The sequence below is a fragment of the Aythya fuligula genome, chromosome 25 (genome assembly GCF_009819795.1).
Source record: "Aythya fuligula isolate bAytFul2 chromosome 25, bAytFul2.pri, whole genome shotgun sequence".
NCBI lineage: Eukaryota > Metazoa > Chordata > Aves > Anseriformes > Anatidae > Aythya > Aythya fuligula.
In genome coordinates this window covers 5,732,574-5,835,611 of record NC_045583.1, presented here as the reverse complement: position 1 = coordinate 5,835,611, position 103,038 = coordinate 5,732,574, and the positions used below count along the sequence as shown (strand labels likewise).

Sequence of the window (103,038 nt, the reverse complement as noted above, 5' to 3'; positions counted from 1 at the left end):
CAGCCCAGGAGTGAAAGTTCTTGGCAGCTTCAAATGGCAGAATGCATTGCAAGTTACACACTGCTTGCTGTGTTAACATATAGGAATACGAAAACCGTAGATTTAGGCTATGAATTGAAATTATCACTTTCAAGGAAGAGACAGTGAAAGGTCTTTTAAGAGTTACTGGGTTGAAAGAGTGAAAGTGGCAGAGAGTACTGGACAAAACAGGTTGGGAAGGAAAGATGGTACCAGACCAGCTGCTAATCTGGAGACGTGGGATGTTTGGACAGAAGAACTAGCCACATGCAAAGGTGCCACTTTGCAACCAGAGGTCAAACCATCAGAGCACTGGCATTTCCAATTGAGGACACACATCTTGTGGAGGTTATTTAGCGTGAAAGGCTGCCTGGAAGCTGTGCGTCAGATCCAGCTTCTCACCAGCAAGCCAGCAGTCAGCTGCTGGGGATGGAAATGTGCAGAAATGGTGGAAAATGAGTTAACCTGTCGATAGCCATCACCAGGGATGTGCAGACTCACATTTCAAACCGTGTTGGACAGCATGGAAGTGATCCTGAGTTTCCTACACATGGGATTAGAGTGGACAAGTTGACTGATTTCCAATGGCACGGTCGGCAGCGGGAGCAGATGCCAAGGCTGAATTTGGCAGAGCCCGACTCTGGTGGATGTGGCAGGCACAGAACAGTTACGGTGCAGTTCGTAGAGCGCTTCTGGCAGGTCGGGAGGGAGATGACTTTCCAAACCAAGATGTGAAAGTGTAAGCAGTCAGCACTGGAACACTCTTAAGAGTCATCCAGCCCATTATCGCAGAGACCAACATGGAGAAGGAAATCAGAATGGGGAACTGGTAGCAGATGCCTAGGAAAGCATACAAAGGTGTAATGATCACATGCAAGACTTCATTGGTGTTTTCAAAATTTCCAGCAACAATAGTTCTTATACATGATATCTTCATGTTTAATACCCCTTAATTTTTACTTTGGTGCCTGTAATATTTTCCATTAACTTTTTAAGACGAATATAACCAGTCCTTGTATCACCAACAAAAAGCCATTTTGTGGGCTTTTTTCAAATTCCTCTTCAGTCTTTCTTTTCCTGTACTGGGAAATGCTGCATAAATATCCTTTGAAGATAAATGAGCACAAATACAGGCTAGGCAGAGAGTGGACTGAGAGCAGCACTGATGAGAAGCTTTTTCAGATGGATGGACCAGGACTTCCGTACAGATAGATTGCATCATGGAGTTCCAATGGCATTTTGGATTTTTGTTTTGTTTTGCTTTCTACACCTCCCTAGTAACTTACATTCCAGAGTTCTTCAAAATTGACCTGATATATTTATGATCTAATGAATTTGCTGATCTCTTTGAACATAACAACTCGTTCAGTACACGTTACTCTATATGGAAACACAAGAGTTTTTATTCATCTATATAGAATTTTATCATTTGTTTTATTGCTCAGTTATTGGTACTATGAGGACCATCTCCAGCATTTTGTCATGACCTGAGACCTGTGCCACTTGCCAGCTTTGTCATCTTGCTTTTTACCCCTTTTCTAAATAATCTATGAATGTTGACATGCACAGGCTCCAACAAGAATATCTGGGACTTCTTCCTTTCATTGAGAAACAGATCGAATCAGCCTTTCTTTTTTTCTCTTTAAACCAGCTATTTATTAAGCTGAGGACTGCTTTTTTGTTTGTTTGGTTTTGTTTTTGTTTATTTTTTTAATTTTTTTTTTTGCTACAGCAGCCTGGTTTCTGTAAATCTATGGTGGAAATTGTCCATGTAGATAATCAACCATAGATCTTTGTTTGGAGAAACACATTTACCATTTCCTTTGGTAAATGCTACTGGAATTGCAAGGCAGCTCTCGTCTTTGCTGAACCCACAGAGACCTTTCTTCAGTTGTAGGGAATCGTGGTTGGAAAGTGAAGACTTGTCTGGAGAGAGAGCAAACAGCCATCGGAACAGCAAAAGAAACGAGCAGCAGGAGGGCTGTGAGAGTGGCAGAGGTCAATGGCATGGAGATTAGCAGGTTGTCACCATCACAGCACATCTATCTGCAGCTACTGAGGACCTCCAATCAGGAAATGGACAGTCAGAAAGAGGCAACAGCTTAAAATGAAAATTCAAACCTTTAAGAAGGGAAGATAGGGTAGGAATCACAAGACAGTGCGATAAGGAGAGATGTAATTCCTGATGGCTCACACAAGTGGGGTTGGATGGACAGACAAAAAGGTCAATATGTCAGCACCTAAAGGGTACAAAAAGGTACATTCAGAGACAAGTCATACCCACCCAGGAGCTGTGAGGAGGACTTGGAAGCCAGTGTTGTCCTCCATGTCACAGTGAGCAACCCCAGACAAGCAGGTGGGTACAGGTGTCCTGGTGCCCAGCCACTGACCAGACCAAAGACACCTCCTTGGTATCTGCCTGTGGATGTGGAAGAGAAGAGTTTTAACTCGGAACAAGATCACCTCCACCAAGATCTCATGCTGACATCTGCTATGCTGCTGCTACAATGTTATGTTTTCCTATACAGTTGAGTATTGCCACTCCCTTTTTATTGTAATTCTACCTACTCTACTGGTATGGACAGGAAAGCACTGATCCTATGGCTCCACAGATGTCGCTGGGAACCCTTTGAAAATTTGTTGGCATATTGGCCACTTTCCTGTCCTCCAGAACTGAAACAGTTCTGAGTAAGAACTTATTCCAGCTGTTTCATCTTTTACTCCTTCAGGGTTTTTGTTTGAACATGGGGACATAATCCGATTAATTCACACACTTGTTACTGTTTTGAAACTTCTACCTGCATCTCAGATTCAGTCAAATCTGAGTTCCCAGTGGCAAAAGCTCCCAGGGTAGGAAGCTCTTAGGCTCTTTTGTGATGCTTATAGATATCAGTATCTTACTTCTGATAGCCTTATCTTGGAAGACTCATTTTATGCTTTGATCTTAAAAGCCTTCTAGCACACTTCCCCCACCCCCTGATGTTTGCAAACAAGTTTGTTGTCCCTTATATTGCCTGCCCATTTGGATGTAAATTCAGTTTATTCAAGGCTTTTTTCTAGCATCTAATGACTGCCTTAACCCAGTTCTCCTCCCTCTCCAAGTCTTTTTGGTCTTGGTGGCACACATTTACTCTTTAAACAGTCTCCAGTGACCTGCAAACATTTTGTCCTTTGGAATACTCTTTTTATTTATTTATTTATTTATTTATTTGATTGTAGACTCAGTTTCTAATCTTTTTTTTTTCTTTTTCAAATGGAAGACTAAGAACATAGTAAACCTTGTTTCAATGCACAAAGGATGAACCAGCTAGAACAGTTTATACGCCATCCCACTCCAAACTCCTAGCTAGCTCTTGCCCCATCTCCTTGTCATGCTTCTCTAAAATTAATGCACAATACCTGCCATTTCCCCAACACATCCACCACTTTTTCATCTTTCCCATATTATTCTCTCACCAAAGCCAGTCAGCAGCCACCAATTTGGCTTTGAGCAGAAATACATGCTTATTTTTGTACTCCAGCTATCACGCATGAGAAGTGGTGTTTAAGCTCAACAGTCTGACAAACCTGGGCTGTCCAAGTGGCAGGGCCAATAACTCAAGCCCAAGAATCCAAGCAGATTTGCTGAGAATTCGAGCAGTTGCTGGATGTTACCAACTTAGCAGGCTTTTTCTGATGGATGCCCTGTGTTGGCATCCCTGTGGATCTTAGCTGGGCTGTGACTCCTTGGCACGCTCCATCGCCCATGATTAGCTGCTGGCAGATGCCACCATCATCGCTGTCCTTGCAGCAGGTTGTGGTTCTTGTATCAGGAGTAAGCTTTAGAGCCACCTTGCACACCAGCAGACAGATGAGAACTGTTTTCAGCTACAGCCTCATAAGAAGACACTGGGGTCACCAAACTAGCAGTTTCTCCAGCCCAAGCTTGTAGTGTACCACTGCCAGCCAGGAGCTGAGAAAGAGCAAGTTCACAAGAACTGGCAAGGACAAGAAGCACCAACGCAGCTGCTCCTTAAGGAAATGCTGAGGAACTCCCCAGGCGTGGTCAGAAATATCTCGCCGTGTAGGGAGCAGTGGGAGTGGGGTTGCTGCAGCCCAGGCAGTGCCCTTGCTGTCCAGGGAGCTGGGCCAGGGCAGGATGCTGATGGCAGGACCCATAGGTAATCCTAAGCAAGATGAGATGATAAATCCAGTTCTGTGTCTATCCCAGAGTACTTGGGAGCAGCAGGAGATGTGAACAGAGACAGGATGAAACTTACACCAGAGGCGCACGGAGGATATAAGACTGGAGGAAAGTCACCTACAATCTAGGTCTGAAGCCCAGCCAAGAAATAAAGCTGGAGGCAGAATTGAAGACAAACCCAGCTGCTCACACCATGACTGGGTGCTCAGGCCTGACTTTAAGCAGAGCTCGGGGGCCATGTTCAGAGGAGGTGGGAGGAGGTCCCAGGTGAGGTCGCTCAGGGCAATTAAAGCACACTAATGCCCTCAGGGCCCTATTAGTGCTGTAGCAAGGGAAGCAGGTTCTAAGGGGTCTTGTGTTGGCTGCTTAAGCGTTCAGACTTTCCTCATCTTCTATCCTCAGCCAGCACAGGCTGACTTCCCTGCAGGGACACCAGCTGCCACCATCCTCGCTGAAGGGGACAGGACCCGGCCCAGCCTCCGGGGACTGAGCAGCCACTTTGGCAGCGAACTGTGGGAGATGCAGAAAGGGGTGGGGGTGCAATGGAAAGGTGTAAGTAGAGCACTCGGTCAGGTGTGTCTGGGTGTTACCGATCCCCACGCCTTTAGTAAGCGGAGAGACAGGAAGAGGAGAAGTTTCTGCAAACAAGAAATCTAGGAAGTACTTAGGGAACATGAAGGTGGTTTGTGAGAGGAGATATTTTTGGGTTTTGTTTTTTTTTTTTTTTTCTTCCCCATTTTTTTTTTTCCCCCCACACTGAAGATTGTGGTGTTTTAGGTAGAACTCAAACATTTTTGAGTACTCAGACTCTGAAGCTGTGGGAATCTCATCCTGTTTGGTGGATTAGAAATTGATGTGATGCACACTCAGGAGGGGACTTAGTAAGGTGTTAGTGGCTGAGACCAGAGGTGTGAGGTTTGCTGAGCTTTTAATTTGCCACTGCTAATTGCTCAAGTGCTGGTCTGTCCTTGGCAGTTCATCTGAGTGGTGCCACCACAGAGAAATGCGGGGTTTTGTAGGTATTGCTCCTGGCAGGCAGCCTGTCTGGGTCTTCATGTCAAATAATCTCTGTGCCTAATGGTGATCCATGGGAGAGCGGTGAAAGGAGAGTGATGCCAGACCTCAAGGGAAAGGGGAGAAAAGTCCCATGAGCAGGCAGGGTCCTACAGAAGCTGCCTTTAGAAGCTGCAAGAATGACTTGTGGTTTTGCCTCTCTGCCTTGAGCACTAGGAAAGGGGCTCTCTTCTTCCTTCCCAGCAGGGCTCTGCACACCCAGGGTAGGGTAGGGCAGGACAGGAAAAGATGTCATGTTGTGATTATCTGGTTAAACCATTCACCTAATAAGACTTAAATAAGGTATAGAAAAGTGCTTTCTGCTAGCTCAAACTTCATGTTTTCTGGGTTAAGCAGTTAACCAGCCACTAGGGTTTATGTATTGCCTTATTAGGGAGCATGTAGCCAAGTGTGCCACTCTCCAGGGGGGCCTCGATCCCTAGGGATTTATCAGCAACTAAATTATAATACTTGGGGAAATCTCCCCTAAGCTGTAGAGCCCTTTGGGCCTCAGTGACTCACTGTTAATCATAGAATAGCTTGGGTTGGAAGGGACCTTAAAGCTCATCCAGTTCCCCACCTCTGTCACAGGCAGAGATGCCACCCACCAGATCAGGTTGGACAAGGGCCCGTCCAGCCTGGCCTTGAGCACCTCCTGGGAGGGGGCATCCACAGCTTCTCTGGGCAGCCTGTTCAGTGCCTCGCTACCTTTACAGTGAAGAATTTTCTCCTACTGTCTAATCTAAATCAATCTTCTTTTAGTTTAAAACCATACCCCCTTGTCCTATCATTATCTACCTGAGTAAAGAGTCCTTCTCCATCATTTTTATAAGACCCCTTTAAGTATTGAAAGGCTACAATAAGGTCTCCCTGGAGCTTTCTCTTCTCAAACCTGGATGCAGGTCTCCAGGTAGGGCCACATGAGGGTAGAGCAGAGGGAGACAATCACCTCCCTCGACCTCCTGGTCACACCTCTGTTGATGCAGCCCAGGATGCAGATGACCTTCTGGGCTGAATCATGTCTGCTTGTCCTCTTACTCCACTGGCTTCAGTAGTCTGGCAGGTTTTTGGCTGCAAAGCTTGTTTTCACACAATGAACTATCTGAACTCCAGGCTGAGCTGGGCTGCAAGTGCTAATGAAGCCCAACTGCAGTTTTAATCTGGGAGAAGGAGGCTGTCAGCACAAGCTATTTTGGTGTGGGAGGAAACACGTTAGAGCTTATTGCCTAAGTCTACAGCTACGTGTTTTGGAAGGAAGCTGAGCCATTGCTGCTAAATAGGTCTCAAAGACAGCTGTTGATAATATGGTAGGTCTGTGCATAAACAAATACATGTAACCCTTTACTTTGCTATGCTTTGGAAGAACTTGATCAAGTGTGTGTTTCTGGGTGTGACATCAATGTGTGGGAGATTGTGAGAAAACGCTCAGTATATGTGCCCTGGCACTTCTCAGGTGTCTTGTCACTGAAAGCTTGGTGGAGCTCAGCCTCTGGAGCACACTGACACGCTACAAGGTCAGGCTGAGGACTAGCAGTGTGCTGTATGGCAGCATTTGGAAGCAGCAAGGGAAACGAGCAGATGGTTCTGTGGTTGGGGACTGTCTCAGGGGAGCATTAGGAACGTCAGTGCTACCAGGATGTACGCCGTGTTATGCTCTGTGCGTGTTTAAGAGTTGGTGCATCCGCTGTGAGTGAGCAGGACACCGCCTGCATAGCCCAAATCTTCCTAGACTTGTGCAATGGGGATGGCTCTGCACGTGAACCCTTGAACAAACCTGTCCATCAGCCCAAACGGCTGCTAGGTAGCTTGTAGCAAGAGGGGAAGCTCTTGCTACTGGCTGTCTCTTGTCCAGCTGTGGTGCCAAGAGGACTTTCCTTAAGAGTGGCTTTGGTGCAGCGTGCTGGTCATGGGTCAGTTCCAGCTGTCCCAGTGGGGGAGCTGTAGGTACAGAAAGTTGGGGCTGGAGCCCAGCTCTAGGCAGGGCTGGGGGCTCTGTGCTTCCCGAAGGATTTGGCCCGAGGAAAACTGGAGAGAAGAGGGCAAGGTGCTGCGGGAGGCGAATTCTGTGCTGCCTCTCTGTTGGGTGTAAGGGAAGTGATGAGGACACGTGAGTCTTTTCATAACCTTCATTTAATTCTTTCATGACATTGGCATGTGTAGAAATGTTACAGGCTCGTTTACAATACTGATAACATTTGCATTGCTGTGTGGGTTAATAGCAAAGCCCTTCATGTCAAGTAGAATACAATCACTTCATTTTTTTAAAAAATATAAAATAATTGCGAACTGTTATTGCTATTAAATTCCTGAGTTATGCTGAGAACATGTTCTCTTCACCTTCATTAGATGCTCCCTGCTGTCAGCAGTGTCTGTTCATCAGCCACAAAGCTCTGTGGTGTGTTATAGAGGGTTCGTCCATGCAAGCTAACAACTGCACGCAGGGAAATTTTCTGTGCAGGAAAAAAGAAAGAAACCACAACTTACCAGGCTTGTCATTTGCTCAGCATGGACAGTTTCAATAGTCAGATGAAAAAACAAAATGCAGATCAGCTCAAGAACTACTAAACCGGCTCCCATACTGTCCTGGATTGCCTCCGCAGTTTGCCTTGCAAGCCTATAGCAAACCTCCCCTGTGACTGGGACAGATCCTGCAAGTGAAGCTGGGTACAGCTAGCCTGGGCTGGGATCTGTGTGTTAACACAGTAGGAATAGATGCTACTGAGGATGAAAGGACCATTTAATGCTGTTCATGCTGCGGCTCTTCCAGCCTCAACAACTGACCCATACTGGTTAGCTCAGAAGCAGGTGAACACAGCCCACCTTGCACCATGTCAGGATATTTAGAGCTCAGAGAAGCAGAGCGCTTAATGTTAACATTCATTTTACCTGAAAGTCACGAATATAGGTGAGGAAAAAGCTGAGGAAGGAGAATGCTAGTGACCACTCTGAGACGGTACTGATGATGTGAGCTGTGTAGCCCTGTATAACAGTGAGAGAGAGGGGGAAAAAGTCAGTATTAGAAAGTCCTCTTGACTCTGTAATGGCACAAAGACAGCTCGCACATATGACATCCTGAATCCACAACTATTCTATTCAGAAAACAAAATTCCTTAGAGTGTCTGGAATCCCTCAGAATGAACTGCTCACTCAGTAGAAGAGTGAGGATAACCAGGAAAACACCAGCTCCACACACCTGAGATCTCTCCCACTGGGAAATGCATATCCGCCTCGCAAAAAATGAAGACTCGATAAAAGCTTGATGTGGCCAGCAACAAAATCCCTTTACAGAAGTAATCCCATCTTCCAAAAAAGTTTGAGGGTCTCCCTGGGTGTGAACAAACCTCACAAACACTCTGTGCTTTACAGAGAGGGAGGGAGGAAAAGCCCTCCAAAAGCAGCCTGCATGATATTTTCTCCAGCAACCTCCCATGCCTCCTGCAGTGACTGGAGAAGGAAGGGCAGGGCCAGGGATGGAGGCAGAGCCACTGAGACCTATGTGCCCTAGCCCCTGTTCTCCGTGCCACTTGGTGTCCCTTAATGCCCAGCACTTACATTTCAATGGCATCCCTAGCATCTGTATCTTTTGGCCTTTTTCTCCACCTTACCCCACTAGATACCCACCTAGCAGCAGTTAGGATCTCTGCTTCACAGCGACCAGCTAGCACGTTTCATTGCTTACAGTTACCTGTAACAGTAACTGGGAACTTCTGATCAGTGTGGACCAGATAGGTGGCTATCCTGACAACCAGTTGAAGCAGTTCAGTTACTGCCCATCAATGAGATTAATTTAAAGTGATGCTTGAAGCTGCAACTGCTTTGCTCAGGACAGCACTTCAGCAAGCAGCTGCATGCTGGCTCAACTGCTAAGGCTCCCTTGTCCTCCCCCATCCCAAGTACATGTCCTGAAAGCACCTAGCTATCTACAACTGCAATAAATTCCCAGATATGTTATTTACCCTGTAACAAACACACATATTTTTTTGCTCTGTTTTGTTTTGTTTTCTTTTTCTACTCACTTTTTCCTCTGGGTCCCAGTGCAACTTTTGCACTAGATTTGTGCCGTACAGGCCACTATACAAGACAAGTGAGGAAACAAACACTAAAGAAATATGTTAAGGAAGATTCAAGACAAAGATTGAGCAACTTGGAAATGTCACACTTGGCTCTGGGTTGTTTCAAGCTGGGTTTGTAAGGAGATTTCTGTGTGTTTTCCACAAGGTCTCCTCAGCATAACAAATAGTAATGGTGATGTTTACAGATTCACGTCATTCTCTTCAACTTGTAGGTTGTTCCAACAGTTGATTTGGATTAATGTCACAGGAAAAGATTAATTCTAAGCTACATCAATCACCCCTGTTCTCTGTACACTGCACCTTGTAATACCTCCTTGATCTAACATAAAATTTCTGTGTTATGTGAACCGTGCTTAGTGCTTTCAGGTTTGCAGTAGTAGTTTCCAGGCTAATAGTGTGTGCCTCCCTTTCTTTGATTGCTTTTCAGCTTCTCAACCACCTTGAACCCCTGGTGTGTGGGTTACAGGCCAAAACAGTGTACTGTTAGCAGCAGTGCCAAGAAGGAGGCTACGAGCATTCCTGCTTCTCTTTCAGTCCACCCAGGGTTCGATAACTGGTCTTGTGCAGCAGCCAAGGAGAAATGCTACATGATAATGATTCCTCATTTCATTAGAGACCTGGGGTATTTCTAGGGTAATAAGATAATGCTTTTTCAATACCTTACAGAGGGAAAGTATGCTACACCAGTGCTACTGCCTTTGCAAGTGAAAATTAGAACATTAAGTTACAAAAGATCTGGTTTTCACATAACTATTAATTTCTTCAATCCTTAATGTGATTAAACACCAAAAGCCTCCTGATGTGCAAGATTATTTTTGGCAGTGAACGAGGCTGACCGTACTGGCACAAACATCTTTGAATGCTCAGACTTTCAAAGCCTATTTAAAACATTGATGTGAATAGTCAAGGGAGCTCTGTTACTGATCCGAATGCAGGACACCCAGCTCACTGCTAATTAAAATGTGCAGCTTTAGTAGCTGTTAGTTTTCTGCCTGAGTTACTACTGCAATGAAAAGAATTTAATGGTTGTGATACAAAATATCTGGCTCCTGTTCTCCACTGGTTACAGAGCAGTTAATTAACTGTTTTGCTTGTTCTGTGTTGACAGTTCTGTCTCACTCCAGCAGTGGATAAGTAGCATTTTTAGATTACCTTCTGTCATTCCGTACCAGAAACAACCAAACAACCATTTTACCTATGGCCCTAGACTTCTTACTATCCTTCCCTTATTACATCATTACATTACTTTGGAACTACTCTAACCATTTCACTTTTATTCCCCTTCCATATACAAATGTATGTACATATCATTATTTTTACAGCTGTCTTTACTTCTCTCTAATTTTGGTTAGACCATATTGATTTAAGAACCTCTAAAGATTTTGGGCTTGTGGATTTTTTGGCATCTGTAAAAGGCTCTTAACTTGAATCAGTTCATATTGTTCCATTTTAGTCTTCTCCAATTGTATTTGTCCCTCAATTGTTCAAAGTCAAAAATACTGTTCTTCCCTGGCACCAACATTTTCTGTTATGGACTGCAATTCTCTGAAGTTTCACAGATGACTTCCTTACTCTGTATCCAGCCTCCTCTTTCTCACTTCTTTATGGAAAACCAGCCTGTGCCCAGATTATATCATCTTGCTGTAGGAATGGGAGCTCAATGATCAGTGATGGTCTGTCAGTGGGAAATGGGCGTATGGTTCAGTGTTAGTTTTGGCTGTCAGCCTAGAAATAAGTAAAATTGTGGGGATTAAATAGGTGGCCTTGATTCAACTGCAGAAGGGACAGCGTTTAGGCAATGATTTTGGACTCATGTCTTTGGAATGTAAATCCTAATGCTTTAAGTGTTGTAGTCCTGTTTGACACAACTGAGTCACAATCTTCAAAACACAACGTTTAGGTCTATCAGGGTGAGCAGAAGAACTGCTGGGGTTGTTTACTGAGTGGTAAATGACTCTGGACAGGAAAAGGCCTCTCTTTCTGAATGGGTTTGCCTTGGTTTCTGCAAAATCCATTCCTGTTTCCAGCACCCAGAATTCAAAGGTAAGGGGAAGGATGGGTTTCAGAGCCAAGGGAAGCTTGTAAGGAACGTGTGTCAGAAACTTGTATCTAGAACTCCAGGATGGGCAGGGGAGGAGCTCAGAGGTCAAATGGCTCTTCTGACTCCACCTTGGCAGTGTGCTCCAGAGTTGTCACTCTGATAAATGCCAGCACTTTAAACGTGCTCCGTGTGCCAGCTGGCATGGTGCACTACTGCTGCACACAGTTGGGTTACTAGCATTCTTTTACGCTGCATTCGGTGCTTCTCTGTTCTAGGTATATCCAACTACAAAACTTGCTGCAGCACTCCTGTCACCAGGGAGCTGACACATTCATTTCTTACCTGGCTTTTTTTCCCCCCATTAAAACCATCGGTCTCTGAAGTACACTTCCCTTTCTCCCTAACAATCACAGTCTACAGTCAGGCCTCTTCGTGAATTCTTATTTTGCGATTTTCAATCTTAGGTGCAGGAGGAAGGGAGAGGAGAGGGGATGATAACTACTCTTGCCTTTTTTATTGGCTTGCGACTCACTAGCTGGCTTAACCTGATGGCTCCCTTCTTCCTAGTTCCCAGGTTGCAAAACTGAACATGAATACTATGATACAAGCTGTGTGTCTAACGATGACAGACCTTCTGTGGCACACTCTGTCGTATTGGCAGGCTAAATAAATGTTGCTGCATTTTGCAGCAAAAGGATACTGCTTGCAATGCTTGAGCTGCACCAGAGTAACACGGTCAGACGGATCCAAAAGATGTCTTTGCTGTGAATTTCTGGCTGCATCAGGTAGGATAGGACGGTCTGAACCAGCATGTAAATGGCTCCAACTCCGAACGTCAGGCAGGCTCCAACCACATGTACGTAGTACAGAACACATTTCTAGGGAAAGAAAGCGCTGCTTGTATAGAACCTGCTTTTGTTTTTTTTAAACTTGGGGAATATTTTCTTTTGTAAATGTTTGACACTCCACCCGCTCAATCATCTTCTCATAGGCTAAGCTAAAGTGTTCAGGACTGTGTCAGCATGTGGATTTTCTTGGAAATCTCAGAGTTAGCTGGAAGCCAGCACCTGCCAGCTCTCTGTATTGCTGTTTTTTGGCAAGTTCTTGCGGCTAAGTTAGAGACCACAACTATATCTTAACTACAGGAATTTATAAAAGCTGCCCTCACTACCACACTGGGTGATAATATAGAAACTGGATGGCGGAATCCCTGCAGCTGCGAAGGGTGCAAGAGTGACAACAGGCTACCTGCTGAACATTTCTATCCCAGGAATTTCTGCATCTATGAAGGATAATGCAATAGAGGACAAACATGATGCACAATCCTAGTCCCCTGCAAAGAAGTTAAAGATAATGAGGTTTAGTGCTGCTCTGAATGACTCCAGTTTGAACAAGCCTTGCTTGTCAAATTAGAATCTTAGAATACTCAGAGGGAACAAGGTGGAATCAAACAGTAATAAACACGTTAGGAGAATCAACTGTCAAATAATAATCATTAAACCTAGAAGCTATTCCAAGAAAAACAATCAAACTCGAAATTTATGTTGTTACAAGCTACGTCACACTCAGTCCTTTCCTCTTATCCCTGACTGAGCAAAGTAGCCAAACACAGCAAATAAAAAGCATCTTGTCAATTGTACACCACATTGGCAGCCCTTCTGCAATCCAATTCTGCAAGTAATCTTTTATGCCCTAATGAATGAGACTATGTATGTTACTGAATAGCTATTAAGATCAGGAATTGGAATCACCCTTTCCTCACAATCTCTGTGCACAGATTAATTAAATGAAATTTAACTGCTGCATCCACAGCAGTATAACAATTTGCATGTGAATAGCCAAGCTGTAAAGGTGTGTGTCCAGTGCTGCTCAGTAAGGTGTCAGCAGAGAGGAATCTTTCTCCGATGTGAGAAATCAATAGCCACAGCCAGAACTGAGCCATAGCACTGGCTGAACACCATAAATCAAAACCCCTCTGAGCCTTGTGCCATCACTTTTACTCCCAACCAGTGAAAGCTTATCTGGGGCTCTGCCTGATGGCTGTTCCCTTTAAGCATCTTTGTACATTTTCAAATTCATTTGTCTTCAGTAACTAGTGGACTTCATAGGCCTTAGCTCCTTTTGCTTCTGGGATGGCCTCTAGACAATCCTCAGCATCACTTGGATATGTAGGTACATCATTTCCACTTTTTTCTTGCTCAAGATTAAATGTCACAGAAACTATATAATAAAGGAACACTCACTTTCTACATTTTGATTATCTACAAGACGTAGATATAACCTCTCCTGACCAGTGGTGGAAGACAATCATGCAGCTAGACACAACCTGGAAGCTCTTGCTTGGTGGTTATGTTGGTAGGGGCTGTGGCCAGTGAGTCTGGCTAGAGTTCTAAAAAATATAGATTGAGGCCTCCAAAAAAAAAAAAGTCAGCATACTGAAGTTTCTGAGACATGGGCTGCTGAAAAAATTGGGAGAGCAGTGCTGTGGGGAAAGGAGATGAGAGAAAAAAAAGGTGGAGATTTCCTGGAGCTTTTCTGTTTTTCTGTTTCGCTTTTTCTTGGCCCTAATCCAGCAGGAGCCACTGCAGCCTCTAGTGGCTAAAGGCACTACTACAGACCCCTGAAAAATCCAGCTCGTAATTAATATGATGAGGCTGGCAAGTACACAACCGTCTTGCGTGTAACAGCCAGCAATCCTGAATCTAGTCCTGCTGATGGTGTGATATGTGAGAATATCTGGTTTTGAAAAAGCAAGGGAAAAAAAATATTGAGGAAAAAACATAGAGACACTGGGAGAAATTCAAAAGCTGGTTGACATTGCAGTGTTTTCAACAATTGCACAGGTTTTGCAGGAAAAGATACCTAGGAGGGAAGATTTTTCAGAGTAAGAGTTCTTGTGGGGTTGGGTGTTTTTGCTGGCTTTACTTCTAGTTCTAACAGTTTTTGACTATTTGACACTTGATTCTCCCGTATTAAAATATGATATAGTTGTGGTCTTCTTATCTGGAGTTAAGGCTTTCAAATCTCCTACAAGGAGATGCAAGATGAGTTTGCTTCTTGCAAAACTTCTGATTTTTGTTTTTAAATGGCTTTGAATTTTGTGAATGTCTGCTCACAAATTCCAGTGGATAAAGCAAATAAAAAATATGTAAAGAAATTCCAAACTATTAACAGTTCTCTATAGGGAATTTGATTAAAAAAAAAAAAGTTTTTCCTCAAAAGTTTTGCCTTTAATAACCCCCCAGTTACTGAGACAGGTATCTCAGTAAACAAACAAACAGAACTCTGGACAGGTTCAAAACATTGCAAGCAAAGCACAAACCTGGAAATTTGCAATAATACAAAGTCCAAAACAGCTTATCAGTCCTAGTGTCAGGCCGATCTTATTAAGCTTGATGATCTTGGATTTTTCTGGATTCAAAGCATAAACTTGCTTATAACGGACATACATGGTAGCCACACCTGCAAATGAAAATCACAAATGTGTTTAAGATTTTAAGCTGTCAAGTAAACTGTTTTGTTTGAACGGCGAAGATGCTGAGTGACAGTAGCATCTATTTAAAATACCAAAACTGTCTTAGGAATAGGACAGTTGAGAATTCGGAAGCCAAAACTGAAATAACTTATTGGATTTTTCTTAGAATCATAGAATCATTAAGGTTGGAAAATACCTTATCTCTTTCACTTGAAAAACATATTGTTTTTTCCCCTCTCCGTAACTGCAGCACAAGTAAGATGACTGCCTTAACTCTGCATTTCTATTTCTCGTAACAGTTTCTTTGTTTGTCTTTTTTAAATGTATTTTTGGCCTTCTGGAATCTGCAATTGTCATGCTGGCTTTGTGGGTAAATCCCTGCAATATACTTTTCTCTGAATTACTTAAGAGAACTAGGATTAATTGCTTAAAATTTAGCTTTTGATGAGAATTATGGGATGTTTTAATGATCTGAATAAGGAAACCATTTCAAATGCTGTGCATCACAGAACTGCATGCAGTTTGCCATGGACAGCTTTCTATACTCACCCAAGAAAGCCGAAATATTTAACATGATCCCAAACAAGCATCTTTCTGGAGGTATTGTCCCTGTATCACTGGAAGAGATGAATGGAGTGATACATATCTATATTAAAAATACTTGCAATACAACTTTAGTTATTTCAGTCTGCAAAGAAACCATAAGAAAGCTTGTAAAAACCCTCCCAGCTATTTTTCACTGTTTTCATTACTCAAACAATACTGTACTCGTTTCTAGAGCTCTAGAAATACATGTAAGCACAGTGAAAACTGCTATCCTTAGAACAAGAAATTAATGTGCTTGGTATAGCTATTCCTTTTATTCTGATCTTAATTCCACAATAAAAGGTGAATAAAGAGTATTAAAACTGGGAAATGAAGAACCTGGAAATCTGAAAGACCAAAATTAAGGCCATACATACAGCTTTGATGGTATGCAGTTGGCACTGTAGATTACAGTACAGCTTTACTGACAAAACCAAGCCTGGAGAGAGCAAGACGCTGTTCTCCAAACAGGGCTGGAGACTCACCCCCAGATTTCTTGTTCATTATCACTTTAAGGATACATTCATAGAACCACAGCATAAAGGACAGATTAGATAGACAGAGAGCTTTGAATAGACTTACGAATTTGTTTAGCAATTTGTAGGCAACTTTAGAACTGGAGCTGTTGGGTAAAAGCTGGTATTTAAAGTTTGGAGTTGGGGAAGAATTCAGAAGCGTGAGAGGCCAATTCAATACTGTGATACAGTTATCAGGGCATTGTCTGCACATTACTAACCTGATGTAGGGCACCAGAGGGTCAACGTGGTGTAGGACGATAGCGGTGATGTATGAAAACACGAAAGTTGCAGCTGACCAAACAACCAAAGACGCAGGCAAGAAAGAGAGTCCTTGCTGGAACCACCACATTGCAGAGCTGACTTCTAACCTCTGAACACTGTGAGGAATTGAATAAAAAGGTTTACTGAGAATTTTTTTTGAGGCAAGCTGCCTATTCATACAGTCTACCATTGTTGTCAAGGATGACTCTTCTTTACAAAGGCTATGCCAAGGTGAAGTGGATTTGATGTTGCTCTCAGACCTGTCTTGCAAACCCAATGTGAGATTTGACTTCACAGTACGGAAGCAATCACAAAGAAGCAGAAATAATATCTGGAAGCGTTCACTCTGAAATTCTTAGGAGATCATGAGAAAAGAAACCAGTAGAGCCACTTTACTGTGCATCTCAGCATTTGCAGCTGCCAGGAAAAGGTCAAGAGAGTCACTATGAATAACTGACTATTTTCTTCTTACCCTTGTGTCATAAAATCACAGAATCATCTAGGTTGGAAAAGACCTTCAAGATCACCAAGTCATAACACCATGTTAGAATTAGTGATGCTGACAGAGAATGTGTCCCAATAGTGACACTTTAACTGATAATGGCTGTTGTAAAGCCTAAAATTTCCACTAGCAAACAACTGGGTAGAAAATGACCCAAAATTATTTTAATATCTGTACTCATTTAGTACCTGTCATGATGTGTGACTCAACATCTGTTACAAGCATCACTTAAATAAGCTCACAGATATCTACGAGCAAAAGCTGACTGCTACCATCTGTAACCTTCAGCCTCGAGGACTGCCTATTCCAGGTGGTAGTGTAGCAGCTGCTTTGTCTTTAAAGGTGTGAGAAAAAGGCCCATCTACAGTGGTGTTACACTGCTACCTCTGTCCAGTTCTGTAAGCCCCAGCCTGAGAGCAGCTCTGTGCCTCTGCCACCGGCGGTCAGAGCAGTAACGTGCAGCTGTGTCACCCCAGCGAGTTCACAAAACCGGGCTCCTCTTTGCGCTGCTGCTAGAGGGAAGGAGCTTCCTACTGGCTTCAGATATGAAGTTGAGCTGAATTGATTTCTGATTTTGGAATCACAAAATGCCTGAGGTTGGTGGGGATGTCTGGGTTCATCTCCAAGCCCCAGCTCCAGCAAGGCCACCCAGAGCAGGGTGCCCAGGACCATGTGCAGATGGCTTCATGAGATCTCCAAGGAGGAGGCTCCACAACCTCTCTGGGCAAGCTGTGCCAGTGCTCAGTCACCTTCACAGTACAGAAATGCTTCGTGATGCCCAGACAGAGCCTCCCATGGTTCAGTTTGTGCTCACTGCCTCTTGTCCTGGCACTGGGCACCAGAGAGGAGCCAGGATCTGTCTTCTCTGTGCCCTCCCTTCAGGTATTTGTACGAATTGATGAGAACCCTCTAGAGGGTTTATTTTATGGGCTATGCTGGGGTCTGCATTTTATGCACAGAATGATACTCTGCTGACAGCATTCCCTTAAACTTACACCACTGAGAAGAGAGTACAGGAAGTGTTTAAGCATAGGTGAAACTGAAGCCTGTGAATGCAATATGAGACAGGGAAAATGAGAAGAACAAATAATAGAGTACAGATCCAAGGGCATCCAAAGATCAAACACTGTGTGAGAAAAGGAAAATAACATTACAAGACAAAACAGGAATAAGTGCAGGACTGAGAGGTCTTAGGAGGTGTGAATTGCTTGGAGTGTGAGAGACTCGAAAAAAAAAAGGAGAAAAGGATAAGAAGCATGAAGATTGGAAAGTCTCATGGGAGGAAAAAGGAAGTTGGAACAAAAATGGGTGAATTTTGCACCAGATCAGAGCCAATCACCTTCTTTACATCTCACTCTGTAGCACTCATCTCTCTGCTGATGCAGCCGTACTGCACAGGTGCTATTTGATCACAAGCATGTCTTTCCAGGGTGTATCGTTTTGCTGACCTTCTCTAGTAAGCATGTCTAGGTGAGTTTGCAGGAGGCCAGTTCAATAGATTCATCAGACAATGCGTAACAATGAATAATGAACATTGCTCATTCACCAGAAACTGGTTGCTGTTCTGTGTTTGTGCTTCTTTTAAGCCTACAAAATTAGTGGTTCAAGCCCTTGAAAAGAATATGTAATTACATAAAATTAAAGGTTCAGCTGCTTGTCAGGAAGATGCTAGGTAACAGATAAACAAAGGATGTGGTTAATAAGAATGGAGTGATGTAGTTGCTTACTTTCTGACCCTTAAACTTTCATTTTTAAACTAAATACAACATAACATTTGCCTTCTCATGTTGATTTTTATTTTACGACTGTAATGCAATAAAAATAGTAATCAATATAGGTTCACAATCACATCTCTCATATGAATAAATCGGGAATTTGCATGAAAGAGAAATGTGTTTTGCACAGCATTCTCTGTTACAGGTGTTATATGCCTGGGTATGTAACTCAAAACTTCAAGTGGTCAATCTGATGCTTGGATTTTAATTTTCCTTTAACATTTAAATGTTTATAGCCTTAGATTTATTTCTGAGCTAATAGATTTGCATGAAACCAACCAACCAACCAGCCACACACCTGTGAATGAGGACGTCAAAAGAAATGTCACCTCAAGAGTAATCCAAAGTCATCTTCCTGAAGTTCTCTGTTTGCTTCATTTTTTTCCTTAATCTTTGAGATAGAAAGGAAAAGAATCAAGATGTGTTACTTCTAAACATTTTACTCTATATTGTTTATTCTCTTTCTTAGCACCTTCTATTAGTCATTGCCATGGACAGGATACTGGATTAGATGGACTTTTGGCCTGACTCAAGAAGTTTTTTCTATGTTCCCAGTGGTTTAAAAAATGAAGCACGTGCATGATGGGATGGTAGCAATGAGGGAAAACGGGTGTTGAGGACTTTTGGATTCACAGGACCTTTCTATAGAACGATTTAACTTGAAATGAGAAGCTTCCAGGAAAAAAATAGGCTGCAGCTGTTCCAATGCAACTAAAACCAATGCCTACATCACTTTTTTCACATGAGGAAGGGGACAAAGCGTGGTGTCTTCCTGTTTCATTGTGAATGGGCGTCCTGACATGATGCTGGTGCTGTGCTAAGTATGTGGTAGGATGAGTGCTGAAGCACAGCAGCACACAACCTGCATTTAAACAGAGATCCCACAGCTCCTGTCTTCTCTTCACATGCTGCCATTTTCATACACCAGAGAAGCTGTTGGAGATGAGACACTGCGCTGCGTTCCTGATAGCTGGTGAAATCTGTGAGCTTGCACAGCTGTTTGCAATAGGTGGGTGCTGGGCAGCTTTGGGGTACCAGCACCATGTGGACTGGTAGGGGCAAGTGACACAAGGCAAATTCTCTGCCCGTTGGAGTATTTGCACACGTAGACAGGTAAATTAATCTGGGCTAAGGTGAGGTTAGTAAAGCAGAGCTGCTGCTCCTGACGTGCCCCCTGGGTGTTGCTCTCCCCACACAGAAGGGTGTCCATGCTCACCAGCAGTGTCTGCTCCCTGCTGCTGACCAGCCTCCGTCAGTCAGGACCGGGAATCACAACCCATCCCGTCACAGCCTGCAGCTATGGCCTGGGCACAAATTACCACCGTTTTCATGTGGTCAGGTGTGCAGAGCAGTGCGGTTGCTGCAGGAACACTCAGAGCTGTGGCCAGGAAGACTTCTTACCGTGCATACAGCCGCGGGCTGGCACACCTGAACGGCCTGGGGATCAGAGCTGGGTTGTGCCCTGCTTCTGCCCTTCCGTGGGTACAGCCCCTGCCAAACTCGCCTGATGATAAAACCGCTTTGTAAATTTTGTCCGCTAAATTCTCCTTCTCAGCTCTGTCAAGGTCTGTCCTGAATTCTTCTCATCTCCTTTCATCTTCTTTGATGTTTGAAGCTTTTTCAGGGTAATCAAGTCATTTTTCTCGCCGTTATGCGGGCAGACTGTATGCACCGGGCATGGGCTTTGCTCTACGCAGATCGCTGCATGCGCTTACGGCGCTGCCTGCTCGACAAAGCTTCAGGCTGAAGCCTCGTCGTGTCCCTGCCAGCTCATGGGGCTCTGAAGCAGGAGTGGCTGGGCGGGCACGGCGCACAAAAAGGCATCTCAGAGCGCTGGCGGCAGGACGGGATTGCCTTGCAATTTGTCAGCTGGACAGCACTAAAATAAGTTATTATTAGCGCCTCATCCTGCCCTATTGTTTTCAACAGTAGGAAATAAAGCATGCTCAACCTCCTTGTTTTTTCAGCTAGGTCCTTTGCCAGCTGATTATATAATGGCAGTGGATGGCCTCTCTTTCCAAGTATGCTTTCTTAAACGTTTATCCCAATTTGCAGGCATTTCTGTGTCCTAAAGCAGGGGGTCAAGCCCCAGATCAACTGTCACAGGTCCTTCCTGTGGTGGATATTATTAAATTATTACCAAGAGCAAGTCAAGCGCTTTAAAAATAAGTATCTCTGAGGTTTTTCTTTAAATGCAGGAAGTGTGCACCAGCATCTGCACATGCTTGACTTCAGCATGTGGAATAGAAACTACAGATGTAATGAAAACGAAAGGTGACTGAGACTATTCATGGCAGAAAGTTAACATAATGCTGAAAAGATGGCTGAAAGTATGTGTGGAAATTTGCAAATTTCTACATTAACGCTGACAACCCGGCTGTCAGCCTGCCTCTGCCCTGCTCTCCCAGCACACAGGCAGAGGTGAGGCCACACTAAGGGACAGCAAAACCCTCCAAGGCTGCATTGAAGGAAGAAAGAGAAAGCAAATTGCTGCGTGCGCTCCTAGGTGAGCACAAAGGTTGGACGGGGACAAGCCACGGAGGGACCTGAATACGTTCATTTGTGCAACTTACTGCCGGGGTCAGCCCGACACCAGCGGGTAAAGGTCGCTAATCCCCCAGGGACTAGGAGCAAGGAGGTAGGAACCGTGTCGGCTTTGCAGGGTAACGATGGGTGACTCATTTTGAGCAGTTTTCTTAGTAGAGATGCCAAAAAAAAATTCGCTATTAATTCCGTACACGCAGCTGAGCTTCCAGAGGGCCGAGGCCAGGCCCCCCACATGGTGCTGAGCCTGTGGCACAACCAGGGGAGAAGCAGGGGGGCACGGGCACCGTGCTGCTGGGACGTACCCGTGCCGATGCCGGTGTCGATGCCGGTTTTCGAGCCGTGATGTCCCGGTGGCAGCTCGTCCCTCAGGCTGACCTCGGGCACTCGGACCCGGGACGAAGCGGGCTGGGGCTGCCGGGGGGCAGCCGCTGAAGTCCGGGAGTGCTGCGGGCAGAGCGGGGACACGGCGGGGCTGGGGGCGCTGGGGGGACTGGGGGTGACTGGGAGGACTGGGGGAGGTTGGGGGAGTTTGGGGAGGGCTGGGGGTGAGGGGAGAGGGCTGGGGTGGGAGGGGGGCAGCTGGGGGGGCAACAGGGGAGGGCTGAGGAGGGAGGGGGCAACTTGGGGGGGAGCGGGGGGAGAAGGGGAGGGAGGGGGGCAGCAGGAGGGGGCTGAGGTGGGGGTCTCGGGGGTCCCGATGGGGGCACTGGGGGGGTCTCGGGGGCAGCCCGGGGTGTGTGTGGGGGACCCGGGGGGGCCGGGCTGGGGGTCACCGGCGGGAGCGACCCCAGGGTAAGGGGGGCTGGGCGGGACGGGGGGACCCTGAGGGGTCCCCTGGGGGCTCTCCCTCCCCCCCCCCCCCCAGCGCTTTTACCTCGGCCGCTCCCGCGCCGGCCCCGCGGCGGTGCCGCCCCGAGCCCCGCCCCCCCGCAGGGCCCCGCCTCCAGCCCCGCCCCCTCCCGACAGCATCGCCCCGCCCCAAGCCCCGCCCCCCTCCCAGCCCTCGCCCCGCCCCCCTCCCCCTCTCGCTTTCCGGCCGTCGCAAAAGGTGTCGCAAAGGCGCCGCCCGGGCGAGGAGCTGAGGTAAGGCCAAGCCGCCTCCTCCCCGCTTCCCTCCCGGTTCCCCGCGGCTCCTCCGGGGCTCGGCCCGGTGTAGGGCGTGCGGGACCGGCCTCGGGGCCGTGCTGCGGGTGGGCATGGGGCTGGGCGCCCCCCCTCTGGCCGGGCTGCACCGCACCGAGGCCGCCTTCCCCGGGCCGGGGCTGAGCCCGAGGCTGGGCCCTGCCCCCGCCCCCCGCCTCTGCCCCCTCCGACCCCTCCCTGACCCCGGTGGGAGCCCCGCGGGGCGGCTCGGCCCGGTTCGGCCTGGGGCCGGGCCCCCTGGGGGGTCAGTGAGGCGGGTCCCCGTCTTAGCGGGCTCCGGCCGAAGCAGGGCTCAGTGTGCTGGCTTTCTCCTCTTCCCCTCGCGGTTTTCTCCGTGGGAAATTGCCCTAATTAAGCAGCGGAGGGTGGAAGCGAGAGCGCTTGGTGTTGTGCCACAGCTGACCTTTGGTTTACTTAGCTTGTTTTCCCTGCTCGGTGTGTGACTTGCTCGCGGTCCCAGGGATAACTTATCTTCCTCTCATGGACTTCATTCTGCTTAGCAGTTAGGGTTATTTACTTACTTAGGTTGACTGTACTAGATAAATACCAGACCTTCCTTTGTAGCCTTCCTTCCTTGTATTTCTCTGCTTGTCTGTGTGCACACATGCCAGGAGAGAGGCTGCACCACAAGGCTCCTTGTTGGCACTGGGAATGCTGTTTGTAGCCCCACATCTTCTCACAGCTGGTGTCTGTAGGCTGCCTCCGACCAGCTAAAGCTTCACAGCTCTGGCATGTTCTTGCCTGTCTTAAGTATTGAATAGACAATGAGCTTTCACCTGATTTAGGTTGGACAAGAAAACAGCCACCATGGCAAAACTGATACAAGCATTTCTCAGATCACTGTTTCTTACAACTGCCTTTAAGTGGTTGCTGCTCCTCAGCAAAGAGGCAAAGCTGCTTCAAAGCTGTTTAACTTAAGATTTCTCTGTATTTGTTCTGTTCTTAGCGCTATCAATTGATAAGCTAAGCAGGGCGCATCAGTTACACATCACTCACTCTCCCAGGAGAGCGATGTGCAGGGCTGAGTGTGCTGTGGTCTGTAACGCAAGTCAGTGGTGTGGTGTAAGCTTCTGCTGCTGCTGCTGAAATTTAGGCTGGTGATTGCAGGATATTTGCTTCAGTAGGCAGCAGGAAAGGAGAACAAGTGCAACTTATTATTTTATAACTGTGTTGAGAACAGTTGCTTCCTGTCTTTCCTCAGCAATTCTCCAAATATCTCTTCTAAGGGAGTGCTCTTATAAAATCTTCTTTGGTTTGCTGGCGGATAAAACACTCTGTGGAGCATTGCTTAGAAAGTTCTGGTACCTTTAAATCCCCCCATGTTCTTCACCTTCAGTATGTCTCACCCCTTTATGTTGCAGGGTCTTATGATTCTCCGTAACAGCTGTTATCTGCCAAATAAAAATTCTGACGCCACCCGATCCATGAGCGGGCATCGAAACCTCAAGAGGCGATGTGGGGAGTCACATCTGGAATCCCCCGCGGGCTGTGGACACGGTCCTGCCGCTGGCTGCGTGTTAAGCAAACTAGTTCAGCTGCCTACACCTCCCCTGTCAAAGCACCAGCTAAAACGGTTAGAAGAACACAAATACCAGAGCGCTGGACGATCGCTGCTTGAACCTCTAATGCAAGGTTACTGGGAATGGTTAGTCGGAAGAGTTCCAGCCTGGATTGCCCCGAATCTGATCACCATCATTGGACTGTTAATAAATATCTTTACAACTCTGCTATTAGTATATTACTGCCCAACAGCTACAGAGCAGGTAAGTGGTGGGCTTCTGTCGGCCTTTGAGGCAGCTGCTGCGATCGGGCAGCAGTTGGCTCTGCTCCCTGGTGGGCTCCTGTGTTTGTGGGAGCTGTTCCTCCCTACCTAGCCCACGGCCCTGGTACGTTTAGGCTGTTCTCTGTGAATGGTTTTAATGCCTGGGCATCTAAATGAGTGCCTGCATGCAAAAGGAGCATGTGGGGATTTGGGGTTAGCATGCTGCTTGCTGAGTGACATAACTGGGTTCCCCGGAGGGCTGATGGAAGGGATGCCATGGGGCAATAGTCCCAACTTGAAATGGGGCCTGGTACCAAAGCAGCTCTTCTGATAGCAGCTCTGCTCTGAGGATGTGCTTGAGTCCCTGTACAGACAATGAAGAAATGGGTTTACATCTCTTGCGTGCATGGCGTGCGGAGTTCTTGGCAGTTTGCTTTCTCTGCTTGTGACTGGGTTAGTCACCTTTAGCTCTCGGAGTTGCCACACGATGAGCAATGCAAGGTGACTCGGCTGGCAGTTAGCTCTGTTCGCCGACCCAGATGGAGTTGCAACACAGCGAGCAGCCCTAGATCAGACTGAGCACTGGAGAGGTGTAGCTCAGGAGATAGACAGAGAGCTTCCTTCCCTGGCTGACATGCCCAAACCCCGTGTCCTGAATGAAGCGAGTGCCCTTCTGCATCCTTCTCAGGCCCCGTGTTTCCGAGTAGCTCAGGTCAGGGCTGCAGACACGACGCTGTGTGGGAACGCGCAGTAGTCTCCTGGAGCAGTGAGCCACTTGTGGTCTGCGATGTGAGAAGGCTGGCTGAAAGCCAGGGCTGTGTTTGTTCTGGATGCACTAAAAGCTCATGACCTGTCCTCGTCAGAACTGTCTCAACTTCGTGTAATTCCTGGTTTCAAGGGTACAAAGTCTTTCTAAGGGATTTCAAGTTACTAGCTTCAAAGACTTTTTTCTCCCTCGCTAGGGAGAAAACTCAGAGTTGCCTGATAAGGTGTAGGAGAAGACTTTCATTTTTGAGCACTATAAAAGTTCTGTTACTTGAATGTTTATTGTCTTAAAAGATACTCATATGTGAATGCAATGAAAAGGATTTATCTGATACAGAAAATAAATTACACACCAAATAGCTGGAGGAGATCTTACGGGTTCTAGCTTTTGAAATGTCTAGGCTTCTTTGTAACCAGAGCTGATAACTCAGGTTGGGAGAATGCTTCTTAGTTGAGTGGCATGTGGCTTGTTCCTATATAAGCTCTCAAAAAAAAAAAAAATAGTAAGCTGGTGCATTCAGCCCTGCACATCCCAGTTCATATATGACGTAGTAAAAGGATGTTTGCCTTCTAGCAATCCATTGGAATGGATAGTTTTAGGAAAAAAAAAATGTGGAATTTAGGAAGTGTAAGATGTAAAGTGAATACTAAGTTTGAGTGGTGAATGCTTAGAGCAGCTCCTTCCTCGTTCAGGCAGTGCCATTGCTACACACCTTTGTTTTAACTTGCCTCTTACTCTGATAAAGGCATCAGCCACAGAACCAGAGCATAAAGCTGAGTACTGTTGTGTTCTGGTTGGTGATAAAACTTTGGAAGTATGTGTTAAGCTACACGGTTCGGAAGGTGATAGAGCTATAGCTGGCTGTATTACAGCTATTGCACGTTTAACAGCTTGAGAGTTGCTTTGTGCTTATTGAATGGGTTTGTCTTCTCACTTTAGCTGAAAAATAACTTTCTGCTGAGGTAGCTTCCAGCCTGATCTAGTTTGCCATATGGCACTGCAGCCCTGCATGCTGGCATGACAGGGAGGATGCCAGCTCAGTGGCAGAGCTGCGAGCTGCTGCTTTTAAGTGTCAAGTAGTTGTCTGGGAAGAAAATGGGACTTCAGGCTTCCAGAAACAGTTTTCTTCTGAAAGCGCTATTGCTTTCAGATGTAAATTGGGTCTGCCTTGTAGCTCAGTCTTAGCTCTGCTTTTTTCAAAAGCAACTTGGCTACACCTTTCATCAACAGGAAGAGTCATGGGAACGTAGCTTTTGCAGCTCCACTGGTAGCCAGAGGAAATGAGATGAGTTGCTCTGCTGCATGCTGAGCTGGGGGACCTCACCTAGCAAAGCTCTGAGCAATGGGAAGACGCCTGCGCTTTTGTTTCTTAAGAAAACAAAACAGGAACCAACAAAACAGGACAAACAAAAACTCATGTAAAGGGGGATCCATGACATCTTAAACAGATACAAATATCATTTAGGTAGAAATACCTACGCTGGTGATGAAAGCGCCAGCAGTCTGACTTCTAAAATCTGTAGATAAAATTGCACAACGCCAAAGAAAACTTGAATGTTGTGTAAAAAGTCTACGTATGAGAAACAGAAATGTACCCACACGTGGTCCTTTTCTTTTTGGGTCACGCATTATCCCCTTATCTCTCGTTCTTGTGCTAGGTTGTATAGGCGCCTTGCTAAAAGCAGAGTGTGGTGCCAGCTTCTGAGGCAGGAGGAGCTGTTTTGCTGCTTACTGTAGCAGGAACAATGCAAGAGAATAATGTGATGGGCTACAAATGAGTCAAGGTTGCGTAGACCAAAAGAACTCAAGCCTCAGAGCTTTATGAGAGACCAGGCAGCTTGATTAAGCCTCATAGCTCTGTTTGGGCTTTGTTGAGGTGTAAAATACAGCTGCTCAGAAATGATCACTTTTATAAATGTCAAATGTGAAGATTGCAAAATAACCAATAATACCTGTTTATACACCCATAAAACTGAGGCTGAGTAACTAATGGCAGCCCTCTGGCTTCTGTGGTGGTGGTGAATGCTCGGAACAGCAAAAAGCTTGATTTGTAGGCTTTGGTCTAGCAGGGATTTGATACCTTGCTTTCTTCAGCAGATGTAACAATTGCTAGACATGATATGGGTATTAAGAGTTATTAACATGGATTTGGTAAAGCTGCTGATGTGTGGTAGTCAAAAATAAAATACTTGGTAGTAGAGGTGCTGCGCTAGGGAGCCCTGAAGCTTTAGAAGTCTCAGGAAACACAGTGGCTCAACTTGAAGTCTAACAATTTAAGCACTATACGGTCACGTAGCTCTCAAATACCTCTGCAGCCTGGTAATGCCCTGTATTTGGCAGTGTTTTGGGACGTGACACCTTGTTGAGGTCTTGTGAAGATGAGCTCAGCGTTTGTGAGGCAGCTGCATGTTTTGGGGGCTAAGAAAGCATGCAAATCTCTACCTCACTCAAACAACTTACAAATTCCTCTACAGGAAATAGAAACTAGACAAGAGCTTGATTGTGCCCCACTTTGCACATGTAGTTCTGTCTTTTTTCAGATGTACAGAGCGGTTTCCTGCTTTAGAATATGCACTATACCTGTTAATCTGAGCTGTAACTTCTGTTTTATTAACATTTCACATGCCATAACCCCCTCTGCCTGCCCCTGCACGGGCCAGCTACTGGAAGGCCCATGCATGCGACTTGGTAGATTTCTAGGTAAGGAATTGTGTGCAAATGCAAAGCTGTAAAATGAGTTTAAGGTGTTTTAAACCAGAAGGATTAAGTTTAACTTTAAACTGTCTTTTCCCCTCACTGATAATTTCTTTCTTAGGCACCTCCCTGGGCATACATTGCCTGTGCATGTGGCCTTTTCATTTACCAGTCTCTGGATGCTATAGATGGGAAACAAGCAAGAAGGACAAATAGCAGTACTCCGTTAGGAGAGCTTTTTGATCATGGCTGTGATTCGCTTTCCACAGGTATTGTCATTTTTACTTAAGTATGAGGATTAAGTGACTCTATTTCAGGGGGTCAAATCTGGAATAGAAGAAAATGTTCCTTTACTGAAGAAGTGGACCGCTGATGTTTCTGGTGGTTTAGCTTCTCAATCAACTTTCTTTCAATAGATCAACTGAATGCCTTCTCTTGTGTTATGCTGAAAATTAAGCATGTGACTTATTCAGTCCGAGCCAGCAATTTTTTGTGTATGCTTTATCAGTCTTGGTTCTGCAAATTTACTGAAAAAAAAAAAAAAAGCTAAAGTGCTCTTCTATATTAATTTAGATCTAATTTATACAGAACAATTGCAAGGCACTTATGGAGCCTGAACAATGGGACAGTGGAAGTCTGACTAGTGTCGGTCAGATCAGTTCCTTTCTAGGTAGGTAGAGTTCATTGGGCCAGCCTGAAGTTTAATCCCATTGCAAAAGAATGATCGGACGCTTTAGAATTTAAATAACTGAGAGCTCTTATGCATTATATTTCTATTAGTATTTTATCAAAGTTGTGTGTTAAAATAAGTACAAATGCATAGATACCTTATGAATCTTAAATGGTAAACCTTGGATTTTCTTAGTGGCATAATAAAACTTCAGAAAATGGGGAAAAACACGTTCAGCAAACTTTGGATACAAGAGAACCCCCAAACTGTCCACTGCATAAATTGCTCGAGTCTGCTGATGTCTAATCTCATTAACTTCAGTGAAAATGTAAGAGACTTAGAAACCCTGAAATTGAGGACTTCTGAAAACCGATATGACTTTTAATATGCTCTTTACAGTCTGTATTTTCAATGGAAGTGATCAACTCTTATAAATGTCTATGAAGTAAAACTCATCAGGATACCTGCGCGCTGTTGCTCCTGTCTGGGTCCTTTGTTAGATTTGCTTTTGGTAAGGATCTTTACACACATACGCACTTTATATTTTTACCATGTGACTGATTTTCTTCTGCAGTCTTTGTGGTTTTGGGAACTTGTATTGCTGTGCAGCTGGGAACGAACCCTGACTGGATGTTCTTTTGTTGTTTTGCTGGAACGTTCATGTTTTACTGCGCGCACTGGCAGACGTACGTCTCTGGAACGCTGCGTTTTGGCATGTAAGTACCTTGGCTGAAAATAAAACTGAAAGTTAAATGGCTTTTCTGTCTAGTTCCTCTTTGTGACTGTAGTTCAGATTGTTTAGAGTAGTAGTAAACTGTTTATGTACTTAAAGCTTGTAATAGTTATTACCTATTATTGCATTATTTAATAGCTGTTGAATCCACAGTTAATACTGAATGTTCCTTAGCTTGTTCTAGGAGTGGTAAAGTATCTTTTTTCCACCTTAAGAGCTCATAATGTGATTTAAACCTAAATAGCGGAAAATACTTGGGGCTTCAGCCCCGATATTTGGCTGCCTTTGTCAGATGGTGGCAAACTGACTTAACTATCTCTCTTGATACTCCTTGACTTTTGATGATGTATGGTTAATCTTTGCTGTTAAGCATAACTCTTAAATACGGTGTATTAATTGACATTGTGGCTGAAAGTTGAAAATCTGAGTCTGTTTTAGTAAAGATTGTGGTTCTGTTAATAATGGTGCAGAAATGCGATGCCTAGAAAGTCAACAGCCAAGGTCTCATTTGCTTGTGCATGAAGGTAGGTGTGTAAACAGCTCCCAAGGACTCAGTGAGCTGTGGGATTCACCAAGCTTCATGCAGAAGCATACGTTTGTTCTACCTCTGCACTTGTGTCATGTAATCTAATAAATATATTTCAAGTTAACAAGCTGCAGAATGAATTTGCATCTGAAAACTTCTGAAATTTGCTCCTAGTGTGGGATTTTGAAACAATGCTACAATGTGCACTGTTTACTTAGTCTGTTACTGAGTTATCCATATCTCAGTTACTGCAAAAACATCTCAGTTACGGACATCTAGTCTGTAGCAGCTCTTATTGGCAGAATACTAATACAGATTCTCTTGAGAATCTTATTTCTAAACTGCTGTTCTAATTCTGACTGTACCAAAGCAGAGTAGTTTCAGTCAATAGTTTCTGATACTTAGATCTTGATGACATCTGACTCATAACCTGTACGTTCTTAGGCTTTTTTTCTTTTATGCTGTAATGGAGCTCTCAATACTGAATGCTTTTTAGCTCCTTTTGATCATTATGGGGCCCTGATAATGAATGTTCGTGTATTTTGACTGAAAACAGGAAAAAAACAAACAAACAAAAAACTTGGCATGTGCTTGACTGTACAGATGGAAGCAGCAAGTGTACCTGATTTGTCTTTGTGCTTTAGACAAATGGGTGCATTGCTCCTTGTGTTCACTGTAATGTTTGTTCTTAGATTTTGTGAGGAATCTTTATATTTGGAGACAGCGGATCCTGTGTTCTGCATGGCTGTATGTTATGAAAACCTGATGATCCATCAATATGTAGAGAAGGCAGTAAGCGCACAAATATATATCATTATTTCAGATAACAGATAATGTTGTAAACACATCTGTTTCTTCATTTGCACAGTGTCATAAGGTTAATAGACTGCCACAAGCTGACGTTCATTTCTGTGGCAAGAAAATCTGAGACTAGATCTGAGATCCTGTTAACCACTTCTCACTTTGGTATGATTTTTTTCTGAAACTTCCACCTCCCCAGACGTAAAGCTGGAAATGCATCAGTATTGTACCTACCCTGCCAGGGCCTGACGTGTGCATCCTATCCCTCCCTGGTGGTCTAGTGGTTAGGATTCGGCGCTTTCACCGCCGCGGCCCGGGTTCGATTCCCGGTCAGGGAAAAGAGTTTTTTTTGATGGGCAGAGGCCAATAGGATGAGGTTCAACATGGCTCAGTGCCGGGTCCTGTGCTTTGGTCACAACAACCCCACACAGCGCTGCAGGGTGGCTGGAAAGCTGTGCAGAGGAAAAGGACCTGGGGGGGGTGTTGGTCAATGCTCACCTGAACATGAGCCAGCAGTGTGCCCAGCTGGCCAAGAAAGCCAACAGCATCCTGGCTTGTGTCAGGAACAGTGTGGCCAGCAGGAGCAGGGAGGTGATGGTCCCCTTGTATTCTGCTCTGGTGAGGCTGCACCTCAAGTGTTGTGTTCAGTTCTGGGCCCCTCACTACAAGAAGGACATCGAGGCCATGAAGTGTGTCCAGAGCAGGGCTACGAGGCTGGTGAAGGGCCTGGGACACAAGTCCTGTGAGGAGCGGCTGAGGGCACTGAGGGTGTTTGGGCTGGGGAAGAGGAGGCTCAGGGCAGAGCTCATTGCTTTCTGCAGCTGCCTGGGGGTTGGTCTTTGCTCGCAGATAACCAGGGACAGGAGCAGAGGGAATGGCCTGGAGTTGTGCCAGGGGAGGTTGAGGTGGGCAATGAGGAGCCATTTCTGCTCAGACAGAGCGGGCAGGCGTTGGGACGGGTTGCCCAGGGAGGCGGGGGAGTCCCCGTCCCTGGGGGTGCTCAAGGAGAGGTTGGGGCTGGTGCTTGGGGACATGGTTTAGTGGGTGACATTGGTGGTAGGGGGATGGTTGGACCCAGGTGATCTTGGAGGTCTCTTCCAACCTTAATGATTCTGTGTTTCTATCCACAGGTAAACGCAGGCTTAGGCATTCTTGCTCCTGAGTAAGTGGAATCAGAGACAGCTGTTGAAAGGGGCTGCAAAGGTCTTAGTGCACAGTGACTTGCTCCCATCTGTGTATCCTAAGTAGTAACTGAGAAACTGTCTTTAATTAGAGATCAACTCAATAGGCAAGCCATAAATGGCTCAACACAGCAGCAGGCTGATGAAGACAGGTTAGTATTTCATTCCTTAAACGCTGTTCAACAGTTAAGTATATAATTGGCTTGGCTTACTGAAAAAGTCCATCTGTAAAGCAGGAGTGTTCACCCTGAAGGAGGAGAAAATGGGATTGCTTCAGCTAAATTCCTAGAGAGTATTGCAGGTGGAGCAGGAAAACCATGAGTTTAATTGTGCCCAATTACTGAATACACCAACTACTCTGTCTCTTTTTCTTCCTACTAAAAGCATCAGGGCTGCCCTGGACTGCTCTAGGCTTGTTCCCAGCGGTGTGTCTCCATCTTTAAATGATGATTATACTTTTATTAGATCTTGGCAGCTGATGCGTTTTTCAAAGAGCAATTTGAATTGGTTAAGTAACTCAAAAAATAGCTAGAGGTCAGTATTGTGTAAAAATCCACTGTAAGGAAGTTGTGTTTTTCTTAAAACAAGTTGGGTAGGTAACAGTAAAAGTCACCGTAGTAACATCAGCAGTGCAAAGGGATTAGGACGCAGCCCGGATAGAGATGTGTGGAAGCCTTGCTGAAAAGCAGGCATCGCATCTCACCTGGGAATGGGCTCATGAAGGAGCAGGAGTGTGCTGTACTCTTGAAGAAATAAAACAGTGGTTTGGGAATGCAGGAGAATATTGAGTTCTGAAACAGTCCAAGCATTTGCTTTTCCTGTCCTGTTTTTCAGCACAGTAACTGGTTTATCTGGATTGTGGACTAGCTGTGCACAATACAGAATGAGTTTTGTTTCAGGCTTAGTCTTGGATGGTGCAGCATAACTGGGGCATCTCTGGTTTGGAAAAAGTGCATTTTTGCACAAAAATCAAACTGGTAAGTCCAATTGCACTGCCATGTGTCAAGGTAGAACCAGTTCTTGTAGGAACACCATGCAGAAATCAAGAGCATTCAGGGATATTGTTCACAAACCTTGAAAGGAATTTGCATGCCATTATCTGGAGCCCTGTTTCGGTTACTGGCTCCGGTTCTTCTCGACCCAGAGTTAATGTTGCTTGGATTCTGTTCTGCAGCTGCTCATCGCTCTGGCTTTAAGGAATGTATTAGGAGATGTCAGTTACGCAGGTTCAGTTCTGCATTTAACCTTGTCAGTGCACAGACAGTCTGACTGCAGCAGCTGCCTCAAGTCCATGGTAGTTGGAAATGAAGCAGGAGCTATCAGGCTCCGTCAGAGCTGAGCCAGGTTCTGCACTGCACGCACCTCAATTGCTGCCGTAAGGGGCATGAACCACAGCTCGTGGCACAGAAGGACAGGTGAGGGCCTTGTATGCTTGGCCATGCTGGGCTGGGGCAAGCTAAAAATCATATTGTAAAAACCCAGTGGGCACCCATCAGAGGGTGCTGCTGCACTGTCACTTCCAGCATTTCTCCTGTGGGTTATCTGACTTACCCCAACCTTTCTTAACTGAAATATGGAAAGTTGGCAATAGTAGATGTTGTATATACAAACAACGAGATGAAACATCCTTAGAAACTAATTCCCATAAAGACTTACCAGTAAACACTGAGAGGAAGGAACAGTTCTTACTAGCTTTCATAGAACTGACAAGTTAAAAATGTTACTTCGCTGCTTGAATAACAATCCCTGGAGAAAGAAGAATTCAAGCTGTCTAATGAAACAGCCATTACTGAGGAATGTTGGAGAACTTGGGGGAACATTCTTCTTCAGTGATGCTGGAGCACCTGTAAAAGCCCACTTGATAACAGGATGGTTTCAGAAGGGAGGAAGATTGAATTGGTTAATCTGAGCCCTCCTGTCAGTACTACCACTGAGATAGATGGGAGAGACTAGTAAATAAGGCCGTATTTCAGGAAATACTAAAATGAAACCTTCTTTATAGCAGTTAGAGAAGGAGCTAGTGTGTTGTCCCAGATAGCCAATTCACACCAAATGTCAAAATACAGAGATGGAAGCCTTCCAAGCCAAGGAAGCTTACTTAGCACATGGAGTACTTGCTGTAGGGAACGGTTCCAGGATATTGGGATTCCAGGAGATAAGGCAGTAATTGCCATCATCGTAGGGCTCAGTGCGTGCAATTTTGAGTTTTGCCAACAGTTCTTCAAGAACAACAACACTTGTTATTTGCATAGAGGAGTTTGAAGCTTGGTCTTGATATCAGGGAGGACTTTGTTTCTCTACGCTTGCGGGAAGTATGTGTTGAAGCACAGTTGTGGTAGGTGGTGTTTGCTGCTTGCAGCCAGCCTTCTGTGTACTTCAGTTACTCATTGCTGTGTGTGGCAGCCTTTCACTAGTGCTCTGTGTGTCATAAATATGCATAAGTGCCTTGCTGCAGCATGATCATACAGTTTAAATTCCTGAGGGCTGCAGTTAATGGTGAGGGGGGTTTTCCACATCACTATCCTCTTCTTCCTCTTCCTTTCCCTGTCACAAATCCCTTCACAGTGTTATAAATCAGGAACCAAGCAGTTAAGAGCTGAGATGCTGATTTTCTGCCCTTACCATTGAAGCAGTCTTGTTGCTCTGTGAAACTGATTTCCAGCATTATAACCATTGTCTTCATTTTGTTATTTGAACAGCACAACTTTTATTCTACATTAACAAGTGGCAAAAGGAAAAACTGACATGTCAAAGTGTATTACAGAAGGGGAGGGTTGAAAAGCTTTGGGCTCACTTTTCATTTTATTTTACCTAAAGATGAACTTCCTGAGCTGGAATTAGTTTTAATACACTTAAGCTTTTATTCCTTCTCTACAGTTTGCTTGCTTGATTTTTTATTTCATTACATCCAAGTGAAAATGCTAGATTGAAATGGGTTAAGATTAAACTCCATACTACCCTTTAAAAACTAAGCATTTGGAATTCTAGCATGTAACTCTTAGCCTTTTTCTCTCGTGCTGTGATGATGAACATTCTTTTATTGGTGTAGTGCTTCCCTTAAGAAAACAATCTTTTGTCTTATGCTGAGATTTGTAGTTCGTTGGCCAGCCTGAGTAATCCCACTTGCACACTTAGAAATGGATAGGACAGCTGGGAGAATCATCACTTCTCAGACCAGAGTGCTGCTGTGCAGAGTATTTAATTATAACTGTAGCCCCTCAAGTTTCCTAGCCTCATAAATTCTATTTTCTGTTGAGGCATGAGCGTTTTTCTTGTCTGCTTTGTTCCACTACACAGGGCTATCTCAAGGAATTTTGTATGTTGGGGAAGAGGAGGGTACATAAATGCTTCCCCCCATTAGTTTTACCCAGTATTAAAAAGGCTGTATTGGTACTGATTGACTTGATTTCAGAGCAATCTACAGCATTAAGTATCTATTCCCTGTTGTTCTTGGTTGGTTCACTTTCTTGGGAAATCTCTTAGCTTTGATTTAAATCTGTTCAGTTCACCGTCCTGTCTCTAGACTTTGAAACTTGATTCAGGGTAGGAATTGTGAAGTCGAATGGCTTGTTTAATCAAACAGGACCTCTTAAAAATTGCACATTGAATATGCTCAATAAATCAACACTGACAAGTGTATATTCCCTACGTATGACTAATCAGTTGTGTGTTAATTGGCTCTTACAAGCTCTTACCAGCTTGACAAGGGAACCTAGCAAAGCAGACAGCATACAAAAGACTTGTTGCTGCCAACATCTAAGTAGAGTTAAGCACATGCCAAGGTCGATGGTCCCTTTTTGAGCTTTCCCAGATAATGTTTAGAGAAAAAGCCACATCTAATCTGGAAATATCTCTTAAGTAACGTAGGGAGAAAAGGAAAAGAAACTGCAGTTGTCTGAAAGTACCAGTTAGCTGTGTTGTATGTGTAACTCTCTTCCTGTATTTCCTAAAATAAGAAATATTTTTTCTAAGCATATCCTATATTATGTTCCATTTATAATTAAACAGAAAATGATTATCAGATGGAGATTCAGGCATGGGACTGCACAAGATACTGCTTTTGTTAAGCTCTGACAGTGCAATTAGTAAACCTTGTTTCTCTGATGTACCTTGCTAGTCAATTGGCATGTAACTTGATGGCAGGCTGCATGTTTTTGTTCTAATGAACTTTGATAAGCACTGCCCTGAAAAAGACCTGTTATGACTGAAGTTCTTATTGCTGAAATGTTTTCTGATGGGATGTTTAATGTAATTAATTTGATCGTCTCTCAAAATACTTGAGTTCTAAAATGCTATAAATCTGTAGTGTACCATAAGGATTATTTATGATGGCTGTAGCTCGGCTGGCTAGAGCTTATTTTTCATCTCTTTGTCAGGGGTGGAAAATAAATGTGTACAGAACAGTTCAGTTACCACTGAATGGGGATCTAGAGCTCATTTGGCATCTTTGGCATTATTTGCTGAGAAGCCGAGGAGTTGCACAAGCAGGGAGGGGAAGGGCTTGGCTCTCCCTCAGAGGTGGTGAACTGGAGATGCTGCAGTCCCTGCTTCTGCTTTGAAAAATATGCAAATATTTTCATATACAAAAAATACATGTATTCAGTGTCATTTGGGCACAAGCATGGGATAGGGAGTGAGGTCTTGAATTGTTTTATTTGTTGTGACGTGAAGCAGGGAATTTATTTTCTCATCTATACAGTAATGATTGAGTTTGCCCATGTGTTGGAGTAGAACTGTAAAACTGTAAATTGTATAATCTCTGAATGGGGTTCTGAGTGTGCAAAACACTACTTGGGTTACAATATTTTAAATTAATACACTCACTCTGAGGTTGCTCATTCTCTTCCTCTCACCCTTTAAACTTTATCAACAGTGACTGTTGTAATGCTGCTTTGTATTTTTCTGGATCTTATTTTACAACATGAATGAAAATCTGCTCTGATGGGTTCACTTAGCTGAAGTGCTCAGGAAAATGTTTTGAAATGTTTCTTTCCCTTGCACATAGATTTGATGTTACAGAGTCTATGCTCTGTACGATAGCAATCCAGCTTCTCACAGGAACTCTGGGGCCCTGGTTCTGGAACTACACGGTAAAGCGAACGTTAATGCTACCCAGCACAAATGGCATGGACTAAGCAGCGACAGCACCTTTGTCATGCACATAGTAACTGGGATATGAGAGCATCTTTCTAAGGGTATTTCACAAGTGCTTTAATACGAAGGGAAAAATGTTTACAAAGTATGAATGAGCAGTAAAAATCCAATCTAACTGGAAATGATTTTTTTGGAAGCATCATGTTTTTACTTGAAAACAAAACAAAACTGCCTGCGAAGCAGAAGAGCTTGCTTTAAGCTTTCCTGTGTTGTCACAGTTCTGGCTTCACCTAAAAGATAACAAGGGCTGTGGAAGCAGCTCTATGTGCGTGGGTGTAAAATTGTGTTGGAACTACTTCTTAAAGCTATACAGACTTCTATTTAAATTCCTTTCCACAGGAAAAAAAAGACTTGTTTGGCTAGTTGAGGGAGCTGTGTGCTGTGCAGTAGCTGAAAGTTGCCAGTTGCTGGTTAAAAATGCCTGTTTTGAACGATACCACTTCATCCTCATAGTCCAGTCTCTCAACTGTGCTTGTAGCCTGCTTGCTAAGTAACTTCATTTCCTGGCTGTCTGGATTTTGCAAAATGCTTTTCCTTATGGCTGTGCTAACTGTGCCCTTCTCTGTTCTTGGTTGCTACTCTTCAAAAGAACTTTCTGTTCCTTATTTTGGCTTTGTTTAGTATGGTATACGCAGGTGGTCCCCCTGCCTCCCCGCTGAACTGGTGCAGTTACCAGTGAGTTAGGTTCCTTGAAATTTCTTGTGCTTCCTGGATTACTAGCCAGGAGTTTTCTTTGAAATATTCAGGGATAAAAGGATGAGTTTTTAATAGCCTTCTCAGAATTGCCACAGGTCTTAAATGAAACTGTTTATTTTTTATGCCATCTTCCCCATGCAGGGTTTCAGCACCATCTCTGCTTCCAAGATGCTATTAAAGAGTCTTTAATTACCAGTTCTACTTTAAATCCACCAAAAGCAGCAACCTGGTGGTTCAGTGTGTGTCATGTCTGACACCTCAGGCGCAGGGTCAGTTGGGTGTGCTCCGAAGGGTCAGGTGGGTGACATCACTTTTGAATACTTTGACAGCCTATGAAAGGCTGGAAATGCTTTGTTTCAGTGAATGGCAATCTAGTGACTAATAACTTGAAGGAAGGGAGAGTTTAATCGGGATTTTTATCCTGTTGTGATAACAGCATTATGACCATGCCTGAGAAGTCATTTAGGAAAATATTTTTTTCTAAGTTTCAAAAGATCTGGAGATTTCTGAGGTCACCAATTGTATGATAGTTATGCAGGAGGAAGCAATTCAAATTCTGTAATGAAAGTGAATCAATTTAAATGGATGGCAATAAATCCCTGCCTAATGCAGGGAGGGGGGGAGAGTTCTAACTTTTCCCACAGGTGACCTGGAACTAATTGAGATCTCAAATGCTAGACTCCATCTGTGGTCTCCACTTTGGAAAGAATGACTTTGCCTTGAAAGAAGAAATGTTTCACAAATACAGTGGTTGGTGGAACTGGTGAGTGTAGCGGATGAGCCAGGCAGGGTGTTCTGTCGCCAGCAACTGTTGTCTCCAGCAACAGTGTGCTAAGGGTTTGCTTGTGACAATTTCCCTCAGGCACACTAATTTTAGACAGTTATTAAGCATACTGAATTGCAGAATAGATTTAATCATCTTCTTAAATTTTTGCATATGTCACTTCAAATGCCTTCTGGCATCTTTATTTTTAGTCTTAACTAATAAATAAAGATGATGCTGCTTCCAAGTAACTTGCCTGGAACACAGAAAGCATCATAATTATCTTACAGCTTGAGGTCAGTGGTACAGATTTTGTTTCAGTGTTGCTATGTTTCTGACATGGATAAGCTACAGGAAATACATATTAACAGAGTTTTTCATCTGAGCTGTTCCATGTGGCAGTTACTTTTAATGAAAAAGTCTAATAATACAGCCTACATGACCTGGCAAAATACGAAGTGAATAGGTTCTGATTCTAGCACCATAGATTAACCTTGTACTTTTCAAGCCTTGGTACCCAGCATGTTTTAATTAATCAAGGAGCAAAATCCTGAAAACTGCTCATGAGGTTTGCTTATGTTTTTTTAGCCTTTGGAGAAACTTATTGAGATGATCACCTAGCTTTTTAATCAGTAAAAACCTCAAAGACTTTGGGAATTATGTTAGAACAGACTTGCTGTATTTGAGTGTGAGGGTGCTGCAGATCTCTGAAGAGCCTCAGCTCTGCATACCTACCTCTTCTTGCAGCTCTGCAATGTTGCCCTTCAGTGCTTGTAATGTTTTACCTCACACTTAGGTGTTTTTTGTGAACCAGAAGTGGGCAGTTATAACTGTGATACCACAGTTCAGCATGACATACGTCACGTCTAGTGGATTCACAAATGAGGGAGCTGCAGATGAATGGACCTGCCAAATACTCAGTCTGTTACAAAAAAATGTTAAAATAATTGCATTCTTGATAATCTTCTGTTATGATAGAAAACATAAGTTACCCACATTTATGTTTGGCCTGACAGGGAAGGACAGATTAACAACTAAAATGCATTGCAACGTCTGGTAAACTCATTGCAGTCTCACTGCAGGAGTTGGAGAATGCCTTCTGCAGCTACAGAGGCATGCTGCTACATCCTGCTATCTTAAAGAATGTGGGCGGACAGGCAGCAAGGGATGAAATGTGCATTTAAAAATGCACAACTTCATGCTTTTGACTTTATCTGAATTAAAACACTTGGGTGTTCTCATTTACAATCTTTGTTTAGTTCTCACTGATACCTGCTGCCATTGTTGACATTGCTTGACCTAGTCCCTGCTGTCCTCTGCTCTGCAGAGGTGCTGTTTGTTGTTCCTTCTTAACATCAGTTTGCTGTGGAATCAGTGTTTTTCAGGTCACTTTCAATGTTTTTCCCAGGCTTGCAGTTAAATGTTCTGTCTAGGCATTTTGAGTTTGTGTTAAACTACTGAGTCTGGTTATAGCTTCAGTGTCTGATCTTTGTTCTTTGCCTGGATGTTCTTGCTGATTTTTAAAAGCCTGATTTAGGGTCTTCTGTTTATTTTCTAGAAGATGAAAAAGGCCTTTGGTTTATTTGAAAAGGTGGTCTTTGGAATTAGACTGCTTTGTGTGTGTTGAGGAACTTTACATCCAGTAACTTTACATCCATTTGTTGTAGTGTGGGCATGTCTCAAGGAAACGTCTTCCATTTTCCTCATTTCATAGGTATTAGGGCACCACTGCTATGTACTGTCTGATATGTCTCTGCATTATCCTAGCAACCTGTTTGGGCAGTGCTGCCATGAGTCAGTTCATCAAGGCACATCTGTCAGGTTAGGGGGAGTGTGGCCCAAGTGACTGATGAAACTATCCCAGTTCAGAGGCTTTAAGAACCCCCTTACTTGAGCTGCAGAGCTTACACTGCTTGCTTTTTCCATTTGTTTTTCTTAGGATATCCACTGTAGCATTTAAACAAGTAAAATACAAATGCAAGGAGAAAAATGAGTCAAACGTTGAACTGTCTGATTCCCTTCTTGCTTTGAAATATTTCTGCTTTCCTGCAGCCTGTGTATGGCACGGGGCTACTGGGGGCGTCCATCTGCCCAGCTGACTGCTGCAGTGATAGCACTGCAGGTCTGCAGTGTGCAAGGATTTTTCTCCAGTTTAGATTGCCAAAAGCTTCTTTTTCTCCTTGTGGTATGTCACCTATTTCTTTTTTATTTTTATTTTTTTTAAGTTCAAGCTAAAATATTGTTCTGCTGTTGGTCAATAAATAATCCACGACTCAAGCTCACGCTTTCTGCAGTCGTATCATAGGAAGAGGCGCTTCAACGTGCAACAGAACTTTGCCTGAAAATAAAAAGGCTCTATTTACGGAATATTTAGGCAGGAATTGTTCATCCCCCTGCTTTGCAGATAATTTCCCTAACCCTCAAAGCAGACTATCCATGCTGACCTTTTGAGTAAAACATATGGGTAGTTCAGAAGGGCTTTAGTCTATGTTCAAGCAGCTTTTCCCTGCTGCACAGCTTTTGTCTTGTCACTTTTAGGTACCTTTCCAGTTCTACCAGAGCTTAAAAACAATATGATGACTGAGGCAGTTTATGGATAGTTTTTAGTGGCACATTTTATCTTGAAGCAATTCATAAATACAGGTTAATGATTAAGGTCTAGGAATGAATGTCCTCCAGATTGCCTGGCATTTGCTCATGTTTTCCAGGCAGTGCTGTGCGTTGCCTTTTCTCAGTAGCTTTCTTGACAAAACCAATGTTGCTTTAGTTTAAATTGCAGAGTATTTTCTTTCAATTTGTTTTATTACTGTGATACGTTTAAAGCTTTTATGAACAGTAGCAGGCCACTTGCATTACATTCAGAAGCCTGAACTCATTCCCACTTATTCTCCCTTGTAGTTGGAGCTGTGCGTGCGCTCTACCCCAGCATGCAGTCCTGCTGCCAAGAGAGGCCATGCAGACCTTCCCCTGCCCTCTGCACTGCTTGCGTCATTCCTGGGTCCACCCACTATGCATAAGGAAAGCTGATATGCTAGAAACTGGGGTAGGGACTGTGTCCTTTTTCTTTTTTTGGCTGGGTCACTTTAGCTGAGCCAATTTCCTGACCCAGTCAATGGTGTGTGTGAGACCTTAGGGCTGGCACAAAGGGGAAAGCAGACCTGGGCAGTTGGATTTTGGGGGAGAAAGTGGCCGGCCTTTGGAGATGCCAGGAGGACTGCGCCTCTTAAAAGCAGCCTGGATTGCTTCCACTTCGTGCATCTACGGCATGAATCCTAGTTACATGAGTAGAGGAACAGCATGGCTCCTTTCCCTTTTTACCCAGCTCCAGTTTCCTAATATTGTTCCATTTTGTGGTCTAGTTTCCAGGAGTTGCTCGGCTGGATTCCTCTATTTGGAGGTTTCTAGGTATTGGCCATCTGGCAGTAGTATTCTGTAAAAAATAAATAAATAATTATTAATAATTAACTGGGTAATTCCAGTATCAGGCTTGTACTCCATTGATACAGTGTATCCTCTAAAAAGTCATCCAATAGTGATTTTAATTAGTATAGGTGATAAGAGAATCCCCTTTAGGTAAGATGTTCACAGTCACTTGTCACCCTCAACATTAAGAACTTGCACTTTAAACACTCATGACTGTTCTTAGAGGTAGCTTGGGTGATTCTTGTATCTTTGCCTACTGTCGGAAGGAGGTGTCTAGTGCTAAAAATTATCTCTTTATGTAGAATTGAAGTTAAAACTCATTTGTTTTGCAATATGAGATTCTTATTGCAAGCCAGAGAGGACTTTTTAACCAAACAGGCTTGTAGTTCATTGCTGAACCCTTTCAAGCCATTTTTATTTGAGCTGGAGAGGGGCAGACCTAAGGGCAATGGAGTGAAGGTTGTGCCATGGCTGTGTCTAAGCAAGACAGGGCTGTCTCCCTAACCTGAATTCAGGAGCTGCTTCTGCAGATTTGGTCTGGCTCCCAGTTTTGGTTAAGAGTTTCTCCAAAAGAGACCTCATCTTCTGTAATTTGAGATGTTTTCCACTGCGTGACCTTACTTTATTTGCACTGACTGCAGTCAAAAGAAACCTGTTTTAATGTCCAAGGAAAGCTGCAAACTTGAATTACGTACACTAGTTACTAGCCACTGTTTGTGTGAGCTTTCTCAGTTGCTTTATTTTCGTCTAAGGTCATTGCCAGAGGTGATGAAACAGCTTTGTGTTTAACCTGTGCAGGTTGACTGAGTTTCTTCAGCCCTTCCTTGGTTGGACACGCAAACACATTAGATGCAAATTGCTTCCTCCTGGGTTTTAGAATTAGCATGGAAATCTGATGTTTTATTGGCATCTTCTCTACCTTTTGCTTTGACCAAAGTCTTCCCTGCTATATGCTAAGTCTGGCTTGGTCCTTCCTGGGCATTTCTTGTGCGCATAGTGTGCTGCTGCTGCAACAAAGATGTGTTTTAGCCAGGCTGGGAGGTCTTCATATGACAGGATCTGCTCTAAAGCTGGAACAAAGGCTGTAGAAGGAACCTGAGACAACCCACGCAGGCATGATATTAAACTTGCTTATGTGGTCTTGTCACTCTTTTAAAACAAACATTAAAAAAAACTCTTCACTCTCAGCCTATGCAGCTGTTACCAATTTCAACAGTACCCTTAAAAGAGCTAAGCATGCATTCACAAGTGATTTTGAGTCTTTTAGGTAGAACCATGTGATTAGAGCTAATATATGTGCATAAGTATTTCCCGTTGGCCCAAAGGATTATTTTTGATGCAGTATTCCAGCATGAGACAATATTACATAGCTTGATAAACACCCACGTGTCCATCCTCATTGTATTTTATGTTTTTCGTTTGACTCCCATTTCTGGAATTGACTCATGTGGCCTTGCTTTTCCTTCTTGCTATCTTAGACTTTATATGATCTTTTAAACAATACCTTAAAATCTGTCTTTTCTATAAGCTTTTCTATAAGCCTTTCCGTCCTGCCCTTTTACAAGAGATACTGGCTATGCTAAAACCAGAAGTGGTTTCTCTTCTTGCTGCGTGCTGGATACTGAATTGTTTAATCTCTAGCAATGCAGCTGATTGTACAGTTTACATGTGCATCAGGTCTTCAGGAATTCATGTTTTGTTTTCAAGCTTGATGCTTTTTGGAGAGAACATTCATTTAAAAATAAATATAGGGAATTTAATAATGACTAAAGATATTAAATGAATTTTACAATCTGGAATCAATTTGTTTTGGTGGGCAAGGTTAAAACTGAACACTTATTCCTGTGACTGACAATGGTCAGGTAAAAAGTTCCAACAGTTCCTTTTGATAAAATGGATTTTTATTGCATTGTGAAATTAAAAGAAAAAAAAAAAAAAAAGAAAAAAGAATAGCACAGCATGGCTCTTACTTTTTAACAAGAAAACTAAAATATATTTTTGCTTTCCAAAGTATTGATGTCTTCTATTTTCCTTGTGTTTTCAAGTTTTTATACTGTGCATGATAGAGGAGAGCTGCCAAGCTTGCAAATAATTGACTTGAAATTGCTTTGAATAATTCTGCTTTTCTTGGCTTTTTGTACCTAATCAGAATTGATGTGACTGAAGTGCAAATCTTCATAATAATCATGCATTTACTGGCAGTGATTGGAGGACCGCCTTTTTGGCAATCTCTGGTAATTTTGTTCATGTTCTTATTTTATCCTTTTTAAATTATTTTATCCTTTTTTAATAGTCTAGTATGTATCTGGAAGAACTACCTGCCTCCAGTAGCATGGTTTCACTTATGAGGGAAGGGTCTTACTTTTCCTCATAGTAAATACATACTTTTGAGAATGGAACAAATGGCAATAACCATGCATTCTGGTTTTACCGGAGCTGTTCAAACAAACTATTATTCTAAATCTTGTGTTATTTTGCAGGTAGAAAGTTATCAAACGTTTTACAAACTTAATATACCTTCACTGACATCCAGCCTCCTTTGAGTGAGCTGGCCAAAACTTGAATGAATTCATGCAGCAACCTAAATCAGGAACAGAAGAATGCTAAATTGGATTGCTGGTATGGGGGAGATTCTTGGAGAGCAAGCAGTTGGTGTAACCATCAGGAGATAATTCAGCTTGAGCGTGCTAGTCAGCTCTTATGGAGGAGGGGGGGAAAAAAAAACAAAAAACAACAAATTGCCATGTGGCTCTTTTAATGATCATTCAAATCAAGGAAGCTAGAGATCCTGTGGACTTTGTAGAGGCTCACCTGGCTAAATCAGCTGGCAGCTTATATGCTGTTGCAAGTTGATGTTGTCTTAAATGTTGTCATATTTTATATATTGTTATATTAGCACTCATGAAGCCCCACTGGGCATTTGAATACAGCATTGCCGAGATAAAGTATGTATGTACATACATTTTGTACACATATCACAAAAAAAACAGAACTTGAGAAATAGCTTCTAAATGATTCATTTCCTGGAAAGCTTCCTGAGTATTAATCTTGTTTGTGTACTTGATGAACCCAGTTCTTAAGGTGGATAAAGAAATCTTTGAAGTAAAAGAATAAAACCAAGAGATGGTCAAAAATTACTGAAACTTGTCACCCCCAAATCACTGAATTTCTAATCTGCTTCATAAAACTAGAGAAACGAACCCTCTAATGTTGTAGAAAATATCTAGAATAAGAAGCTAACCTTGGTTACCTCAATTTTGCTACATGTTGTACTTTCAGGTTAAACACAACAACAAAAAAAAAACAAACACTGAAAACCACCGACATTCTCCTACCCACACAAACTAAGCTGCAAAGTGCATCCTGCCTTAAGAGTATGTCTGGATAGAATTATCTCTTAAAAAATAAGATTGCAAGTCGGCTTATTGGTGCCAAACTCTTCCAAGGAGATCAGTGTGGCCAACATCCACACAGCTATTGTTAGGCACCACAAAAAGGGATTTCCCAATTCATGCTGTTACTTTCCTTTTTTCCCTTTTTTTAAAAAGAGGAGGGAGGAAAAAAACAAAAACAAAAATAATTGCTGCAACAGCAACCTCTGGCACAATTCAGTTCAGGATGAAGTTTGTGCAAGAGCTTAATAATTGTTCCCTTGTGCTATTAAACATTTTTCAGTAAAATTTTAATATATTTGAAGTTCTGTGTTGTAGCAGCATTTGGCTAAGTAAATTCCCAAATGATTAAAATATTTTGAAGTCTAGTGTTGGTTTTATAGAGGCATTTCTCTAGAGAACAAACTTCATCAAGTTTCCTATGACAATTAAGATTTTTCCTTTTTCATTCAACTTGATTTTTGTTTTTGTTCACAGAAATAAAACACTTTATTACTTACAGAGCAAAATATATCAGAAAAAAGTGCCTGTATTCCTTTAATGTTTCCTGTGACAGCAAAATTGGTGGTTTGGTATTATTGATCTGTTTCTATTTGGGGGAAATTAATGGAATAAAACTTGTATACTCAAACATTCCACTTTCTAATACTAACATGGAAAAAAAAAATTGAATTTGCTGAATGCAAAATTGTGTATTTTGTCAATTGCTTTCATTAGCTTTTTTTTTTTTCCTCTGTAAAATAGTGTATACCTGTACTGGCTTCCTTCTTTGTCAGTGTAGATTTTCTTTAAAGTGTGTTAAAATGCTGTTCTGCAAGGCTCCTGGAGCTTGGTAATTTCAGTGGATGGTGAGTAGTACTGCAGCTGAGATCCTCACTTGTAAAATGTGAGCAAGCTTTGGTGCAGCTTCTTTGATGCATTGATTAAATGAAGGGTTTCTTCCTCATTTGAAGTGAGAAAAGTGCTGCAATTGCTTTAGCTTTATTCCACGACTTAATACAAACTTCACAACTATAAAGCAAGCTTGATTTTTGCCCACCGAGTTATTCCTCTTGCAGATGTGACTGAAGTGCACATGCCTACAGCTCAATTGCAGCTGGAGCCCAGCTTTGTGTGAAGGACCAGCAGGAGGCAGTGATTGCACAGCTGGCTGTGGTGTCTGACTGAGCTAGCCAAGAAAGTGCCACTGTGTGAATGTGTGCTCTCCTATCTGCTTGTCACTGCTGCTTCCCTAAATCCAGATGTGCTCTTGCTCTGTTATCCTTTTTTTAATCCATTCATGTCTTACAGAAAACTTTGATGGCATCTAGAAGAATCAAGAATGAGTTTAGAGGCCTCAAATTCATTTTTCTGTTGGATGTTTTACTTTAATTCATTCTGTAGCAAGCATTCTTTAATCTATTTTTTGCCTGCTGCTGCTTGTTTTTATTAACACGCGTGTTTTTTTCAGTCAAAATTTGGTGTGCTTGCTAAATCAGGCCATATGCCCTGTTTCAAAGGCTTTCTGTGCAATGTAGCATTTCTCTTCAACTCCAGAGGATTTAACAGAGAACATAGCTTGTCTATAGAAGATCTGGTTTGTGATGCTTTCCTGCATTGTGGATGTCGTCTTGTGAAGTTCTTCCTGCTTCTGACTTCTGATGAAGCTCATAATTACCAGCGAAATCAGAATGATTGCATGGACAGTAGTGATGGTAATGATGGAATGCCAGACAAGGAGGTCCTGTTGTTTGTCCTATGGTGTCCTCTTATTAAAAAAGCCAAGGGCTTACATTGCCAGCTTGTAGGATAATTTCTGAGCATGACTCCATCCCTCCCTCTGCTCAGTTTTTTTCCATACTGTTTCCTTGCCGTTGCTGCTTCTGTTTTGTACACAAGGCAATTTAGTAGGCACTGCATTTTTATAATTCTCCCGTGACCTGCTGTTGCCAAATATTTGCATGTAGCTTTGTGTCCTTTTACTTAGATTGCACTTACCTGGCAGAAATAATACCTGTCAGTGATGCAACTGTCATGGAACAAAAATGTGTTAATGTGTAACTAGCAAAACTGGATGTTATAACAGTATAACATCCTTCTGCCTCTCCTGAGCATCATTCTCAGTTGTGTTAGTAGTAGTTTGGAGACACTTTTTCCCCCAAAGAATCCCTTTTTCTTTGAAAAACCTCAACTTTAATCTCCTGATTGCTGTATGAGGCTCATGACTGCCTTCCTTTTCCTGTAGATGAGCAAATTCACCCCATTCCTTAAGTGCCTTCCTTTATCAGACTGAGGTGAGACCTTCAGAAGTGCTGTGCCTTGTAACATTCATGGATTATTTCAGTTAGATTGCCACAGGTTGGACCTCTGTCTTTTGCTTAATAGTTATTCTTTCTTCGATGCCTTTCTTTTGATGCCATACTGAATATTTGGCCTAAGCAAGGGTGAAATATGCTGGAGTGTCATGAAACCGCGCTGTCCAGCTGGAAGTTGGCGATGATTTGGAGGAGTGGGCTGGATGCCCGTCTGGAGGCTGCCCCAAAGCAAGGCACCAAGAGTTAACGCTGGCTCTGCCTCGTGTGCCAGGCATATTCCTGAGAAGATCAAGAGATAAAGATTTTAAGCACAGCAGAAGATGATTAAAAATAGAAAATTAGTAATCTTTATCTACGAAAAGCTACATTGAGTGTAACTGAAGTAAAATAAAACCAACCTAACCTCATCTGGGCTGTAGTTAGACGTGTTGCTGGGGAGCTGATTGTGCTCATTCAGTTGAGGGCTACAACTGCAGATCCTCAATTTAGAGCCTGAGAAGACTTTCAGTGGTTGCACAGACAAAAGTTGGAAAACCTTTATTAGGTAGCTCTTTCTCAGCACCTGCTTCCATAACGTGCTTGCTGTGGCTTATGTTGACCTTTTTCTTCATTTCTGGTTTCCCCTGTTCTGCTCACAAGACTGCTGTTACATGAAGAAAACGATTGCCTTTCACATCTGACTGCGCTCTTTTTTTTTTTTCTTTTTTATCTTTAGCAACCCAATTGCTTGCTTGACTCTGAGATGACTTGTCTGATCTGTTTGTTTCCCTTCTCTTGCCTGTAAGGTAGAATCCAGTTTCTTAACGGTCTTTGTTTAATCATCTCCAATGCCTCTTGCTTTGCCCAAGTGATCTTGGGTGGCAGCTGTGAGTTTTCCAGCCAGTTTCAGAAAAGATTACTGACGCATTTCTCTTGATAGATGAATTATTAGCTAAGGAGCTTTTAGTTTCTACCAGTTCTTTGCTTTTGATAGTGGGACTCACCTTTAGTTACCTGAAAAGAACTATGTGGGAAGCTTTATGGAAGTATTATTGGAAAAATACATATTTTTCTGTGCTTTGTAAAAATTTAAATCTCTGTGTAGCAGAGAAAGAAAATCAAATGTGGTGTTGGAAAGTGGAGTGCTTGAGTGCGCTAGAAGTACTAAACCCTGCTTTAGTTTACTTGTGCATCTTTTAACTTGTTTCATCTCTTCCATTAAAGATTCCAATACTGAATATTCAGGTGAAAATATTCCCGGCTCTCTGTACTGTCGCAGGAACGTTCTTCTCCTGTACAAACTACTTTGGTGTAATCTTCACAGGTGGAGTTGGCAAAAATGGATCTACTATAGCAGTGAGTACTTAGTTCTGCTGCTTTTAGTTCTTCCGTAGCACTCTGTGGCTTTCCAACCATGACTTCAGTTGTTATTTGACATACCTCCAATGTGTGAAATATTTTCTGTTCAGTTCCGTGATGGCATGGGGGGAAAAGTTAATGTTGTCTGCATAAGAATAGTTGTTTTAGAAGTCAAGAGTTTTAAAACTGAGTGATTAAAATGCTTTAGTGTTTTGATATTTACTTTTCAGTTACTCATATAAAACAAGTTATGTGAATACATACTCCCACAGAGTTCACAGAAGTCAAGTGCAGAAATTTGTGCAGAAGGAAGTTGTTCAAGAAGACTGGCTATGGCTTTGCTCATTCTAGAACATCTGTAATATATTACTTGTAAATATATATATATTATATATGATTGGAGGTATCTGCACCTTCTGCTACAATAGGAAATTGATTTTGAAGTCCAAGGAGTTTTCCAAAAAGCCATTCTATACTAGCTTCTTAGAAGGCTGTTTTTGTTGCTTTCTAGCTGGCACAGAAAAAGACAAGTATTGTCTTCTGTTGCTTGCTAACAGCATCCACTGTTGCCTGCGTGGCAAGTGTCAGACCTGTGCAGTTCTTGCTGTCTAAAAACCTTGTTTTGTTGCCCAGCACAAGAAAGGTTCAACCACGTTGTCAGCTTGTGTCTGTTTTAAGTTTTACCACATTTTGTTCCTGTTATTACTAGTATGTGGAAAGACATGTTTTTAACGTGTCTTTTAGTTAAAAACAAAAACCAAAACCTGTCTGTATACCACATGAATGTTCGGCTTATTGGGGTTTCTTGGCAACATGCATGTTTTGTCAACCTAATTCTTTAACTTTATCTCACTGTAGGGAACGAGTGTCCTTTCACCTTTTCTTCATATTGGGTCAGTAATCGCACTAGCTGCAATGATCTACAAGAAATCTGCTGTGCAGCTCTTTGAAAGGCACCCCTGCTTATATATACTTACTTTTGGTTTTGTATCTGCTAAGATAACAAACAAACTAGTGGTAAGTACCCCAGAACCCTGGAGTTCCTAGTTATTACAGTAAAACTTCTTGTAGCTTTTAAAGTTTCCTGGTTATTCCATCAACTAACTTGCACATATTTTGTGTGGTGAAGTGATACAATATTTGACACTTATTTCAGTAGCTTGGAGGTGCAGGGAATGGAGTGTGAGTCTGTCTTCCATTTGAAACTGAAGAGGTAAATGTCAAGCTGATGCAGTGGTTATACAGTTAGTGCCCATACAGCTTTCGGTTGCCTGAGATCTTTCTTCCCCTTTCCCAGTTGTACATTTGCAATTCTGCAGTGTGTTTGTACCCATTGGCAATGAGCAGGACTGGAACAGAGCTGGCTGAAACCCTCCCCAGATGCATGTGCAGAAGGGAGGGAAGTTTGTTGGGGAAAGGAGAGAAAGGGACAGAACTGAAGTTTGAAACAGTTGCTCAGGGTTTAACCTCTCCAATTGGAGAGAAACAACAGTTAAAAAACATTTATAGGGATGTACTGGGGAACATAGGAGCCCGTGTTGAACAGAGTGAATGAGGGATTAAGCAACCACTGCCACACACCATCTCAGATGCATGGGCATACCCTGTGTTGCCACATGAACTGAGTCAGTGTTGGGTGTAACTCACAACGGAAGAAAAGGTTATTGCTAACCAAGACCAGCGTATTATGCATTTACACCAACAGCTGTGCTGGTAGAAGTGAGGATGTGGTGTAGGACAGCCTTTGCACAGGGTATAGGTGTGCATGTTGGGGAAAGTGTGAAGAATGCAGTTGATCATAAAAAGCCTTGCTCTTTTTGTGCTTGTCTCTCTGATTTGTGTCCTGCAAGGATAATCAGAAAGGTGGTTATCCTTGCAGGACAGAAATTAATAGGTGGAGTGAGATGGGCACCAATTATCTCTGGTTTTGAAGATCTTGTAGTTGTGAAATTTTATTTCTAGGCTGAACTAAACCTAAAATTTACTACCCTATTTCCATTTTACTGTTTTGTTTCTGGCAAAGGAAAAAGTTGTTTGCTGGAAAAGTTAGGTTTTTTTCTATAGCTATATTTTGTTCTGAATGAAAGGAAACTTTTGCAAACCTTGCATCTTGCTTAGCTGTAGACTTCCATGGCTAAAACAGTATTGCTGCTGCCACTTTACCTAAATATTTGATAATATTACAGTTATGTGGTTTGAACTGTAACTTTTCTGGCTTTGTGCATTTTTGAAACCATTCTACCTTGGCTGGAGGATGTTTATTTTTTAACCTGCTTTTTTTTTTTTTTTTTAAATGCAGGTTGCACATATGACCAAAAGTGAAATGTATCTGCAGGACACAGCTTTCATAGGCCCAGCACTATTGTTTCTGGACCAGTATTTTAACAGCTTTATTGATGAGTATATTGTACTCTGGATTGCCTTGGTAAGTGTGGACTCACTATGTTTGCCAGTAATCACTGCAAGCATTTGTGTGTTCTTTCCTAAATACTGTTTGTGTTGGTTGAGCCAAGCTGACTCATCTTGAGGATGATGGGACTGGGAACCTGCTTTACTGAGTTGATTTTTAAGTATCATTATGCAAACAGAGGTAAACAGGGTTTGCTTGTTGAATAGTTCAAATGATGTTAGAGCAATGTAGAAAATATTCAGAGCTTAGAATAGGATATTTTGAAAATCTGTGTTGATACACTGTTAGCAAGGGAATATATTATGTGTGGTGCAAGGATGGCTGTGCTTTCACCTCTTCATGGAATCACAGAATGGCCTAGGTTGGAAGAGACCTCCGAGATCACCTAGTCCAACCTCTGACCTAACACTAACAAGTCCTACACTAAACCATATCACTAAGCTCTAAATGTCTTTTAAAGACCTCCAGGGATGGTGACTCCACCACTACCCTGGGCAGCCTATGCCATGCCTAACTACCCTTTCAGTAAAGAAGTTCTTAATAGCCAACCTAAACCTCCCTGGTGCAACTTTAGCCCACTCCCCCTCATCATGTCACCAGGCACGTACATCTGTCATGACCAGTAGCACACAGTAGGGAAAATATTGTAACATTAAACTTGTATGTGTTTATCAAGCACTCAACGTATCTACCAAAATGCAGGGTTAATCTTTTAGTAAAATTGGCAGCTCATGTATAGTTATCCCCATTTGGAGTTAATGGGGCATTTCAGTGTCTGTTTAGCTACTGTAACTTTTCCCCTCTCAGACTGTAGAGTTAGTCTGTATTTTATAAAGCTGGAAGATAGTCTAGCATCTTTAGAAACTGCCTACAATGATTGTCTATTCCTACAGAGTTTGAGATCCAGCTCTTGAAAAGACTCCAGTGCTTTTTTCTGAAGCAAACAAATAGTGTTACGCTGTCTTGAAAGCATAGATCTAAACATGTACCTTTTCTTTTCCTTTGGCAGATCTTTTCTCTGTTTGATTTGCTTCGATACTGCGTCAGTGTTTGCAATCAGATTGCTGCCCATCTGCACATCCACGTATTCCGAATCAAGTCCTCCTCAATGCATTCTAATCACCATTAATAAATGGGGAGTCACCGTAAGGAAAAACAAGAAAAGAGTTGGTTTTCTACATGAACAGATGTCAAGATGTGTAGGAGACTAAGGCAAAAAGAGGATAAGAACAAAATAATTTATAATAATCAATGTTGTATAACTTTTATTCTTTGTTATCAGTAACACTCCTTAACTAGTCTCCTGCCTGAGAGAGTGAATTCCAAGTACACCCTAGTCAACTCTACATGTAGTCAACTCTGTTGGTTCCAAGTCCAGGAAAGCATGCAGGGAGTAATGCTCTCTTTGTAATTACCTTGATTACAAAATAATCTATATATGGTGAATGGATCCCCAACAACTGAAGTTTCTAATGTAGTATAATTACAGCTGCAATATGACTTGCTTTTAATTTTAATATTTCATCATCTCTTAGTGAAATACTTGTTTAGTGTCCACTTGAAATTCATTTACTAAAGACCTGAGCTGGTAACAACAGATATCGCACTAGCTTGTGTAGCTGAAGCAGCTGTCAAGGTTTGAGTCCAGGCTGATGTGGTTCATTTGCTTAAGAATTGCTGATGAAAGCAGTTTCTTGCTGAAGATTATGTTGAACAGGGTTCTGCAATTAGAAGGGATGACCGGCATGCAAAATAGTGTGGTATCTTTGTCAATTAATTTTATTTTTTTAAATAAACGTTATCTAAAAGACAACTTATTTCTCAATTTTCTTCAGTGGAAGGACTTTAAAAAGAAGATTTTACTGTTTACTTTTTTATGTATAAAACTTAAGCAAAATTTCCTTTCTGCTCTTAATAAATAAGAATTCTGAGAGCAACAGTTGTCTTCAGATGTGTGTGTTGCTCTGTCCTCTTGGGTGAAGTACTTAAACTAGTGAAGTACAATCCTGCTTGCTATTTAGAAAGCACTGTTCTAATGCTTTAGCTGTTAAGTGCTGTCATTCTGGGATCTCCCAAGAATATGCTCTGCTGTATAGTGCAGTAAGGTCTTTTTTGGTTGGTGTTTTTAATACCATTTACAGTATGGTGAACTAAGTTATATTTAATGGATGGTTTTAACTGTGCAGAAGTGAAGTGTTGCAATGTGTGCCAGAGGTGCTGACACTGAGGGGAATTTCAGACCCTGAACAAAGTGCCTACGCTTGCTGTATGGAGCAGGGATGCTTCCGGAGCAGGGTCTGCTCTGTCTATTGGGGACTGTCTATCTGCTTTGGGGACAGTTGGGAAGAAATGCTGGGAACCTGGTGGCTGAAATCCTAGTGTTCTGACCACAAAGTATCTTACTGAAGGTGGTAGGAAAATACCTCTGCTTACTGGGGTTGTAGAGCACCAGCAGTACCTGAAGACAGTTGAGTTTTTGTTCTCTGAAGGAATTGAACACAGCTCACTTTAAAAAAAAAAAAAAAAAAAAAAAAAAAGGCAACAAAAATAAATCAAAACCTCCTTTGGCCATGGTAAGTGGTGATATGTATTTCCTATGACACCCTGGAGATTAGAAAACTCTTGCAGGAAGTAGAGAGAAAATTCAGTTCCTTCCTCAGCCTAGATAGTTTTTAAACCCCTTCATCCATCTCCCTAGGGGAGGACCCAGTGTCAGTGGGGTCAGGCTTCCCAAGTCATCTATGGAGAGGGATGCTGGGCTTCTTGGGCTGAAGAGAGAGAATGCAGAGCAATAAAAGCTCTAGTTTAGCTGGGGTGTTTTTTGTTGAGAGGGAAGAACTAGGGCTGGCCCTGATCTGAGATGCAGGAGGTGGAGCTGAGCTGCTGATTTCTCCAGCTGAGTGTGTCCAGCTGCTGGAAGTTCAGTCTTATATTTTTCTTGGTTGGAAGAGCCTTGCACCCTTTCTTGCAGGGTGATACCGTTTTAACAAGCGCGTTAGAGATTTGTTCACATGAGCCTACACAGTGTGCCTTGGGAAGGGGTGCTGAAGAAGGGAGGAACTCGTTCAGGGTGAAGAGGAGATGAGCAGAGGCCTTCCTGCTTCCTGGAGGGGCCCATGAACTCCCAAGCCCCTGCCAGGCTGAAGGTTGGAGGAGAGTTTGGTTCCTGCACACCCGGGGCACAGTGCTGAAGTGTCCTGGAAACGTGGTGTAAGTGCTGTGGTACTGGGAGCACCTCCAGTGTGTGAGGCAGCATCTGCGTGAAGGTTTGATCCGGATAGTCCAGCCTCTTGCTGCTGCACTTTAAGTAGTGAGAACGGCAGAGTCTGTGGGACTGGAAGGATTTTAAGTCTGTCTTCACAGGCTGTGATTCTTTTCATCAGCATGAAGTGCATGCAGAACTCAGCAGCTTGGAAAGTCCCTCCCTGGTGTGTAAGTGGTCCAGTGATGCAGATGAAGAGAATCATGTTGTCAGTCTTCAGGTGTTTAAGACTAAGCTCCTTCAAATAACTTACCACTGACTCTTGTGACTGATATGATAAAGAATCCAAATCCTTAAGGGGCTGTCTAGGACCAAACTAGAAAGTTTCCATTGATGTTTAGGAAGCATCCATTGATGTTCAGGAAATGTGATGTGGTACCTGTTCCTGAGCTACCTGAAAACTTGAGTGCCCACAGTTTTCAGCCAGACAGAAAAAAAATCCCAATTCTGTCCCAATAAAGTTTGTGTTACCAGGGGATAGTTTCCCCTTCTTAAAAAATGCTACTGCTTGTAATCCAAGCCATGTAAAGCATCGCTATGGATATAGGCATTGTATAAATGCCTGCAATAAATAATGGAATAAGTGAACTTTACCCTGGCACTTGTATATTACAGTCCTGTTGTTTGTGATCATAGGTTATCTTAGATATGCTTGTAGACCTAGGGCTGCTCAAGGAGTTGAGAAGGGGAATAGTTTTTATGCTTGGCCTGATCTTGTGATGTGCTTTTTCACTTTCTGTTGCATTCAGAAGACACGGAGGAAGAAAAGCTTTTGCAACAGCAGCTTGTTGAGCTTCCTGGAACACCTCTGCCTGAGTATAAACCTTACATTCCTTCAAAACAAATAACAAGCTTTCCCCTAAAACCATAAAAATAAGCTGAAAAATTCAGGTTGGTGTTGGAATTCTCTCTCATAGTGATCGGTAAAGGAGTTCCCTGGCTTTGGCAAGGTGCTTGGCACCTGAAGAAGACAGGCTGAGATACCTCAGGTCCTGCTGCTGGTTCATCTGAGTGCCAGTTGTTTCATACCAGTGTTTTCCTCTTCCTACCCCGCATGCACCAGGTACACCCAACACTGCTCTGCCCCATCTTTGATTTTGGAGTGGAGTTATGGAGACATTTAATCACTTCCAAAGAGCAGGAGGTGAAGGCTGCTGCAGTTTTCAGAGGTCATAGCCAGGTGGGCAGTGTTCTAAGGCAGGAGCCGTCTTTTATTGTACTGGAGTAATCTGACAGTACTCTGAAATAACAACTGCATTGCCTCTGGTAGGTTAAATATGCCCAGGACTATTTGCTGGCATTGAGGCCAGCTGGCAGAGAGTGACACATGCCATAACACGAAACGTACCTTCCAAGCAGGGCAGTGGCGTAGCAGGAATGAAACCGCAAATCAGGAGCAATTCCTGAGCTGACTCCCAAACCATGCCTAGGAGTTGTTTGTACGAGTGTGAGTTGGCTAATACTATGCTGGGAGCTATGTTAACAGGTTAGCAGAATAAATGAGTACTTTCCAGTTCAGGGAAACAATTCCTGGCACTGTTTTATTTACTGTTGCAGACTTAGATCAAACGTTAGGCAGATCCTGAGCAGGAAGAAGGTTTTAAAAATATGCTGTGAGTTTTGCTGATATGCTGCAATGTGACCTGGGCCCAGCTGGATGTGCTCCCATAGGGAGGGAAATCTGTTGCTTTCTCCAGATACGTGATGGGTGAGGTATTGTGAGCAATGTCAGACAGGCTAGCTGCTGTTTGCTTTCTTACTGCCAATAAAAGTCCACAGAGAGAAACAAACTGAATAACAGTGGCAAAAGGGTAGTGGCACCCTTTTTCAAGGCTAGGCATGGATGTTTGTTTATGCAAATCTGCAGCATTAAATAGCTCTTCTCATAGTCCCAGTGATATTCGTGGTATAACGTAAGAAAAAGTGACATACTAACATGAGATTAGTTCTAGCATGAATTTTCCTTTTTTGAAAGGATCATGCATGCCAGGTGGCATGCCACACACAAGTGTTTCTGCAAGTAGAAGGAGACTCCTTCAGAGCGAACTATTCATAGGATGTACACAAGCATTTACATGAGGAGAAATTCTGGTGCAAGGCGCTATCAGAAAAATATTGTCCAGTCTTACCCTTGAGTTTCCCTTCAGAAGAAGGGATTAATCCTAACCGTGCATGGCATCGTCCTGGTCACAGAGAGTCCACTGGAGATTATCAAGGGCAATATGAAACCACAGTATGTGTCTGCATGTATCTGGAGGTGGAAATGGCCAAGAAATTACTTTTTTTCTGTATGAAATCTAAAAGCATCAAAGGGAAAGAAATAATTGTTTAAAAAAAATTACTATCAAAAACCATGAATACAATTTTGTGGGATTATACTCATCAAAAACAAATGTGTTTAGGTTTGGGACAGAAACATTTCAGACAAGGTGGTGAAAACTAAAAACAAAACAAAACAAAAAAAAAAACACTTCTTTTTTGTACAAAATCTTCTACTTTGTTAAAAGCATTTCCCAGTCACAGAGACCTTTCACACAGAAAGGCTTTGATAACCCAAGTAGCTGATTTATTAAATCACAGAATCACAGAATTTCTAGGTTGGAAGAGACCTCAAGATCATCGAGTCCAACCTCTGACCTAACGCTAACAGCCCTCCACTAAACCATTTCCCTAAGCTCTACATCTAAACGTCTTTTGAAGACTTCCAGGGATGGTGACTCCACCACTTCCCTGGGCAGCCTGTTCCAATGCCTAACAACCCTTTCAGTGAAGAAGTTCTTCCTAACATCTAACCTAAAACTCCCCTGGCTCAACTTAAGCCCATTCCCCCTCGTCCTGTCACCAGGCACGTGGGAGAACAGGCCAACCCCCACCTCGCTACAGCCTCCCTTGAGGTACCTATAAAGAGCGATAAGGTCGCCCCTGAGCCTCCTCTTTTCCAGGCTGAACAAGCCCAGCTCCCTCAGCCACTCCTCGTAGGACTTGTTCTCCAGGCCCCTCACCAGCTCTGTTGCCCTTCTCTGCACCCGCTCAAGCACCTCCATGTCCTTCTTGTAGCGAGGGGCCCAAAACTGAACACAGTACTCGAGGTGCTGCCTCACCAGAGCCGAGTACAGGGGGACTATCACCTCCCTAGCCCTGCTGGTCACACTGTTCCTGATACAAGCCAGGATGCTGTTGGCCTTCTTGGCCACCTGAGCACACTGCTGGCTCATATTCAGCCGACTATCCACCATCACTCCCAGGTCCTTCTCTGCCTGACAGCTCTCCAACCATTCCTCTCCCAGCCTGTAGCTCTGCTTGGGGTTATTGCGCCCCAGGTGCAGGACCCGGCACTTGGTCTTGTTGAACTTCATGCAGTTGACCTCAGCCCATCGGTGCAGCCTTTCCAGATCCTCCTGCAGAGCCTTCCTACCCTCAAGCAGATCGACACACACACCTAACTTGGTGTCATCTGCGAACTTACTGAGGGTGCACTTGGTGCCCTCGTCCAGATCATCGATGAAGATATTAAAGAGGACCGGCCCCAGCACCGAGCCCTGGGGGACGCCACTAGTGACTGGCCTCCAACTGGACTTGGCTCCATTCGCCACGACTCTTTGGGCCCGGCTATCCAGCCAGTTTCTAATCCAACGAAGCGTGCGCCAGTCCAAGCCAAGAGCAGCCAGTTTCTTGAGGAGAATGCTGTGGGAGACGGTGTCAAAAGCCTTGCTGAAGTCAAGGTAGACCACATCCACAGCCTTTCCCTCGTCCACCCAGCGCGTCACTTTGTCATAGAAGGAGATCAGGTGTTAAAGTTGTTAAAAGACTTGTGAGGTGGAGCAACACCCTCCTAAACTTGAACACACTGCAGAGGTAGCTCTATGTCACAGCACCTGGGGGATTTTACAGCAATGACAGCCCTGGAACTTGATACCAGGGTCAATAACTTCCATGTCTTCTGCCAGTTCTCTTTGTGCTAACGTTTGCTGTGCTCCTTTGTTGGGTGAGATGTGTTGTGGGGATTACATTTTCCTGTCTTATGCCCCTCTAATGAATCACCACTCTGTTGTCTTTAGAACCTGTAATGACATTTGCAAAGAAAGGGAAATCCCTGTTCCGTCATTGCTCCTATTCTGTGACAGTCAACATTGGGAAGCTTCAACATTTCAAGTAGTGCAAAGTGGTGTCCCAAGTTAGATGTCAACCTCTTATCAGAGCTAACACTGATCAAATTATCATTAAAGTAGGAAGGACTGAAATGATGAATGACTTCTCATGGAAAATGATTAGAGTGTGGCTGAAAAATCAACTTAATGACTCAGGTGAATACCATCTTGAGAGCCATTTCCAGGGGAGAAACAAACTACTGAAGAGGATCATGCTGAAAGTTTTGGGTGAGTTAATCACATAATTAATGACGATCCTCTAAAAGTCAGCAGTTTCTTAGTACTTGACAAGAAAGACCCCAGGGCAACGTTAAAGAGCTCTCTTCTGAGCCTTGAAATGTCCTGAGATACAGATAATTCCCAATTTTCTTTTCTAGGATTTTTTGATACTTACTAATGGTAGAAATTGCAGCTAATTCTTGGGAGGGAGGCAGTCTGGTTTGGCTTCATTGACTAATGAAATTTAATATTCACATCAGCAGATGAAACAGACTCTGCAGCCTATGCTGAAATAATTGTTTCTTCTTTATCCACTTCAACAGCAGTAAACAGTAAGAGGAGTGTTTTGGTCTCTAATAGGCAGTAAAGGTATATCCATATGACTAATAGCTGGGCAGCTTAATTTGCTCACTGCAAAGGGCTCTTGCCCTAAGTGGACTATAAGAACAGAACAATCATATAATAAATTATACTCTAGAGATTCTGCTACAGTCACTATAGTACAATGCCTTCCAGCAGCAGTTTTACAAATTGGGTAACATTTGCCATATGGATGAGAGGCCACAGAGATTTGAGCAAAAGACAGATGAAAAGCATAATGTTTTATTAGCTACTATAAAAACCATCCAGTTCTGCTCCATGTCCTGAGAGACCCACAAAAAAACAAACAAAGAAACAAACAAAAATGGGAAAGCAAACTGATTTTTGGATTATATTGCTTGGGAGCAAAACTACAGAGATCAAGGAGTATCCTGCTGACAAAATTAAATTGGCTCCTTCATACCTTTCCTTTTCCTCTGGAAATCATGGAAACACAAGAACACTTTTGGAACATGTTTGTCTCTAGCACCTCAAAATACAAAGAATCAGCAACGTGTTCTTGCATGAGGAATGTAAAGAATAGAGAAACATCAACCATATCCACTTCACATTAGTTGTACAAAGTTTTGTTCATTCTATTCACTCTAGAATACCTGTTAGATTGTTTTCTGCTTCATGCCTTACTTCTCTCCCATCCCCAGCAACTGCAAAATATAGAATACCAGAAAGGAAAGCTAAGCAACATAAACAGGATCCTGGCAACCATGATTAGCCCAAGATTAGCAGATATAGGAACTTCTCTCCAATGTGAGAGACTGCTTTAAATTAGTCTGCTCCTGTTCTTTTAAGGGAACTGAAAAGAATTTCAAATTAAGAATAAAGCAAAAAGCTGTAAAAATCAGTATATGAGTGGCTTTGTAATCAGATAACCTATTACATGCTATGGGCATTCCCTCCAGGCCCATGATGTCTGCTTAGTCCCTTGGGCTACTGCCCTTCCTGCTCTTCTGCATTCATGATTCTGCTCTATTTACCAACAATCACACTTCTAGTATTTCTGCATTTCATCATGATTGCAGATCTGCCAACAATGCAGTATCAGAAATCTGGCCAGCTTTCTTCAGGACCCACACAGTGTGCCTGCCCATGGGGGCTTTGCAGCACGTAACACTGTCCAAGCTAAGAGGCCAGATCATGTTTGCTTAGGATAGAAAAAAAAGGAATTTTTCAGAAGAAAACTCCAAAACAGCAGGACTGCTGTTCAGGATGCTCTGAACTGCCTGTTGGAGGTAATTCTCTCTACCTCAGCAATGTGGACACTATCCCCCCAATTTAGACACTTAATATAGGCAGTATGGCTACAATCCATTATAACCAGCATTTGAAGTACACCAATTTTCAGCTGGAGCTCTGGGACCATTTCAGCATACCTAAATACAAACTCATTTGCTATCCCCACATTGTTTCACAGCATAAAAATGTCACCCACAGTTGGTTCACGTGGAAAACATTGTTAAGGCATCCAACACAGTGCTTGGGGCAAAACTTGCCCGTTTTTGTTCTGCTCATTGCCAGCTGGCGATGCTCACGTGTGCTCTAGCAGAGAGCTGCTTCTGCACCAGTGAGGGTAGAACCAGGCTCCGGGAACCACAGGAGTGCTTACAGTTCTTCCAAGAATGCAGCATATAGCTATAAATACCTACAAAGTTTGGTGTATCCCTTCTAAAACAGAGTACATCCCCAAAACACAGAAAATGGAATAGGCTGAACATAATATTATTTATTTATTATAAGGCTGTTATCCCATAGAGCTTTGTAAACTCTGTACGCACACAAGAATTGTTTCAATGATACTGTGATAACATACAACTACTTGATAATACCACACAAAAAGACAGCCTAACTGTGCAGGACCTTAGGCTTGATAAAAGTATTTATGTTTTCACTGCTTACATTTAAGTTCCAATGCTGTTGAGAGAGCCTGAGCAGCACACGTGGAAGGAACAGCAGGTATGTCTGAGAGGTAGTAGTAGGCAGACATGGAAGCTGAGTATTTCTTAAAGCTTTGACAGCCTGCTCAATCCTTGTAAGAGGAAAATTTCCTTTTGCACCAAAACAACAGAGCTCTTTTTAGTGGTCTCCATTCCGTCATATTTGGCCAAAAAAAAAAAAAAAAAAAAAAAAAAATATTTATACTAGGGAGTTTGGGGACAAGAATAAACCACCTTTCTGGAATATAACCACGAATATAAAGGAATGAATGTCTTGGAAAGAACAGCATTTCGGTAACAAAGTTAGACGGTCATCTCTCATACTTCTGCAACCCTGAACAAATTCCATCACTGCACCTGCAGGATGATTAAGGAGGTATTGGGGAGGCATTGGGGAGGCAAGGGCAATCCCCAGACATGGACTGTATATCTCGAAACAAGACACTGGAACTCATGATAAGGAAGCGGCAGACGGACAGAGAAACGAATGTAAGGACTATAAATCTCGAAACTGGACATTGGAATTCATTATAAAGATACAACAAACGGGAGAATTAGCAACAACCAGCTCTTGCAATTAAGAAACCTGCCAATTCAGCAGATTCCTGACCAAAGGTGAAAAGTACACTGTGAGGAAGACTCGGGGTCTTCCTCCCAAAGACCCCTGCCCACGTCCCAAAGACCCCTGCCCACAATTCTTGGGAGGCTCTACGCAGGCGCAAGGTGCCAAAAGGCTAATTAGCATGAGAAGCGAGGGAAGGCGGGGATAGGTAATGAATATGTATAGACACTTGTAGAATATTGATAGATTGATTGTATAAATTCAAGACTGCTTTCCGCTTTGGGTATGCACGATAGGTGGAGAGATCCCCCGTGCATCCAGCGCTGCAATAAAGAATATACCACTTAAAGGAATTTCGGCTTCGATCTTTGAATCAAGGACAATCCCTTCTGTATTACCTCTGGATTCTTCTGTACTACCTTTCTGGGATAATTATTCAAGGTGTACAATGACTCCTGCGACAAGCATGAAAGAGACTGGAATGTCACCCTGAGCATTATGCCAATGGGCACCCAGGAACTGGCTAGCTAAAGAAGCAGGATAGTGTGACTCCTGGGCAGATTTCCCTTTATTTTGTTTCAATCAAAAATTACCATTCTAATGAGCGTGCAGCTTTGCTCACAGCCCAGAGATTCACCTAACACTCGACGCACACACAAAAGGCACGCTGGTGCCATGTCAAAGCCTTCCTTCCCTCCTCCAGACCAGTGAGGCCACTCCAGGAGGGTCTCAGCAGCTTCCCCAGCCCCATGGCTGAGGGCTGGGCCTGCCCTCCATGCCACCTGCAGCCCTCCCTCACACAACCCAGTGCCTGCACGCAGGCTGCCCCACAGCTGCCATCTTGAGGCTGCCTCAGCCTGTGAGGGGAAGAAGCAGGACAAGACGGAGGCTTTCTCCACCACCCAAGCAGAAGTGTCACAGAGCAACACCCACCCAAGGAGAACCCATGGTGGGAGGCCCGATTCCCTCAGTCAGTCGGCTTTTACCACCTGTAGGGCTCCAGGCCTCCACCTGTAGCCACTCAGGCAATGGTGGGATGGGGATGGAGCAAAACAAGGTGCCAAGCTGCCTGGGTCTGTCCCATCAGGGCAGGAGGGCAACAGACAGGCTCAGGGGCAAAGACCAAGCTGCCTCAGGATGCCTCGATGGTGCCTGAACTGCTGCCTGCCCTCACACCGCCGCTTCTGCCACTGGACTGCAAGGAGCAGAAGGATGCAGTAGCAGAGCCAAAGCTGGTTCTTGGTTTATAAATTTTTATTAGCTGGATAGTGTACACAGTACTTACAATTGCATCTATTAAAGACCAAAATACACTTGAAAAAATGCATTATATAAAAAAAATTATAAACTTTTAACTATATACAAACTTTGCCTTACATTACGCAAATCTCAGTACACCCCCCACCCATTCACATGAACATTTTTTCCACCCTCCCCTCTTTTTAACATGCAAAGCCTTGAAGCCGTTTAGCTTAGCATCACTTGAGGACCATTTTCTACATCTCATTCTTTGAACTTGTGTACAAGTGTTTTTTCTTTTTTGATAGGTTCACTGCTCCAGTGTTCCTTGATCAACCACATTACACATTCTCCCCAAGCCTATTCTTTTATCCTCATCCACACTTCTATGCACTCCCAAAGTGGAGATTTTGCTCAAGTGTAGCCAATCCACAAAGAATTCTCATTTAATTACTAGAGAGGTTTGAACTTGGTGATGTCTCCAATTTAACAAGTTTACCCAGGAAAAGAAAGCAGACTCTTCTGGTAACACGGGTCAATCACATTGACTGATACCTCCAATCTGACCAAGCAAACACTACTTTTAGAAATGAACACACATAACCTAAAGCAAATGAAAAACCTGACAGTAGCATTCAGGCTTTCACATCGCTATTTAAAGTATTAACAGTAAGACTTCCTAAATAACACAAATCTGTAGGCCTTAATACACTTCCTACAACAACAGATCAGAGAACCTATACATGAAGGGCTTACTGGGAAAAAAAGTTCTAGCTGTTCTGAAGAAGTTTACAACTTCTTTAAGAAAAGACATAATTACTCACAACAGAGAAAAAAAGAAAAAAAAAGGGAGGGAGAGAAAGAATTAATGTCAAAGCAATAATCTCTGCTTCTCTAACTCCCAACTGTCTGAGGGGGCTCTCCAGGACAGAGATCAGCTCTCAGTTGAAGAGCAGAAATGTTATGGAGAGGCTGTCTTACTTCAGCACATGAATATTCTACTGACAAAATGTACAGATGCTCTAAAAAAGTATTTACAATAATGCTGCAAATTCAACTAAAGCAGAAGTTGTCATTCCTTCACTGAAAGACCTGAAATGGGTGACCTCACAAGAAATGCCAGGTGCAGATTTTGTAGTTGCCAACTGAAGAAAACAAGCACCAACTGGCCAAGTATTTTAAGGCGGAAGCAACCAAAGGCACCAAAGATGCCACCAATGCTTTCTGAAGTTAGAAAAAGCCCTCATGTAAAATTTGTGAGAAGAGTGTTGGATTACTAATACAATTTAAGACAAAATTCAAAACTAAAGATTTGGAACTAGGCTTCCACCTCCTCCTGTAGCTGCAGATGTCCCTGCACAGAAGAGTTTCTCAGTTTCAGTTCACTGTGTCAGATGTAGTAAGGATAAGAACACCGAGCTACAAGTTCAGAAGAGAATGAACTTCATTTAAAAAATCCAGCTAACTGTAAATACCAAATCTGCTTTTCTTCTCCGTACTTTCACTAGATACTTTACAGGTGACTGATCAAAGCACTGTCTTCCTTAATAACTAAGCAGGCATACTCTGCCTCCCAGATTGCCTGCGGGCAGTGTAGCATCTAATGTTTCTCTACATTTCTGTTCCTTCCTCTTATATTTCTTCCCATCTTTTCTTACTTGTAGGTTTAGTGTATTTCTCTTTTCTTAATAGAATGGTCAAAGCTTTGTCTTTTTGTATCCTCCCAGCCTTTTAGCACTTGCTGATTTCTCCATTTTGCTTCTAGCCATAAGCTTTCAGTAAATGGGAAAAATGTAACAGCGAGATAATATAGTTAGAATTTTCTAAGTTGCATTTACTTCTTTTTTTTCAGATGGAAATAAAGTTCACCAAATTTAAACCAGTCTCTCATTTCCTTGGCTATTTTCCCCATAATAAAACCTCTCCCCTCTGACACCTTCCCTTTTCATGTTCTTAATTAACACCCTCCAGACCCCCAGTCACATCTGGCTGTATTTCCAAGCCCATGCTTAACTGCTGTGACTGAGTTTTAACTACAAAACACAAAAAATGGAAGAGAGGAGACTATGCAGGTGACACACAGTGAGTCTGCAGAACTCAGTCAAGATTGGAGAAGATGGGCATGGAAAGATGTGTCATCTGTTAAAAGGCTTACGAACTACAGCTTCCATCACCGCATTTCAAATCAGTAAGAATGGAGCAAGCTTAAAAATCTGTAATGGGCAACTGAATGAAAGATAAAACTATGCTTTGTCAAAATATGCAGTCAGAAACCAGCTATAGGTCATGAAAAATCCCTTTAAAAAAAAAAAAACCGCAAGTACTCCTCCTTCCTTAAGTGCCACTTTTTAATTTTTTTTTTTTAAGAGGATAGTCTGTAAAAAGCCCGAAAGGTTCATCAATATCTGCCTTCATTTAACAGTCCTTCAGTTACATCAGGATGAGCTGAGTTGTCCTGAGCTTCTGCTGTCATGAAACAAACCCTCACTCTGCATAGGAGAGAATTTTTAGAACTGATTTAGAACAGACATCAAGAAACACTGTCAGAAAGATGGTCAAGTGCTATCACTCTGAGACCGCAGATTTTATTTCTTTTGGAGAAACCATGCACTGGACTAGCAGGTTAGAAGAAAGATTAAAAAAATAATCCTTTGGAAGATTTTCACTTGGAAGTTTTAATCCTTTTATACTACCATCCACTCTTCTTTCAAAGCACCAACTGCTAGCAATAAACATACCAAAAAACACCAATAAATTGCTTTTACTAATTAAATCCTTATCCTCACAACAAACCTCTCCCCTTACTTCTTGGACCAGATACACAATAGATCAAGTCCTGTAATAATCTCAACCTACTTCTATTATTTTGACTTGATGGCTGAACTTTTCCCAGAGCAGAGCTTGCTGTTTACATATTTTACAGAGTAGAGCTTAAGAGAACCCCCTTCAGTTTCTGTCAGTCTCACAAGTGCAAATGCAACAGCAGTGAACAGTTCAGTTGACAGTTAGGTCCAAAGGTGTAAGAAGTGGATGTAAATAACAAGTCTCTACTGGGAAAGTACTGTGGTGTAGTCACATCAGTGCTGGTTGCTATAAATTGGATTATGTCTCTGTACAGAAGGGCCGTAACTCCAAGAGGTCTTTGCTGGCCCTGCTTCAGCATGCCAGTTATTGCTGGTCAGTCAGTGGCACACTCTCACCATGGCCAATCTTAATGCAAGAGATGTTATAAAGAAAAAAAGGCATGAGCAGTCAGACTTTGAAATCCCTGTGCTGCATCAGAAGAGTATACCAAGAAAGTCATTAAGTTTCTATTTGTTGAGTCAACTGCAGTTAAAATCTTGACCACACACTGAAAACGTGGTGTTTGCTCTGTAGAAAAGGATAGGCTGTGATATGGCGATTGTCCCATTGAAAGACTTGCTTGATACACTTGTAAGGTAGGACAGACTTGCAGAAGGGACAGGAATTCAGTTACATTTTTCTTTAAGCAGAGATTAGGAGACTCTGATCATCTGTGTCATTGCTTCTTCGTTGGCCTGAGATGGATCCTACAGATACAAAATACAAGTCATGTATTTTATACATGTCATACACTTTTCTGTAACAGAGGATAATCACAAACCTATTTCAATAAAACATAGTCCTATAAACCTCCTCTTCTGTTCTCTAAACAGGTCACATTTTTACTGGGTTTTATAAGCCATTGTAACAGAACTGGGATATATAAACCATTATAATTCCTAATAATGTGTTGTTTCTGGTATTTGGGAAAACCTACTGCTGATAGGTCTAGGTCTGATTCTGGTATTTGGGAAGGATTTCATTTTAGAGTGAGAAACACTCTTCCACTGAAGCCACAGGACTGCTTTAAAGCACTAGTTAGCAACAATGGTTATTTCTACCCTATTATATTCCTTCCTTTGAAAAACCTTTCTTGTGCTTTTTACATTAATCAGTACTCTACTAAGAATCAGACATTAACATTTTTGAATTTTCCATCATGAGCAAGATAAAGCACCTCTACCCTTAACACATGTCCTAAAAAGGAGACTGCTGGTATGCTGTCAGAACAGCCGCACAGACTATATTTCTTAGGACAACAAATACAAGCATTCTCCCTATCTGTGTAACAAAGTGAATACATTTCTATCAACATTACTATGAATGAATTACTCAAGGCAAATAGGTGCTTGTTCTCTGCAAGAAGAGAATGTTTCTTTACAATGCTTGAAACATAAAACCAAGGGCAGAGAGGGACAAAAGTCAGCAGCCTAGCTCCAAAAAAAGAACAAAGAAAACAGTGAAAATACATCCCTAAGGTGCATTCCGAATAAACAGAAGTGTCATCTGTCCAAAAGACAGACAAAACTCTGCTTACCTGCATATGAGGGCTGTCTTTTTCCTTTGGTGAGAAGAACCGTCCACCTTCTCCTCGTTTCCTGGCCATGGCGTGACGATGCCGAGATTCATGCAAGTATTTCTGTCACAGTACAGAAGAGGAGAGTAATGAGAGCAGTCTGCACTTTCTAGTTCAGTAATTCCAAGTAAATGAGAACACTGGGGAAATTCCCAACTCACTAAAACAGCCTACCCAGATCCCATCCTTCCCCACCCACCCCTGAGATAAAACACTTACAGTAAATGCCTCTTTGCAACACAGTTACATACCTATTCAACAATTAAACATATGGAAAAGTATTACTGCCACCAAGGGACACTAAGAAATTACTCTGATGTAGCTTATGAACAAGAAAAAATGAAAAATACTATGATTCCAATCCTTATTTTTCTGGTAGAGATGCTTTTCTGTGCCTTTCTCATAGAGCAGCCTTGTATCAGATTCGAGTTACGTTCTCACCCTTCTTTCTTTGGGAATTTTTCCCTCTGCTTCAAGCTTCGCACGTGCCTGCCTCCTCTTAAGGATCCGGTGATACTGTTTGGCATTTACATACAGGGGCTCTTCTTCAAGCATCTCTGCTCCAGGCAAAGGTATTCGCTGGATAGCCGGTACTGATCCAGCTCCAGGTACCATCTATACAGAGAAGAATGATTTTAGTACTTGTAGGCGGAAAAATTGAATGCAAAAATAATTAAAATAAAATATAATGTTTAGAATGGAAAGGGTTTGTTTTTTCTTCAGGTAATGTACCTATTTAAGTTGAAAGAAGTAATATAGTTGTTCTCAAACTGCAGGACAAATTTAAACAAATAAATCACACATCATCATCTGTGCTTGCTTTTTTCCTGATAATACTAAAAGTTCAATACAATGTACAATTCTATGACCACGTTACTGCTTCTTGTACAACTTGCATCCATGACATGCCATCACTTCCCTTTCTTTCTGGTTATCACTTATTTAATTTATATGATAATTTTGTTAACATTTCTTAATCATTTATTACTTGTAGAGATGCTGACATCTAGTGGAGATGAACAATAAAATTCAAGTTAAAAGGTATCACACTACAAAGAAGTAAGAACTGGCAGAAAATGTGTTTGTATGAATCAGAAAAAAACATTAATAAGGCATTCTCAAGAAACGGAATAGTCAATTAAATCTTTCTAAAATGTCTGCTTATTAGTTAACAGCTTATTTTGAATTTCAGCTTCTAGATTTTTGAACTCAATTGCTGTAGTAGAACAAAAGTGCAGGAATACGTAAGTCACAATAGGACATAGGCCACTAAAACTGAAAACTTGTATAATTTAAACTCCTGGTAGCTACTGAGAAGACTGACCATATTAAGTTGACAAGAATCTCTGATAGTGTCTTGTGTGCAGATACCTCAAAGCTCAACCTTTAAAAAGATCAACGGAAAGTTAAATACATACCATAACCATTCCCCCTGAGTTGACAACATTTCCAGCAACTGGCAGCGTCACTGTAACAGTCCCTTGTCCACTACTGGTGGTATTGGTGTTGGCTCCCGCTTGGACAATTTGTGCTCCAGCCAAACTGGCTGCTGGAATGGTGATCATGCCTGTAACAGGGACTGTAACTTTAAGAAAATAAAACACAAAAGAAGAAAAGAAAAACAAAAACACGCACACAGAAAGAAGGGAACACCATTAGTCCCACTTCTGTTTTTCACTCATTCACCCTTCCGTAAGATGCAAAAGAATTTAGAAATGCATTGCGAGTTCTTAACTAAATTCCATCACCTGGTCCTCATGCTTGGTATGTTTTGTATCTGCACAGTAATCTCAGCCTCAGGTCTGAAGTGTAAAACGCAAACTCAAGTGTTTCTATCCTAATAGAACTTGCCGAAGAAAAAAGCAATTTTTGATTTTTCTGGGGAAAACAATATCTGCTAAATTCCTGTATAAAACAAACATTTCTTCTTCCATTCGCTATGACAACAATTCATACCAAAACAATCACAGCATTACCAACCAACATTGTAACTCGCTGTTTTCTTTGACAATAATTATAAGGCAGTAAAATCTGTAAGACAGATTTGGAGAAGTCCTGAATTTTTGCACCAAAGCTCCTACCTTGTTGGAGAATGGTTCCATCAGCATTAACTGGCTGATAGACTATGGTCTGGCCTTCAGCCGTTTGTGCTACCTGTTGTCCTTGAACTGCTATTTGTTGCTGAGTCTAAACAAAACAAAGAACACAGTAACATTTATAAACTGCTTCTTTCCCAAATTTCACAATTCCTGAATTAACACAAAGTGCTTATGATGTTTCAGGCATGTATTTCTTTTGCTTTATTACCAGCATAAAGAAATAGGATGGAGCACAAACCAACTGAATTGAAGAGAAAGTACCTGAAGCACGTTTAATAAACTTTTTCTAACACTGCAGTACTTAACATTCAAAGAAACAAGTTCTAGATTTCCTGTCTCACTAGCAATATATTAAAGGAAGAACTAGTCTGCTCAGAAATTTAATTTTGGTCCTAAACAACAAAAACAGCAGAAAACCCAGGTAAGACTAGACTATTTCACAAAATGGCGAAAGTATGAAATTAGCAATATTTTGTCAAATTTCAACAAAGAGATGAAAACAGCCATGAACAAATATACAGAAACACGATGGATAAAAACATGCAGTCTATTCATTCTGTCCCAGAGTTATGCATGAAAACACTACAAAAATATTAACTTTATTCTCAAGTTCTCCTCAACATTAATAAATATTTTTTCCTTTTTACTTAACCACATCTTAAGTCATTTGTCAAGTTTCTCTTCCTACGCCTCTCAAGAAAACCCTTTCATGCTGGTGCAGTTACCTGTGTCTGGCCAGCAGTAACTGCAGTCTGTGGCTGCTGTATAATGATCTGCTGGGTCTGGCCCTGCTGCCCCTGTACCTGCACAGCCTGCCCACCTTGAATCTGAATCTGACCTGGCTGGACCAACTGAATCTGTGGAAGAAAGAGTCAGAAAGGAACATTAACTATACCTCTTATTTCTCCCTCCTTGGCCTCAGCATTACCACATCATCTCTGAGGATGATTTACTGTTACAAAGAAAGCACTGATTCTTCTCATTTTTCCATTTTAAAACAAAGAGTTTTAATTTATTCCTCTCTACGACACAGCAGTCACTGATGCAACAGCTGTCAGGACCGTACAGAACAGAGGAAACGTAACATGCCAGTGTCATCATGCCCTAGCAACTCTCCGCTGCTTACAGAGTAAAATGGCTGAAGAAATAAATTACTCACGTGAAACTAGCAACAACACCACTCAGGTCAAAGAAAAAAAAGTAGAGTAAGATTTACAGTATCTGTAAAGCGTTAATTATCCAGCATACAGAAATACTCCTGGACATATATAAAAATATTTTCAGCTTTGCGGAGAAGTCTATCCATCAATGTAAATATTTGTGTGATAAAAAGAGAAACTGGAATATAGTTTGTCACTTCTGCTTTAAAAACAAGTTACAGACTTTCCCCAACAACCAGACTGTAAAGAACCTAACCTGAAAACTATTGTCTTTCAATCAAGGAAACTGAATTCAGTAACTAAATAAACCTCTCAAGACACCAACACAACGTGTGCAACCTGAACTGTGTAGAACTTTATTCCTAAACCTCATTCTCTAATCACTAGAACACTTTCATTAAGCTGCCATTACAGTTCTTCCCTTACTTTAGAGGAACACACGTTGAGCACCTGCTGAAATTTAAAAACTTTAAGTATTTAAAAATAATTGTTTCTAATAAAATCATCAGATTTCCTTCTACACTATTACTTTCTTTGCAATGGAAACATTTAAATGCACCTTCAGCCATCACATAATAGATGAGCTCAATCACAAGGATTTACTTCAAGAAGCTTTAATTTTCTTAAAAATAATTTTTAAAATCCTCTTTCTAGCCATAACTTGAGTAGGCACCAGACCACCAACTATACTGTAATGGTCAGTTAAAAAAAGAAAACACCAAGGTCTAGCTATATTTTGATGGACTGCACTTAAAAGGTTTGCACCATCCCTTACAATATGAAAACCAAGCACAAAGCACATTTTAGTTGCATTTTTAAATAGGCAGCTCATTGTGGCAGATCCACAGCTGGAAAACAACCAGAGCTGCCCAGTTTATTTTAACACTGCTGAGGCAAACACACTATCTGACAGGATAAGAACATCACAGTTCATTCTCTGCAATTAATCTTCGATAAAATTAGAGTTATCTCACCTGCTGCAGTCCCTGTGTTCCGGAAACTGGGACTTGCATTATTGTCTGGCCCTGACCCCCAGGCACTGCCTGCACCATGATGGGCTGGCCAGTTGATGTGATCAGCTGGCCTCCGCTTACTTGCACCATTAACGGTTGACCCTGGACCTAGGAAACAGGAAAGAAAGAAAAAACAAACACAAACAGAACAATGAAAATGTCTGGTGGTATGAAACCAGAACCTAAAGCAACTACCACGTGAGAATGAGTGCTTACCTATTGGAATGCAGTGACAATCACTAAACTGGGCTGATAATCAGCATTAATACCTTTAGTTTCTAAAGTTTTTTCCGTGCCATGCTGCTGGAGTTTTCAAATTAACTTTTTCTTTTTTTCAGTCTAACCAATATCTCCCATCTAATTGCAATAAAGCATGAAATAGATACAGTAACTACGTTTAGATACAGTAACTACGTTCATGCACAGCCCAAGAGCAAAGTGTTGTAAAAGAAACTTCATTAACCACATCACTACTACTAATCTTTGACTGGGGCTCCTAATGAGAAGAGCTCTAAATAAGCCATTCTGGCAGAGAGACTCTGCAGTAGCTTCCACTCTCTCCAATTAAGTGCTTGAACAATTTCTGTTTCCTAACCAGTATCTATAGCAGGTGATAATCTTAGAGAATCTCTTCATGGTTACTAAATGAAATTATTCATGTAGCAACACAAAATGTAGTTCAGTAAGGAAGAGCAACACAACACATGCAGCAGCCACTTCTTGGACCAACAAGGCTTGCAGCCTCTCTAAATTCTGCATTAAAAGTCACTGCAGCTGGCCACTAGGAAAAAGACTAATGAAAAGAAAGGCAAGGGGAAACTTCTCTCTTTAAACATCTTTACCTGCTAATTCCCCAAACTCCCCAAAATAAATCTTCGAAAAGACTACAGGAAGCTGAAATGTGAGATGAGGCTTGTGAAATAGGTAACAGCTAATCACCCTTAGCCATGCCCCAAGTTGTGTTGTTTTTGTTTCTGAACAACAAAGTCACTGAGTTCTTGGGTTTTTGAGCTGTAGGTTTCAAGAACATGCAATACTGAATGTTTGCTCTTCAACCACTCTCACTGTAGAGCACCAGACTGAATATCAGCACAGATTTTCATCACATTCTGAATGCCTAAAAAAAAATAATCTTCACTTCACATAGTTGAAATACCTTAACGAATTACATGTGAACATACATCCAGCCACCACCACTGTGGGACCTCAACAACCAGCAGGCTAAATAGAATATTGGGGCTTCACAGGTCACCCCACACCCCTGCTACATTGTTCCGTTCCTCAACCTTGTTACTATCACATAGGAGTGACTAGCAAAACTGGTAGTACTTTATTGAATTACAAGAGATAAAAGCATGCTCGTGTCAGCCAGAGAAGCAGTCAGCAGGACTACACCCAATAAGCAGAAAGATAACTGTACATTCCAAAAGTCTTGTTAATGCATTAGAGCAAGCAAAAACAACAACAAAAACAGGTGGGTGGAACTGGAAGGGCACAGTGACCCAAGCAATTCAAGTCAGCCAGCTTTCCGTGTTTCAATTCCAAACATAAAAAATGCTGTGTTCAACTTTACACCTGGCAAGTCCATTCAAGCCTCAAACAAAACCAAAACACTGAGTGAACAACACGCTAATAAATTGCTATAACTGTCCAGGGTTTATCAACTCCTTTAAAAATCTCCTCTGTGAGCTAATAAAGTAACATTTGTGAATGCTTGCAAGACACAGAACACTTCACGCTGAAATAAATCAGTGTGAATAAAATCAAGTGTGAAATAAATCAAGAAATGACCTTGCTTTTCTCTCCAATTTCTGATGCATTTGTTGTTAGAACACATACTCCTGGGTTTCTGTGTTGTTCACGTGTAAATAAAAAATCAGCCATCTCAGTCCTGCAGGAGCTAATACTATCCCCAGGTACCTTTTCCAATCACAGATGAAGAAGTTTCACTCTTCAAGCTGGTGGGTCATCTGCCACCTCTGTCCCTTTCATGTAGGGAAGACACAGAACTACTCACAGTGGGTACCAGAAATCCAATCCTTGAAAGCACGGAACATCTTTGGGTTGCGTCACTTCAGTTCTGACTTTTGAGTTCATTATCTTATACATATATATTTTTTAAATTTCCTTTTGAGTCCCATTTCAACCACTATTTACTTTCGGAATTACAATGGCTGGAATTCATGAATGCATCTGAGATCCAATGAAAAGCTGTAACCCCTGCTCTTTACGGAAAGCTCACATCAAACATGTAGTAATGGCCACCAATTTTCCTGCCCCTATTTCAAACCCTGTAAGAAACACAGCATTAGATATGTGGTGATGGGGAGAGTCATGCAGTGCTCACATAAACACAATTAGAGAGATCACCACTACCTGGAGGGTCTGGACTTGCTGGCCTGAGGCGGATGCCACCTGAGCCTCAGTCTGCAGCTGGACAGCAGTGACACCACCCTGCTGCTGGGAATAGGAACAGGAATAGCTTGAAACATGGAAATGCACAGCTCAGACAAGAGACAACCACACTTTGCTGGAAGAGGATGAATCTTAGAATTCATATATACTGCTCTCAGAACATACGGAACGTGATTATACTTAGCAGATCTAAGAACAGAATGCTGGCAAACCTGTGTATGATACTGACAGCCTTCAACATCCCAAACAAAAATCAGTTACAAAGAACACGGGATGTCATTTTCCAGAACTCAAAAGTCTCTGCTTCGTTGTTTTAGGCTCCTACCTTTCTGCATAATGTCTCCTTTCACTGCTTGACTTTTTATTGCAAAATGGTCCAGATTTTTGTCCAGACTTGTTAGTTACAATAAAGGCCATACATTTCTTCCTGCACAGAAGAGCAGCAAAGACTACAGGCTTCATCTGTGTCACCTCTGCATCACCGCCTCTTCCCACCACTGACCTTCAAGGATGATCTTGAGAGGTTGCAAAAGCAGTTAAGTCTAAAAGCCTCATCTATCTTTAGCCTCTTTAGTAAGAGTCCCAAAATAATCAATGTTAACTGCCTTAGCTTTTGGGGAGATGTACGACATCTCTCTACTAAAAGCTGTACTACAGCTGGCCTATTAAAAAATCTTAGAAAAATGTTTCATGTACAGTACAACACTGGCTTTGAGAGTATGAGCTAAAATGAGAGAAGTTCATGTATGTTTAATGCCCTTTACCTACCTTTGGTTTCATTGATGCCTTTGTATCTTTGGTTACCTGCTGGAAGCAGGTATTTTTGATAATTCTTAATTTGTTATTTTCCATCCTTAACTATAATCTTGTTCTCCTACTAAATTCAGTGGAAGAAGCTGGTACCAGCTATCAAACCCTCAAATAGGCTGATACCAAAGCAAAGTATGTCTTGTTGGGAACATAACCCAGTGGTTCATCCACATGCAAGACAAACTAAGAAGCACCTCTTGCCTTGAATGAACCTAAGATGCAACAAAAATTCAGCAACAGCACAGCTCATCTGAGAATGTATTATCCTATGTGAATAGCTTAATAACACTAAAAACCTACAAGCCTTAAAAACAAAACAAAACAGAACAAAAACCAACCAAACAGCCTTCACAGTAACATGTAAACTAAGAAGTTCATTCTGGAACAGATGAATTCATCCAAAGATACAAGGTGGTTTACTTTTAGTTATTTTGTTTTTCCCCCCAATTCTTGTATTGTGTGTTTATTTTGAGCTATCTATAGTACTAAACTGAAGGATTTCAATTTGAGAAAGCTAGAGAAACGCTCTATTGGCTTGAACAAAAATTTACTTCAATTTGGGGGGAAATCTCCATTGCTCCTTGCGGACAACTGACTCTTTGGATTAGTATTTTGTTTCTTCTATTTTCAAAGGATTTGCTATTTTCTTCACATCACTTCCAGTCTGCAAACTCCCCACTCCACTGAAATTTGATAATATATACCATAAAATTACAAGTAGTTTTTTTTTTTTTTTTTTTTTAAGAAAAAAAAAGACTATTTACTCTGACTTCAATGAAAAAACAACTCAATGTTAAACTGCTCAACTGACCCAAGTCAGGTAAACACACATCCAGACAGTATCATGAAACATCTCGCTGATTCTGTGGAACTCTGAAAAGAAGCAGGTTTGCAATTCAGCACTGGCAGTGCCAAATCACCCACTTTAACTTCCCGTACCTGCTGCTGAATCTGCCCAGCTTGCACAACGATCTGCTCGGTGGAACTGTTACTGTTGGCTGTGTACTGCTCCATAGCGCTTCAGTTCCAACGCTGAACAAGGCACACCTCAGTCCGTGTAGCTGGCAAGGCAAGACAAAAAGCATGTGATAACTGTCCCAAGGCTGAAAAATTAGCATCATCCTATGGTAGCTGGAAAGCAAACCACCTGCTACCAGTGAAGTGACGCCTTGGTCACAGTCACACAGTCAGAGCTGCTGCTTCACCAAGGACTTACCTCCTTCATGGCACTGTACTTTAATTTATTAAGAAAGCTGGCATTTTTATTTAAAAAACACATTATTATCTCAAACTCAATTCTGTAATTATCTTCAAGTAATAGCTATAAACCTGCTTGTTTCACTCTGCATATTCTGGCCTGTGGACAGCTGCCTACAGTGCTTACTTGTGGGGGAGAGCGGCGTGTGCTCTTAAAATCACAAAATGCAACGGTTAGGTGCAAAACTGAATGAGATTTTGAGACTTCAACAAAGATAAGTGAAACAGGCTCTCCTTCCCCAACTACACAGCACTGCCTCCTTTTATCTCTTCCTCCTTCTCCTCCTTTCTTGTATTTTCAAAACAGACAGCAGACCTCTCATTTCTTGGACTCTTGCCTAGCCACACAACAAACACAGAGCTGAAATAAAATACTTGGTTCCAAAACCTGCTTCTCTCTGACATTTCTTCTCAGCTGATCAACAAAGAAAGGATTCTTACTGCTACTTTTAATGATGTACTTGATTTAACCTATGGCTGAGCATGTACCTACTGCTCCAGTGAAAAAGCAGAGTATGACTTTCATTTTTTTCAACCACAACAAAAAAAAGCAACAGGCCCCTTCAGTTTTCAAAGAAATATATGAAATGCAGTCCCAACTTCCTCTAGCTGTAATAGACACTGCAGTAACTACTGTAACGACACCGCTCACGTTCCCTGCTCCTTGGCTTTACAACATCCTTTGTACTTCAGTGCCTTGAGCTATCTTAGCAACGCTACCTTACTCCTGTAACCTTATAAAAACCACAATGATTTTATTCACCACGGATTTCTTCAGTGTTAACACCAAACACTGCATAACTATGAAGAAACAGACAAAAAGCAGTATGTAACAAAACAGATCAGAAGCAGGTATACTACAGGGGCCACAATACTCAGCTGTAGTAGAGTAAGGATCAGATCTGTTGTTCACAATTTGGATGCAGCAACACTAACCCTGGAAATCACATGGATACTCTGAGTCCCAGTGCAGAAAGGCTCATTTGGATGCAATATTGACTCCATCCTTGGTCCATTTAGTAACAGTTTTTCCAGAGATTGCCAAAATATACTTAATTTCTGCCCTAAATGCTTGTGGGGCTATCAGGAAACAGCTCCCACATCTCATTCTGCAGGGAAGTTTTTCAGTGACAAGCATGGGATGCCACTAAACTATTTGCCAAAAGTTCTCTGGCTTTCTTTACACCAAACACTAAATTAAGCACAGGGATATGTATATTTGGGAACGCTTCTTCTCAGACCCCCGTGTCATGCCCCTATCTTGTTAGCATAAAAAACCAGCAGCATCGTAGTCCTAATTCTTTGCACAAGCTGTGGCTAGCCAGTGTTATAGAAGGTTTTACACGTGCCAGATCGTCATCCTCCGAGCGATTACTTCATTTCCTTCACGAAAGCAGAAGAGCAGCAGCGTTACTCTATCAGAGTTAAATCGCAACGATCGGGTTCTGCTTCAATGGGCAAACTCCTCCCACTGATCTCACTTGTCAGCTCCTCCTCACTGGGCCCTTGTCTGCACTGAAGATGACTTCAGAGCTCGTTTTATTCACATGTTCACGTGTTTGCATGCGACTGAACCTACAGGAGCAGTTCCCTATGCTAGGGATTAGTCAGCACGAAAGTACCGTTGAGAAACACACCCCACATTTGGAGGAAAACCAAGGAATTGGCACAGCTCTCCAGGGCTGATCACAGTCCTCAAAGGACACCAGCAGAGGACAGCCGCCCCCACAAAGCTGGGGACAGCCTTTCACTGAACACCAGCACAGAGATGCCCCTGCCTCATCTCCCGCTGCTGAACAGGATCCAACGTGTGGCACCCGTGTGTTGTTTGTGGTCTCCATACCCAACTTGCACGGCAGGGAGGTTCACACAGAGGCATTTTTACTGTGTGGCAGAACAGCCTGAGCCCTGGGGCTTTCCTCAGTGGGACTGCAGCTCCCTGGGGGCAGCTCCCTTCAGATGGGGGCTCACAGCTGCCATTTGGTGCCTGGCACTGGGACTCCTGGAGGGGGTGGTGGTGCTGCCCACCTTGGTAATGGGATGGGGAGGGAGAGAAGGGGATGAGGAGAAGAATGAAGAGAAGGTGCCCATCTGGCAGCAGGAATCCTAGAATCACTAAGATTGGAAAAGACCTCCACGATCATCTGGTCCAACCTACTGAATGGCATCCCCAAGCACCAGCCCCAACCTCTCCTGGAGCCCCCCCAGGGACGGGGACTCCCCCACCTCCCTGGGCAACCCGTCCCAACGCCTGCCCGCTCTGTCTGAGCAGAAATGGCTCCTCATTGCCCACCTCAACCTCCCCTGGCACAACTCCAGGCCGTTCCCTCGGCTCCTACCGGGGGACATCTGCCAAACTACAAGGCTCCCCCTCCCGAGGGCGGGGCCCTACCGCCCCCCAGCCGCCCCGTGCAGGCAGGACCGGGCCCTACGGGGGAAGGGACGGGCAGCAGGGACGCACCGACGGGACCGGGCCGTGCCCCGGGCCTGCCCCGCTCCTTCCCCTCCACCCTCCCAGCACCTCCCGGTGCCCTCCGCAGCCTCCTCCCCGCTGCCCTCTCGCCCCCCCCGGTACCTCGCGGTACTCCTCCGTCCCCCCGGGGCCTCCCCGTCCCCTCGGGCCCCCTCCTGCCCCGGGGCCGTTCCCCGCCGCCGCCCCCGGCCCCCTGCCCCCGCCCGGCCCCGCCCGGGGCGCTGGGGGCGCCATCTTGGCTGCTCGCGCTCACCCGGGCCGCGCTCCCCCGGTTGGGCCCCGCCACTGATTGGCTCCGCCGCCGCCCGCCGCAGCCCAATCAGCGCCTCCGCGCAAGATGGCGGCCAACCCCGGACAAAGGCCGCCTCCCGCCGGCCCCGCCCCCCGCACGTGGCCCCCTCGGAGGAAGGCCCCGCCCACCCGCCGCCCCCGCGCATGCGCCGTGTGGAGGGAGGGCGGCTCGCGGGGCGGTGGCGGCCCGCAGTGCGCACGCGCCGATCCGGCTCCGCCCCCTCCCTCCCGCCTCCACCTCGGCACCGCCTCTCGGCGCCTCGCGCGTGCGCCGTGGGGCGGCCGGCGGAATGTTCTGGGCGGGTACCATAGAGAGGGAGGTCCTCCGGGCTGCCTAGAGAGGCGGCCGAGGGGGCGGGGGGCGGCCATTTTGTGCGGGAGGCCGAGCGCGGCCTAGCGGCGAAGCGGGCCTGGGCCGGGCGATGTGGGCAGCGCTGGGCAGGCTCGGGGCGGCGCCAGCCCCGCTCCTCCGGCTCTTTCCTCGCGCCCTGCCCGCTGGGGTTTCCCCCTGCCGCGTCTCCTTCCGGCCCGGAGCAGGATCCGAGGCCCGTGGGTGCCGCTTCTGCGTTAGCCTCGGGCTGGGGCCTGCTGACGCCTCACGGGCCGAGCTGTGGGGTGCTGCGGGTGCTTCATTCCCCCCTCCCCCACCCCACAGCTGCTGCTTTTCTCCTCTTTTTTCTCGTTCTCCTTTACCAAGGGGGTGTTTTGTCTGCCTACAGTGACCTATAAAGGCAGTCTCAGCCCTGCGCCTTCTGTCACACGAGTTTATTGCCTAGTTCGGGGTTCTAACAACTTTTTCTCTCTGTCATCTTTCTAGCCACGGGAGTCTTCACCATAGCCCACGTTACCATGGCCACCCAGGTCTTCAAGGAGCAAGGGGAGAGAGTGCGTAGAAATTGGGTTGTGTGGGCTATCGCTGTGATGCGTCTCTGTGAAGAGACGTTTTGTTCCCTACTAACGTGAGAGGTGGTTGTACCACGTAGCTTTGGGGAGGAGAGTGACTGCTATTCAAGTTATTACCAATTTTCTTTTGCTTTTGTACTTCAATCGGTGAAGTACATATTTCACATCAGCACAGAGCTTAAGTGTTTGAATATCTGGGTGCATGGAGCACTGCCATACTGACAATGTGTTGAGAATGTGCGCTAAGGCACTTGTATTCTGTATTACATAATTTTCCTTTATCAGTTGTGTAAAACGAACTGCTGAGCTGGCACTCGATTCTCATAGCTGATCCTGTAGAAAAGATAAGTTATCTTCTTGTCATGTTCACAACTCATAAAAAATCAGTTTACTTGTAAATGGCATCTAAAGCTCAGTGCCTCGCAGGTGTTATCATATGGGCTTGCCTAGCTGCAGGTGTGTTGTTATCATAGCCTGCCCTCTAAGCTTTCCCCCTTGTATTTGTGTTGTTCTTCAGATCAAGTGTGTTAAGGGAGACCTTTTCTCGTGCCCCCAGACGGACGCCTTGGCCCATTGCATCAGTGAGGACTGTCGCATGGGCGCAGGCATAGCTGTTCTTTTTAAGAAAAAGTTTGGAGGCGTCCAGGAGCTGTTGGATCAACGTGAGTGATACATGTGGGGTAGGCATGTGGGGGCTTAAGGATTAAATGGTTCCCAGCAGTAAGGGTGTTCCAAGCTAGGGGGGTTGCTGGGGTCATTATGTAGTGGACTTTAAAAGTTTTAAAAATAACGTTTTCCTTTTCTCTTTAGAAAAGAAAACTGGAGAGGTGGCAGTTCTCCAAAGAGATGACCGGTATATTTACTACCTGGTAAGAGGAGGACAGGACTCCAGCGCTGCCCTGTAACTAAGCTGTATTAGATATTGTTACTAGGGCTTTAAGAGTTGTGAGGGATTTCTTGAGTATGTTCTTATAAAAAAAAAAAAAAAAAAAGTGAGATGCATTACTCAAGTCTTCCTCCTTGAGGAGAAGCCAAGCTTCCTTGTGTGTGCATGTTCATACTTTGAAGTTCATAGAATCAGCTGCTAATTTATACTGCTTCAAGCTATGAAGTGTAGTTCTTTTTTCTTTCATAGTAGCAAATCTGAAAGTAGAGACTCTTGAGTGTGGTGGAGCATGCTTTGAAAAAAAAAAAAAAAAGGTTTCAATGATTGCACCAAAGGCACAACTGACCTTTTATATTTATACTTAGATTACAAAGAAGAAAGTTTCTCATAAACCCACTTACGAGGATATGCGGAAGAGTTTAGAAGCCATGAAAACTCACTGTCTAAACAACGGAGTTACGGACATTTCCATGCCCAAGTAAGAATGCCAGTTAGTGTGCTATAAGTAATATAAATATAAATCCGCTATAAGTAATTCAGCGTTGCTCAGGTAGAAGCATTTTTGAGAGATAATTCCCTACTATGAGATAAGAGTTCAAGTATCCCCTTCAATATAACCCTTTTATTCAATTGTGTAAATGAAGTGTGCGTTTCCCAGTGGGTTTAAATGATAGCAAAGCATTCGGGCTTGGTTATTTCTGTATTTTATCTGCATTATGTTGATTTGTGGTGAGTTAGTGCCACATAAAATTGTAGCTGCCTGAAGGGCTAGTTGTTCATAGCATGCTCCAAAAGAGCTCATTACAGTTGTTTTGGTGCCTTATTTTCCAGGATCGGGTGTGGACTTGACCGCTTGGATTGGGATAAAGTTTCAGCAATACTTGGGGAAGTGTTTGAAGACACAGATATAAAGATTACCGTTTACACTCTGTGAGCAGAAGAGTTCAAAGATGGCCTCGTTTCCCTTGCTTTCAAGAATGGCAACTTCTTAACTTGATGAGAGGGGGAAACTGCATGCTGAGCACATTCTTCTGAGTATAGCTCACTCCTGTGTTGGCAGTGGCTTAATAGGAAAACAAAAAGAGCAGAAGTCCCAGAGCAGCTAACTTAGGATGCTGTGTTTAGGGAGGCTGTGTTGAACCCTCAGGGAGTTTCTGGCATGTCCCACGAAGCCACCAGATGTCACTGGTCCTCCACAGAGCACCTGGCTGTGCACTGGAGCTTCTGTTGAAAGCAGACAGTTCCTGTGCAGAGTGAAATTGGAGCTGCCTGCTGCTGCTTATTAGTTGATTTGTTCTGGTTCATCAGGATGAGCTGTGGAGCCCTGCCATTTCTATTTTTTAAAGTTTTGCTGTGTTCACATATAGTATAATTACTCTATACAAGATTGAAAATTTTTTATCTTTTGGAAGCAAGTATTTTTGTTATGAGACTGTGCCAAGGAGAATTGTGCTGTCAACGCGAAGCAAATGTTTCCTCAGTGCTCTGCTGTCAGATCAGAGCTCAGTCCTTGCAAAGAACATCCCTATGTATATGTTTTGGCTGTACACAACAGGAGGAAAAAGATTTTGAAAGGGGATCCTGGAGACTTGTAAAGACACCTAGTTGGTGTATTTTGTGTGATAAGTCTCATATGGCATGAAGAACTCAGTTTTTTGAGTCTTCGCATATGAATGACTGATGGGCTGTAAAAAAAAAATGGTATGGAAGGCAAGGTTTGCTTTTTGCCTTTTTGTTTTAACTGCTTTTGTGGTTGAGCTGTTGTATACATTTTGGTGTTTGTTGTCACCAGATGATCACAAATCAGTGTATTAGACTGCTGCTGTACACTGGAGTTTGGAAAATTTGCTTCCAGAGCTGAAGAACTAACCCACTCTCAGCATTTCCTTTGTTTCTTTTTTTCCCCACCGTCCCGTAATACCAAATCTTTTGACTTCTGTCATACTGAATGCTTGTGAAAATGCAAGATATGTTGAATAAAACTAATAGATGAGAGTCAAGATTTTGTTGTTGTAAAATAGGGTTCCTAGTTACTTTTTATGACCTATTAAACGTATGGAGCCTTTTCTGTTTTGTGTTATGGATGAATCTGTATTGTATGTTTTCGTTATTTATGCAGATCTGCAAACTCTGTTTGTCTTTAAGAGCTTCATATTCTTCCTCTCTGACTATCCTTTTTTTTTTTTTTTTTTGTGAACTTATTTTTTTGCTATAGCTAAATCCACAACTCAGAGAAATAAACTGAGTAAAGCAAATAGGAACTGGGAGTATTGAGCTGATCATGAGTGAACATCAGGACTGTTCATTGATTTAGTTCCTGTGCTTATTTATGTTTGTTTCTTAGAGCCAGTGGCAAAGACATGAAATCCACAGTGGCTGCACAACGGTGTTTTCACTGCTGCTTGTTTTTGTTGCCTGGAAAGTTTGTGCCAGAATTGAGTGCAGGTTAGTGAAGAGACTTCTGCAGTCAGGGTGTGTGTGGGTGTAGCACCATTCCAGCCTGTGACTGCAGCAACCAACATCAAAAAGTAATTGGAAGAGCAACCCCTGTCTGACTCGGTTTTCTAGCTGATGAGCTTCCCCGTGACCTTTGGTCTGAGCTTTGTTTTACATAGGAGGACTGTGCTTTCCATTTCCCTCTGCGTCTCCATGCTTGCACGTACTCATGAAACTTTTTGGCACCTAGTAACGCTCCCTTCTCATTGTGCTGCACTTTGGAAGGAAATATTTCACATGGGGCTGTCCCAGGATGTCTCACTTGCCAGATTAATTTTAGGGCCTCTTTGAAATGGAGAAGGAATAACAATGCTTTACTTCTTTTCAGTGGCTTCCAATTTTATTTCACTTTCCTTTTCCCAGTTTTATATCACAGACATCATGGAACAAGGGGAAAAAGGTATTTGATGCATTTGAAATCAAGTACTGTTGGCTTCATCATAATGGTACAATTGATGAGTTAACCCTAATTTAAATCACAGTTACTATTATTGAGAAGGACAAAGAATATTTTTTTTTATTCATCCTAACTCCCTTTCTTTCTTAACATTTATGAAGTATATTCTTTCAAGATACATTTATCTAATCAGCAGCTTTGTTCTATGATCTCTTCTCCTAAAGTAGTCCTGGTATGTGAGGCCTACACCCTTGTCCTGTTGATCCACTGCGATCCATTTTGTTCAAGGCTTTAACCATGCAGTTCGTTGCCTTTTCTTACAGCAGAGGCAGCACAGGTTTGTTTCAGGAGGGGGGAGAGGGAAGGTTGAGTGCAGAAGAACAAAAAATAAACCAGAAAATCCCAGACACCAGAGGTGTTGTACATGTATTGGTAGTCCATCAGAGCCTAATCTTGCAGGAGTTAGTACTGCATCTGCTGGAGTCAAAGCTTCGGAAAGCAGGAGTGTGTTAGATGTCAAGTCTGCCACATCTCTCTTTGCAGATCTTTTCTGAATTGGTCCTGTGAAGAAGAGAGAGGCGTGTTAGAAGCTTCACATGCTTTTGTGTTTCACTACTTAAATAGGTGACTCCAAGATGATACTATCCCTTAAAAACAGAATTGTAATGATAACTGACTTCCTTGTGTATAATTTTTGTTTCGGTTTTGTTCCAGAGCGCTAGAGTTTGGGGGCGGAGGAAATTCTATTTTTTTGTATGTTTCTGTTGTGCTTTCACATGCATTTGAGTATCATGCCTGCAGGAAATGGGTATTTTTATTGTGTCTAGTGACCCTACCTTTAAATTTATTTATTTTTTTTTTTTTTTCTGGAGGTGTTTACTCTGAGGGGAGAAACGAGCTTTCAATCCCTGCTGTGAAGAAGCCAATTGTATCGTTAATACCTTTGAAAGGGGAAGGTACTGCCTAGGAGAATTCTCAGTATTCTGGTACTGACAAGCATAGCTGGGTACATATGGGAGTAATAGTAATTAGAAATGACTCTGTTATGCCTTGAACAACCTGAAGAAAAAGAGGAATTTAATATTAATGTAAGGAGCTAGGTGAGCAAATGGAAATCCTCACTCACGTGAGCTTCAGTGCAGAATTTCAGCCAGCTTTTCCTCATAATACTGGAAGTTCTCTTGAATGTCCTCCCATGGCACGAAAGCCTTTGCTTCCTCTCCTTCCTCCTGTTCCACAAAGTTCTGCCAGACATACTCAAAGTCTTGAGGCTTCATAATCCTCAGCTTGCAGCCAGCTGACTTCATTTTTTTCAGAGCAGCCTGCATTTCTGGCTCTTCCCACATGAAGAGACGCCCTACCATGATTGTCAGGCGCAGGTTCTTGTTCTTCCTTAGGGTCTCGGTTATCCGATCAGCACAGGTCACGCAGGGACTGGAGGAGACGTACCAGGTGACGTTGTAGCGGAGACTTGATTCACACTTGGGCAAAATTGTGTTAAAGAAAGCCATTTCTGCATGGGCAGCTGCGTGCTCATCTTCCAGGTAGCCCCGAGAAGTCACTGACTCTTTGCCTTGGGTCTCGATAACATAACACAGGAAGGTTTTGTTCCTGCCTGAGCTGTATTCCACGTTCCTGAACTGGAATTTGAAAAATATGGCTGGGAGGCGCTCCCTGTAGAAAGTGGAGAGGAGAGAAGCATCTCAGAGGCAGATAATAAAGGATTATAGCATTGGCTTAGTTCCTGTGTGGTCTTGGTCCAGTTCAATCTATCATGGCTGTCTTTTGCCATGTGTTGAAAGGAGATGTTTCCTTGGAAAGGACAAAAACACGTTAAAACCAACTGGTTGGTCAGCTCCTTTTACTGGTAAGGCTTTCAGACCCATTCCGAACACCCAGTCTTTTTCTCTGAATTTTGACAAACTTGGGCTGTGCTTTGCTGCTGTCTGCATAGAGGTACTTGAAGAACTAGTTGCTGCTTAAATACATTTCTTGAGATTTCCTGAGACTACAAAATTTACTGTACTCTGGGCCATTTATACTCTTCTGTCAGTATGTTTCTGCAATGTTAATCTGTGAGATCTGTTGCCCTAATTGTTCAGGTAGCTCTGGCATTACTAATTAATGTTTTACCCTCAGTGCTTCTGCAGTCTGAATTTCCTTTGAGTAGAGGCATGTGTGACTGACTAGCTGCAGTTCGTACGTGTTCTGGTTTTATTCTTCCAGAACCAGTTGAGTGCTAATATTCAGTAGGATTATTTTGTGGCTTTAGTTAAATGTGAGTATCTAAGATCAAGAGTGATTTTGCTCTGAAGGAGTGTTTTTCCCACTGAAGTTTGATAGTATCCATGAGGCAGCTACTGATAAACTTCAGTCACTTCTTTTTAATTTCTTGTGCGACTTTTTCCTTTTGGGTTTCTAAACTATCATAATTCAAAGTGAACTATCACAGTGAGATGTGTTTCCAGTTCTTTCACCCAAGCAGGGTAGTCTGCTGTTATGTAGAGAAGTTGAAAGTAGCTCCTTAAAATACTGTGTATGCTTTTATGTACTACTAATTGAAGAGGTGAAAAAAGAAAGCTGCATCATCTCCAAGTACCTGTTTCTTTCTAATGGAGTACCAGCTTTTCGTGATTGTCCCCTGTAGCATCAAACTGGAGTACATCAGTACAAGAACCAGTGCTCGAAGGATGTGAGATGAAAAGATGCTGACAACGTGCCTTGCGACCTGCTAAATGCTATGAAGGATGGGAGTGAAGACTGCAAAGTAACCAAAGCGAAATAATGAGAAGTAGTAACACAACATTTCATTTATTGCATGCTAATAATCTTCCAGGATGTTGTAATCTTCTCATCTGAGCTTTAGGTGGACCTATAACCTTGATATTCCCACTGAAGCTCTAATGAATCTTTGTAAAACAGTGATAGTCTTAATCTTCCCCATCTCATCTCCAGTCAGATTATAATGTCAGACCTCTCCAGGATGTACAGCGGATGAAGGTCAGGAGACATTCTGAGACTCCTGGAAATTTTAACTGGGGAGAGCAACGAAGCTTCAGGAGTAGGTGGCAAAGTGTCGTTCTGCTGAGGGGAAAGAATTTGTGATGCAGCATCATACAAGGTTTCTCCAGAGATCATGGAAACGAATGGTATGGGAAAGAGTGAATAGACTCAAGATCAGTATGCTGTGCTCCCCTAGTCCTGTGGGATTAGAGGGACTGCACTGTCAGCTTGCTTGTGTAAACCCTGCTTTGCACCACAGTGAAAATGGGGGGTGGTTGCAGGTCAGGAATCAGGACTGCCTGTGAAGGGCTGAATCTGATGCCCTATAAAATCAGTGGATGTCTTCCTGTAGAGTGTAATGGATAAGGCTACGCTCCTACAGGGTGTAAGGATAGGACTGTATGAAACACCTGAAATAGCATGGTGTTCCCCAAATCAGAGTGATTGGAATGGGAATGGCTCAACAGAAAGACCATTGTGGGGACCAGGCATTGAGGAGTTCATGTAATACCTGGCTGCAAATGCTGCAGTATGTACTGAAATCAAATGGATTTTTGCACAGAAAAGGATTAGAAATAATGTGGTATCTAAAAACATAACTTTGAGTAAATTATAGCTATCATCAAGCTGCTTTAGCTGTGCTGCTCTAAACACCTAAATGCATTCTTCCATAAATGTTTAATTCCACTTAACAGAGTTTCAAAACTTCACTGGTATGTATATATTCATACTTGTCGCAGCCAGAGATTCTTGCTGCCAAAGTCCTCTGGCTTTTTTGGCTTTTGAGAAAGTTAAACCATAAAAGAACAGCCTCCCTATTTAATATTTTATGATACTACAGTAGTATCTAGGGTGCATTTGGGCCTGCTACGCACATTCGCAGTAAAAGGCCTGGAGTTACAGTTCACACTTCTGGTTTGGATTTCCCAACAGCACGATTTTACAGATGAACAACTTCACTTGGAATATCAGTGTGTTATACCAGCCAGATAGCGCGAGAGTTGCTGTGGTTAGGTTGGCAGTTGTGCTCTGTACAGAGAGAAGATCATTAGTCTTCAAAATGTAACAAGATGTATGAGTCGAAATGATTTAGTTCAGAGCGTTGCAGCTATGCTGGGAATATCTACTGTTGCTGTCAGTCAAGGAACACCACAATTCTTTTTGCATTTCGTTGATTCATAACATTGCAAGTTCAGAGTACAAGTCTGACTTGAAAAAATATTACTAGAAGCAGGTTTTCAGCTGCTTTTTTAACTGTATTAAGTGCTTACACTGTTCAGTTCTGCTACGATCAGTTCTATACAAGATGGGACTTAAACAATAGAAAAGCCTGTTTGGGACCCTTCCATGCTGTTACTGTTTTAGCTGGCAGTGTATTAATGAGGGATGAGAAGCAGTAGTGTGGATACAGGCTTTTATTTTTATTAACAAGCAAATAATCATTCTGTTCTGGTGTGATTTGGTTTGTGGTTCTCTGGCTTGCATTGAGAGTTTCCACAGGCCTACGTAAGGGAAGTTGGCACTGGTATGCAGAGCTTCTAAATTACCCAGAAAGACTGCTTTAACTTCAATTTCTTAGTGTTTTCCATCTGTTCCCTTACTTCATATGACTTACCTAGTCTCATTTTCTTTAGGATGAATTGCAAGGCTTCCATTGATTTCATTAAGAGCATTATCAGACTCTAATTCAGCATAGCACCTCTTACTCCCTGAACTCCTTTTGTCTTGTTCTTTGAGGCTATTAAAAAAAAGTACATCCTTTGGAGAGTAGCACTATTCCTGCTTTATATCGTAGATAATTAATGATTCTTCAGTTAATGATTTAATTATTTTTTAAAGATATTTTTGAAAGTCCAATTGAGTGTGACCAACAAGCTACCCATTGCCTTGTTTCAAAGATAAGTTTGTGAGGCTGCAGTAACTTGTTTTAAAATAACATCATACATCTAAATGTATCGCATCAGAGTCACACGGGAGTTCATTCCTGATTTAAGTCTCTTGACCGCAAAGCGGTGACATCAGTGATGAAATTAAGTCTGTATGTTTTGATGAACAGCTTAAACAACAGTGGACTGCTCCAGGATGTATTCACTCACTGCTGGCTTTAGCTGGGCTTTCTAGACAAACTTTTTGCTTATCGGCTAGGTGTCTAAGATTATCTGCAATGTTTACTTCAATCTGTTCTCCTAGCAGCATGGAATATGCATCAATTTAATTAGTAAATTTCTGATAAAGAACTCAAACAAAGCCAAGGACATTTTTCAAGTCTAAGTAATTGGCTGACAGCTTGGAAAACTTGCTGATCATGGATACAGAATCAACCAATAAACTGTTTGCTTGTTAGCAAGAATCTCCTTAATCCCATCTAAACCAGACAAAGGAGGACATTTTGGCACAAGTGTGAATGGTAAACATGAACCCTGGCTGGGCTTAGCTGCGTCCTTGCTACGTGACTCTTCCTAGCAGTGGGGACTCGAGGCTGGCATCTCTGCGTAACAGGAAAGCCCCACAGCAAGTGATGCAGCAGTGAAAGAATGGGAAAGAAGGAACCATGTGTGCTGTTAGATTGGAGATGTGTTTGGATGCTGTGTGCTGCATAATCTCTCCTTGGAGTTACAGAGTGCCTGGCAGATGACCCTAATAACTGACTGCAAAATGAAGTATCATGGTGTTTACTTGGGTAGCTTAAGACACTTTACAAGCAATTGCAAATCAAAATACATCCCTGAAATAGCTGTGTCATCTGCTATGAAAAACAAAGCCTGCTTCTTTGGAAACTGAGATCTAGTTTTGAATTGCTTTCTTTCTATTCCTGAGTAAATCACTAGTTCTTGGCAAGCCTGTTTTCCCATGATTGAATGGCAGGTGGCTTATGAATGTTAATATTATCCTTATTTTACCCTTTTTTTTTTTTTTTTTTTTTTTTTTTTTTTTTTTCCCCTAACCTTAGAGAAAGGGAATGCCAACAAAATATAACAAGGAGATGCAAGTCAGTTCTTGTATTTCTTATGCTGGAAGCTGCACTGCTATAGATGCCAAACATAAAAATTGTGTTGTCTTGCATGTAACTGTATAACCTTATTAAAATGCACGAGTACCACTGATTTCAGTAACTAGGCTAATTGCTTTTCTGCCTTTTTTTTTTTTTTTCCAGTTAGAGAAGATGTTTTGTTGCCATTTCGCTCTCCTTGCTGGCATCATATTTGTTTTAGGACTTGCACATGAGGTTTATGTATATGGAAGGTTCCTTTAAATTATTTACAGGCACCAAACCGTCGGAGTGCTCCTAAAAATCATCTGTTCTAATGATAAGATGCAGGTGGTCACAGCTCACTTGTAGTATATGGGAAGATAAAAGCTGAAATATTATTTTTCCTGCTTCTGTGGAGGTCATTAAATGGTGCTCTTTAGGGGTTTTCTAACCATCTCAAGCCTAATTTATCCAAGTGCTTGTCCTGGGTAGTAGCAAGGCTGTTTTGTGATCTGTTAGATCACATTAATATGAAAATATTGAAACTTTGAGGCAAGAACCTCAATCTGTAATGTGTATTTAAGTACCTTGAAATAAAGTAGACTGGAGGAATGCAGCAGCTGCCCAGCATGGTCACAATGCCCTGTGCCATTGCATGGCAGGTAGGAGAAGAGAATAAGAGAATAACAATGTGGGATTGTCTAAAAACTGCAGTAAACTAATAGGACATATTCTTTACATTTACATGTTTTTTTGGTGAGTATTTATACTTGGTCTTAAGATACTGGAGCCTATAAAACAGTGTCCTTTTGCTTGCTCTTCAACAACTGTTCACAAATAAACATACTCATGCTGGGCTCATTGATTATAGAAAGTCTAATGATCAGCTCTAGGAGAAAACAAGGGTTTATCACTGCTAGGAGGAACCTCATTTACACCCTGGGCAAAGTGTAAATAAATGTGTCTCCTTAAATGTCATGAAACGTACACAGCAGGGGCTTATATTTATCCAGGGCTGTGTTGACAAAAAGCACGGGGGAGCTTAATATTCTTAAACAGAGTGATTAGGTTCCCAGCTTTTTTCATGTAAGCCAGCCTCGGCTGTAAGCCTCAGCTTGAAAACTTGGCTGTGTGTCACAAGATGCCCCTAATCCAAGGGCTAAAACTGAAATGCTTGAGTAGTAGACAGTGTAATTGAATTTAAGTGCTTGCACAGTTGCAGTTATGTGTTTTCTCATAATTCACATAACTGTCTTTATTGGCTGAAAATTCCTAAATAATTAGAAAATCCAAACAGTGATCAAACCAGGTTGAGGCACAGCCTGTACTGACGGGGTCCTTAAAATGAAAGTAGAAATTGCTGGCTTTTTCTGTATCTCTTTCAGGGCCTTTTGGGATTTCTGCTTTACTTCCTCATTCTCACCTTTAATAGCCAGCATACCGATAATAAACTAATTATCAGGGGATACTTGGTCATGAGTCCTGCAGGAATTCACCAGATTTTTCTAAACACTTTCCAAATAGTGTTACAATGATCACAGAACAAATAATCACATACTGACAGCTCTAGGGTCCCTCACCAAACGTGCCAGTACTTTCATTTTGGAAACTTAAATTCTTGTCTTGCTTGGTATCAGCATATGAAATGGTACTAGCTGATTTTCACAGCTTAACATACGTAGATGCCACAGCACAGACTTTAACTTATTCCTAGAAAAGCCTTACCTGAGACTGCCTTGTGTCACCTGGGGATCTTGCCATAGTCCTTGTGCCCTGGTAAGGTTCCAGCAGTGTGGCTGCCTCCTAAACCTCAGGAATTTGCTTTCCTATTGTTAACCCTTTCTTTCTGCAGACACATCACCCCTCACATTCCTGCTGCTGCCTTTTAAGTGTAGAAAGTCCTGCCAAAATGTGTAACAGCATTGTAATTCCAACAAATCTTTTCATTGCAACATAGCACTATGAAAGTTTTTTTTTTTTATTATTATTATCATTTTTCCAGCCACAATTAGCACACCGGTTCCTACCCAGGTTGTTGGGGTTAGCAAGGAAGTTTGAAGATACTGCCCAGTTCCTTGGCAGTCCTAATTGCAAGTTGAGTGCTCTATGGCTGAAAAAACATAATTTCCTGATGAGATTCATTTAGTACGTGTTCTATGCATTTAGGAGTTGTCACCGCGTTTGTCATTAGTCCGGGCTCAGTTCATAGCAGAGGAATGTGCTTTTCTGTCCATGTTCTAGCAGATGTATTATTTGCATGATTGTGCATGACAGAGACTAAAGGCTGTGAACAGGCCCACCATAAGAAGTGATTTTCAGAACATACGCTTTTTTAAGAAGAAAATTGTTTTTTCACCCCCATACAGGAACATAACCCAATTGTGTGAGATGAAACCTCATGCATGCTTTTCAGAAATGCCAACCAAATTTTATTTGTGGAGCTTTTCTTACCAGTAGCCCTGTCACAAACAGAAAGATTCCAAGTGGGATTTTAGAGTCTGGCCTGAGGTTTGCATACTAGCAGCTGGAAGAAATCATGGTTTTGGGTTATATGCCGGGAGCACTGCCTTGGTGACTTCTGAGGGAGTCTAGAGGGAAGAGCTACACAGGGCATCTTGATACTACCACAACGAGCATTTTGAAATGCTTAGAGATAGCAGATTACACAGTTTTTTCTACTTGCAGCTGTCAATTACATCTGACAGAGTTCAGCTTCCTAGCAGATCTCCATTATATCTGCCTCTTTCAAAGGCCAGGCTCCCTGGAACAAAAGGAGCTGCTTGCTGCTTTGCAGTCTTGAAAACTGCCTATTGTTTTGGTGCCCTTCTGTGAGTTAGGCTTTTTGAAAGTCAGGTTCCAGCTGTAGGTGTGGAGCCCTTGAAAATGTGGACTTTTGACTCTCTTGAAAAAACTGTCCCTTAGGTCCATAAAGTAAATCAGCCATAGCAGGAGTATTTTTCCTAATCCACAGACAGAGAAACTTTCAGACAAGAGCCACTGATCACACCAAGAAATCAATATTCAGCATTCATCAAGGACCCATACCTTCCATCCCTTCATTGTCAGGCAAGTCACCCCATTGCCGTGCACTGCGAGGGAATTGGTGAGTACTGTGGAAACAGACCTGCTTGCATGAAAACAAATGGATTTGGCTGCCCGCCTGCCTGGGGTGAATTCATCCCCTGTAAAATGCACTGAAACTTTTAACAAAATCCCACAACGAAAGCTGTACTTAAACCATTTAAGACTACTCAGAAGTGCACTGGCTTAAGGTACCACCTTTAATTACCCAGCACCACAGCTGAGGCAGGGACCTTTGAAGATCCCTGCCAAAAAGTTTCAGTCTTTTGCACCCTCTTTATAGCTAAACCTCTTACCCTGTCACAATTTCAAAGGGTGGCAGGTCTTCCCGCTTCACCTTCTTCTTCTTTTTTCCCTCGCCCTCTTCTGCGTTGTCAGGTTCACCGTTCTGAGCGTTGCTGGGCTCCTCCTGCTTTTCTGCCATCTTCTTTGGTATAGGGACAGTAAGTTAAGGCCACAGGGAAAAATAAAGCAATTTCTGAAAGCTCTCAGGGAGCAGAGACAGCAGAGGGGGGAGGAAAAAAAAACAGAGCTGGGAGTTCCTGCACTACACACAGTTGTCAGGGGCTAAATATGGAACAAAGCAGCAACGACAGAGGCTGGATGGGGTAGGGTGACCCAGGGCTCTCAGATGTCGTCTCCTTCCCTAGCTTTCACTAGGCCTTTTTATCAATCCCTCGTGCTCCCTTTTTAATTTAAAATTAAGTGACGACTTCGTTGTGGGCGGGCTAAGCAATGGATGGAAAATCATGGAAGCATCAGTGTCTGTTTATCCATTAGCATGACAGATAGCTGGCAAGGTGCAGAGCTGGCAGGGTCTCCGTCTGCCTTCATTTGCCAGCTTATTATTTTACTAACCTTGAAGAACCACTGTTTTGGCTCAGGCAAGAGGGGAAAGGGGTGGCCCACATTTGATTTGCTGAAAAATCCCCATTGCTGTGGATTCAGCCTCATGAGCCACCTGGAGAGTCACAGCATGGGTGCCTAGAGGAGCAGGAGTTATATCCTTCCACCCTTCTGTTCCACGGAGGGACATAGAAAACAGGAGCTGAACAGGATGAAATCCTTGGGCTTGTGGAAGTTGGTGTCACAGATCGTATCAGCATAAATGCTAACCAGACTTTATCCTAAATATACTGAAATCAGGCTTATAATTCACAGCGGGACAGTATTTCTTTTGCAGGAGCTGAATATCTGCACATTGTTCTGTTATTTTTTCTCATCCCTGCCTGAATGCTTGAAAAATGCCCACTGCACTGGGTGTGATAACATAGCTAAGAGTAAGGACTTGAAAAATTGATGGGCTTAGTGATTCCTGCAGTATTCTTTTGTTTCTTTCCTCTTTGCTGCTGCAGTGGTTGCAGGTGTTCGATGAGCGATTGCACAGGAGCCAAAGAATCAGAAGGACAGGAGGCTGTGGAGGTGTGATGAGAAGTGAATTGTGTCTGCGTGAGGACCTGGAGGTCGTGCAGTAATATTTGGGCCTGGTGTGAACAGTGTGTTAAGAACAGAATACTGGAGACATTCGGGTAAGGTGATTTGTCTGACCTAGTGTGGGAGTGGAATCTGTCTTTTGTACAAAGAAATGAGAAGGACTATAGGGACTATATATTATCAAAAGTTGGGGATGTTTGGTCTGCTTGGCACTATATCAAGTAGATTTTTTTGAAGAGGCTGCAGTAGCTCAGAAGGATACTCAGGGTTAATCTAAGATTCACATGAGCTCTGAAAAGGGTTTTATATGTTTGGTTTGGGAGGATTGTCTCTTTTAAATTCAGAATTATATGAAATTCTTCCAATTTCTCACAATTTAATTCACTTAAGGGTTGTATAAATCCCATATGAGCCAAGCCTGATGAAAACTTCAGTGTGATTTTTCTCAGAGACTAATCCTGCCATGACACGAGACTGGAAGTAAATAGAAAGCATGTAGTTGTGCAGAACTCAAGTTTTAGCCAAAGCTTATTTGAAATCAAACCTCCAGGATCCTGGGTTCTGGATTTAGCTCAGAACCCACCATCAAGACTTGGATAAATATGCAATATTAAGCTATATTTGAGTGTTCAGTCTGTACTTAGTGGGAAACCTGCTGTTTGATTTAAAGATGGATTGCTCTTTGCAGAAATCAAGCGTGAGTACCTGCTTTCAGCCCAAATGCAGTCTTTACAATACCATTGGAGGCAACTCCTAAGGGTTCTGCACTCTCACTAAAGTGAAATGAATTTATGCCATTAGGCAGATAATTTGCCTTCTGACTACTTTTTCAAGCCCCTTGCTAACAGCAGCCTGCCTTTCCGCACTTCTGTGAGAATCACAATACCCTTTGTAGTTCATCATTAGTATCATCGTTGAAATGCACTCTGGGGACAGGGCACACCACCCACCCTTTTACTCCCACTCTGTTTGCTAGTGATGAGAAAGTTGTTTATTTGATGACTGGCATAGCTGGCACAGAGAGTATTGTGACAACGGCGCAATGAAGGATTTGACAAGTTCCAAGACATCCTATCTGCAGAACATACATCTTTCATTTTCATGGTGCAAGGTTTTATTTATTTTTAAGCTTAAAATACTTTCCTGGAGAGCAGGTGTAGTGTTTTTCCTCTTGCCTGGTAACTATGTTCAAATTCCAACTCCCTTGTCCAATTTCTCTCACCTTTGACATTTCAGGCAGTATTTTTGGGGAAGGGGATCCTCTCTTAATGAGTGACAGCTTGTCTCCTTCTCCCCCCTGTATTTTGAAAATGCACTCCAGCCCCTCTCCAGTCCCTCTGACCCACTTTTCTTTATTTTTGGAAGCTCACGACTGTTAGGGTCCCATTTTTTCCTACAGCCTTTAGCTTTAACTGGCCTGGCCCTTCTGTGGAGTTCAGGCCTGAGCTCCTATCTAATCTCCGGAATGTGGCACGGAGACTCTACCTCTGTCCAGCCCTTCCCCAGCTGCTTCGCAGCTCCATCTAGGGCAGTGCATGATCCCCCCCCCTACAGCGTCTGCCTGTGCCAAAAATATAAAGCGACACCACCAAGTTGCTGTCAATCTGACATTTTGCATTAGAGCCTTAGGAATGAAAGCTTTGATCAGTTCTGTTCAGTTGTTTTTAAATGACCCTAGTTCCCCCGAAGTGTGCGTGTGTACAAGAGCGTGCGTGCATCGGCCTAATGACACAAGTCAGTGATGGAAATGTTTTTCCCAGTAGCTATTTCAGAGAAGGAGCTGGGGCAGGGACGCAGCTACCCTCACGCAAGGATCTCCCCATGGCACTTAGGGTAACTAAAATCATTGTGCTTCCAACCAGAATTTTTACCCAGGCTTCCTTCCCCACTGCCCCTCTCCTCATTGATATAATGGTTTATTTAGTTGCCTATGAATTCTGTGTTGCTCTGAGAGCCCTGCACAATGGAATTGCTGTTCGATCACAGAAGAGATACACGAGATCTGCACGTGTCAGGTCTCACACAAGAATCAGCCCACTGCCTCTCCTCATTCACTCCTCTGCAACAAGGGCTAAATCCTGCTCGTCTCCAGCACTGCCCTGCAGCCTAGCAGCTGGATGCAGCCGGTAGGTGAGGACTCTTCCCACTTAAACAAATCCCCTTCAGCAGCTGCACTTCATGTCTGGGGAAACCTCCAACAGCCCTGCACTGCAGACACAAGATCGGCCATTCAGCTGCTTCCCTCTCAGGGGCACAAACCCAAGCTGTGTGTTCCTGCCCAAGCCCATTCTCCATCCTGTGGCAGATCTGTCCTGCAGCATCTGGCAGGCTGCCTCCCCTGTATTTTAAAGGTTCTGCGTTTACCCTTTTGGGGCATTGAGGCCAGAATGCCTGAGCAGAGCTAGATGGAGTATGGAAAGGAGTAGACCTCAAAGTCACCAAATCCGCAGTAAGACTTGAAGAGCTGTCTGCAGTGGGAAAGCTGCCAGCAGAGGGGACTGCTAGCAAGGGAAGGCTGAGGTGTCAGCCTCTTCTGGGAGATTTGATTCTGGCTTTGCTGCTGTCTTGCATGTTAAGATCTGATTGTGCATCTGTCCAAGTCCAGACGAGTTTTTCCACTGACTTTACAGTATCTTGAAATAATCTGATGACTTTTTCTTGTCTTAAAGGAGTATTCCCTTGACCTCTCAGGCAGGTTATCTGCTAGTCCTCTAATTACAGCAGAAGTTCCTTTCCTGAAGTTAAAATGCTTCTTCTCCTTTGCTGATCACCTGACTGTGAAAGTCCTTGCCAGGAAAAGGAAGCTTTTATTGCATTCTTGGGCTGAAGGAACATTTTTGGCTAAATGGGAGAGTGAAATAAGACACTGGCTGTATGAGTCATGGCTCAGAAGTGCTCTCTATTCCAAAGGGACAGCTGGTGGCAGTAACAAAACATCTCCCTAGCTACATTGTCTGGCAGCAATCCCCCTCCTGCTTTTTCCGGCTGTAACTACCGTTACGTGATAAATAAATAAACACTCTGACAGTGATGTGCAGAGGCAGCTTTCCTTCCCTCAGCCCCTGGAGCCCTCACCTGTCCCTTTCACTGCACTGCAGGACAATACTGCCAAGGTTTAGGGGAAGGGGTAGGGAAACACTTGTGTCAGCTGCTGCAGAATCCCACAGGGTTCAGCTCAGCCCAGCCAGGGCCCATGTCCCCCTGTACAGGACGTGAGTTCCCTGTGAAAAGAACTACACCAGGGCTGAAACGAGCCATGATGCATGCAGAGATAAGCGATGCTCTTGCCTCCTTGCCTTCCTTATCTTCACACTTGAAACCTGGGTGTCCTTGGCCTATGATCCCAACACTTGCACACCCGTTACTACACAACCGTGGAGCTGGGAAGGAGTCTGCTTTGTTGGCAGGCATTGCTGGCTGTCCGATTAATTCAAAGTCCAACTGGAAGGTAATGGCAGCTCCAAGCAGCACATCCTCCTTCCTGCTGGGAGTCTGCTGCAGTTTTCCAGGGAGCAGCTCAAGAGGAAGGTCAACCCCAGCCATGCTGCAGGTGCTCAAAGCCCCAGGAGTTGATGCTCAGCACCACTCAGTGCTAACGAGTCAGCTCTTTAAAGTTTACACACACACAGCAGCACATCCTCTCCAGCACTTGACTATATTTTAACATAGCTGCAGACACCAGCACGTCAATTAAAGTTCCTTACTACCGAAGCCGGAGTATTTTCTGGAACAGCTGGTAAATTATTGAATGAGACAAGGGTTAGGGAAAGAGGCTGGGCTGAAAGGCAGAAAGATTTTGTTTTATGCACAAATACCATGTATCCAGCAAGCAGGGATGTGCCTTTTGGGCTAAGATCAAGTGTACAGTCAGTTTAATATCAAATACAGCTTTCTGGAAAGACTGTCTGAGGCCTGAAGAGAGGGATCATCATTAGACATGGTGATCTGAGAGGTGGCTCTTCTATAAATGCCACGACCCTGTGAAAACTGTCATGAATGCACGGCCTTTGTCTGAGTCACTGCTTGAATCATGTAGACCACGACACGTCCTGCCGTGGGTTATGAATGTTCCCTGACACTGGGGCAGGATATGGTATCCATTCCCAAAGCTAATTTAGGGGGGCTGGACAAACACCTTGTGTGCCTGCTAAGGTGATACAGATCCAGCCAACCAGCCGCCTACTTTATGGTGGCATAAGCAAAACTTCTCCATGCTCTCTCTGGGCTTTCCTGGGGAAAAATTAGGATGAGCCCCATTAGGTTGCACTGACACGAAACCAGGGCCCCTGAAGCCCACAAGGGCAGGGTCTGGGTCTGCTCTGCACTGCACAATATAAATAAGAAATCTTCTAGATGGCTGACTTTGGAACATCATTAACTATTTTTATGCAAAGTGTTTCAGTATAGCTGCTTAAATTGCAGATACGTTAAATGGTGCTTTAAATATTAATACAAGAGGCTGCTTTGCTGAATTTAACTTTGCAATTGATGGCTAGCTGTTATGTATATTACACATAGGAACACTTGCTATTTTTGCTGCCTGCAAGAAAATGCAAGCAGGAAAGAGAAACTATTAGTGTGCTTTCAGGTGGATTGGAAAGAAGAAGAACTGAAATAAAGACAAGAAGTCAGCTAGTCACACCAACTGGGAAAAAGGGGAAGACAAACATGAAAAGTTAATAAATATCTATTATTTTTAATTCAAGATTTTACTTTACTTTCAGGAAATAAAATAGGAAGAGGGGAAAAGTGGAGTAATTCTGAAAGCTGTTCAAATATCCATCCATATATTTAATTTGGGACTGTTATAAAAACATTGCAAGTTTGAACCAGGTCAAAAGTCACTTAACAACTTAGGTGTGATTTAAATAATACTCTTCCGCTTTTGAAACACGGAGAACACTGCAAAGACCTGCCTTATTCCTCCTGCATTCACTAGATGGCTCTGCTCATCTCTGTTCTCCATGGCTTTCCCGTGCTAACTAGGAAAGGATAGGCATGATGGTGTTCAGCTACCCTAAATCATTCTTAACTCCACTGAATTGAATCTCCAGGCCAGATATTAGTTTCTTTTTAGAAAGCAATAATTTATGTCTTCATGTCCTTTGGCATGTGGCTTTCTGGAAGACACAGACATGGCATCACTGTAAATAAGATGAGTGGTAACACACGGTTATATAAAGTCCCGAAATATGTAAGATTTATTATTTTTTTTAAAGTTTAAAAAAGTGGCTTATGATTTTCCTGGTGCTGCTTGCAGTGCTCACTGCTTTATAGTCCTACTGCTTACAGTCACGTCTATTCAATGGCCTGTTCTTATGCAGCTTTTACTCAGGAGATTACAGTAATATGCTTGCAGCAGCAGTCCTGAATAAAGGTGTCCTTTAGCTAGAAGGGAAAAATAATGGATGGGATCAAAATGACAGAACAAGATATATGGCCAAATTTTAAAAAGCACCACAAATTTCATCTGCACTCAGCTGCTGGTATTTGTTTCTCTTGGGCTTAGCTTTCAGTCATGCTGAGCACCTAGCTATTCCATTTACAGGAGTTGGACACGGGAACATTCAGCATCTCCGAAAATCAGGCTTGACATGATTTGGGAAGGACCCCAAACCCAGAGCTGCTGCTGTTTAAAGGGGCCAGCGAGAATTAGGTTCCTTACCTTGAATGTGTGGGTGAGATATAATGGAAGAGCCCATTACAGGGATGCAGCTCCTGCATCCCTGCAGCGTGGGAGTGTCTCTGCTGTGCAGGACCCCAGCTGAAGGCACCTTTGGGACTTTTAGGCTCCAAACCCACCCCATTTGCTCCTAAAACACACTGAGGAGTGAGTCTGGCTGCTGGAGCCCTGCAGAACCCTGCTGCTTATCCCATTCTCTTTGGTTCACAAGCACAGCCCACAGACTCCAGGCAGATTCCCTTGAATTTCTTGAGTCCCTTTTGCAAAACTAGTGCCAAAGCAGTAAAACAAGAGTAACTTGGATTTATTTATTTTCCCAAACAAAAGTGGCTTGGTTTTATTGAAAGCAAATACATTTATTTTTTTTTACATCCTCAGCTAAGCCTCTGTACCCCCAAACCTTTGCAAGTAAACCCACGCACCTTAATCTAGTCAGCTGCCAGAGAGGATTCACTTACTACTTTTCTTCACATAAATTGCTTCTATTGATTAAAAAAAAAAAAAAGTAAATATTTTCTTAGATGGCAACATCTAACGTTCAGATCTCTCAAATGCAAGGGCCAGAATAAAGGATAGACAAGGGCTAGTCCATTCACATTTCATATCTGATTCTGTTTCATGGCTTGGTCCTATTTCTCTAGAAATGCTTGTATTTTAACCTTTCCTGATGAATAATATTCAGGAGTGGAAAGACTGGGATGAGGTACCTGTACTGCCTCCTACAGCCTGGGCATGAGACTTTTTGCCAGTTGTATAATTACAACCTTCAGGACAGGGTGAGCAAGTTCTTGAATTTTAAAATAGCTCTTGTGTTTCTGTACTTAAGAAAACGAACATTTTAATGTGTTCCCCCCCCAAAGGCACTTGTATTAGTCTTTCTTTTCTGGTAAGGAATGGTGCACAAAGGTGGAGGAGGTTTTCTCTGGGACATGCATTTACATTCTAATCATTGCTGCTTTATCTTGGAGCATGAAACTCAACAAGTGCAATACTCCACAAATTGAAGTCAAAGTACCAAGTCCCCTTTCACTAGCAGAGCAAGACAGATTACTGCTTTCTCAGTGTCTGACGGATAAAAAGCTAATGGTATAGAGCACAAACCAGGTGATACATGAAAACGAAGCAACAGCAAGAATAGCAAAAACTCAAGTCCTTTAAAATTGGTGTGCATCAGTGAAGGGCATTTTTGTTTGGTCCAGAAGAGGAGATAGGATTTACCCGCATGTGTGAACAAGTTCTGCTCTCTGGGGGAATGGTAGCGGTGCAGAAGGATGTCCGGGACTGCTACTTTGAATTTCCCTGGTATCATGAGATGCTAATTTGGCTAATGGAATTTGACCTGATAGCATTATGGTCATCATACAGCTGTAGCCCCAAAACCTCAACAGTGGTGGGAAAAAAGTTCTCAAAGAAGTGTGGTTATTTTACAGGAGCACACAGGTGTTTGATGCAAACCTTTGTTTTACACAGCCATGGTGAAGGTGGGAGGAGGAGGAGGCATGTTCTGCCTGTCCCAGAATGGATGCCCCAAATTATTAGATCTTTGTTCACATCAGCATAGTTTGATTTCACAATATGCCTTCATTTCTGTCCTGCTCTTATTCACTCTTTCCTGGTTTTTGCTCGGGGTTGTCCTTCCAGATGCGAATGGTGAGACAAGTGGCCATGGCCAGCCAGCCCAGGTAAGGCACCATCAGAAGTGTCGCTACCTTGTTGATGCGGTACCAGGAGCACACCATACCTATCGCCAGGCTGTCTAAGCACAGGATGTCAATCAGTGCCTGGAGAGCAGAAAGAAGAAAATTAGTGCGATGCTCACTCGTGGGAACATACAGCAAGATTATAAACACTCCTACTAAAGGCAGTGAGAAGGAATAGGAATCAGGAAGATTTAACACTGAGAAGTCACCTATGCTGATCCTAAAGCCTGGACTCAAGTGAGTGAGACCTGAATGTATCACACCAGGAGCAAAGACCAATGTTAATTTTTTGCTATCAGGTTCCTCAGATGAATATACTATGCTGTTTGTGTTGATCACTGGCCCCTTCTGCTGATAATGCCTATGCAGACAGATCAGAAATATGCTTATGTCAGTACCAATGGTTACTATCACGTAAACTTTCTAAATGTATCTTTAACACAGAGAATGGCAAAGTTCAGATGGAAACACACATCCCACTCTGTGATCTCCAGGCCTTGGCACCTGAGATAAATGCTTCTTGGATATAGCACATGTCCAGCTCTGCCATGCTATGTCTAAGCTTCATGCATATTCCCCCAACAGTCTCTGCTATGCACCTTGCATTGTATCAGTAAGCTCAATTATTAAAATAATTGCTCAGTAAGCTGCTCACAGCTAGTCTGCCCCCACAGAGATGCTAATTTAGCTGCTTGCTGGGACAGGGTGTGACTGTGAGGGGGCCTTATCTCTCACCCCAAGTCCTTAACTAGAAGATGCAGCAGCTGAGCTATTGACTTTTGAATCTCCCGCCCTGCTCTGGTAGGGCTAGCTATCTGAATTACAAGACAGGGCAAGGAGTGGAAGGGACTGATACCATTGTCTACAACCAGGTGCAGCATGAATTATATCAGAGTAAAAGCTCTTCTTGTCGCTCTCTTTACAGCTGTGTAATGCTAGGTAGAAATCCTCTAAACAAGCTCCAAAACCGTGGCAGAGATACCAGCAAACAAGCCTCCAACAGCAGAATGGATGGACAGATACATTACCATCTTCAGGTTGCGTGCACCGAAGAAGAAGGGCGGCCAAGCCCAGTTCAGGGCCAGCTGAGCCCCGTAGAGGCCGAGCGGGATGACAGCTTTGCTGCTGCAGCCGCCCAGGTCATTCCATATCAGGTAGGAGGCATAGCTGTGAAGAGGGAAACATTAGTGTTTTGCTGTCCTGAAGTGAGTGAGCCCACAATGTAGACGAACTCTTCTCAGGGAAGATTGTCCCGCAGTAGGGATTTGTTATATTTGCATGACAGATGCTTCCATGCCCTCCCTGCTCCCAGACCCATCATCTGTGCCATACTGGTGTAGCTCGTATGATTTCCCTGGGGCAGTGGCTGTTCTTAGTAACCTGTCACAGTGCTAAGTGCGGGCTGTGTCCCTGGCCAAAAGCACAGCCTGCAGCCCAAACCTGAGGAACTCAACTCAGAAGGTGGCTCAGGCTGTACTTCATCATCTGGGAGTAAGCATACCTGATGTGCCCTGCTGACTCAGAGAAAATGTGTCTCACAAAAGCAAATGAGAGTTTGAAATGACTGACGACAGTAGGACGAGATGGGGAGTGGTAGGCAGAACTTACCCCATGCCAGTGTACAGGACTGTCCAAGCAAGAGGAAATACTTTGCGGGATGGACACCATGAAGGCTTTTTCAGCTTCTCATACCAAACAGGTATTTCCTTCCGATTAAAGAACCAGCCAAGGAAACCTCCAACATGAGGCAGGACAGTAAAACCAACAGTATAAGCCCACATCCTTCCTTGGCAGCTTGAAGTAGTCTTTTGCCTATTGTAGGTTAAAAACAATAATTGATTATCACTTTGAAGGGATATTTTTTCCTACTTTGATCTTCCAAGCCTTTTCTCTAATTGCCTATGTTCCACTTTAGTGGCTAAGATAAGTATTTAATATTGTATTCAGCACTGCTACTGACTTCTCTCTGCCCAGTTTGGGAAGTAGGGATAATTATTTCTGTCATGGTTACATTCTCTCCTTGATCT

At 43.0% G+C, this 103,038-nt stretch overlaps 6 protein-coding genes, 1 non-coding gene and 1 pseudogene across 16 annotated transcripts in view; 4 read left to right on the top strand and 4 right to left on the bottom strand.

Annotated features, from left to right (window-relative positions):
- Positions 1 to 7,366: 7,366 nt before the first annotated feature.
- On the bottom strand, positions 7,367 to 21,955 carry DRAM2 (DNA damage regulated autophagy modulator 2). Its single transcript, XM_032203171.1, has 10 exons — positions 21,906 to 21,955; positions 21,334 to 21,475; positions 18,783 to 18,875; positions 16,165 to 16,323; positions 15,393 to 15,460; positions 14,691 to 14,830; positions 12,069 to 12,246; positions 9,271 to 9,353; positions 8,141 to 8,233; positions 7,367 to 7,704 (listed from the first exon to the last, which is right to left on the bottom strand). The coding sequence occupies exons 4-10, from the start codon at positions 16,293 to 16,295 to the stop codon at positions 7,597 to 7,599; spliced, it is 801 nt and encodes a 266-aa protein (XP_032059062.1). The 5' UTR covers positions 16,296 to 16,323; positions 18,783 to 18,875; positions 21,334 to 21,475; positions 21,906 to 21,955; the 3' UTR covers positions 7,367 to 7,596.
- A 103-nt stretch (positions 21,956 to 22,058) lies between these two features.
- CEPT1 (choline/ethanolamine phosphotransferase 1) lies at positions 22,059 to 52,714 on the top strand. Of its 2 annotated transcripts, none has more exons than XM_032203136.1 (9): positions 22,059 to 22,114; positions 23,536 to 23,937; positions 27,518 to 27,665; positions 28,641 to 28,782; positions 43,493 to 43,577; positions 48,233 to 48,364; positions 49,226 to 49,384; positions 50,667 to 50,792; positions 51,787 to 52,714. In XM_032203136.1, the coding sequence occupies exons 2-9, from the start codon at positions 23,542 to 23,544 to the stop codon at positions 51,904 to 51,906; spliced, it is 1,308 nt and encodes a 435-aa protein (XP_032059027.1). In that variant the 5' UTR covers positions 22,059 to 22,114; positions 23,536 to 23,541; the 3' UTR covers positions 51,907 to 52,714. The 2 variants fall into 2 exon arrangements, with proteins under 2 accessions (XP_032059027.1, XP_032059028.1); XM_032203137.1 differs by lacking the exon at positions 43,493 to 43,577 and adding an exon at positions 36,313 to 36,397.
- TRNAE-UUC lies at positions 30,393 to 30,464 on the top strand. Its single transcript has one exon. It is a non-coding gene; the product is annotated as a tRNA-Glu (tRNA).
- Positions 52,715 to 55,743: 3,029 nt separating the features above from the next.
- On the top strand, positions 55,744 to 61,811 carry LOC116498689 (annotated as a pseudogene).
- A 2,549-nt stretch (positions 61,812 to 64,360) lies between these two features.
- NFYA (nuclear transcription factor Y subunit alpha) lies at positions 64,361 to 78,483 on the bottom strand. 9 transcript variants are annotated; one of them, XM_032203119.1, is made up of 10 exons: positions 78,420 to 78,483; positions 75,376 to 75,497; positions 73,585 to 73,671; positions 71,173 to 71,319; positions 69,764 to 69,895; positions 69,021 to 69,126; positions 68,358 to 68,506; positions 67,381 to 67,554; positions 66,901 to 67,002; positions 64,361 to 66,070 (listed from the first exon to the last, which is right to left on the bottom strand). In XM_032203119.1, the coding sequence occupies exons 2-10, from the start codon at positions 75,448 to 75,450 to the stop codon at positions 66,017 to 66,019; spliced, it is 1,026 nt and encodes a 341-aa protein (XP_032059010.1). In that variant the 5' UTR covers positions 75,451 to 75,497; positions 78,420 to 78,483; the 3' UTR covers positions 64,361 to 66,016. The 9 variants fall into 9 exon arrangements, with proteins under 9 accessions (XP_032059010.1, XP_032059006.1, XP_032059009.1 ...); XM_032203115.1 differs by having other exon boundaries at positions 68,358 to 68,524; positions 78,420 to 78,482; XM_032203118.1 differs by having other exon boundaries at positions 68,358 to 68,524; positions 73,588 to 73,671; positions 78,420 to 78,482.
- A 342-nt stretch (positions 78,484 to 78,825) lies between these two features.
- On the top strand, positions 78,826 to 82,334 carry OARD1 (O-acyl-ADP-ribose deacylase 1). The gene is made up of 6 exons (XM_032203362.1): positions 78,826 to 79,006; positions 79,275 to 79,342; positions 79,878 to 80,022; positions 80,171 to 80,229; positions 80,612 to 80,724; positions 81,078 to 82,334. Exons 1-6 carry the CDS (start codon positions 78,880 to 78,882, stop codon positions 81,178 to 81,180), a joined length of 615 nt encoding a protein of 204 aa, XP_032059253.1. The 5' UTR covers positions 78,826 to 78,879; the 3' UTR covers positions 81,181 to 82,334.
- Positions 82,335 to 84,270: 1,936 nt separating this feature from the next.
- On the bottom strand, positions 84,271 to 92,618 carry APOBEC2 (apolipoprotein B mRNA editing enzyme catalytic subunit 2). Its single transcript, XM_032203370.1, has 2 exons — positions 92,491 to 92,618; positions 84,271 to 84,813 (listed from the first exon to the last, which is right to left on the bottom strand). Exons 1-2 carry the CDS (start codon positions 92,616 to 92,618, stop codon positions 84,273 to 84,275), a joined length of 669 nt encoding a protein of 222 aa, XP_032059261.1. The 3' UTR covers positions 84,271 to 84,272.
- A 7,878-nt stretch (positions 92,619 to 100,496) lies between these two features.
- TSPO2 (translocator protein 2) overlaps positions 100,497 to 103,038 on the bottom strand; it is a 3,936-nt gene continuing 1,394 nt past the window's right edge. The window contains exons 2-4 of the mRNA XM_032203318.1: positions 102,620 to 102,823; positions 102,040 to 102,178; positions 100,497 to 101,092 (exon numbers count right to left, since the gene is read on the bottom strand). Of these exons, the coding sequence (XP_032059209.1) occupies positions 100,910 to 101,092; positions 102,040 to 102,178; positions 102,620 to 102,792 (495 nt within the window). The 5' untranslated portion in view covers positions 102,793 to 102,823 and the 3' untranslated portion in view covers positions 100,497 to 100,909. The remainder of the gene's footprint in view (positions 101,093 to 102,039; positions 102,179 to 102,619; positions 102,824 to 103,038) is intronic.

What these genes read in the sequence shown, in the direction of transcription:
- DRAM2 (XM_032203171.1), bottom strand. Translation starts at nt 16,295, where the DNA reads ATGTGGTGGTTCCAGCAAGGACTCTCTTTCTTGCCTGCGTCTTTGGTT. An exon ending in CCTCTGGTGCCCTACATCAG is followed by an intron (nt 15,461 to 16,164) that starts GTTAGTAATGTG and finishes CATCTCTTCCAG; the next exon opens with TGATACAGGGACAATACCTC. An exon ending in CAGCTCAAGCATTGCAAGCA is followed by an intron (nt 9,354 to 12,068) that starts GTATCCTTTTGC and finishes ATATTTCTTTAG; the next exon opens with TGTTTGTTTCCTCACTTGTC.
- CEPT1 (XM_032203136.1), top strand. Translation starts at nt 23,542, where the DNA reads ATGATTCTCCGTAACAGCTGTTATCTGCCAAATAAAAATTCTGACGCC. An exon ending in GCCCAACAGCTACAGAGCAG is followed by an intron (nt 23,938 to 27,517) that starts GTAAGTGGTGGG and finishes TTTCTTTCTTAG; the next exon opens with GCACCTCCCTGGGCATACAT. An exon ending in GGAACGCTGCGTTTTGGCAT is followed by an intron (nt 28,783 to 43,492) that starts GTAAGTACCTTG and finishes GTACCTAATCAG; the next exon opens with AATTGATGTGACTGAAGTGC.
- NFYA (XM_032203115.1), bottom strand. Translation starts at nt 75,450, where the DNA reads ATGGAGCAGTACACAGCCAACAGTAACAGTTCCACCGAGCAGATCGTT. An exon ending in GAACACAGGGACTGCAGCAG is followed by an intron (nt 69,896 to 71,172) that starts GTGAGATAACTC and finishes TTTCTTCCACAG; the next exon opens with ATTCAGTTGGTCCAGCCAGG. An exon ending in TTACTGCTGGCCAGACACAG is followed by an intron (nt 69,127 to 69,763) that starts GTAACTGCACCA and finishes TGTTTTGTTTAG; the next exon opens with ACTCAGCAACAAATAGCAGT.
- OARD1 (XM_032203362.1), top strand. Translation starts at nt 78,880, where the DNA reads ATGTGGGCAGCGCTGGGCAGGCTCGGGGCGGCGCCAGCCCCGCTCCTC. An exon ending in ACCGGTATATTTACTACCTG is followed by an intron (nt 80,230 to 80,611) that starts GTAAGAGGAGGA and finishes ATTTATACTTAG; the next exon opens with ATTACAAAGAAGAAAGTTTC. An exon ending in ACGGACATTTCCATGCCCAA is followed by an intron (nt 80,725 to 81,077) that starts GTAAGAATGCCA and finishes CTTATTTTCCAG; the next exon opens with GATCGGGTGTGGACTTGACC.
- APOBEC2 (XM_032203370.1), bottom strand. Translation starts at nt 92,618, where the DNA reads ATGGCAGAAAAGCAGGAGGAGCCCAGCAACGCTCAGAACGGTGAACCT. An exon ending in CCCTTTGAAATTGTGACAGG is followed by an intron (nt 84,814 to 92,490) that starts GTAAGAGGTTTA and finishes CACTTTCTACAG; the next exon opens with GGAGCGCCTCCCAGCCATAT.